This window comes from Topomyia yanbarensis, chromosome 2 (assembly GCF_030247195.1).
Source record: "Topomyia yanbarensis strain Yona2022 chromosome 2, ASM3024719v1, whole genome shotgun sequence".
Taxonomy (NCBI): domain Eukaryota; kingdom Metazoa; phylum Arthropoda; class Insecta; order Diptera; family Culicidae; genus Topomyia; species Topomyia yanbarensis.
This window is the reverse complement of record NC_080671.1, coordinates 305297671-305420444: the sequence shown is the minus strand read 5'-3', so window position 1 is coordinate 305420444 and position 122774 is coordinate 305297671. Positions and strand designations below refer to the sequence as shown.

The following is a 122774-nucleotide window of genomic DNA, read 5'->3' as shown; positions in this document are numbered from 1 at the left end:
AAACAAACTGCGTTTTCGCTATTACGACATTATGCAACAAAAATACTACAAGATTGAGGTGAAAATTAGTTAAAATGGTTTTTAGTTCGATGTATAATTAAAGAAAACAAAACGGCGAAACATGCATTTTCTTCGAGATTTCGACTTAGGCCCTTCTTCTCATATGGAATATAAAGGCCAAACTTACATTTTTAGACAGAAGCGGGCGTACGGTTATTATTCACAAATAAAAGAAAAAACGGCGGTTCTATTATATAAATGATAAGGAATATCTACTACGATCATGTCTACTCGATAGTTGTTGCACATAAACATTCGAATATTTCGATATTTTCATGAAATTTGAAGAAAAGATTCACGCGCCCTTTCATTTACATTGGGTTTCTATGCGCCCATTTGCTGAGCCCTATTAAAAAGTATACTGTCAAGCTCGCTTATTTACCCAGCCCTACCCAGCAAGACAGAGTCAGTTTAGCCCATTTACCGCGCCCTTCTGAAAATTATGTACACGATTTAGCCCTTCCGCAAATGGTGGTTGCTGAAGGGCGAAATCACGACTGGGATGCAAATTGGGCGTAAGCATTTTTTTAGTTTCTACCTACTAAGAGCACATAGGAATTAAATTCTTTCTTATATTGTCATAAGGTTTAACGAAAAATGCTTCCGGAAAAACACGGTCATAAAGTAATTTATACCTACAATAAAAACTACATTTAGAAAAGCTTCGCCGAATATTGAAACTGATTTTTCTCCATTTGAGTACATTGCGACTTAGGCCCTAATGAAAGATCTGTGTCGAAATACTGATTCACTTCCCAATAGGGGCCCTTACACGCGTATTAAAAGTGTCATTACTAAAGAGTGTCATTACTGGAATTATATGGGAAATCCATCATTACTCGCCTTACACGTTCATTAAAAGTGACATTACTGCTCAGTAATGACATTACTAACGCCTCGTGTACGGGGCCCTAATAAAGAGGGTAATAAAAACGAAATTAATTAAAACAATGTTTTGAATATAGAAACTAGTGCTTTCAGCCTCTCAAAGCGTTTGCAACCAAAAATATTTTTGGACACACATGCATAGGGGAGACTGAGGAGACTTGATCCCCTTTTTTATTTTTCAGTCCAACTCCGTGGAAGGATAAAAAACTATGTATTTTTTGTAGTTTTATATTGTTTCTAGGGATGACTAATAATCATAAAAAAATTACATGGAAATATTATACTGGACATGAGCTATGAGCATTTCTGGAAAACAACAAAAAAATGGAAAATTCTTAGATTAGATGAGACTCGATCCCTAATTTGGGGACACTTGATTCCTTTATGAAAACGTGTTTAAAAGAGCATGTAGGGTAATAAGCCTATTTTTGCCCTGTTTCTACTATCATCCTACCCATGTGAAGCCTTTGGTTAGAGCAGCGTCTGCCATCTTTGCTCAACACATTGACTCAAATGGTATTGCGATAATGGGGGTACTCGATTAGAGATTTTGCTGCGCTCAAACAGAAGATTTTCACCATTCTCAAGACAATTTTGTTATTATATTGGCTCTTAATAAGAGGCGAATGACCTTAACGTTAAAACCTCTATAATCGAAATAAAAAAATGGACCTTAATAACAAATCAAAGAAGCTGAAATAATAAAATTTTTGTAGTAATAATGTGGTACCCTTCTTAATAGGGCAAAAACGGGCACATTTCCCCATTCAATTTTATAAATGGATTGTAGTATTGATTAAATTGTTATGATTAGATATTGTTATTTTTGTTACTACATATTACGCATCTCTCACCTGATTTTTTTACGAATTCCCCAAATCTCCGTGCAATTATTTGAAAGCTGTCTTTATTATGGTTGAGGAACGTCAAATGCGGGATGAATGGTTGCTACGTATACTGTAGTAAACAATTACAGTTATGTTTCTTTACGATGAAGCATTCATTTTTGACATTTTTTATGACAACAATGACTTCAATTGTTCTGGTGTGAATTTGGTTATTTTCAGTGGTGTGTATGAAGTATGGCGAAGGGGATCAAATCTCCACGAATTTGAAGGGATCAAGTGAACCCATAGCATCTATTTCAGCAAACTTTAGTAAAAATATAGTGGAACAAAAGAATCAGCTCAATCATAATGTATTCATATAATTGACATTCTCCTGTAATTCTGTATCCGAAAGTAAAGTATGTAGTGGGTGATTTTATCAATTTTATAAAAGTTTGAAAATTTGAAAAATAAATCTTCAGTTCTTCTGAGACTTTTTTTTAAATCGGTAAAAATTCGGTTACACAAAAGTCCAATTTCTTTTTTCTGTGTTAATGAAATTTATGTTTAGATAAAACTACGCAACTTTATAGTATATTCGATTAATGTATTCTGATCCGGCTTTGAGTTACAATGATGGGATCAAGTCTCCCCGGGGATCAAGTCTCCTCAGTCTCCCCTACACCTTATGCAGATTATCTTGAATCTGTTTTGCGTTTCTCAAATCTGCCACTCTTCTTATTCTTATCCGGACACGCTCTTTTTCCCTTTGGGGCAGACCCTCGTGCGCATTCTGCTAACTACACCTCGGAGAAGCTGACCACGGATTTCGTTCCCCATGTATTTCAAACGAGAGGTAGATTTTCCATGCGTAAAAAAAGTTTACACAAAAAATTAAAGATTCCCGAAGTGCAAACCCAACCGCGGAAAACATCACAGATTTTAAAAAGAACCGCCACGCAAAGAATCCGGCCTGAACAATTCAACATAAATTTGTTTCTGACTCGACGGAAAAATTGACTTTATTATGATCACACATCTTTACTGTTCTGAAACAGCTGGTATTTTTAGACGCGTCAGTCGGAAGTTTTATTTTGACAGTTTAGAGAGATGACGTCGGAAAACTTTGTGATAAAAATCCGGTACACGGACGGAAAACGTTTACACAAAAAATCAAAATTTCCAAAGTGCAAATCCAATCGCGGAAACTAACTGATTTTAAAAATTCTTCATCATCATGTTTTACCGCCGACGCCAGCAAAACATGATGTTGAGTTATGTTCTATCGATGACCATGCGGTAGACTTGAGTGCAACGCCCAACTCCTACTTAGCAAAAGGCAAAGGATTCTTCACATTTCCTTTCGATCATGTCCATATGAGCCTGCCTACCCGAACAGAAATGCACAACAGAATTACAACTTTTTTTATTGTTACATTACAACGAAAAACAATCTTTATTAATTAGAAATGCTGAAGAAATGACAAAGAAAACATAATGATAAGTATTGTTTCAACATACTATTTCATTGTAAATATCGGAGGCTTTTTGTCCAACTACGATTCCTCAAAAGTTGCAATAATTCCTACTAGTTGCAAACATATGACGTAGGAATTTTGAACTTCGTTAACTTATGAGGACAATTTTTTGGAATAGGAAACAGGAATGCGTCTCAAGGTGCATCTTGTAGCAAGCTGCAAATAAGTAAAGTAAAATGTTAAAACATTCTTCCACTATCTTCAGCTGTCCCGGCGTAATTAAATCTCACCTTTCGCATATCATACAAACTGTATATGTTCCGCTGGCAATATCCAGCACGACTGAAATATTTTTTTGCATCGGTTTCGTTGAGCTAATTTATGCTGCATCTTGATTCCATTAACGAACCTCGCAATTCAGTATTAAAGACAACCCAAAGGTATAATCCTAACCTGTGCAACAGAAACCATGCACACATATCCTGATTCTGGGTGATCATTGGACAGGAAATCGTAACATCCGTTGCTCTTAATCGAATCCTGGTGATCAATCAATTACTTAAAATTAAAATTTTTGACTTACCTGAGTATTATAAACCCGAAAATATTTGCCAAACTGGACAAAAGAGTGACCACACTGAAAATACGCGAATAATATATGACAACAAATTCAATGTACGAAAAAATAAAGAATACTATTTTTGGATAAATTTATGACGCGCTAAATCATGTACATTGATATTACAGTAAAAGTAGAAAAACTCTAGTAAGAGAACTGCGGAGAGAAAAACAGCATTTTTGGCAACGAATGCCCCGGCATTGTATGGCAACACGTCCAATGTTATAAGGATAGGCAATGTTCGATTGGATTCGTTTTTTGACAGCTAAACGCGAATCCAATCGATCCAAAATGGAGTCTCCGCAGATCTCTTTCTAGAGTTTTTCTAAGTAAAAGTTGTTGTTTAACACGAAAATTGTTGTAAAATCGACGTTTCTACCATAATTTTTGATATTCATTTTCGACTGGGTAGTCCTAGTTTTCCGTTATAAATTTATAACTGATTTGCTCTATAATACCTATCCGTCTTTCAATCTCATTACTTTCGTTTTCTTAGTCTTAAATTTGCCAAAAATGCCAACAAAATCGATACAGTAGAACCAAATACATAATAACATATTTGTATTTGGTAGAACCTTGCGGCAATTAAAACATAGTAACAGTTACGTTTTTGGTCATAATGTACGTTCCGATGAACTAGAAAAATCATTTAAATGCACAAACCAAGTTCGTGAGCCAATTTGCAAGTGTACAAAGCAAGCGTTAGCCAGGATAAACCAATTGACATTGATTGAAAAGAAGAAACCCGCTACCGGAACCGATACGTAAACCATTTATCTGCATAAATCGACAGTTCTAATATTCTCAAAATTCGGTTTAAGGTTTGGTCAAAAGATCTGAAGCCGGTGCGTTGGAAGCTTTCCAATCGATTGCGTTCTATATACTTTAAATCACTTTAGCCTCGGATTTCTTTAGCGCAGTAAAGTATGACCAACTGTTTTGGCAAATGGTATGTAAATGCCTATATCACAGAAAATACACATCCACGATCAAACAAATCTATTAAAAAAATTGTGTAAACTTGAACGCTAAAACACAACGACAGAGAACAGACATCCATGATCAACTAAATATATTAATAAAATTTGTGTAAATATTTGAATTAATGTACGATAAAACACTATCGCCGCCACACTAATTTATCCTAACTATTCGTCAAACCTATTCCAAAACCGGTTCAAAATCCTGAAAGAATTCAGTATGGAATCTGGTTCAACCGATTTTGGCTGAATCGGTTGATATATTTGAACTGATGGAATTCATATATATATATATATATATATATATATATATATATATATATATATATATATATATATATATATATATATATATATATATATATATATATATATATATATATATATATATATATATATATATATATATATATATATATATATATATATATATATATATATATATATATATATATATATATATATATATATATATATATATATATATATATATATATATATATATAGAAGTCCGAACCGCTTTCGAAATGGTTTGACTGGGTTGAGGTATAACCAAAGACAAATACACCCAGTGAGCAAATTTTCTGGCAGAGACCGCTCTGCTAGATTTCTGTAAGTCATGGTTTGGCAGCCCTGTCAGATTTCTGCGCGCATCCTGTCGGGTTAGTTGAGCTAGGGCGAACTCGGTTTCGCTCGAGTTTTCTGGCAAATTTTTACAGGAACCGAGCAAAACCCTGACATAACTCGGACATAAACTGTGCAAAGATCCTGGCATTTCCTACCTGGTAGAATTTAGCACGAATCGAGCAAAACATCTGACAAAGATGTGGCAGGAAGCGTGCAGAGATCTTGGCCGTACATTTCTGACTGGATTCTGGATAAAAGTGAGCAGCATCGGTTGGTTTAGCCGCTTCTGTCAGAAACGGTTGATGCATTTGAGCGAATTCGTTGCCAGAATTTTCGCACAAATCGCGCAAAATGCTCGCAGAAACTCTGCCAGCATCAATTTCGCTTTGCTCAACTTTTGCTAACTTTCTGCTTGCCACGCTGACCGGGCAGTCGTGATTCGCTGGTGGGACACTTTTTAACTGGACCGCTTTTTAGTTGGACCTCCGCTAGTTGGACCACTGTCCAACTAAAAAGCCAAAAAGCATCAAAATCTCGTGTCAAATTTACTTTGACAATCAGTCTGACAATATTTAGAGATATGAACAGATGCATTTACACTGCCAACATCTCCTTTGGAGAGTTTTTGACATTTGTCAGTCGGTCCAACTAGCGAATCAAATTCGTTAGTTGGACAAGGCTGTGGTCCAACCAGCGAATCACGACTGTAATAATAACCGCTGTCAATTCAGTCGAATCAGCTACTAAAAAAATATGACGACAGTAGCGCACCTGGTGGAAATGTCCCAACTGCATTCGAACACGTTGGGGCTATTTACATAAGTTGAATGCTGAAGATGGACGTCTGTTCTCTGTGTATATTCATTCAAATGTTCACACGAGTTTTATTCATATATTTGTTCGATCGTGGATGTCTATTCTCTGTGACAAGGATTTTTACTGAAATTATCTGCCAGGTCTACGAGAAGTCCCAAAATTTGTTTCAAAATTGTCCAATGCGGGGCCGATGACGGACGTCTGTTGAACGGTATTTTGGACGTCGCTCAACCAAATACAAATGTATTTGGTTCAACGTTGGGCCAAGTAGGCCGACGTCCAAATAACATTTTGTTGGGCTTCTCAGTGGGCAGTATGGATTCCAACTCAAATGCAACAACCAATTCCGACTCAATCGGTTCTTGCACCCTCTAAGACCCAGTCACCGTGGCAAGCAGAAAGTTAGCAAAAGTTGAACAAAGCGAAATTGATTCTGGCAGAGTTTCTGCCAGTATTTTGCGCGATTTGTGCGAGAGTTCTGGCAAAGAATTCGGTCTAATGCAACAACCGTTTCTGACAGAAGCGGTTAAACTAACCGATGCGGCTCACTTTTAGCCAGAATCCAGCCAGGATTGTACGGTCAAGATTTCTGCATGCTTCCTGCCACATCTTTGTCAGATATTTTGCTCGATTCGTGCTAAATTCTACCAGATAGTAATTGGGTCATTAGCATATATAGTTTTCCCACAGAGAACAGACGTCCATCTTCAGCATTCAATTTGTGTAAAATCTCTAACGGTTTCGAAGGTAGTTGGGATATCCAAACCAGGTGTGCTACTGTTGTCATGTTTTTTGTTGCTGAGTTCGACAGAATTGACAGCGGTTATTCCTCTACCCAGTCAAACTAGTCCGGAACCGGTTCGGACTTCCAGCATGAATTCCAGCTCAAATGCATCAACCGATAGAGTCGGAATCGGTTGTTTTCTTTGAGCAGGATTCCATACTGAATCCATTCAGGATTTCGAACCGGTTCCGGAATGGATTTGACGGATAGTTGGGATAGGTTGGTGTGGCGGCAAGGGCGTGACACTCTTTTATAAAAATATTTCGCCTGGTTTTATATTTTTTATATCCCTCTATATTTATTTATAATTGTCTATAAAAGTTATACTGTATTCGAATTGTTATAAGTACGAAAATAAGATTCGAACAGCCGTTACCATAGTAGACGTAACTTAGTTACGCGTATATGAGTGAAAACAATGAAAAAATGGTGTTGAATAAACAAGAAATGGTAAGTACCCAAATATTTATACATAATTCGGGCTGGTTCTAGTTACTCCAGTGATTAGAGCTGGTTGTATCACTGGATCCGGGTACTAACTAGAGTCAGCCGGAATTTTAGCCCATTTTCCGGTAGGACTTACTAAGAGGCGGTGCCACAATTCCAACCTACGGAGGTTCTTCTGGTGTAGTAACGCACCTTCGTCAGATATCAGCCTTGATTCCTACCAGTTCCTTACATTAAAATGTGTCTATCTTAACACGGATAGTAATTCAACCATTTCAACAACAGCAAACAACCTCTTCCAGCGCTTATCACCAACATTTCTCAGCAGCAGCCGCAAATTGAGATTTTTCATCGTTCGACCACGACGATTCTGTATCTGGGTTCGACGCAAGCCAATCAGAACCAAACGCAGATGATCATAGGCTAACAACTATCATCACCCAGATTCCGTATCAGCAGATACAGCAACGGCTCCTTCAGGCACAACAGGAATAGTATACAATACAGTTCCAAGCACTGGGAGCACTACAAGTAGCAGCCGTAGCAAAGTGAGTCATTTTAGATTATTATTTTTTCATTTTTGAATGGATCGGTGCCGTGTAATTGTAATTTAGAATTCTATTATTTAAAAAAGGCACGTTCTAGAAAAAATCACATCACTTTCAGATTGAGTTGGCCACAAATCGCTCAACAGCACTAACAGGACACAGCCGATCAATCGCCAACAACAACTACAAGGTGCTCGGAAGGGACTTTTTTTCTTTCGGTAAGATTCACCTACAAATGACTTTTCCCCAATCGGTGTTGGAAGCGCACCATGTTATCAAGATATTTTGGATACATCTCTCATATGCGCATTTACACGTTCTGAACATCAAAACTTTCGATGCCGATGATGTTGTGCAGGAACTTCTTCAAAAGAAATTCGTACAACTAATATTGACGTTCTGTATCAGAAATGACGGATTGTGTCATAACGTACTTATAAAGGAACACTAAGCATGGATTCCTGGTGCATGGTTTCGTAAATTTGATCGGAACACTGCCTTCACGGTATGCCAGAAAAAGGTGATACTGACAGGGTAGTCTACGACCGAAAAGCAAAAATTGTTTGAAGAGCTTCTACGAACGAGAATTTCATGTTGATGGATGTTATTCGGACGGAAACAGACCATTCCATTCTCAAAGATGAAGAAAACTCGCAGCCCTAAAATATCTCATTTGGCTCCGACAGCTAAAGGAATGCAACGAATATTGAAAACATTAAAAGGTGGTAAACTAGTGTGCGATATGAAGAAGTTGAAATGAATTGAAAGAGAAGTCAGGTGAAAGATTAGTACATGGATTTGCTGGTACAGCTTTCTTTTCAAATGGCGTTTTTGCTTGAACCCGAAACTGAGTCAGGTTCTAACCCCAACCGCTGTCAGTTCATACATTTTGACAGCAGTTGGGGTTAGGAACTGACTCAGTTTCGCTTCAAGCAAAAACGACATAATCCTGCGGTGATCTGGAGTGTGAGTTTTTCTATGTTCTTTGAAACAACGGCCACTGAAGTGTACCTTTCTGGATAAGATACAATCTGAGGGCCCTTTTCGTGCTGAACGGGAACTTACAATTGTACGGATTATCTTCTACTCGTACTGTACGACTTTTACAGTACCGCGTGGCAGGTGTAAATATTAGAGATAAAATATACTGATATTTATTCATTCAATCTTTGGATAGTAGATCAGTACATAGGCGACTAGTCCAGTATGGATTCCATCAAGTCACATTACGTCGAGCTTCCACGTTTATCCCTGTTGACCAGAGTAACCAGTGCAGCGTACTTCGCCTGTCCAAAGATTTTGGCCACATGGAAACCGTGTATTCAACAGCAGCAGGAAATACTCCTCTAATATGAACCAGCATTGTCAGCAACTAATTAGCTTGATCTGAAACATCATCCCACGTGTCATAAATCATAAAGTCACATGATTATTAGTACCTAGGACATTAGTATTGGTAACAGTAACAGGTATAGCCAGTTTGACGAATTCTCTAATTTTCGTATCTTCACTCCTTTTTTCAGTACAATGCAGATCTCCAGTCGAAATGCTGGCACACAATATTGGAAGAGAACAAATCGTTTGTCAAGATAAAGAATCCATCATTGTTCAGCAGTGATGGTTAGTTAAGATTAGTGTCTCATCCAAGACTCGCGAAATTTTAAGAATGGTTAAGATCATTCCTCACGTGTTATTTGAAAAGGGCCAATAAGCAAGCTATCTGTTAAAAGTCACTACCTCCCAGTAAAGTTCAACCGGAAATGAGCCGGAATTCCGGCTGGTTCCAGTTCGTACACCGGCTCCAGTGACACAACCGATTCTAGTTAGAATCGGTTGTGTCACTGGAGCCGGAATACTAACTGGAACCAGCCGGAATTCCGGCTCATTTCCGGCTGAACTTTACTGGGCTAAGAGGTCACTACTACTCAGAAAAGTTCAGCCGGAAATGAACTGGAATCAAACTAGAATCGGTTGTGTCACTGGAGCCGGAATACGAACTGTAACCAGCCAGAACCAGGAAAATCGGTATTGCTCATTTCACTCCAAATTAGGCTATCATACAAGTGTGCATCTTCTTTCAGAGAATAATAAAAATGCACATTTTCGTCGGATCGCGTGGAAGTCTTCGATGCACTTATTCTTTTGTTTATAATATTCTAGTTTTTACAGGCGGATTGTAGCTTATGTTCATTGTAAAAATATTAAAAAGGACAAACTTTAGCTTTCAGTAAAATAGATAAAATAAATTAATCAGCACATGCGATTGGCAGTTTATTAAATATATTATACATTATGCTAGCTTAATTTTTAACCCTTATATACATACTGGTGCCATTTGGCAATATACCGAATTCTGTGATACACGCAGAATTTTATTTATGCATCGATAGCATACTTTTTTATCTGCCTCTCGTTTCTTCTACTGTAAATTTTAAGCATTGGACATATTAGGTCTATCCACTCATTGAATGCTTACTAGAAGTATATGCATGAAAAAGCATAAAAACCACAGCAGAAAAGAAGAGAAAAGAGACAGGAATAGAAAGTATGCTACCTATGCATATTTTTGTTTCTCAGTGTATAAAGCCTCAATATATATATCGTATCCATCTCGAAGAGTGAGTACCAAGGAAAAATGAATCATACATTTGATCAGTTCCGAAAACGACTCTTATAGCGTTTTCGTTTTTTCCTGGTGCTACACCGGTGTAGTGCAAAAAAAAGACAGACTGATTACACCCAAGTTTTAATGAGTGTAGCACCGACTACACTCTGTAGTGCACAGTCAAAAACGAAAACAAACGACTGTAAATGATGCATACGATACCCGTTTTAATATCGTTTGAGGTGTTTCGATATTCAAGGATTATAGACTCTTGAATATCTCCAATGAATCTTCAGTGTTCTCCATTACAACCAGGATACAGAAGTTTTTTAGCAGCATAGAATTTGGAAGATATATGTAGAAATATTTAAAGGTAATTTCTCAAATTATTGCGGACTAATATAAATATGATTAAGCACTATGGTAATGACGGCCGAATGCACAGGGAACTCGTAGTCCCAGCCAAGCAACCACTACTGCTCGATTAGTTGCTTCAGATTAAGTCTTTGGTCCTCATTAATTTCCCCGTTTAAACTGGAACTACCTTGTTCTAAAGCAGCGGATGTTGTCGCAATAATTTAATAGTTTTGAGATTGGTTGAATTGCCTGTATGATCGACATTGTCAACAATAAAAAATGACGACTCATAAATTCACCGCACACTGAGAACATGTGCGAAAGCAAGTTCGAAAATTCTTGATTGTATATGCTTATAAAGGATATAAAATTATAATGTTGCTCTATAATTCTACAAAAACATTATAATTTTATAACATTTTATAATTTATTGGAAGTGTCACGCCCCTTGTGTGGCGGTGCTAGTGTTTATCTATATTAATTCAAATGTTTACACACGTTTTTTAAATATTTTTGTTCGATCATGGATGTCTGTTCTCTGTGGTTTTCCGTTTCATTCGATAAATTTTAGATATAAGATCATTTAAAAAAAATGCGTTGTGATATGTAAAAACGATTTTTTTGTTTTTTTTTTTAAATAAATATTATGTAAACATAGACAACCATACTTAGGAAAACTGCGGTTGTTTACATCTGTCCTATCAAGACACCCAAAATGAAAAAAAACTATGTACATTGGATGGTGTTTCCCAGTGAGCAAATTTTCTGGCAGAGACCGCTCTGCTAGATTTCTGTATTGACAGGAACCGAGCTAAACACTGGCATAACTCGGATATAAACTGTGCAAAGATCCTGGCAATTCCTACCTGGATGTGTTTAGACTAGACCAGACTAGACAAAGATCCTGGCAATTCCTACCTAGTAGAATTTAGTACGAATCGAGCAAAACAACTGACAAAGATGTGGCAGGAAGCGTGCAGAGATCTAGGCCGTACATTTCTGACTGGGTTCTGGATAAAAGTGAGCAGCATCGGCTGGTTTAACCGCTTCTGTCAGAAACGGTTGCTGCATTTGAGCGAATTCGTTGCCAGAATTCTCGCACAAATCGCGCAAAATGCTCGCAGAAACTCTGCCAGCATCAATTTCGCTTTGCTCAACTTTTGCTAACTTTATGCTTGCCACGCTGATCGGGTTATGTCAATTAAAAATTACCCTGCGGGAGAACCGGGAAACATGTATTCATTTTTTCTGATAGGGCATCATTTGTCGTGAAATTCAATATGTTAACTGCTTCGAATCAAGACTCAATATATTTTAAATTTAACCGCTGACCGGGAGTCATTCAGAAATCCGGGACTCCTTTCAGAAATCCGAACCGGTTCCGGAATGAGTTGACCTGGGTGGTTGTGTCACTGGAGCCGGAATACGAATTGGAAGCAGCCAGAATTCCAATTCAGTTCCGGCTGAACTTTACTGGGAATACTCATTGCTCATCTGATGCCCAGTTTACATTAGTGCTGGTTGCCATCTGCTGGTGTCAGCATGCTGACAACCAGCATGCTACCAGCATAATGTCAACGCTTGTTAGCAGCTGGTACCCGGTCAGCGTGGCAAGTATAAAGTTAGCAAAAGTCCCAGTTAAGCTCAGCCGGAAATGAACCGGAATTCTGGCTGGTTCCAGTTCGTATTCCGGCTCCAGTGACACAACCGATTCTAGTTAGAATCGGTTGTTGCACTGGAGCCGGAATACGAACTGGAACCAGCCAGAATTCCAGTTCATTTCCGGCTGAACTTTACTGGGGTTGAGCAAAGCGAAATTGATGCTGGCAGAGTTTCTGCGAGCATTTTGCGCGATTTGTGCGGAAATTCTGGCAACGAATTCGCTCAAATGCAACAACCGTTTCTGACAGAAGCGGTTAAATCAACTGATGCTGCTGATTTTTATCCAGAATCCAGTCAGAAATGTACGGCCAAGATCTCTGCACGCTTCCTGCCACATCTTTGTCAGATGTTTTGCTCGATTCGTGCTAAATTCTACCAGGTAGGAATTGCCAGGATCTTTGCACAGTTTATGTCCGAGTTATGTCAGGGTTTTGCTCGGTTCCTGTCAAAATTTGCCAGAAAACGCAAGCGAAACCGAGTTCGCCCTAGCTCAACTAACCCGACAGGATACGCGCAAAAATTTGACAGGGCTGCCAAACCAAGACTTACAGAAATCTAGCAGAGCGGTCTCTGCCACAAAATTTGCTCACTGGGTACCAGCAGATGGCATAAGTTTACATTATGCTGCCCACCCTCTAAGAACGGTTGGTTTCAAAATCGTCCAATGAAGGACGTTCGTTGGACCAATTTGGACAACGTACAAATAACCGTTCAACGAACGTCCATCGTTGGACCCGTGTTGAACGATTTTGAAACAATTTTTTGGACGTCTCAGTGGGCAGTTAAACTCATTCCGGACCGGTTCGGATTTCTGAATGGAGTCATTATGCCACGCAGAAAAAAGATTTGTAGGTTCAATAAAATTAGGCATTAAATTCAATAAATTAAATTATTGGTCGGGAGACAATAAAATTATTTAGTGAATTCAATAAAATTTATTTATTGTTTCAATAAAACAAAATTATTGTTCCGTTTTTCAATAATTATTTTATTGAGATTAAAAGAAAATTATTGATACTAAAAATGTATTTATTGAAAGCAAAAAATTGTTGTTGTTCTAATAAAAAAATATTTTCAAACCAATAAGTTTGTTTGTTAAAGGTATAAACAATAAATGATTGGATTCAATAACACATATTTTTGTTTTAAAATTTGTTGTTGCATTTGATTTGGAATCCACACGCAGAAAAAAATAGCATATTTAATATGCTATTTTTTTCTGCGTGTGGATTCCAAATCAAATGCAACAACCGATTCCGACTCAGAATCGGTTGTTGCATTTGATTTGGAATCCATACTGACTCCATTCAGGATTCCGAATCAAATTCCGAATGGTTTGACCGGGTGGTATCGTACTGGTTGCCAATATGATGGTACCAGTAGATGGCAACCAGCACTAATGTTAACCCTACATGAGTAACGGAAATTGGTATGTATTGAGTTGCGAACGAGCGTGTAAAAACTATATAAATATGTCAGAAGAAAACAGCTCTGCAGTACAGAGTTTCGACGGATTTATTCAGGTATGTTCAAAGAAAAAAAATCGGAGAGGACAAAAAAATCTGCAAGCTCGTTCGGCAGATTTTAGTTCAGCATATGCAACTAGAGAATTATCTGCTGACTCAGGCTATGTGAACATAAAACCATTTCTCAGGTAAGGATTTTTGCATAAAATATATTGATCGATTTTAATATGCTTTTGCGGTTATATAAACATCATTCTAGACGATACGCAGAAACAGAGTGCGATTTGAGATTGTCGACGTTCTTCACTGACGCAACGGAAAAGATCTTCCCTTTTCTAGAACAAGCACAGATTGAAGCAATTGTTTGTCTCGGTCTTGGAAGACTATCAGAGTGTGCAATATCTCGTCATCAACTGGCGTTCATTCGTTGTCTACAGGAAAAGATCAACTTTAAAGGGGAGATCCAATTTTATGACCCGATTTTTAATCGTGATGAAGTGAAGATTCTGCAGGACTTGGAAGGAATTGTTTTGACTGAAAACCTCGAAGGAAAATATCTAGCGGATCGGAAAACCTTGTTCTATTTGCCACATTGTCCAAAACAAATTAGTAATAATCTACTTTGGAAAAATTGGCAATTAGATTTACTTAGCAACATTATTTTGATCAGCAACAGCTTTGAAAGTATTCTGACCAATAGTCCACGACGGTTTTTGGACGCAAACGCAAAGTTTATTTTAGAAATTGCCAAATACTGCGTAGAGATTAGATTTCCGGTCAACTACAAGTACACCGATATTTTTAACGATATTTCGTTGCATTGTTTCGACATTGCAGCATTAAAAGGCGTGCATTCAGATTTTTGGAAAAGCGTGGAACCTCACTATAACGTAGATACTCTTGAGCTGATCACGAGGGAGATACAACAAAATTTAAAGGTTACTAACGATGACATCCACAGCTAGAAATGCAGGCGTTACTTTGAAAAAGCTTCTCAATGAGCTAAGAAAAGTTAGCCCCGAAGCCAATTACAAGGAGTCATTGGCAGCTAAATACATTGTTTCGCAGTTCAGAAAGTTTGAGACAACCGAGCAGCAGCACTGCAGGGCGAGAGAGGAAATGCACTTCACTGCGAAAACGTACTTGTGCTATCTGCAAAGCATTCGGAAACTTAAGGAAATAAATGCGACTTATAGTGGTCGTGGGGAACGAAGCATTCGTGACACAGCAGACATGGTTGGATTCAAACTTCCGCACGATCCCAAATAGAAAGATTGTCATCTGAACAAAAATGTACATTTGATAGACCTTACGTTAAAAATCTATATCATAGACAATAGTTTGATTAAACTCATCCGAAAGGGGTACTACAATTTGATCCTTTAGCATGAGTGAGCACTCAAACATATCAATTTCATTACAATAATCCTGCAGCTCCGGTGGTGGAACGTTCAGTGGCTCAAAGAAGAAACTCTTTCTCTTTCGAAGCCGAATGGAACAATTCAGCATTGATTGGTCTGCTGAGGAGGTGGCCACATGGATGACATCTTGTTTTAAAAGCAGTCGCCGTTGAATGACATCTTTTTCATTATGGTCTGCCAGTTCATCCTCTGCGTGCTCGTCTATTTGAATACTCATCGATAACAGATCAGCAGTTCCGAGTGTTGCTTGTAGCGAAGATGCGACTCGTCCATAGTTGGGATCACAAACTCTATCTACGATTTCCGACAAATTCATAAAATCGGTTCCATTCGATGCTTCGAGTGCTATCGTGCTCAAGTCAACAGAATCAATAGACATATCGGCTACATTATGTTTGGTGCTATTCAGCGGATCTAGAATAAAAAAAAAACATTACAGCCTGTTCCATTTCTTAACCATTTTGTAAAAATACCTCTCTGTGCAACTTCAGAAGGACTCGTCGCAAGACATGCAACGTCATTTAACGGTTCTGAATTTTCTTTATCGAAGTCGTCTGTGTTATAGAGCTGTGCACCAATCGTGCCGTCGCTAATTGCAGACAAAAACTCTTCCAAACGTCTTTGTGTAGCATCTTTTGGTTTCTTCATTGTTCTCTTTTTACGTTGCTCACAATCCGGCACCTTTTTCGTTCTTTTTGGTTTTGTCTTAGGTGCTCTAAATGCTTGAACAAGTTCTGGATAGGCGGCTTCAACAGAATCTTGCGGTTCAATAGTACTCCAAAGAGATTCTAGCGTGTTTCCTGTCTCATCTAAGAATGCCTGAATTTGATCTTCCGGAATCAACCCCGCAAAGCAAGAGTCCTCATGTTTCCATACTATTTCAAAGCTCGCTACACCCTTAGGCGAACGTTTTTTCTTGATAAAGTCAGGTTTGAGGGCAATAGTTATTTTTTTCGTTGAATTTCCAGCAAGCGCCAATATTTGCCATCTAGTCAACAAAGGGAGCAGTTTTTGAAAACTGTAGATTTCGTTCCACTGCAGAAGGTCAGATATGCTACGCTACAAAAAATATACGTTGAGTAAAACTAACAGAAAGCAGCGATGAGTCAATGCTTACAATAAACTTTACAAGATTAGGTTGCCTCCATTCCAGGTCCAGTTTTGGAAGCTCACAAGACCGCACCATGAACTCGTCTATTATTGCTTCTGGTGGAAATTCTGGTTGCAGCAGAGCCTTTCGTTTAACATCCATTTCTGCCTTAATATTTGCCCTTTGTTGTTTCCATTTACTGTCATCACAGCCATTTTTTGTTTTACAATCCTGACAACCATAACGGCGGTGATTGAAGGTCTTTCCATTATGACCACAATCTGCGCAGATATTTTTGTCATCCACTTTGATTTCCAATTCTGTCAATGTATCAGCTGTTTTCCTCCATGATCGAATACGTGTCAATATATCTTTACTCGAATGACTTCCTAACAGTTTACTGACTGCTTCTCGGCCTACCCCGGGTACTCCGGCAGGACAGTAATCACATCCTGCCAAAATACCCATAACGACTATTTTTTCCTGACCCAAGTCTATAACTTGGCTAATCTTTTCTAAATCGTACACATCAACCGAGCCTCCGTTCTGGGAAGCACAAAAATTACGGAAAACTCTAATCGCTCCATAAGCGAAGCAATCCGAATCCTGACTTACAACGCCATATACAAGATTGTCATGATTGAGATAGGCACATAACGCTTCTGCCTCGCCCGGAGCCTGAACGCAAACCAAACCCAATGCACTGAGCAACTCTTCACACTGTTTCAACACATTGTGGAAACGATTACGTTTTTGTTCCTTCGGAACACATGGTTTTTTCTCTTCAGTTCGTTTGCGTACCTCTTTATCACAATTTGCGGCCTTTTTTGGACGAGCTCCGCGAAATTGCAACTGGTTTCTTTTGATGATTACTCCGTATTTAAGTGGTGGTGCAGTGCCCTCCAGAATAAAGACGGGAACGATTCCTGTTTGCAGTAGATAGCAAGTGCGGAAAAACAAATTTCTGAAATGTACAAAATTTTAACAATAGATTCTAGACACTACATATCAAAGGTAGGTAGTTACCTTAAATAAAACCGAGGGTGAACAAAATAGTCTACAACGTTAAGACTTTCACATACCCATCCTGAAAGGTCAATTGCAACCGCTTTATTATTCAACTCAAACAGAGGCTTCCTTTCGCAGTACGGTGTTAAGACGTTCCATAGATCCTTTATGCCCATAGTTTCAGCTATGATTGTTTATTGCATTGAAAATATTAAAATACATTATAGAAAAATTCTCGACAAACAAGCCAACTGTCAAAATTCTCTTCGAATGGAAATTCCGGATAAACTGTTATTGGTCGAATGCAGTTCATAGCAGTTAATGAAAGAGAAAGAAATTGAAAGATGCAAGAAAATTAGGCTGTGCACGACGACGAAGTCGACTGATATAGCGGCATAAAACAACTTTCGGCGAGATGGGCCAACCCTGGCCTTAGCCTGCATGCACGATTAAATAAAACAACCTGCAGAATAGTTCTTTTAACTTACTTTTGAGTTGTGCGTCGCTTTCGCACTTATTAGTGTTGTCAAAAACAAAAGGAGAGATTCGACTCAGTCGAGGTCTTCCGTGGAGGAAGGTACTTTTGAGTTGTTTGGGGTGAACTCAAAATTAGGTAAATTCAACTTAAATTTGAGTATAAAAAACCTATCAATGAGTTGTAATTTTTGCCGTGGTTAAATGGAAACTACCTTCAACACGGTTTACCTAATTTTAAGTTCCCCCACGATACCACGAGATTGAGTCAAAGGAACTCAATTTTAGGTAGTTTTTCGTTTCCGTGTGGAAATGACAATACAAATAAAACAATAATTCTTGAGCGTTTTTTCAAAACGTCATATCTGCAATTAGTTACTCTTTGTTTACTTTCTCTTCTGTTAATAATTCGGTCACTTTAACATTTATCCCTCAGCTCTTTGCATAATATGCTAGGTAAAACCACCGTCTTTCGATCTGTACTGTAAAATAAGTGAAAAGTGTTATAGTGACGCCGTAAAAATCGAAAGAGAAAGTAAACAAAGAGAGTAACTCATTGCAGATATGACATTTTGAAAAAACGCTCAAGAATTAGGCAATCCATGACGTTTCTGATCAGCTGATTACTTCTTGTTTACTCATTCTGACGTTACTCCGAGGGGTGCGACGTCCAACAATATCGTTGATTCGATTCAACCAGCCTCCTGGCAACCCTATACCATCATATGGAGTTTGACAGCGACCTACATATATGGGGCGTTATAGCTACAAAGCCCCAAACAAAGAATTATGTTCGGCACTATACACGATATTCAAACATTCCACACGACGTTTTGCATCTTGTGGGATGATTTAATACCATATTATTCAGAAAATCAACATTTAGTAACTAATTACAGCTTTTAATCATACGATTCAAAATTAATGTTTTGATTTTCATGGCAGTGATGCTGGCTGTACAGAGACGTCGTCCTTGGCAGGGGGCTGGATTCAACATCAAACGAATCGGACTAACGAAAGATGTTTGTCGAATGAGTTTTTCTGTTCGCAGGAGTGAACCTGAACCCACCGCTGAATTGTCAAATAAACGTCTAATGGATTGCCTAATTGCTATGAGCCGTGTTTATTCAATGCTGTATATATAGGTGTGGCAGAACACACGGTTTGCTAGTGTTGGCAACCAAAAATATGTAAACAATCCAGAAGCACAACGGGTAGACGTCATAAGCGGCCCTTACACGTTCAATATTTTTGTCAATACCAGTATTGACGATATTGTTACAATATTTCAGTCCCGTTTGAAATCCACATCGTCAATACAACTTTTTTCCTCCATTACACGTACAATACTTTTGTCAATACTCTCTAGTATTGACAAAAATATTCAACGTGTAAGGGCCGCTATAGCGTTCACACGATTCCATGGGAGCGGAACGACCGGTATGACGAAAGCAAGTCGATTAAATTTTGAGCGAATTCGTTGCCAGAATTCACACACAAATCGCGCAAAATGCTCGCAGCAACTCTGCTAGCATCAATTTCGTTTTGCTCAACTTTTGCTAACTTTCTGCTTGCCACGCTGACTGGGAAGTCTCTGCGATGACCAGGGATGCCAGGTGATATTTTGAAAAATCTGTGCGCGGCCCGCTTTAAAATCTGTGTCTATCTGTGTTACTGAAAACGTTCAAATTTGGCTGAAAACAAGATGTGGAGACCTTTTTTTGGTTTTCGCGCACAAAAATTAAGCGCAAGGTCAAAAACTGAAAAATCTATGCTTATCTGTGCATTGTAGAAGAAGGCTGTGAAAATCTGTGCATTAAAACAGAAAACTGTGGAAATCTGTGCAGTTTTTGCAATCTTAGCATATTGAAAATCTGTGAAACAGATAAAACCGTGCACCTGGCATCCCTGGCGATGATTGTATATTCTCATTTCGACATAGATCTTTCATTAGGGCTTAAATCGCAAATGTAAACAAACTACGTTTTCGCTATTATGACATTATGCGACAAAAATACTACAAGATTGAGGTGAAAATTAGTTAAAATGGTTTTTAGTTCGATTTATAATTAAAGAAAACAAAACGGCGAAACATGCATTTTCTTCGAGATTTCGACTTAGGCCCTTCTTCTCATATGGAATATAAAGGCTAAACTTACATTTTTTGACAGAACCGGGCGTACGGTTATTATTCACAAAATTATTCTTTAAACGGCGGTTCTATTATATAAATGATAAGCAATATCTACTAGGATCATGTCTACTCGATAGTTGTTGCACATAAACATTCGAATATTTCGATATTTTCATGAAATTCGAAGAAAAGATGCACGCGCCCTATCATTTACATTGGGTTTCTATGCGCCCATTTGCTGAGCCCTATTAAAAAGTATACTGTCAAGCTCGCCCATTTACCCAGCCCTACCCAGCAAGACAGAGTCAGTTTAGCCCTTTTACCGCGCCCTTCTGAAAATTATGTACACCGTTTAGCCCTTCCGCAAATGGTGGTTGCTGAAGGGCGAAATCACGACTGGGATGCAAATTGGGCGTAAGCATTTTTTTAGTTTCTACCCACTAAAAGCACATAGGAATTAAATTCTTTGTTATATTGTCATAAGGTTTAACCAAAGATGCTTCCGGAAAAACATGGTCATAAAGTAATTTATACCTACAATAAAAACTACATTTAGAAAAGCATCGCCGTATATTGAAACTGATTTTTCTCCATTTGAGTACATTGCGACTTTGGCCCTATTGAAAGATCTGTGTCGATTTCTTTAAGTTTAAACTAAAGAGATTATAACTACTAGAGGGAGCATAGCGCTAGTGTCTCCATGTATTCACGGACTGAAACATGGGGTTTCGCTCTAGCATATTGTATCCCATTACTTTGACATGTGTGTACCCGGGGAATATGTGTCAAACTAATGAGCCTAGTATATGTAAGATCGTGATGATAAATTATCAGTGTTAGCAGCGGCATGCAGGTAACTGGCATCCCTATCTCTACATACAGAGTTTGACAATAGGCAACATCTCTTTTCCACTGATCGATGGGGGTCAGTTTGACAACGTCAAAATCGCTTAAAATGTCATCAACAAACAATAGTAGCAGTAAACAAAAGAAAACAATGAACACTTTAACTGATTTGATGTAAACTAAAGTGCTCCTCGCTCGTATTTAAAATTAATTTCGTTCGTTTTGTTACAAGCAAAGTTCTTATGTTGGCTACGAAAATATGACGTCACGTCACCCTCTTGGCGGTATGCGACCTCTAGTAGTTATAATCTCTTTTGTTTAAACGGTGTCGTGGCAAGACGGATACAGGTGCACATTTTTTTTTCTGTGTGAGTACGGTTGTCATTTTTCTTTGATAAAGCCGAAAAACAAGCGGATATGAAGAAGAAAAGCACAAACAAATGACGTAGTGGGCCTTTCTGTTGCCATAAGTTTTCTTTCGGTTCGGTCATAGTTAGTTTAATCGGTTTTTTCGAAGTAAAAAGTGTCCGTAAGTGTTCTAATAGGTAGATCCGAGGTGAAGCTCGGCCTTTTCTCACTTTTCATCGTGCGCAAAAGAATCAGGTTGCTCGTTCGTTCACTTCAAGGGCCCCGGCCGCCATGCTTTATTTTGCAAGTATTAAACTAATACACTCAAAAGTGTCAAATGTTCCCACCTTTCTCCCATCTTGGTGTCGTGGTGTACTGACAGTGTTGGAAGAAATAATGACTTTCTGCATTTGGATTGAACCATAAGTTTTAAAATCGTTATAACTATTTTTTGAAAACTCGTAGCTAGTTATCGTCTTCGACAAAGTTGTTAACCAAGGTTTGAACTGTAGTTTTATAAAGCTGTTTTTTCATGGTGAATGAAATGGCGATCTTTATTAACGGAAATGCAAAATAATTGATTTCTCCATGTAAAATCCCATATAAACGCAATGCGCAAACCCGGGTAGCAACCGACCGCTCCCATACTTTGCACAGGCATTTGGGAGCACAAAAGGAACTCAAAAAGATCTGTGCTGAAAAATGTCATATTCGAGCCACTCTATTGTCCATCCCTAAATGTAACTGGTTTAAGGTTGCACAAAGAATGCGTAAAATTCGCAAACGAAAAAAGCAGTTTTTTTCCACACCGTATGTCAGATCTTCATAAAAATCAATCAGCGTATGTAGAATGTTGTTACTGTACTGCTGATTGATTTTTGTGAAGATCTGACATACGGTGTGGAAAAAAACTGCTTTTTTCGTTTGCGAATTTTACGCATTCTCTGTGCAACCTTAAGTAAACACCATCGGTGCAAAAGTGTCTCTTGATGTATACAACAAAATAAGCACAACCTGGCCAACCTCAGTTTATAATGAAATAGCAAATCTGGAAGAAATCTGCGTTAAGTGATTTAGAAACAGCAATGACTATAACATCTATTGTTCAATAAGTGTTTGTACAGTAAATACTATTATTAAATTTTATTCGGGATTGCTTAATAATGACACTATTTATTGTCATCAGTCGTGTAAGGGCACCTAATTATAGTTACTATATTCATAGTTAGGCGGAGACACTGAGCGGAGCCAATTGAACATGTCAAATAATCAATCGAGCATGACGTCACATAACATGTTCTCTTTGGATGTATATGGAAAAGGTATTGTGATTATGGTTATAACTATTTTACTCTTGTCTTGTGTTATCGAGTGTAGAGAAACGATCAGAACCAATTTTTTTCTGTAACAAGAAGAGATATTCGCACAAGTATGAAATCATATCATCAGATCTTCGAATTGGTTTCTCTATTCGTGCATGTAAAGTTCTTACTTACGACGACAATGAAATTATTAAGCAAGAGCTTGAACATTTACATGGGATGCCAGTGTTTTTTTTCCTGAAATAAGAGCTGGCAGTTTTCCGGCTTTTGTGTCCGCTTAACTCTTAATATAGTAACTCTACACCTAATGACCTAGCGTTTGCTTAAGTATCCATTCGCCGACCATAAAACCCATGGTATCTGCAGAACGTAAAACAAATGCATGCTCAAACTTTCTTGTACACAGCTCAGCATCGACTTCTGGAATTTTTTGCTTTAGTTCCTGGTAGTATTTTAATGGAGTCCAACCATCAGTGGCGCCGTAGTAAAATTTGAGGCGATGCTTGTTCAATCTTATCGTTTCTACATCCAACTCGCGAACCTGCTTCATTTCGTCCATGGCCATAAACCAAACCTTGTCAATAACAGCAGGATGGGTGTACTTTAACGCAGTCCCTAGGTAATACTTTGGAGTTCTAGTGAACAGGAAATAAACGTAGATTATCCAAATTTTTATAATGTTGGGAAGTAAAGCAAAACATCGATAGAACCATTCTATTATGAAATAGATTGGTTTAACGATTCTGGTTAAAATGAAACCGTTTCTAGCTTCAGCCATTCGTTCAATTGTTGGAAATAGAAAATAGCAGTACTGAATTCGTTTGCTTATGTCCGGAATTTTGATCAATTCTAGTGCTAGATAACATCCAATCGAGTGTCCAATAAGATGTATTTTTACATCTTGTGGCACATATTTACGAATGAATTCGATTTTGTGCTGCAGCTGGCCGTTGAGATTGTACAGGTTCTCATTGTTCCTAATAGATGGGACGGCTTTTTTGTATGGACTCTCAGCAGCCTCGTCATGACCGGCGTGACCTATGTAATAACATTTTACAATCACGATTGGAATGTTCTACTTATACTATAATGCATATAAAATTGAATGCTTACCAATAACCCATACGGGCATCTTCTTATCAAGACATTCGTACACCGTGGAAAGGAATTTTGTATAGAATCCGGGCAATCCTGGATTTCCAGTGATACATAGCACAATTTCTTTGTTTTTGCCAAGTGACTCTTCAATCCACTTGCCCCAAGTTAAGATGTGGGTTGGCACCTTCGCTATTATTGGGTAAGATTCTTGCATCATTTGTAGAACTGTATTGACTTTTAAAACGGTTTGCTGTAATTTTATTTGTATATTTATATGCAGAACAAAAACTTGTCACTCACAAATTATAATCAATGTATCGTTTTTAAATTTTACTGTATATGGCTCTCTAATTGAATTATTCAAAACATTTTAACCTCATAATGACAAAAAGCTAATCCACCAGGCTCTCGTCCGATTATAAAACTATAATAAAAAAGGAAGAGGGCAAAGTACTACATAACATTCGTTGATAAAGGTTTATGATATTGATAATCAATGAGATATATATAGATGTGGCAGAACACACGGTTTGCTAGTATTGGCAACCAAAAATATGTAAACAATCCAGAAGCACATAGCGTTCACACACGGTTAAATAAAACAACCTGCAGAATAAGTTCTTTTAACTTACTTTTGAGTTGTGCGTCGCTTTCGCACTTATTAGTGTTGTCAAAAACAAAAGGAGAGATTCGACTAAGTCGAGGTCTTCCGTGGAGGAAGGTACTTTTGAGTTGTTTGGGGTGAACTCAAAATTAGGTAAATTCAACTTAAATTTGAGTATAAAAAACCTATCAATGAGTTGTAATTTTTGCCGTGGTTAAGGTTGCACAGAGAAAGCGCAAAATTCGCAAACGAAAAAAGCAGTTTTTTTTCCACACCGTATGTCAGATCTTCATAAAAATCAATCAGCGTATGTAGAATGTTGTTACAGTACTGCTGATTGATTTTTATGAAGATCTGACATACGGTGTGGAAAAAAACTGCTTTTTTCGTTTGCGAATTTTGCGCTTTCTCTGTGCAACCTTAAATGGAAACTACCTTCAACACGGTTTACCTAATTTTAAGTTCCCCCGCGATACCACGAGATTGAGTCAAAGGAACTCAATTTTAGGTAGTTTTTCGTTTCCGTGCACGTTCAATGGAGCGGAACCAAGACGGATACAGGTGTGCACATTTTTTTTCTGTGAGTGCGGTTGTCATTTTTCTTTGATAAAGCCGAAAAAAACAAGAGGATTTGAAGAAGAAAAGCACAAACAAATGACGTAGTTGGCCTTTCTGTTGCCATAAGTTTTCTTTCGGTTCGGTCTTAGTTATTTTAATCGGTTTTTTCGAAGTAAAAAGTGTCCGTAAGTGTTCTGATAGGTAGATCCGAGGTGAAGCTCGGCCTTTTCTCACTTTTCATCGTGCGCAAAAGAATCAGGATGCTCGTTCGTTCACTTCAAGGGCCCCGGCCGCCATGCTTAATTTTGCAAGTATTAAACTAATACACTCAAAAGTGTCAAATGTTCCCACCTTTCTCCCATCTTGGAGCGGAACGAACGGTATGACGAAAGCAAGTCGATTTATTCACACCACTCATGTAAGATTCATCTTACGAATAGAGCCCTCTTCGCCATACCTGTATATACGACGTTGATTGATAATTAGGCATCACACCAATCGACATTACCCCACAAAATGAGCCGGATGAACTTCGTTTGACAATTCTCGGTGGTTTGTTTACATGGAAGTTACATGAGTTCGAATATAACAGATGAGCACCCGTTGCACTCGCACTCATGTAACTGACAAAGTAAACAAACCACCGAGAATTGTCAAACATGAACTTCATTCATCCTGAGTTCATTCGTGTCGTCATCTTGTAGAACTCAATAGCCTAACCCATGTACAGTTGTGTTCAGGGGTGCCAACCTTCCAGATTTATCTGGATTCTTCCAGATTTTTAAGCGTCGTCCAGACATACAGATTTATGTTTTTCTGATCCAGATTTCAGAAAATTTGTCCAGATTTATCCAGACGATTTGAAAAATAACAAAATGAGATACAAGAATGCATCGTTGATTTGTAAACCACCTTTTCGAGCTACGATTTTGAAAACAAAACTTTTTAGAATAGCTGGAAACACAAATGGCAAAGTTTTTGTTCGCTAAAAGCGAATAAATTTTGTTAAGTTTGCATCAGCTGGAAATTTCAACAATCCAAGATGCTGAAAGCTCACAGCCTCAAATTCAATCCTCAAGCTTTTTCAAAAAAATAGGCCATCCAGACAATTCCAGACTTTTTCGAAAATTATTACAGACTTCTTGGAAAAACACTTGGCATCCCTGGTTGTGATAGTGCGAGATTGAGGTTGAAAGCGGTTCTTAAGCGGACCCTACACGAGACATAAATATTGTCAATAAATATATTGACAAGACTGATTCAATCCATCAATCCCATTTAAATTCTACAGAATCAATATTTTCAAGCTTACACCATTAATATATTGATCAATATACACGGAAACAAAAAACTACCTAAAATTGAGTTCCTTTGACTCAATCTCGTGGTATCGTGGGGGAACTTAAAATTAGGTAAACCGTGTTGAAGGTAGTTTCCATTTAACCACGGCAAAAATTACAACTCATTGATAGGTTTTTTATACTCAAATTTAAGTTGAATTTACCTAATTTTGAGTTCACCCCAAACAACTCAAAAGTAACTTCCCCCACGGAAGATCTCGACTGAGTCGAACCTCTCGTTTTGTTTTTGACAACACTAATAAGTGCGAAAGCGACGCACAACTCAAAAGTAAGTTAAAAGAACTTTTCTGCAGGTTGTTTTATTTAACCGTGTATGATTTATTGGCCATATTTCTGCTCGTGTAGGGTCGCTTTACACGTTCAATGTCGTTTAAGGTTGCACAGAGAATGCGCAAAATTCGCAAACGAAAAAAGCAGTTTTTTCCACACTGTATGTCAGATCTTCATAAAAATCAATCAGCGTATGTAGAATGTTGTTACAGTACTGCTGATTGATTTTTATGAAGATCTAACATACGGTGTGGAAAAAAACTGCTTTTTTCGTTTGCGAATTTGGCGCATTCTCTGTGCAACCTTAACTACTAGAGAGTACCCACTGAGACGTCCAAAAAATTGTTTCAAAATCGTTCAACACGGGTCCAACGATGGACGTTCGTTGAACGGTTATTTGGACGTTGTCCAAATTGGTCCAACGAACGTCCTTCATTGGACGATTTTGAAACCAACCGTTCTTAGAGGGTATTTACGTTTATCCAGTAAAGTTCAGCCAGAAATGAGCCGGAATTCTGGCTGGTTTGAGTTACTATCCCGGCTCCATTGACACAACCGATTCTAGTTAGAATCCAGCAGCACGATTCTAGTTAGAATCCAGCCAGCACCTTTCCGGTCAAACCATTCGGAACTTGATTCGGGATCCTGAATGGAACCACTATGGATTCCAGCTCAAATGCAACAACGATTCTAAAACCGATTAAGGCTGTGAACCATTTGGCGATTTTTTTTAACCATTAGTTAAAATTTGACAGTTCGAAAGTTATTTTCTCTTGAATGGAAAAATTTAACCGAGAGAGCGAACCATTTCAAAAGTTGACATATGGATAGTTATTTAGAATTGACAGCTGCGATAACCACAAGATGGTAGAGGTGTGAACATTTGTCGATATTTTGAAAACGTGGTTTCAAAATCGTCCAATGAAGGACGTTTGTTGGACCAATTTGGGCAACGTCCAAATAACCGTTCAACGAACGTCCATCATAGGACCCGTGTTGAACGATTTTGAAACAATTTTTTGGACGTCTCAGTGGGAGGGAAGTTTTCGCCTTACGGTTATTAACGGTTTTTCTGCCGGATTTCTGCCAGGCACGCACCGGCAGGACCGGTTTAGTACCGCTTCAGGCTTTGCTTGTATTTTTTTTCTTAATTTTGTTAAATTTTATGTAAATTTATAATAAAAACATGTCTGGAGACATGAAATCCATATTACTTACCATGTTTGAAACCAAAATCTTTGTTTCTCCCTATTTTTGCATCTGCCAAAACTATCCTTCTTGGAAAAATGTAAATATGGCGAAAATGAAACAACGATAAACAAAACAGAACCGGCGAGGCGAATCTGCCTGCCATAACTGGAACCCGGTCAAACCATTCGGAATTTGATTCGGAATCCTGAATGGAGTCAGTATGCATTCCAAATCAAATGCAACAACCGATTCTGAGTCGGAATCGGTTGTTGCATTTGATTTGGAATCCATAATGACTCCATCACAGAGAACAGACATCCATGATCGAACAAAAATATTTAAAAAACGTGTGAAAACATTTGAATTAATATACGAAAAACACTAGCGCCGCCGCACCAACCTATCCCAACTATCCGTCAAATCGATTCCGGAACCGGTTCGAAGTCCTGGATGGATTCAGCATGGAATCTAGCTCAAAGAAAACAACCGATTCCGACTCTATCGGTTGACGCATTTGAGCTGGAATTCATGCTGGAAGTCCGAATCGGTTCCGGACTAGTTTGACTGGGTAGAGGAATAACCGCTGTCAGTTCTGTCGCACTCAGCCACAAAAAAACATGACGACAGTAGCGCACCTGGTTTAGATATCCAAACTACCTTCGAAACCGTTAGAGATTTTACACAAGTTGAATGCTGAAGATGAACGTCTGTTCTCTGTGACTCCATTAAGAAATCCGAACCGGTTCCGGAACGAGTTTAACTGGGAAGGAGTATAGCTGAATTCTGGCAGCGCCATTTTGATAATTTTGACAGCTGCCGGAATCCTGATGGATTTTTGCTGGCTGCCCGTTTTTCTTCCAAGCGGGTGGTATACGGAAACAAAAAACTACCTAAAATTGAGTTCCTTTGACTCAATCTCGTGGTATCGTGGGGGAACTTAAAATTAGGTAAACCGTGTTGAAGGTAGTTTCCATTTAACCACAGCAAAAACTACAACTCATTGATAGGTTTTTTATACTCAAATTTAAGTTGAATTTACCTAATTTGGAGTTCACCCCAAACAACTCAAAAGTAACTTCCCCCACGGAAGATCTCGACTGAGTCGAACCTCTCGTTTTGTTTTTGACAACACTAATAAGTGCGAAAGCGACGCACAACTCAAAAGTAAGTTAAAAGAACTTTTCTGCAGGTTGTTTTATTTAACCGTGTAGGTAATGGATTTTAAGTGTGTACACTGTAAAATATACAAATTCAGTTTTGGACGTTTATCAAAGATCTGTCATAAATAAACTGATCACTGATGCCTTGATGGTGCAGGTCCAAATATATACAGTTTGGCGGTGGCATTCTGCGATTTATTGGTTGATTATTCCATAAATTGGTCTATAAAGTGAATTGGTGGTATTACAGTTAAAAATGAATGATCACACGAAGCATTCAACAGAGGTAAAAACAGAAAAACATGAAGAGCGCGTTGGAACAGCTGGAGGAGGTGGCGGCTCCCAGGAAGCCACCCGTCAAGACAGTATCGAGCGTATTCTCCAGCGGAAACAAAGAGTTTATCAGTTGCCGCGCAATCAGAAGCTGACCAAATTGTCCATGTATTCGGCATGTCAGGGAACAGATTGTCGTTGCACTGGCTGGAAGACGCCGGAAGAGAATCGTCACAAAGACGTGGAAGTTGATTATTGTCCAAATTTTAAGGAAGAATGTCGAAACCCAAATTGTAAACATACCCTGGAGATGCACATTTCTCATTTGGGGGAAATTAGTGACGATCAGATAAATGAGCTGCTGGGAGCGATTGTGGATGTTGAAAACCTTTACATGAGTATGCTAAGAGAAACGGACACGGATACCAAGAAGGTTTACGCCTATTTATTTCGGGTGAGATAATAGCAATAACGAAACATTACATTCAAATTTAACTATCGCATTTGTTGTAGCTTTTAAGACAATGTATTCTTACTAGAGCACAGGCAGTGATTCGAGGTCCGTTGGGAGATCCCCCGTTTGAGCATCCCTCCATTTCAAAAGCTGTCACAAATTTTGTCGTACACAAATATAGCCACTTGAATCCCGGAGAATTAGAAACCATGACAGAAGTCGCAAAAACCTTTCTCCATTGTTTAAATCATTGGAACTTTGAGGCCCCGAGTGCACGGAAAGATTTGAGTCATGAGGATGCTTCGAACTACAAAATCAACTACACTCGTTGGTTGGTGTTTTGTCATGTACCAGCATTTTGCAGCTCACTACGTCACTTTGAGACATCAATTGTGTTTGGCCGTACACTGTTAAAAGCCGTTTATCAGTATGTTTATCAGCAGCTACTTACAAAGTGTAAAACTGAGAAGGACCGGATGCCACCAGAGAAACGTAACATGTTAGCGCAGTTGCCAAAATTTTTGGAAGCTCTCAAACATGAAGTGGTCAACGAGGATTCGCAGATCTGGGATCCCAATTTCAAACCAACTGCTTCTCTAATGTTGCAAAAAAGTAAACGTCAACATGAGATTGCGGCTTCAAGCAGTGGTAAGAAATCGACTGATCCTAAGCGATATAAAAAAGATTCCGACTGTGAAGATTTGCCAGATGATGTTGTTATTCGAGCATTAAAACGTATCAATGACACCAATTACACCAGTCGTGCTGAAGTGGTGTTTCCTCCGAATGCTCCCAGAGACGAAGCTGCTAAAGCGGAAGAAAACCGCCGAGAAATTGAATTTCATGTGGTCGGCAACTCCTTAACCAAACCAGTAACCAAAGAATCGATGTTGTGGCTATTGGGTTTACATAGCGTCTTTGCTCATCAGTTACCTGGAATGCCACGAGAATATATCAGCCAGCTTGTGTTCGACCCGTAAGAGCATCACCAAATTAACGATGTTTACCGATTCAACATTTTAATTGTCAACTGATTTTTCAGCAAACACAAAACTTTGGCATTGATCAAAGATGGTCGACCAATCGGGGGTATCTGCTTCCGGACATTTGCATCACAAGGATTCACTGAGATCGTATTCTGTGCTGTTACCAGTAGTGAGCAGGTAAAGGGCTATGGGACACATCTGATGAATCATCTCAAAGATTACAGTACTCAGCGTGGAATCAAGCACTTTCTAACGTACGCTGACGAGTTTGCCATAGGATATTTTAAGAAGCAGGGCTTCTCAAAAGATATCAAAGTCGCGCGATATGTTTATGCAGGTATGCGTTTTCAATGTGGTATTAAGTTTGATAGGTATACAACGAATATTCTCTTTAGGATACATCAAAGAATATGAAGGAGCTACGTTAATGCACTGTGAACTTCACCCAAGCTTGATATATACTCAATTTAGCTCAGTCATTCGAAAGCAGAAGGAAATTGTCAAAGAATTGATTTCCCAGCGTCAATGTGAAGTTCAGAAGATACATCCTGGGTTGACGTGTTTCAAAGAAGGGGTAAGAAACTTCATGTTTAATTGGAGGGATGTTTGGGGTTTGTTATATATATATATATATATATATATATATATATATATATATATATATATATATATATATATATATATATATATATATATATATATATATATATATATATATATATATATATATATATATATATATATATATATATATATATATATATATATATATATATATATATATATATATATATATATATATATATATATATATATATATATATATATATATATATATATATATATATATATATATATATATATATATATATATATATATATATATATATATATATATATATATATATATATATATATATATATATATATATATATATATATATATATATATATATATATATATATATATATATATATATATATATATATATATATATATATATATATATATATATATATATATATATATATATATATATATATATATATATATATATATATATATATATATATATATATATATATATTATTTTGCTCATATGTCAACTAAACATCGTCCAATTTTAGCTCCGAAGCATTCCTGTTGAATCGATTCCTGGATTGCGCGAGGTAGGTTGGAGGCCTCAATTCCGTGCTCAACGTACATCCCGGCCGCTCGAAGAATCAGCCGATCCAGACAAATTAGCCAATGCCTTGAACGGTGTGTTGCAGTGTGTTCGGCAGCACTCGGCAGCCTGGCCATTTCTGAAGCCAGTAAATCCGGTCGAGGTTCCTGACTATTACGATCACATTAAATATCCGATGGATCTGAAAACGATGGGTGAAAGACTGAAAAATAAGTAAGCGTAAATGTGGAAGAAACAAATTGAAATAGTCACATCTGCATTATGAAAGAAGCGGTAGTTTAATAGAAATGATCGTACTAATCGTACTTCTTTCAGATATTATGTAGCACGAAGACTTTTCATGGCAGACATGGCACGGATTTTCACCAACTGTCGATTGTATAACTCTCCTGAAACTGAATATTATCGGTATTTGCTGTGTTCATTTCGCATTGTAGTGTTACCGGCATTTTGTTGTTCTTTTCAGCTGCGCAAATACACTCGAGCGTTACTTTCAAACTAAGATGAAGGAGGTCGGGTTGTGGGATAAATGATGTTCGCCTATGCAATTGCAGCTGGAAAAGGATTCAGATGATGATGTCGACGGGGAGGATGATGATGATAATAATATGAGAGGATCAAGGGGAGCCGAATTCGCTTCCAAACCAGATTACGGCAAGAAGAGCATAAAAACCGTTCCTGCTGCACTAAGAGAAATAGTAACGTTGATGGAACAGAGATATGACCAAACAGTTGCGGATGGAGTAGCCGATTTGGAAACTACGTAAAATTGTTATATGTATTTTGAAATACAGGATCTCTATAAAATGTAATAGTTAAAGAATTGTAGAAAAAGCTGCATCACTTTATCTCTAATATATGGCATGTGTTAAGCCAAAGGAAACAAAGCGCCGCTTTGATATATCTGCGTAAAAATGCTGTCGCATACAATTTGGCGCTAGTAACACCCACATCAATGTATTTTTGAGTACTCAAATAGTAATCGTAAACGAATTAGTCTCTCTAAACTTTCCATGTTAGTGGTAACTTATCGTCACCATGAACCATATTCTCACAGTCACGTCACCATGGGCCCTATTCTCACAGTCACGTCACCTAGTGAAGAAAATTTTGTTCTAGTCGCTAGGTGACGTGACTGTGGGAATAGGGGTCATGAATTTTGGCATGAAAATACCTGAACAATTTTATGGCGCTCAGTTCGATTTTGGCTTAAAGTAGTCCATATATAAAATATTCATCATCAAAAAAGCATATAACTTAATTTAACGACACCAACAGAATCTGTGTTTTAAGTTGTAAAGAAAGACGGCTAGTTTTGAGGGGGAAGGGGAGGAGTTGCTTCTCTAATCTTCCGGTCATCACATCACATGCTTTGGAATTCTTAGTATGTATAACAAACATGAAGATGTGACACAAGGCGCCAAGAGCGCAATAAAATCCTGTCAACCCTATTTTTCATTGGATTGTCTGCTCTAAATATATACCATTCATAAATAATATCGGATATTGACAATAGGGGAAGAGCGTCACGTAACGAGATAAAAACTAAAAATTAATTTTAGACTATCAGCGGATCAGGGATAAAAAACAAACAACATTGTTTATGAATGGCCCCCAAACAAAGAATATTCCATAACGAATATCACGTAACATCGGAGCATTGGGATCAAGGCCAAGTTCCCCCTGGGTCGTGCAAAACTGAGAAGCGTCTGCTATCTGTGCCTAAATTGATTAGGCACAGATAGCAGACGTCCATTTATTTTCATTTTTTTGTTTTGTCTTTTCATTTGGCTCGGTGCAGGAGAGCGGGACGGCCAAGGAAACGGAAAGCCAGTGGCCCAAACAGATCAAGAACAGGAGGGAGGACTGCGAACAGGGAAACAGACAACAGATGAGAAATCGTTTACTTATTTATTATAACTACGATACTAATCACAATTGTTTTGCTTTTCTTGTTTCGTTTCAGCAAACCAAAATCTATACGGACATACGAACAGTTAGGCTTTGTAGGTTCTCATCTTGAGAAATGACAATGACAATGACACTACGAGATGGCGCTGGGCCTGTGGTTTTCGACTGGCATGGTCCATTCTCATTGATTCGGAAGTCTTCTTGGCTGGTTGGTAGATATGTGCTCCTACTTGCAAGTTGATCAATTCGCTTGGGTGGGGGACATGTGGATCCTACTAGTTGTCGACTCTTTTGATCGTGAGTATGAGGCTAGTGCAGGAAAGGAGTGCATGACTGGCACCTAAGAGATAGTTAATTATTCAGGACTTGTTCTTATGATTACTAAACACGACCAAGCACACCGGCTCTCAGAAATGATAAGCAACCCTCGGGTCGGTGTGGTCTATTCGAGTCGAACCAGGCGGACATTCCGTTCGAGCAAACTTTATGGTTAATAGTGGATAAATATTTCTTACGCCTTTATTGTCAGAGATTCTTTTTGCGAAATCCTAAAATACCTTCACTGATATAGCTACTCAGGATAATAATAATAGAAAAATTAAGGGTTTGCCTGGTCCATAATGTAATGAATATGTATATTGACTAGAACAGGGATAATCGAGTTATGTTATAAGATAGAGAAGAAACAGCACAGTTGAAGGAAAAGTATTCGCGACTAAGGACTAATACTGCTAGTATGTTTACCGTTTCAATAAATAGTCGATTGATATGCTTCGGACCTAGGAGACAAAAAGGAGATTAGGAAGAGACAGAAGCGGATTCAATACTAAATTTGCCAATATGACGTTGACCCCAAGGCGATGGTAGGATGATTTTCCATAGGATTACAGACTAGATGACACGACGTTACACGCTCTAAACTTGCGCCAAATAGTTTGTATGTATGTATGAAATTCGCGGACATCACGGTTGACTGCGATCTCTGATTTACTTAACAGTCGATTGATCCGCGTCTGACCTAGGGGATCCATGAGGAGATCAGGAAGAAAATAGAAGCGGAATCAATGCGAAGCTTTAATTGCATCACTGACGACTTAGCACGCGTTGTTAGGAGCAGGATACATTGGACCAGACAAAATAGAGAACTTCATGTTACACACTTCGAGACAAACAGGCGCAAAATTTAGTCCTCCTCCCGAGGACCGGTGTTTAATTGGCGGACAGTCGCTAACCCTTCCGATTTTGCAAATTTTGTCTCGCGGGACGGACCGAGATCCCTCAAGCTATAAGCTGCAGTCCTATCAGCCTGTTAAAAAAAAGAAAGACAGCTAGTTTTGAAAGCTGAGTCCATAGGATAAATGACAGTTTGGGTTTGATGCGATTAAATGCGATTTTAATAGAGATGAAGTGTATTTTTCAAGGTCTTTTGAATATTTTTCAAGGTCTTTTGCGTTCTCTTATAGTTGTATATGGTGTCCTTTCCATTCAGGCTGAACTGCTAGGATCGACTCCTTACAGAAAAAATCGTAAAGTATCCTCTCCGTTATCTCCTGTGACTGTGGCTTGCTGAACCTCCCGCCATAAATACTTGTAGTTGCACTTCGAGATTGACCGAATGAGTGAAAATGCACAATGAACCAAAAAATGATGCTTGGGAAGAGCAAATCGTTTACACAATGTTTCTCTGACTCAACATTCTCATAAAATGATCTACGCCGGCCACGACTAATACTGTGCTACCGGGGATAGGAAGAAATGTTAGTTCGCTGTTGGTAGAGACCGAGACTACCTCTGCATCTCCAAAAACATCACGGGAAAATGTGTTAATAGAAAAAGGAAAAGTTCAGGAGGTATGACTTGGTAGACAATATGATCATACCAAAACTACGATTCCATGGCTGGTTATGTTTAATATAATGGTGGAAATGTCTATTAGATATTCAGTGCGATTTACACATACGTTTGGACCCCGCAAAAAAAAATTTCAACTTGTAAAGAAATTTTAAATTAGTCTCAACTCAAAATCATTTCAAACCATTTTTTCACTGGTTTTTCAGACCCACTAGGAAAATTTATTCTAGAGGAATTAGAAAATTATTCGCGTAGAGGGGTACTTGATGAGGTAAGGGCGGTTTAGGTAAGGGTGGTGAGTGATGGGGGCGGGGGGTGGTGTCCCTCACCGTATCCCCTTAACTACGACCCTGTTAAAATACAGAAAACCTATGTAAGTTAAAAAAAATTAGGGATTAGGTTGACGATGTTCAGAGTGATTGCATAACCTTTCTATAGGAGAAAGGCAAAAATGTGAATTTGCTGTGTGTCCGCACTTTCAAACCCGTAACTCCGAAACCGGAACTCGGAATTTAATGAAATTCAATAGCAGCCTATGAAAACGTTGTGCCTTTCATTTGAAACTTGATGAAATCGGTTCAGCCATCTCCGAGTAATTGATGTGCATGTTTTTGGTCACATACATACATACACACACACACACACAGAGACATTTGCCGAATTCGACGAACTGAATCGAATGGTATATGACAGACCTCCCTCCGGACCGGGATTAGGCTGACGATGTTTAGAGTGATTGCCTAACCTTTCTATAGGAGAAAGGCAAAAATCTTCTATGTAACGAAACCATGTAATTTTTTCACGCCTTTCATCAGGTTCATGGCGTATGCTAGGAAGGGCCTTAAGGGCACAGAAATCTTAATCTACTATGATAAACTGTCCAGCATAACCAGTTGCAGCTGTTAGAGAACTATGCGACTAGACATGTAGCGACTGTCGGCTAAGGGAGTTGTCGAGGAATATACCCGAAAGCTATACGAACGAATTGAAGATCGGTCAACAACACAGCGTGGAAGCAGATCCATCAGACGGTAAGTACAATAGCCTTCGAAGTATTGGTATCACACTCGGAAACCAGCGGAATGACTGTTGCGGTGCTGAGTGCCAAAGAGCGACGGACTAGAAAAAACAAACCGAGAACCAAATGCTATCTATAAAATATCCTGAATCCTTTGTCGGCGAATATCAAAGAACGAGAACGATGATTAACGGCGGACCAGATGTTTATCCTGCGACGAATTCCACGAATGCAACTTTCGGGGTAACTATGTGCTTATAGATTCATAAGCAGCGTACGATTTAGTGACGCGAAATGAACTGGGGCAGATAATGCGTCAACATCGCTTTCCGACAAAAACGGTTAAGCTGGTACCCTAATAAATTCCCCATATTTGATGGAGTCACTAAGGTGCGAGTGAGTGCAAATGGGAACACATCCCCATTGCAAACACTCGTTCATATATGCAAAGTTTAAAATCGTACAACACTGTGTAGTGCGCACGATAAACTTTGCACACAGCAAGGAAAGGGTGCAAGTTGTACTGGCAGTGCCCTACTGTGCGATTTGAAACTGCATACACAATCGAGTATAGACATACGACAAGTTCGAATCGTGTACACATGACGATTTGCAATGTAAGTGGATAGGGTGGATTAAGTTCAAAACAGCAGTGGCGTTGGGATAAATAAATTTATTTTTCTGCTTGTATGTTCGTTGATATGGGTGGAATTCTCATGCTTAAATGTTTTCGGCCGTTTGTAAGCTAACAGTCTGTTGGCACACACGTTTCATATTTCGGATATATATGATGCGTTTTTTATCACTAAGGCATCTGACAACATGCTTCTGTGGGTATTTCTAAAGCACGGGCGGACTGAACTGGATTAGCGCCTATTGAAAAGCTGAGAGGGTTAGTTGGAGATTTTGGTGGGTGAGGAGATTGAGTTATGTTGGAGAAGTTTTGTTTTCAAAAAGTAATGACCAAGATAGTCCCAACAAACAATTTAGCTGGATAATGGCTTAACTAGCTCTTGTTCAGCTTATTCACTCGGATCAAAGTTTTCGTTGTTTGTTGGGAAGCACTGATTGATTTTTATTGCTATCATAGGTTTGCAAACGTTAGTATTTTATGTCGATCGAATTCCTTAGGGCTTATTCAGCAGCGTAGGAGCGTAATATAAGATAGGAATTGGAACGGAAACAATGACAACCCCAGCAGAGCGTTTTGATTCGGAGTTTGCATGTGGAATTGACTTCCCTCCAACCAAAATTAATTGGATTGAAAAAATAACGTGCTGACTAATTTAAATATTGCAAGTGTATTGTCCGATCGCTACATAGAGAATCTGTTGTTTTAAGCAATTTTGGAAAATTGTTGGAATTGCACATTTTATTTCAACTTTAAAAATAATTAAAAACACCCTTTACGTTGATTGTCTATGAAACACAGAATTGCTCATCGAACAAAGGCATGTATTTCAATATTCGCTGAATATGTATCTTTTTGTGAAAGCGTAGAGTTGAGATAAAACTTGATATGGTTAATAACGAGAATAATTTAGCATATACAATAACAATATATAACAAAACGAGTAGTCGAACAACATGCAAACGTAACAATACAATATTTCAAACTAAATGTTATTAATGAATGAGATATCGGAAAATAAAAAAATGCGTTTTTTGTTTATCTGTAGCAGGCAGGATCAGGATCAGATTTTATGAACATTTGATTTTTGTTGTATTAACAGTCATATAAAAAGTCTCTATGATTGAAAAAAAATGAAAATTTCAAAGTATTTTAAATTACCAGCCGGTATATATTTGAATGCCAAATGGAATGGTGTAATACCATTTCGTATACAAGGACTCGTTCTTTATTAGTGATGAAAAGAATAACAAATGCTCGAAATCTTTTTTATGGTCCAGAACACATTCATTCGAAATTGTCAATTGATGATTTAGTATTTTTGTAGGAATTTGTAATGCAAAACAGCACATCTTCTGATAATTGTGGTCATTCGTTTACGAGCGGTCTATCGAGAAGCAAGTGTTTTTTTTCCAGTCTGTCAGTGTTAGATAAAGAATCGTACTAATCCCCGTTCAAGGTTATCTTGCACATTCTCGAGGTTTTGGACTTTTTTCTTCTTTTGTGCGTGTGTTAACCGTTAAGCCTTCCTCAGCCTTTTGTTCGGGTAGTGAGGATTAAACAATAGCCAGCTATATAAGCTGGACTGGTGCGTCGTGGGAAACAAATTTACAGATAAGTAAAATCTACCTCTTTTGACACATTTAGAGTAAGGTGGGGCAAAAGTGCGCACCTAACAGTTTTCGTAAAATAACTATTGGTAGAAAAGCACTAGAAAATCGTCATGATTACAAATTATTACTCTCATCACACATCTTCAAAACGTAATACTAGATATCTCTTGGTTTTGCTTGTAATCCAAGAAATAGTTATTTTCTTATGAATACTCAAATGCGCACTTTTGCTCCATGGTCGGGGCAAGAGTGCGCATAGCACGGGGCAAAAGTGCGCACAGCTTAAATAGCCGATTTATTTCCGCCCATAAATTAAACTAATCAATTTTAGGATATCCATCCCCTCTTACTCTTCCTTCATAACTAAAAAGTACCCCTCCCTCTGCCTCGGTTGATGTTGTTCAGTTTTGCATTACAGTGACACAATCTCATTTTCGTACACCGCTGTGCGGAATGCTTATATGCATTTTACAAGTAAAAAATTAGTTCACGAGACATTTTATTTATGTAGAAATAGTTTACTAGACAGCATAAGGAACATACAATAATTATCTTTGTACTACAAATGCTCATTTTTCACAAAAAATCATAATTCTAAAGATAGTCAAATATACACGCAATCTCATATTCGTACAGTACACATATTTTTTTAAAAATCAATTGAAATTTCTATAAAAAATATTCTTCTAAATAGTAGTTTCTAAGATCATTCTCATTATAATCCGGATAGTTTTGCACTTTTTATCCAAATACTCCCATTTATTTTTCTAATCAGTTAATAAACGGGGTCTGCAGTGGAGAATCCATAACATTTAAACAATTATAAATTCCCTCTAAACGTTTTTTGCACGCCTTATGCTTTAGGTTCTTCTCCTGATCGAATTTCCAATGTCCACCATTTTTTAGTAAAAGTATCGTTTTATGTTTTACAGTTCAAGTTTTTCGCAATATCTGTTCTGCATTTCGCCACATCAAAGTTTTTAACAACATGTTAAATAGTTGGACGCAACCTTTGAACAATTTCAAAGATTTTATGAAGTGATTTAGCTTCATTTTGGTGAGCAATAATTTGTTTCCGTCCCATAATGGCAGTTAATTTCCTTTTTTAACCATTACGTTAATTTGAGGGAATTTTTTAAACTAGTGTTGAGGAAACTGTACCAATGAACACTTTTCTGTAGTCATAAAATATATGTTTCAAAGTAAAACAAAAAAAAAAATAAAGAAATAACAGGTCTTAAATTACAAATTAAATGACTTTTCAAAAGTGTACGAATATGAAATTGTGCCATTTTCACACCAAGTAATGGTTTTTTATGTGTAGTGTACGGAAACTTGCATACTTTAGATTACAAACGATAAGAAATTGACAGATTATGATTCTACTACCACATTTACAAAACAATACCTATATTAAATAGCGCAAACGTTTGTGAAACAATATTAAAAATATACACTAGAGGTGTACGAATATGAGATTGTGTCACTGTATGTTGAAAAAACTTGGATGTTTCATCTTTTAGACAATGTGGGGCCCTATTCTCACAGTCACGTCACCCAGTGACTAGAAGAAAATTTTCTTCTAGTCACCATGTGACGTGACTGTGAGAATATGGCCCGTGGTTCATGATCAAACTGTCACCCCTGATAACATCATTATTTGTCATAGTTGGGTAGATCACCACAAGAATTCTTGCGAATATGGATTATGTTGGAAATACATCTTTATATTGGAAATACATCTTTATTTACATATTCATAGTTTTTTGGTTCTTTTTTAATTACTCTGAGCTTTCGACACTCTATATTTTTCCTTGGAACCAGTTATGCTGATGCTTTTGTTCCTAAACCGCTCATATCAGTCGTAATTTGACCGGTGAGCTCGCAGTTATTGAAGATGGTCCCTTCTTTAAATCATGGAAGAATTAGTTCAATTTTTGTATAAAAAGCTTCACTCGCGTCTTTTGATTTGGGGCGGATATGCTATGCGCACTTTTACCCCACTGTCAGTTTTTTAACTTATTCAATTGTTACGAAAATTACTGAATCTTTTTCATCAAATCAAATATATCTCGCAACGAACCATATGTTGAAGATTTTTAGGGTACTGTAGCTTTATAGATCCTGATTTATTCAAACAGATAAATTTGCTTCTCAAAACTCAAAAAAAAAAATCAAACCAGCGAAAAATGGTCCTTCCCCCTTAATTTCAAACCACTATATTCAAACCTTTAATGCTTATATCTTGAGCGTTTTTTCAAAACGTCATATCTGCAATGAGTTACTCTCTTTGTTTACTTTCTCTTCTGTTAATAATTCGGTCACTTTAACATTTATCCCTCAGCTCTTTGCATAATATGCTAGTTAAAACCACCGTCTTTCGATCTGTACTGTAAAATAGGTGAAAAGTGTTATAGTGACGCCGTAAAAATCGAAAGAGAAAGTGTAAACAGAGAGTAACTCATTGCAGATATGACGTTTTGAAAAAACGCTCAAGATATGTGCCATTAGTTGACTTAATGATACACTTAATCCATACAGAGTTGCCAGGTTCTAGCGCTTGTGTGCTTCTAAAAGTCCCAAGCGCACTTTTGCCCCACGCGCACTTTTACCCCACCTTACTCTCTCTGTGTCTATGGCTCCCTCCCCGGACGGCCAAATGGAGGTCGAATCGACTCCCAAGGCTCCCCCGACCCAAACAATATCCAGAGCTCTCGACCAGTGCCTTTGTGGTCTTCTTTCGGCCCAAAACAAAATCGCTGAATCTATTACAGATTTCAAAAAACCTGACGGAGCGGTTCTCGGCTGTGACCGAAATAAGAAAGGTCCGCTCAGACAGGGTCAGGGTCGTGTTGGCTAATTCAAAGCTGGCAAACGATATTGCTTGCTGCGAGTACTTTACGAAGGACTACTATGGGTATTAGGGTGGGGCAAAATGACCGTTTTTTCAGCACAGCACTTTTTTGGTTCCATTTGGGGTCCCAAACAACTGTGCAAAATTTGGGCTCGATTGGATTTGACCTGGCGTAGCGTATTGCGTTTGAAATTTGTATGGAAATTAGTATGGGAAAACCTACTTTTTGCATTTTCAATTTTACAGACTACAATTCTTCCTGCAGTATACCAACAATTAGATAGAAGTGTAGTCCAGGATATGCTGAACAACTTTGCCGAAGGATGCATGGTGCTAGAATGTATCTACAACAAGTTACAGCTGTTCAAAGTTCGATTGATCGAATTAATCGCCAAAAATCTTTTTTTTTTTGCCAACACTGCGGGTGTACCAATGATATTTCATATAGCATACCAAAATAACATCATATACTTTAGATTTACCACATTGGTATGCTTGGATGAATTATTCAAATTTCATTAGCATGGGTAGTTTCGCAATAGGGTGTAGTGAGGGGAGAGGGAGGGGGGAGACTTTTAAATATGGAAATTTGAACTGAAATAACTGAAATCTTATCCAGTTGGAATGTTCAGATAAATTATTTTACAATATTTACACAATCCACAAGAGCCCTAGTTCAACAGCAATTTTTACTTCGGGTGATCGAACAACATCGAAAAGAGCATCCTATCAAATCATAGTGCGTATTAAACTAAAATATAATCAATGCATTCTGCTGACATATCAACTCCACATCAGTTGATTCAGTCTGCAACTTTACTTCCATTGATATAAAGTTAATGCAGAGGGATACATGTGTGTGATGACCCACAAGAGGGAACATCCACTAGGATGCCTAGAAGTTATAGGAAGAGGAGGAACATTTCCTCTCCTAAAGTTCCTTGTAAAGGCCAGAAGGTGTCCCTAGACGGGGCTCCGAAAGTGAAATCTCTTGGAAGTGTTGCAACCAAGCCGAAGCAAGTAGCTCCTGGTCTCGGAGGATTAAACTCAGAGAAGGAGTTCCCAGCACTTCCCGGAACATCAAAAATCCCAAGTGTTCCTCTGTTTCAGTTCGAGAATAATCGCGGCACTGGAATTATCAAACTCTCGGACATTGTGGACTGGATAATAAAAACTTTCAATATAACTGATTCTATTAAAAGTCTGGTGTTAGCTCTTCTACCTACAGTAAAAACATTTTTAAAGCAGTTGACTGCGAAATGGCCCCTTCTTTCAGCGATTGTATCCTTCGATGGCTAACTCATCGAACGAGGTCACGGATTTGATCACTATTCTACAGTGGAATTGCAGAAGTATCATCCCAAAAACAGATTCTTACAAATTTTTAATAAATAGCTTGAGATGCGATGCATTTGCTTTATGTGAAACTTGGTTAACTTCCGATATAAACCTTAACTTCCACGATTTTAATACTATTGGCTTGGATCGAGATACCCCCTACGGAGGAGTACTTTTGGGGATCAAATAGTGCTATACTTTCTACAGAATTAATACCATGCATTGAAATTGTCGCTTGTCATGTAACAATCAAAGGCAAAGATCTTTGCATAGCTTCTATATATATATATATATATATATATATATATATATATATATATATATATATATATATATATATATATATATATATATATATATATATATATATATATATATATATATATATATATATATATATATATATATATATATATATATATATATATATATATATATATATATATATATATATAGAGGGACAGGAGGGAAGGAGAACACCGCGATTGGCCACCGCCGGCTACATGACATCATAGAATCCCTGCCTGCACCGCGACTTGTTTTAGGACACTTTAACTCTCACGGTACGGAATGGGGTTGCCTTTATGATGATAACCGTTCTTATTTAATTCACAATATTTGCGACAACTTCAATATGACAATCAATATTTCGTATGACCTCACACGAAATATCGATTGGAAGAGCTATACGGCCGCGATATCGACCGCGAGGAAGAGTACAGCTTTTTGGCTGGCTTGATTCTCGACAGTGCGAATCAAGCTCAGGCTAAGCCAGTACCCGGCGCTAACATACAAAAACGTTCTCCCAATCCCTGGTGGGATAGAGAGTGCTCAGATGTGTACGCGGAGAAGGCCGCCGCATTCAAGACCTTCCGGAACGACGGGTTACCCGCTAGTTTTCGACAGTACGCGACGTTAGACAAGCGAATTAAGAGTTTGATGAAAGCCAAGAAACACGGTTATTGGCGCCGGTTCGTCGACGGATTAATGAGGGAAACATCGATGCGCACTCTTTGGGAAACAGTCCGACGTATGCGAAACCGAAACAGTACTAATGAGAGCGTGAAATATTCAAACCGTTGGATATTCGATTTCGCTAAGAAGGTTTGTCCGGATTCCGCCCCGGCACAGAAGATCTACCGCGCCGCGTCCCCTGACGATAACGCGAACGAAACACCTTTTTCGATGGTGGAGTTCTCACTTGCTCTCTTGTCGTGTAACAATAAAGCGCCAGGGCCAGACAGAATCAAATTCAACTTGTTGAAGAATCTGCCAAGCGACGCTTGTTGAACTTATTTAATAAGTTTCTTGAGGCTAACATTGTCCCACACGATTGGAGGCAAGTGAAGGTCATCGCCATCCAAAAACCAGGAAAACGAGCCTCCGACCACAATTCGTATCGACCGATCGCAATGCTATCCTGTATTCGGAAGTTGTTCGAGAAAATGATCCTATCCCGCCTCGACAATTGGGTCGAAGCAAATGGCTTACTGTCAGATACACAATTTGGCTTTCGCAAAGGCAAAGGGGCGAACGATTGTCTTGCGTTGCTCTCAACCGAAATTCAAATGGCCTATGGTAGCAAAGAGCAGATGGCATCAGTGTTCCTAGTTATTAAGGGGACTTTTGATTCAGTTTCGATCAATATTCTTTCAAAAAAGCTGCACCAGCATGGTCTTTCAGCGACTTTAAACAACTTTTTACTAAACCTGTTGTCGGAAAAGCACATGCATTTTTCGCATGGTGACTTATCGACATCACGATTTAGCTACATGGGCCTTCTTCAGGGCTTATGTCTAAGCCCCCTTTTATACAATTTCTATGTCAACGACATTGATGAAATTCTTGACAATTCTTGCACGTTAAGGCAACTGGCAGACGATGGCGTGGTGTCTGTTACGGGACCCAAAGCTGTCGATCTACAAGGACTATTGCAAGATACCTTGGACAATTTGTCTGCTTGGGCTGTTAAGCTGGGTATCGAATTCTCCACGGAGAAAACTGAGATAGTTGTATTTTCTAGGAAGCGTGAACCAGCACAACTACAGCTTCTATTAATGGGTCAAACTATAGCTCAGGTCTTCACAGTAAAATATCAAGGGGTCTGGTTCGACTCGAAAGGTACTTGGGGATGCCATATTCGGTATCTGAAACAGAAATGCCAGCAAAGGATCAACTTTCTTCGTACAATAACCGGAACATGGTGGGGTGCCCACCCAGGAGACCTAATTAGGTTGTATCAAACAACGATACTGTCGGTAATGGAATACGGATGCTTCTGCTTTCGCTCCGCCGCGAACATACATTTCATCAAACTCGAAAGAATTCAGTATCGTTGTTTGCGTATCGCCTTAGGGTGCATGCAGTCGACCCATACGATGAGTCTCGAAGTGCTGTCGATTTTGGCAACTCTCATATCGATTGCTCATTCGATGCGATATCTTGAACCCGGTGGTGATTGAAAATTTCGAAAGGCTTGTTGAGCTCAATTCTCAGACCCGTTTTATGTCCCTGTACTTTGACTACATGGCGCAAAATATTAATCCTTCTTCTTACAATCCCAACCGTGTGCATTTCATAAATACTTCTGAATCTACTTTTTTCTTCGACACATTCATGAAAGACGAGATTAGTGGAATTCCAGACCACATACGCCCACAAGTGGTTCCAAACATTTTTTTATAAAAATTCCGAGAAGTCGACTGTTCTAAGATGTTTTATACTGACGGATCACACCTCGAAGAGTCCACTGGCTTCGGTATTTTCAATCAAAAGTTCGCCGCCTTCTACAAACTCAGTGACCCGCTTCAGTTTACGCCGCAGAATTTGACATTTCGAGATAATCGAGTTTAAAATTTCAAGTTACCACTGCTCTTGAAAAACGAAGCGCGTTTGGAAGCGCTGTAACTTTTGATCTATTTATCGGATCTCTATAAAAATTTGGGAAAATATTCTCAGGGATTTGTACTTTCAGATAAAGTATTAATAAACTCTATTTTTTGAAAAATAAAAAAGGTACGCAGTGCTGGGAAAATCATAATAAAAAAATCTAACTGCAATCACGGCTGATAATTATCGCTTATGGTTTTTTCGAAAATTCTCACTGCCGGTAAAATCATGCCGTGATCACGCTCCTAACTATCAAAAGATCATCTCACAAAAATCACTACCGATTTTTTCTTGCTCTTGCTGCTCTGTGATCACGGTATGACTGCAGTGAGCAATTCGGAAAAAAATCAAAAGTGCGAATTATCAGCCATGATTGCGATTTGATTTAATTCTTGGATCAATGATCATTATCTATTTTCGAACATTATGGATATGTTAGGGGTGTCAACGAGCCAAACTGAATTTTTTTAAACATTTTGGGAACGTGTTTTATGTTGAAAAACAAGTTGAGGGCTGTTGAAAATCAATAGTTTTGGACATGCCGATGTGTCAAAATGGATTTTTTTTTCAACTTTTTGGGAAAGTGTTTTATTTTGATGGGCAAGTTGAGGGCTGTTGAAAATCAAGAGTTTTGGACATTTTCAATGCACAAGGCGGCCCGATTTTTCCTTCACTTTCCCGAAAAGTTGAAAACGTCAGCATTTCGATTATTTTGCATTCCTGCATGTGTGTTGGATCGCTCTCAGTCCCAAAAACATTTGGCTAAATCATCATCATAAGGAGTTTCTTACAATGCGCTTATTAACAATGCACAGTGGTTCAGATCGCTAATTTAGGAGGAATTTTAACTTTCTGACAAACCTGTATAATTTAGCCGTATCATGTCTTAGGAGGACTTTTTTCTTTCAAAAGTTATGGACACTTTTCGTCTAAAAAATAGCCTATTTCAGCTCATTATCGCTGATGCGAGTACCTAAAGTTGAATACTGTTGAAAGAAATACATGAAAGATCATACTTTTTTGTATATTCGAGCAAAAATTGGCCAATACGATATATTAGCGCTTCAGAGAAAATCACTAGTAATTATTTATTGTTATGATCATAGCACAGCGTAATCAGCAGTGATAATTATCACTGATGATGTTTGATTTTTTGGTGATTTTCCCAGCACTGAAGGTACGTAACACCTTAACCTCATTAGCTGAAATATGTGATCGACATCATTCAATGAGAAATTTTCTCACATTCCCTATGGTCGTAAATAATTTTAAATACAAAGTATGCTTTTTGAGTTAGAGGTATTTAAAGATAAACTAGTTATTTACAGAAAAAGTTCAATAACTCTGTAACGGTTGAGATTTGATAGTACGTGTAGAACGATTTTTCCTCCACGCATGATTTTCTATCACCCCTCGCGAGATTTTTAACCATGAACCAAACACCCTGTATATAGTAAATTGTGGAGTAAGTTATGTAAGTTAAGTCATAAAAATATTAACACAACGATGTGGTGTATATTATTTGGAGATCGTAGGCGCTATAGAGGCCAATTTTCTAGTGTGCAATGAGTAATGTTTGATATATTGTGCAAAATAAAGTATCCTCAGCTACGAACTGTTCATGCATTAATTGTTATAAGGAAAATCATCACACTGCTAGGTGAATTTAAAGTGTTGCTTTTGTTAAAATAACTGTCCTGGGTAGGGTAGCTATTGGTTCATCGACCCTACCCATGTGACAATACTAATTCAGCACTACTGATGAAAACAGTGAAGGGCAAAGCACAATTTTGAATGAAATTAGATTATTCCTGTTCCAACTATAACATGTACAACACACTTCTGTAAAGATTATCTAACGAACACTTAAACAATAATCCTAGACAGACACTGTGATTGAATTCATGCACTAAACACGGCCAAACAAGTAGTTTTCAAAAGCCATTCGATGCGTCTGCATCGCATTAGAGGATAGTGCCACACATAAGTGAAACAGTATTTCTGTTGATCTAAGATTGTAGTAATATAAAGAATCATAAGTCGATAGCACTGAACCTTCACCATCATCATCGTCATCATCAACCGTGCGTTCCCCCAGGCTATTCCATGTGCTGCAAACGTGCTTGGAAATCCATCGACGTCACGAGGTTGGACTTTGTACTCTAAACAGCTCTAAACAGAAGGTCGTGAGCGAAGCATGAAAGGGAAATGAAATAACCAACATATATTTATGCTGCAGCCTTTACACTACAACATAAATTTCGACTGCATCATGTATGGCTTGAGCTATTACAGTGTGCGTCTAATCTGGTGCAGTGTGTAGAAATCCATCCCAAAACAAAGTGCAAAACAACTGAATTCAATGGCGTTGTTGCTGGATTAATGCTCAGTGGTATAACAAAATAGCATTCATTAAGGATTAAGGTGATAGAATGGCATTGGAAATCGCAAATTTCGTGTGAACGGTGTTCGCTGGATGAACGCGGCATAAAGGGCAAATGTTATAACTTATAACACAATTTCTTAAACAAACTGATAATAAAAAGTGATACTCCGAGCTTAATCTTCTCGTGTCTTGTTTTTAAGAATACGTCAGTGAACCTCCTTATGTGGAATAGTACAATTATAGATTCAGTTTTATTTAAGTGCATCGCCAAACAGGTCGTACTAGTGTGTGACGGGATTCAGATAGGATCCAGTACGTACGGGCCGTGACAAAAAAAAACACAGAAGTATCGCTCAACGATGGAATAGACCAACATGTAATACGATTCTCCAGAAAGTAATTGCAGATTATCCAAAATCAAAATATCAACATACAATCGAAAATGTCACAGGTCAAACGTTACGAGGTGTTGGAAGCGATTCCTAAGAAACAGATTCTAAAGGTGTATCTTCGGTGTGTGGTTGCGAATTTGTTGCTGCTAATAAAATGGCTGTTCGAGTGCGTCAAGTGTCGAGTTAATAAAACGACCATCATGCGGAAGGCAATTGAGCAAGTCGAGTTCCCGAACAAACAGCCAAACTTTATGACTGAAACTAAGATGGGACGACACTCTTACGTGAAGCTCGAGGTAAATGTAATCAGTAGTTAATAGTGTGGTAGAAGAACACGAGGAAAGAAGCTCGAAACTGTGGCCTGATAACGGTGGTTAAGTTCGTTTTGCGCTTATGATGAAACATGTGAGAAACTGTCGCAGGCATGAGTCAACCCTGGTCTTTATAGTCATTAGCAATCAGTAGTATAGTTATACATTTTTTTCTGACCGAGATCACTGATGTTTACCTCTTTAATAAAGAAATGGTATGTTTCTGAATCTAGAAAGTTTTATTCAGGCTGGAAGAAGGTGTTATAAGTACTATACGGTTCATCTAGTCTGTTGGTGTACTTGTGTTAACATTTAAAGTTTATATTATAATTATGCTACGGAATTTTGCATATTTACAACTAACGTTAGTGCTTAATCGGTTATACAATCATATTGCAGGATTTTTACTTTTTGTATTATCCATACTTCAAAGCCGGTTCGAACAGATGATGAATGGATTTTGACTTATAATTTATTTAATTTTTGAATGTTGTTTGCTCGATATTGTTCAGACTCATCTTTTATGAATCCTATCGAAATGGTTATCCAATTTCTAGGAGTCCAAATTTGCTGTAATCTGAATGCAGTTTCATTTAATTAATGACACTATCTTCCATCTTGTTGCAGACGCAATGCAACTTCAACGATTCTGTTAGTTATTATCTGCACATTGACGAACAAGAGATACAAAAGAAACGAAACGATAAGAGCGATTGATAATTTAGAGCGTACCACAAATAAACATAGAACAGAAAACTAGACTGAACATGTTCTTATGTAGGCATAGGAAGAGTGAATAATCCTTTACCTTCTACTGCCAATCGTCGGACAGTTGATCCGGTTGTAACAATATGATTGGAAAGCAAGCGCAAATCATCATGACATTTTGCAGTGTTAGTACAACAAGCCCGACTAATAGCTTATTGGCTGGGAATTTTCCAGAGCCAGCCTAGTTCCAGTTAAAAACTACCCAGATAAACATTCAGGTAATTAGAAAAGTAGAAGAAATGTTGTATATTTGAAACAAGCTAGCAACATTTAGAACCAAAAAAACATTTTAGAAGTAAAGGTGTGAAAACTATACTGGGAAAAGGGTGTTTTAGATATTTTTATAAAAATTAAATAATTATTATTTTGCCAATTGATGCATAATTCAAAACATTGGGTGTTCTATCACAAGTGGTAGCTTTTCATGATTTGGCTATTTACTAAATTAGTCTATAACCCTGTCAAAACCGTTCGGAATTTCATTCAGAATCCTGAATGGAGCCAGTATGGAATCCAGCTCGAATGACGTTGGATTGAGCTGGAATCCATACTTAATCCATTTTGAATTAGAAACCAATTCCGGACTGGGTTTAACTGGGAATTTTCTTCGCAGTTAAGGTTTATTTGTTGCACTGAGTAAATAATAAATTCGTATATTTGCTACGGATGGATTTCGTTCAAACAACTTTTGTAAAATAACCGAATGTTTCGTACTTATAATTCGTGTTCTCGATGTGAAGTTTTTATTTTTGTTACGCACTTTCCATTAATACCACAAAACGACTGTCGTGAGCTTATTACGGATCGGTTCCATTGGTCAAACGGTTTTTTTCACCTAATAAAATATACGAAAGCGAAAGGATTTATAATATTTGCAAATACCTTTCGTAATATGAACGACTTTTTCCAAAGAATACCCAAAATATTTATGTTCATGGTTGGTTTTTTTTTAAAAGGAATATCTAATATATAATTTTTTCATTTTTAGTATGACATTTCTCTTTTTTGCTATTTAACGACATTCAATTAGCTAGAGATTACTAAGTAGGGAAATTTATGAAAATTTAGAGCTATAGTATGAAATATTCAGATCGGCAAATCAAAAAGGCAGAGTTAAAAGCGACTGAAAGCAGGAGCCCCTATGTCAAGATGTATCTCCGCGTCGAGGACTGAATGGCTGGCGGGGATAAAATATGCCAGTCGCGAACGAAGTACCATGGGCCTTGTCCTTACTGTCTTAAGCGAATCTCTGACACAGTGGACGTTTTGTTTCTTCACAAGTCGTAGTACTCAAATGAAGAGTTACAAAACTGAAGAAAATATCCAGGCGAATCTGCATCATGTGAAAGGAGCAACTGGAATCCTTTTCCGCAGTTTCACAAAAGAAAATGTAGACATGGCTTTAATCCACGAACCATGAGCTTTAAATAATATTCAATGAATCTTTACACAAATGGGAAAGATAATATTTGACAACTCGGTGAATAAGCCACGTACGGCTATTCTGGCAAATGTTAACTATACACCAATAATCGAATTTAGTGGCAATACAGTTGAATAAACCAACAACGAGAGGGAGGGTTGATATTATACTAGCTTCTGCTTACTTCCCAGGGGAATCAGATGAACCCCCTCCACAGGAAGTAACTGAGTTTGTTGGCTACCTTAGGAAAAGAAATAAGCAGTTTATTATTGGTTGCGATTGGTGCCCCTTTGGTGTTTACTTTGGCTCCTTTTCAATTCGAACAATAATTTTGTGTGTACATGGAAATGGTACATTTATTATTACTTATTTTTTAGTTTATTCTCACAAAGTTTATAAAACAGAACAAGATTTTAGTGATAACCAACTCAGCCAACTGTATGCTACGGGACTGCGCAGGTGAAAAAAATTGTTGATAGTTGCGGTATTTATTATAAGCAACATTGCGAATAAATGTTAAGTGACCGTTAAGTAATGTATAGGGGGACCCGGGGCTATTAAGACAGTGGAGGTAATTCGGACCCCCTCGATTTCTCAGAAAATAGCAAGACCTTCTGACTATCGATATTCGTGGAACCGCTATTTTGAAACATTAATTTTGAGAGCTGAATTTAATTCTTGGAATTTTTTAGAAAGAAGATACAACGTGTTTCGTTTTTTTGCCATTCTCAAAACAAAAATCATTATAATGGAAAAATCAATTATAATGGAAAGGTCAACATAATTCCATTGTAAAAAATTAAAGAAAAATGACGGTCTGAATTGCCCCGTAGGGAGGTCCGAATTACCCCTACATTGTAAAAGGATGGAAAACGTAGAAGTTTGCAAATCGTCGCCTAGCGTTGCCTTGAGTGGTGCAAATGAACCTTTTAGGGGCCATGCATAAATGACGAGGGGAAGGGTAGGGTCAGTAGTTGTGCGACGTAGCTTTAAAAAAACCCATTGATTAGAGAAAACAATTTAATGTTCCTCCGTTCCCAAGAGAAATAAATTTAAATTCACACAAGTAACTTTTCACGGTTTTTCATGTGGTGAATCTTACGATTCGCAGAATTGCATGTTCGCAAAAAACGGATTTAACTTCCTACATTATTTAGCTAATTGCTAACTAGTAGACTTAGTTTGATAGCTGAATCAAATTTTCTCTTCGTATTCAACCAAACAAAATTTAGTAATTTAGATGAACGTATGCTTCTTAGAATCTTTGGCAGCTGCAGGATTGTGAACTGAGAGAACTTCTCTTCATGCTCCATGACATAAAATTCAAAACAAAGCTATCAACACTATATCTGTTCTGAAATGGACTTATTTTGTTTGCACTTTGCTTAAGATTTTGTGACCAAATGCTACGAGGGGGAGGGAGGGGTCAAACATCGCCGAAAGAAGCTACGTCATTTGTGTACGGCCCCTTATGGCACCAACATGTAGCTGAGGTTTCAAACTAACAATTAGGACCTTTGACCGGTAATTTTTTTCACATCTATCCACCTAAAAGGACGATTTGCTTAAGTAGGTCCGAATAGCCCCGGCTCCCCTATTATTATGTTTCTGAAGATCAGACTACCTATATTTTTCAAAAATCAGTCTTTCTCAACACTACTTTTTCTACCCCTGAAGTATTTTTCAAGACTGACACGTTTTTCAAGAATAATTCAGCCTAAAGCAATAATTAATTCTTCCAATCTCCGCAAGGTTACCGCAAGGTCAAAGTTAGGACGGAAAATCCAACGAATTGAAAGATTTACTTGGTTTTTCTCCTTCACAAGTTATTCTTATAAAGGGAAGAACTAACGGCTTGAACACATCACAATGATATGGATTTATCCAAGAGATGTTAATAGTTTGAAAGTTTTAGAAAATAAAATGTTTTATGTTCCACGTATGAGTAAAGGGAACGTTATACACGGCATGGGTGCTGAATTCAAGATCTGACGCAGTATCGTAGATGCCAGGGCTTTGGGCACGGCACAAAAAAATGTCATTTGGATTCCAAACGTATGATCTGGGGTGATAATACGCTTGTCCGGTGAAAGAAACCACAGAAAGTTTCAAATACGCTAATTGTAGCGCAAACCATAATTCGAATATCTGGGCATGTCCTATTCGAGAAAAAAATTATAAATTCTCGTTCGTGTTAATCCGCCTCAAAATAGAAATACCTATCTGTACCTTTACAAGGATCGTTTATCTCCGTCACAACATCCTACAATCGTGTGTGGCAGGTAACACGGCCAAAAGATGGATGACTACCACGCCTCCAATTTCGTTTTCACACAACGCTCCCTTTGCTCCAACCGATCTAGATAGCATCACGGAAGAAAAATCATTTTTTTTGCAGTAATCAATGTTTCAATTGATGACAATAAGGCAAAATTATACCTCTATATTTGAAGCTTTTCAAACTGGGTGGGAATTTGCTAACAAAATTATAATAAACTTAAAGTTTAATAATGACTTTAAATAATCATTTAAATTGATTAAATTGGAATGCCCGTTCATTGAAAACGTGCGAAGACGAATTTTTCAACTTCCAGAGGGTACATAATGTACATACAGCCGCAACTGTTTTTTAAAACCAAATATTAAGTTTCAGAGTCACTCTAATTTTGTTATTCATCAATTTTATCAAATTGTTGGATTCTGCGGAGGAATCGCAATAGCGAATTACGTCCTCTACTCGTCAAACACATTCCGAATATACCCAACTCTCACTCGTAATAGTTGGCCAAGAAAATTTTAAATTGTGTCTAACCTCACACGGTACTCTTTGTACTAAAACTTTTTTACGAACTTGGTTCTTAAAAAAGTTCGTTATTTTTTATTTAGTTCGTAAAAAAGCTACGTAAATCGAATATTTCGTAAAAAACAGTTCGTAAATGGACGTTTCATTATATTACCTTTCTTTTGAGCACTAACAGTTACAAATATTAGCTCAAGAACTGAAGTTATTGCAATTGAAGGTGAGCTCAAGGGTCGGTTCATCGCGCGTAAAGTGTAAAAGTTTTCCGTAAATTGCTGTTATTGCGTGACGTTTTTTGCGCGTTTATTCGTTGGAAAAGTGACCCAAGGCATCGCCGGACAGTTGGACATTATCGAATACATCGAAGGAAATAGATTCCTGAAGTGGGATGACTCGAAAAAGCCTTTTTCGAAGGTTTTCTTCCCCGCAGAAGCATCGTCAGGAGAGAAGACAAGTGGGCGAACGAATACACTTCCTCGCCCGCCGCTCAGCACTTCCCTACGAACGCTGTTGCTTGGAACGAGAGTGTGAGAAGAACCAAGCTATTGCAAAAGTGAGACGGACGAACCCACTGAAAAGAGCGTATATTAATTTTAAGTTTATAAAACAGGGACATTCAGGGCCGGCGGAAAGCGTGGGTAGTATGGGTAGTACTACCCAATCGAAAATAACCGAGTGGGTAATTTCCCACTCGAAATTTTGTACCATTTCAAAAAATTTAGATGTGCAACGCATGTATCTCGCACTACACACATTTGAAAACATCGATGTACCACAATTCCATTTGCATAAACGAACGTGATTTAATGTGAATGTAACGTAAGCGTGTGCATTGCGAAAAGGGAAACAATCCTTACTAATGGACCCTTCACTCTATGTTTTCTACCCACTCGGGCGTAAAGTGTTTCGCCGCCTCTGGGGACATTGATAAAGTCGAGACATATAGTTTTTTTAATAAGCCGAAGCTCTTAAAATATTCTTCTTTGTTCCTTAGATATAGCCTTGCAACTTTTTCTGATCATTTACTTCAAGTTCCCCTTAAGGGGGTCTGACAGCGCAAAATTTAAAAAAAAAAAATATTTTTGCATTTTTCGGTTCTCTAAGTTAAGAAATATATGTCCAAGAAAGGATTTACTCGAATTCAACTTGGTTCGTCTGCTATAGTTCATCAAACTACCACTGGCTGTGGTCCACTAGGAGGTTGATAACTCTATTATCTTTCTCCGGACAAAACCAGCCTAGAGGCCGCGTGGCATCCGGCGGGTTGAAGTATGTCAGTTATGGAAATAACTGTCAAATTCATTCCCAAAGGTGGCCGCGTCACTTATGAGGAGGCAAAGAGCTTTAGACCGATCAGTCTGACCTCCTTCCTTCTCAAATCAGTGGAACGTTTAATCGACCACTACATTCGGGATGGTAGCTTGGGCGAGCACCCGCTGCATGCAATGCAACATGGATATCAGCGGCGGAAGTCTACTACCATCCTTTACAAATGTTGTCTACAACATTGAAAAAGCTTTTTCACAAAAGCAATCAAGTTTAGGAGTTTTTCTCGATATTGAAGGTGCTTTTGACAACGTGTCTTTCGAATCCATTTTGGAAGCAGCACGAGATCATGGAGTACCTTCATATATCACGAACTGGATACACGCAATGCTTAGCAACCGACATCTGTGCTCATCGTTAAGACAAGTAGAGATGAGGAAACTGAGTGTCTGCGGATGTCCTCAATGTGGTGTGCTGTCCCCACTTCTATGGAACCTTGTCGCCGATAGCTTCTTGAGAAAACTAAATGAGCTTGGGTTTCCGACGTATGGTTTCGCCGATGATTATCATATAATGATCACCGGTATTTGCATTAACACACTTTTTGATATGATGCAACAAGCATTATGTGTTGTTGAGCGGTGGTGTCTTCATGTTGGACTATCAGTTAATTCAAATAAAACCTCAATGGTGCTTTGCACGCAACGAAGGATTACAACCGGAGCTCGTCCATTGCAGTTTTTTGACTCTGAAATTATTGTCGAAGATCAAGTTAAGTACGTTGGGGTAATTCTCGACTCAAAACTTAATTGGACAGCTCACATCGATTTCAGGATCAAGAAAGCTTGCATGGCCTTTGGCCAATGTAGACGGGCTTTCGGTAAATCTTGGGGACTCAAACCCAAGTACATTCAGTGGATCTACACAACAATTGTTAGACCAATACTGCCATACGGGTGCCTTGTTTGGTGGCGGAAGGGAGAAGTCATGACAATCCAATCAAAGTTAAACTATCTTCAGAGGATGGTCTTGATGGCGATGACTGGTGCGTTCTCGACAACACCTACTGCTGCTCTCGAGGCACTCTTGAACATAAAACCACTACATGTGTTTCTAAAACAAGAAGTACTTTCTTGTGCATACCATCTTAAGGTTACTGGGCTCTGGAACAGTAACCAAATAGATCGTGTAACTAGCCACACAAGACTGTGGCCCCAAATGGTTACTTGGGATGAATATACACTTGCTCCCAGTGACCTTACACTCACATGTAGTTTTCCTTCTAAAACTTTCAATGTGAGAATTCCTCTTCGTGAGGAATGGCTGTCTAGCTGGATGGAGCGACAACTTGAAGAATACGTAGTTTGTTATACGGACGGTTCTTTGTTGGAGGGCCGAGCCGGTGCTGGTGTCTATTGTCATGAGATGAGATTAAACCACTCTCATTCGCTTTGTAGATACTGTACCGTATTCCAAGCAGAAATCTTTGCGATTCTGTGCGGCGTACAATCCGCACTTCAACAGGGAATTTGCGGTAAAAGAATCTATTTTTGCTCTGACAGTCAGGCTGCCCTGAAAGCACTTAGTTCGGCAGATTCGAGATCGAAATTAGTAATCGCATGTCGAACTCAAATCGAAGAACTTAGCATTTCAAATGCTATCTACCTTCTATGGGTACCCGGTCATTCCGCTATTACTGGAAATGAATGGGCGGACGAATTGTCTAGAGCTGGCGCTGCGACTGATTTCGTTGGTCCAGAACCAGTTCTACCACTGTCAATAAGTTGGATAAAGCACAAGATTCGCTCTTGGGCTGCATTCGAACATGCCAACCATTGGCGTAGCTTGCAAACTTGCATTCAAACAAAGGCTTTTCTGCCAGATGTGAGTACGAAAATGTCAAGAAATTTGTTGCATTTTTCCAAGCACAACTGCAGTATTCTGGCCAGGGCACTGACTGCACATTGCAAACTCAATTATCACATGGCTACTATTCAGCGCGCTGAGTATTATTCATGTGATCTTTGTGAATCCGATTACGGAACATCATATCATTTGATATGCAATTGCCCTGTATTAATGCAATTGCGCATCCGGATTTTTGGTTCTCCATACATAGATGAACCTATGTACAGAGAGCTGAAATTTAAGGATATGCTTTTGTTCCTAACCCAGTGTGGTAAAGAGCTATAGTTTTTTTAGCCGTATTTGAATGACAATATCTTTTCAGGGGTGTTGTCGTTCTGTTATCTCAATATCCCCTCGGGGGTGTTGATATATCCGCTCACTGTTTGAGTAGAGGTTCTAAATCCCTCCGGGGGTTGGAAGTTTTATTCCTGCTGTTGTAGCACCTGCAGATCGTTCAGCATCACTCCGGGGGTGCAGAATGCTCTGTTTTAATTGTTTTGTGTCGTTGTTTTCCTTACCCCTAACCTTACCACTTCCCCAATCCTCAGGAAATCAGGAAAATGATGAAAAGACGATTCTTGGCAAGGCACAAATCTCCGATCAATATGGGGAACGTGCCATTTGAGCCAGACGCTACTGATTCCTGATTCCTGATTAAGGGGGTCTGACAGCGCAAAATTTAAAAAAAAAATATTTTTGCATTTTTCGGTTCTCTAAGTTAAGAAATATATGTCCAAGAAAGGATTTACTCGAATTCAACTTGGTTCGTCTGCTATAGTTCATCAAACTACCAACTATCAATTTTCATTTGAAGCTGATAAAATCGGAGGTGGATGAAATCGGGGGCTGATAAAATCGGGTGCTGATAAAATCGGGTTTCCACTGTATATTTTTTTTTCTATAAACATTTTAATTTATATTTCAATTATATTATATTCAATTAATTACGTGTCGATTTCTTACCGCATGTAAGGAATCGAAAGTCTTATTGTAATGCTAAAATCCATTTGATACAAACATTACATCAAGGCGGGGCTGGTTGATGGAACGATTGCCTCGGAACACGGTTTGCCCTGTACACGAAATGGGTAATCGGAAAATCAATTGAGCTAGCACCTATTTAAATGCACCTATTAAATGCATGCAAACATATTTTTTCTGTAAACCGCTGCCATACAGTGGGAGATAGAATAGGTTTTACACACACACACACACACACACACACACACACACACACACACACACACACACACACACACACACACACACACACACACACACACACACACACACACACACACAAACACTCACACAAGGTGATCGAGAGTTTGGGTATCGACGTTGAAATCCAAACTCTCGATCACCTTGTGTGAGTGTGTGTGTGTAAAACCTATCCTATCTCCCACTGTATGGCAGCGGTTTACAGAAAAAAAGATGTTTGCATGCATTTAATAGGTGCATGTTGGTATCATTTTTATTTGCCTTTTCAATGCCCTGGCGAGCAAACTCATTCTTTGAAAGAAAACTTACAAGACATCGGTCGAAATTCTTTATAATCAGTCATTTTAACGCTAAACAACAATCGTGGAATAATGCTCAAAGCAATTGTTTCTCTCTTTCTTATATGTCTCACAATTTATGTCTCGTCCTTCGCATTCTGGAAGTTTTCATTTTGTCTAAAATGGATATCGAACAAGATCCGTCTTCGAATACTCTGACTTCCTATTGAAAATCATACCAATTGAATTTAGTTTGATCCTATCTGTTCTTCTTTCGAAGAACTTTCGTTAAGTATTCTAAAGATTTCGAAAGAACTGAAGACGGATATCTCGAAAGTTTGCCCAGATAAGCTCAGCATTGTAATATCATACACCACCAGTCAAAAGTTTAAGTTCACCCTACAATGTTAATGTAGGGGAAACTGGGCCGGTTCGGACATAGTAATATTTTTTCATCAGGCTTTTATCAATTGCGCACATTTTATTCTAAGGCGACTTTTTCCGATGTTTTACCGTATTGTGTATAAACGGTTCTGCGCAAAAGTACATGAAAAGTCCGAATCACCCCTACCCTGTTCCAATTCGGACCACCCATTTCTTTTCGATTTCTTACAATAGAAATGAATTCCTATTTTGGCCTAAGTAATAGTTGATAATCTCGCCCAAAAAAGGATATAAATAAAAGATATTATCCGACAGATCCGAAATCACGATAATGCACTTGATTAATTTTAATTGTTGTTTCCAACAAAAATCTTGTTTTTCGGCTTACACATTTTTTTTAAAAAAAGCGCTCTGAAGCAGCAGATAGAACAGAGCTACATGACAGCCATGAAAATGATATATACGCTTTTCATAATATTACCATAGCTGAGAAACAGCTGGGGGTCCGAGTTGGACAGTGGTCTGAATTGCCTCACTTCCCTCAAATATTCAAAAAGTTATGGTTTTCTTCATTTATTGTTATTAATTATTATTATTTATAATTATTTTTCGACCCATTTCTCTACCATAGACACATAAAATAGTAGTCACTTTTCAATAATGATATGATAATCTTCGAATTAGGTCAATTTGAATAAATATTTAAAATTAAATATAAAATTTTTTCTACTTACCTTTTAATAAAGAAAAATATAAGAAAACAATTTGGAACAAGCACTGAGATGTTACACGCATCGAAGGAATACAACCTGTCAAAACTAGTTTGTTTGTGATGTACGCGTCACCCCCAAAAACGTCAAACCCCTCCTACACTCTGACCAGTAGCGTGTAGCAACATGATATTGTTAAGACGAACGTGCTTGACAAAATCTACTGAGAAACCCACTCAATTATGTAAAAATAAAAAAGCGAACTTAAACTTTTGACTGGTAGTGTATCTAAAGGAAACAAATGACATAACCATCGACAAGTAGGGGAGACCAGGGCTAGTTGGCGGTGTTTTCAGTTTTCAATTTTTACTGCTTTGATGTAGGTAGATCTTGCAAAATAGAACACGCGGCATGAAAGAGCAGACTATTGGCAACATCTCTGATTTTTTTTTAAGTGTTTGATGTATTTTCTCCATTTTTAGAGACAAAAATATGTGGAAAACCCGGAAAACGGCCACAGGGTAAATTGGCGGTATGTGAGGATACGTCAAAAACTAAGCAATCAAATGGAGATTCAATTACTTCAAGAGTCCTTTTGGAACGTGCTGAATGTCTTTTCAAGAAAACTGTATATTAACCGACATTTGCTATTATATTTCAGTTTCAATACCGCGGCATTTTGACTTTGACGCGCACTCCCTATTCATAAGCAAATTTTCGATATTTTTCATGCAATTGGCCGGAATAAATGTCTCCCACATTGGCGAGGTACACAAGAAAACGAACTTCTTACTTTGGAGTGAATTCCAGAAATAAATTTTTTTGTGACTTTTTTGCATTGTAAATAGTACCGCCAACTTGCCCCGCATGCAGCGCCGCCAACTTACCCCAAACATATTTTATAAAAAACTATTTACAAAATATCTTTTGTTTGTAGATAGATGTAATATCTATACGGATACGGAAAGCCCTTTTCACGCGCTATCGAAAAATATAATCATTCTGGAAATAGATTGAAAATCACCATAAATAACACAAAGACACATTGGATAACGGGTTTCACATAAGTTGAGCTACATAAGAATAGTCAGCGCTATATGTCTAATAGAAACAGAGAAAAGGGATTCTGCCAACTTACCCCAACCGCCAACTAGACCCGGGCTCCCCTATTTTATAAAGGACTAACGCATATATATGCGCATCAACACAGTTGATATCGACGGAAAGGTCAACGATTCGAGTTTGTCAGGCGTAGATCTACTGAAGCACGAATTTGTCTGTTTCAAGGACCCCTTTATCCAGTGAGCGAAGATATCGAATGGCAAACGATTGGTGTGGCCAGCGCATAGAGAATCTTTAGGATGACTCATGCATTGGGAATGTTGAAAAACCTGCCTACTTTGGGGAGAGTTCACATAAATATACCCCATTCCTCACGATCAAACAGTGCCCGGAGAATCTGAAATGCTCCCTTAAAAGACGCTTTGAGTACTCTTTTGTAGATAAGCTGCAGAAAGCTATATAAAATATGTTGTCTTGGCTCAGGAAGAGTGCGACTCTGACATCCACTCGTGGGAACATCTGTTACTGCACCTATAATGAGATTATTTGATATAAAGCCTAAACAAACAGTCTCTGATTTTAGTAATTCAAAATCCAGCGAGGAGTTTCCAGCACATGCAGCAACACCAAAACAGCATTTCCTCAAAAGATTCAACTTAATGCAGGAATGGGTGTGCTTAGGTTGAGCACCAGGCACTTTGTGTTACTGCCGAGACTTAAATTTTCAAAATACGACATGCAGTTGTTTTCTCCATATTTTTTAATTCGATTGTAGAAATGTTAATATTAGGGTCATTCACCCCTTTTTCGGTTAGAAAAGTCTCTGTAGCAAAACCTCTAAATCCATGTGCGGGGATGGGAATCGAGCCCAAGTGAACTACGTACAAGGCAATGAATTTACCAACTACGCTATGATCGTCTTGTTTTACTGCCCTTGAATTTGTTCTGTCCTATTTATGTTTCTATGATTTTGAGAAAACGAGCGATAAATTTTGCAGTAATTTTCGCTATTTTTTCGATTTTAAATTTTCGTGTCGCGCAATTCAAATACGCTCGTTACTATTTTTTATCTACTTCCATTTGAGAACATCATTCAATATGAATAAATCTGAATCGGACTGACAGGGCCCTAAGGTGGTCGGTGGAGTCTCGGTTTTGCGCCCCTTTGGTGTTTACATTAGTTTGCTTTATCAGTTCGACTTTCGAACGGCAATTTAGTGTCTACTTGGAAGTGACACACTGATTTTGATTTTTTATGAATTATTCCTATTATTCCTATTATTCTACATAGTAGTTCAAGATTTCAGCGTCTCCCTAGGCCTGGCGTCCTTGGTGGTGGCCGACCCGGCCAACCGCACCCTACGGGTCTGATTGTAAGTACAAAGGTCACTCACTGATAGCGTTTTCGAGTGTACCCTCACAGACCACTCTAAGAGCGGTTCCAGTTTCAATTATCACCAGGTTTCAGAAGCCATTAATAGCGACATCCGCTCTCAGAGTGATCAAAGCGCAATTATATTAAAAATTGAAATATCGCGTGAAACTTCACCTGCAATTCCGCGTGAGATACCGTGAGAAATTTCACGTGAAATTCCGCGTTGGATTCCGCGTGAAATTCCGTGTGAGACTTGGCACCATGTATAAATTACCCAAAATTGACTCCCTCTCCACCCCATGTAACAAAATGTCACAAATTTCTCGACACCCTCCTATCCAATTACGTAATAAATTCTCCAAAAAAAATTGTTTCTTCAGTACAAACATGTTAGGTAACGTTCTAGCTTCCCCGTATGTCACAATTAGTCGTACTCATTCCTCCCCTAAAAGCGTTACGTAATTTATGATGGTCCCTTTCACGCTAAGTTTTGCAAAAAATTCTGCGTGAAATTCCGTCTGAAATTTAACGTAAAATTCCATGTAAAATTTCGCGTTAAATTCCGAGTGAAATTCGCCGTGAATTTCCATGTGAAATTTCACGGGGAATTGCGCCTGAAATTTCGCTTGAAATTCCGGGTGAAATTTCATATGAAATTTCACGTTAAATTTCGTTTCATCCGGTCCAGGGGCCTTCATCGCTTTCATGGCTTTCGCCACTTCGATTCTTCGTCGGGTACTCGGGTTTCATCATTACAATCATTTTCCTCACTGTACGGTGGAAGCGGCCGTTCGATTATAACCTTAATCTTCATCTATGGAAACTCTGTAGGCAGCTCCTCGAGGAATAGCGTTGGCTTTGTGACTAAGCTCCACAAGGCAGGATTGCTTGCTTGGCTATATTGGTTTGTTGAGAGCATTTCTTGTAGCTTTCGTTCCTCTCTTTCGGTGACATTGTGAGCACTCGGACTTCTTCCCCAGGCTCAGAGGAAGCTTACGTGTAGATCGGAAATCGTCGTGTTCTACCAATTTGCTGGGCGGCTACCGGTTTTCGGTTTTCGTTTCCTCGGCATGGTCGCATCGCACGCCCTTGCTTGTGCTGCCGTAAATTCGTTCGCACGTAGGTTTAAGAGGATGCCTTCCCGTATAAATAAATACCATTCCAGAAATCTTCGGAACCATTTCCAAACTATTTGTATAATGCTCACCATATTGGGAATACTATTGATATATTTCACCTTTATAATTGAACTGTTATACTACCATACCCATTTTACTTACCATTTGCAATACCTTCCGTGTATCCTATATTGGAGATTTGTATACTATATTGTCCTTTGGTGCCAGAGGTTATTATTACTCTGGTGGGCTTTGTTATTCGTATATCTGTTTATCCTGCTCCAAAAATCTGTAGTTTAAGATGGTCAAAAATCCTCGTCTTGCAATATTACGGAGAACGCTCAATTGGATAAAGTGTCAGTCCACTTAGTGTCAACGAATCATTCTTCAGAAGATGGCGAGAGCAAAATAATATTTCATCAATCGATAGAATTGAAATGTGAAGGGGAAGATATTTTTTTCTCCAGCTAATATTTTATCCACCGCTAGACCTAAAATATGCATGCCACCGTAATCTGTACGGTTCTTGAATGGTATGTTGTCAAAATGTATATGGAAAACAGCACATTTTGGTATGGTGACTGTTCTTAACAATCCGTTGTTTGTATGGTCGAGTATCGAAAAACGACACTGGTTATGTTCGATATTATACTAGGCAATGGTTAATCTATTGTTGAACGAACCATATTGAAAATGGTTTTGAGACGATTGATGCAATGGTTGGCATATGGTACACATTTATGCGGGTTCAAATCAAAGTGCTTCCTTGTCGAAGATCGACGTTTTGCACCACCACTCGTTTATCTGCTTCTCATGTGATTCCAACTGCGTCCTATTCCCGAAGCTGTAACAGATCGCTTGATGGTCGCAGTGGGTATGCTTCTAACACATTCTCCAGTTTATGTTTCCTGTCAACTTCAGGGCTGGCGGAAAGCGTGGGTAGTATGGGTAGTACTACCTACTCGAAAATAGCCGAGTGGGTAATTACCCACTCGAAATTTTGAACATGTATCTCGCACTACACACATTTGAAAACAACGATGTACCACAATTCCATTTGCATAAACGACCGTGATTTAATGTGAATGTAATGTAAGCGTGTGCATTGCCAAAAAGGGTAAAAATCCTTACTAATGGACCCCTCACCCTATGCTTTCTACCCACTCGCGCGTAGTGTTTCGCCGCTCCTGGTCAACTCCAGGGCTACAGAAAGTGATATTGATGATGGATTCCTGGACATTCATGCGGTATGTGCTAATAATACCTTCGTTAGCAAGATCTGCATTTAGCGTTGATCACTGATGGCCAATCAAAGTACCTTTCAATACCGCTGTCCACCTCGACAATTCAGTAAATCCCGTTTTCCGGCAATATTGCAGGATTAAAGTATAATCAGTTACTCGGAAAAAGTCTCACGCGGAATTTCACGCGGAATTTTACGCGGAGTTTAACACGAAATTCCATGCTGGGCTGTATATAAAATACGCAAGAGAAAAAATTGTTTCAGCAGAGATCAACAAATACATGGACGAAAACTTAACATTTGTGAAGCGCCTTTCGAATCATTTCAGAATGTTATCCAAAACATAAATGTAATAATCCTGTTGCTTTGCTTTATTATAAAGCAGGGTAATCTTTGACCGGTTTTTATACTTTACCATTATACCTAAAAAGTACACTTTATTAGTCCGAAGAAATTCCTTATAATCTTTTAAACTAGCTGGGACTTGAAATTTACTTAAACCGCTATTGGACATTTCACTGTTTGGAAAATACCTGGAACGAGAAGCTTAGGCAGCTCTTTTATATACTAGCTTTTTATTTATTTATCGCCCTGCTGAAACGTCCACGAGAATAATCGACGGAAAATGTAACAAGTCAAAGCAATTTTTTTCAAGAAACGAAATCAGAATAAAATTTTATTGCAGTAGTTTTAATAAAAAAGCGTATCCTACATCAAATTTCATCACGAAAAAACGCTGTAGAAAATTAGTAACCGATCCTTCTCAAACTTTCAAGCAATAAAATATAACCCATTAGTAGGCTTTTGGCATATTTATTTCAATCAACTTCAATACCATAATCGTATGTTCGCACCTTTAACTCCACTCATCAGGTTCTGTACAACATCTGTCTGCAGCTTCTTCTGTGCGGAAACTCATTTTCTCTTCATGTCCTCGTGTTGCTTCAACAGATGAAACAGACGCTTCTGTAGACACTCCTTGAGGTGAATCTCCCCGGTGTCTAAATCGCAGTAATCACGAACGGCGCACTCCGTTTGCCACGTGAGTAGATCGTTTGCCAAATCATGTATTTATTGGCAAACTTTGAGTGTTTCTAATTCCTTACGTCCTTCGGAACGCCAAACTTGTGCTGAGCGGAGAAGAACATTAGCCCCAGAAGCTGCCGGAAGTCCGCTTTGACGCAAGTCTTATCATCCACGATGAGACAATGAGGCTTCGCTTGCATCTGGGTGTACAATTTGCGGGCCCGTGACTTTTCCACCGTATTTTTCCATTTGTCATGATTTGGAGCTTTCTGTACTTTGTAGGTATGCAGTTCCTCTTGGTCCTTGGCTCTCTGAACGAAAGGCTTAGACAGACTAAACTTTTTGCCCACATCCCAGACCAAAGCATTGGGATTCCGCTTCAACGCTTGTGATCCTGATAACTAATAGAACATCCATTCTGGCCGCATTTCTCCTTCCGTTCGATGCTCATAGTTTGAAAGTAACGTTTATTCATACGACCCACCATTGCTTGCACGATTCAGAGTTGTTTTCCGATGTCTCGATGAGAGAGTTGAGTTGCTTTTCGGGTGACAAATTTGCTTCTCATTTTCGAAAAACTGACAGCGATAAAAATACAACACTCTAAAATGCAGCGATTTTTCCGTGATGCAATTTGATTTTTATCATAAAGTTCGGAACAAAATAATAATAGAAGGTTAAGGCACAAAAATATTTGATGCACTCTAATATCGTTTTTGCTTGAACTGGACCCTGAGCAGGTTCGAGCACCGTTTTCTCTCAAAAACGACATAACGTTCGCGGTCAATGCAAATTCGGGAAGTCTAATACCCCAGATAAACTGTTGTAATTTGTAACTTTACGTTCATTGTTATCAATAATTCGGTTTTGATTGCGCCTAAAATTGTATGTACTTACATATTTTTCTTTCTTTCATTATAGAATACAAAGTTACACTACGTGGAAGCGGGAAATCGCAGCAATTCGACGATTTTGCTTCTTCATGGATTCCCAGATTGTTGGATTGGCTGGCGGAATCAGGTTTGCATAACAAAAACAATCTAAACAATTTGCTCAATTCCAACATTTATATGCAGATTTCAGAACTATCACAGTACTTCCATGTAATTGCGCTGGATTTGAAAGGTTTCAATGATTCCGATAAACCATTATGGCGTTTCGATTACACTCCCAAAAAGATTTGCGAAGATTTACGCAAATTCCTGATCGCAATCAGCACCAAAAGTGTGTCAATTGTTGGTCACGATTTGGGCGCTATTATTGGTTGGATATTTGCTCATACCAACCCAGATATGGTAGACAAGTTCGTTAGCGTCTCAACGCCACATCCGAATCTCCTGTGGGACAATTTGCCATCAAACTCACCTTTCAACCGAAGATGGCTTGAATTTATCCAGGTAAGTTATATTTTTTCTGCGAATTATATAAGTTAATTTTTAACTTTAATTTCAGTTACCATACCTTCCAGAAATGGAGATGAAGCATAATGCTGAGCGCACGCTCAAGAAATGTTTTCCTCACATCCAGAAAGAGAAAGTGTTCATGACTGGTACCAACGGATCTGTGATAAACAATTTGACGGATGCTTACAAATATATCTTTAGCCAAATCGACGACTGGAGAGGTCCCCTCAACTACTATCGCAATTTTATGTTTTACCGCGTAAAGGATGGGGAAACACTGCAGTGTCCATGTTTGATCATAACGGGTAGCGACGATCGGTTCTACAAATTAGAATCTGTGGTGAAGAGTTCCGATTTTTGTGAAAACTTTATCATCAAAATTATTGAACAATCAGGAAGAGCACCGCATCAGGAAATGTCAGCGGAATTTAATAGTACTTTGCTTAAATTCTTGATAGGTAAGTTTATCACGTTTTGATATTATTTTCAATTAATATTCATTTTCACTTTAGGTAAGCGTTTGCTTGGACGACCTTCTGATAATACCACTCCTGCCCCAACACGTGGCCTGGTAGGTAGAGTTTTCGGAGGATTTGGCGCTGTTGCGAATAATACCGTAAAGCTGGGGAACAATCTGAAAGATGGCTACACATTCGCGAGTGCATTTAACAACGTACCCAATTTTATGGTTAAAAGCTAATACTTATGTACGCTGCTGAACTTTTTTTTGTAAATTTTATTTGTGAGTGCAAATTTACAGGATGTTTATACAATATTTATCGTCCATTTTATAGAGTGAGCGTGCTGAAGAAAGGATATAAGTGAGAACAATACTATTAAAAAAATCATTTTTATTCTGAAAATAAAGCTGGTATAATATTGAAATTGTTCTTCGACGAAATTTATTCCTTTTTTATTCAATTCGCTTATTTGATAAGGTTTGCGTTAGCTTAAAGGTGCCATTTTTTCTAGTTTTCTAGTTTTCTAGTTTTATTTATCGCACGCATCAACAGGCCGCACTCGGCCCCAATGATGGAAACTTAAATTAATTACATTTAAAAAACTGCAGGAATCGCTTTCTTAAAGTTATCCGAGACAAATGAAAGTCGAACAGGTGCGACACACGATTGAAGAGGCGTTGTAGTCCCGTGATAGCGGCATTAGCTGTTTGAATAGTTCGTCGAAACGGCACTCTCAGAAGAACGTTTCCGCGTAACGTTCTGGACCTTGCTTGGATGTTGACTCGCTCTAATAAATCTGGAGAATCGATGCGTCCTGACAGAAGATCAGAGATGAATAAGGCTCTTGCAGTTTCTCTACGGCGCTGAAGGGTATCGAGCTGGATGAGTTGACACCGACTCTCGTAGCTTGGTAGACGAAAAGGATCGCGCCAAGGCAGGCGTCGAAGAGCATACCGTATAAATTTTCGTTGAACGCCTTCAATTCGATCGCTGCTGTTCATGTAATTCGGGTTCCAGACTGACGAACAATACTCCAGCGTGGAGCGCACTAAAGAGCAGTAGAGGCTTTTGAGACAATAAATGTCTGTGAAGGATTTAGCCGTACGGAAGATGAAGCCCAGGCTTCGCGATGCTTTACCAACAACATACGAAATGTGATTCTTAAATGTAAGTTTCGAATCTAACAGCACTCCAAGATCCTTAACGCAGCTCACCCGGGAAACAAGAGCTCCAGACAAGTTATATTCAAACTCAATGGGATCCTTTTTTCTGGAGAACGATATCACAGAACATTTCGCCGGATTCAGATTCATTCGGTTGTTTTCACACCATCTGCTGAAAGTGTCAAATTGCTGCTGCAAATAAAGTGCGTCCGTTCGGCTCTTAATTCTGTTGAAAATTTTCAGGTCATCTGCATACGACAACCGTGGCCCTTTCAGCTGATAGTTTACATCGTTGAAATAGAGAGTGAATATCAAAGATCCGAGATGACTTCCTTGCGGAATTCCAGACGTTGCGGAGAATAGTTTGGAGTATGCATCACCTATGTTCACACTGAGTTGACGGCCAACGAGATAGGATTGGAACCATCGCAGGAGTGATCCACTGAAGCCAAGTTTTTCCAATTTAGCGATTGCGATATCGTGATTTGATTTTTTGATTGTTTTACATTTTGAATTTATTAAAACTAGGGGGTTACACATTTCAATATTATTTTGTTTTTATTCAATGAAACTACAAAAAAACTTTACAGCTAACTTACACATATACAAGAGGGAATAATATAATATTCGTAAGATTAGGGGGGCTGGTCATTTTGCATGTTATTTGTATAGTAATGAACTTTATGATTTTTAGAAGGGAGATTATTAGAGAAATTAATTATTAACTAACCGGAACATTTTACAAGCTTATTAACCAAAAATAACTAGAGGGAGTGGTTCAATTTTATTAAGATAAGGGGGGATTAATTAAGGGCAGGATAAGGGGGCAGATAAGTTTTGGGATGATATTCAAGGGGAAAAGGGGGGGGGGGGTGAAGTCCTACATCTTTGTATCAGGGACATGGGACAGAGGGTGGGCAAGGGGGGGGGGGGGTTGAGATATAAACTTTCAGTTTCCGGCATGTATTGGGACGCCGGGCGGTCTTCCTCGAGTCGGCAGGGGTTCGTCCAGACAATTTCGTAGTACGGCTTAGATACGGATCGGAAACACACCGCGTTGCGCGTTTGATGTTGTACTGTAGGTCTCGTGTTGTTGGGTCATTCGATAGATGTTTTGTGTCGGCTTGGAGTCGCATCAAACCATCGTTGGGGTACGGTAGGCGAAAGAGGGCGCTTCTGAGAATGATAAGAAAAACGCTTTTAATCCACCTAACAGTGTGATGGCACATTTCTTATAACTCTTATCGCTTTCTTCGGGTATTATATCGATTGAGAACATTTAGATTTTGATGCTTCGCGATGTTTTTGATAACACATACTACATGGGATAGTGGCAGGACTCAGAGAATCGCTCAAATTAGCATAGGACAATATCAGTGCAAGAAATCTCAAAGGTTAAACCAATTTAATGGAAAAGCGGAAAAATGTCCTATAAAATAGAAATAAAAAACGAATTATTGCTAATGCTCCGTTAATAACATATATAAATTCTTCAATCAATGCATTGTGTAGGGAAAACTGAATTTTCCTAAAAGGGTTATATATGTTGTGTCAAAAAATTCGAAAAACAAATTTTCGAATAGATTTGAAGTTCCTACTCAATAGCGTTTACTCAAATTCCCAACGCGGATGAGAACTAAGCACTGAAATTTCAGCTCTTGATATCTCGCTACTTCTGAAGTGCATGCGTGCATAGTTCAAACTTTTTTCGATATCGACTTTTTCTAAAAATGACTTCCCAGTAGTATCTTTGATCTGAATTATTATCCTTAATCCTAATGCCAAAGAACAAATAAAAGCTCTCGAAACTCGCTAGGGAAAATCATTATCATTACTGAAATTTTCTTTTTCACGAAATTTTTCGATAACCTTCCGTCACTTTTTTTCAAATACTTTATAATTTACATAATCTTGTTAGGAACAGTTGTTTAAGAAGCTTTTGTAATATTGTGTAGGAAAAGCTGAAAATTTGTGAATTTAATTTAATTTAATTTAATTTAGGATACCCTTTTAACATAACCTATCGCACGAATGGGAATAGGTTCGCCGAATTTTGGAAGAAGTCGATAAAATAACCCCTTGAAAACTACCTAAAAATTGGTGTAGTTCATTGCAATTGAAAAAAAATATCCTCAGAAAATGGGATGTACCTATTACTGTGAATAATAAATACAGTAAAGACCCGTTTTTATCATCTCCATGGTGTATTTTAGGCTGACAAAATAGGGACATTAACTAAATCGCGACATTTTTTTTTTCATAATAAACTGAAGCTGTTAAAATATTCTTCCCTTCCCTTGATGTAGTTTAATAACTATTTCTGATTATTTAAAATAGTCTGCTACCGCAAAAATTAAAAAAAAAAGATTATTTTATTTTTGCATATTTGCATCTTTAAGATAAGGAAAACATAGTCAAGAAAGGATTTACTCAAATTCAGCCCTGTTTGTCTGCTAGAGCCCATCAAACATATTTTCATATGAGGCTGATAAAATTGGAAGCTGATCAACTCGGGTCTTCAATGTATTATTTATTTTATTTATTTATTTCGGTTTTGTGGGGATTTGGTGAAAATCTAACTTACTGCCCAAAATGGCATAATCACGAAACCGTTCAACTTTAATTTTAATCTTCTAAGCATACAAGGTGATTTTACTACGCAAATGCGTAAAATATCCATTTCATTTTTATGTGTCGAAATCATTGATAATACGAAAATATTTTAAATTTTTTGGTATTCCATTTTTTCAATTAACTGAAGGATGGATTAAATTGATGCGAAAGAACGTGTTTGTATGTATAATGATAAAATATAGTTACATTTCCTAGGAGCTTAGGGCTATGCGAATATTTAGAGGAATGATAATATTTTACCTTGGTTCGAGAGTATTTGTCTTAAAATGTATGGCATTTTATTATTAAAAATTGCAAAAGTTGATTTTTTTATAAACGTTACATTATGAGGAGTCCGTCAAAGTTGAATTTCATTTCAATGTGATTACCATTTTGTTATATATGGTTATACAAAAAATATGAAATTTTTTTTAGCACAATTTATAAATATATCAATTTAACCATTTACCGCATTACCGCGTGGTGCGCTACGGTAAATGCAGTGTGGTTGCGGAAAGCGGTGCGGTTTTACTATGTTTTGCAGTTGCGGTGCGGAGAATCCATTTACAGCCCACATCCGCACCGCGACGAACACTAGTTGTAGATAGAAAAATGAAATACGAAATTCGTCTTATCGAAATAATATTTTGCTCATTTAAATGAATTATTATTACTATATTTAACAATAAATAGGAGACAAAGGGTAATCCATAAACAACAAGCCATAAATTTTAAAGTATTCGAAATATGTATTTGATGTCTTCAGTAAAGTTGTTCGCAAAAGTAAAATCTACAAATTTGCTGATGGCATTATTTCAATACTATTGACCTAAAATTATCCGTTTTGGCGCTAATAATACATTGAATGTTTTTGGTCTTATTTCTGGCTATTGGAAATGATAAAAATATTTCGTCCGCATTAAATGTTAAATATCTCTTTTGATAATAGTCCGTTTTCAACAGTCTATAGTTCGTTCAAAAGGTATAAGCTTCCTAAAAATGTATAAATTGTTTAGTTACGTCGTCAATTTCGGCAGCAAATTTCAAAAAACTGCAGAAACGCGATTTTTGCATCTTCAAACATTCATATCTTGGAAAATAAACATCAGAATCAAAAACCATTTAAAAGCGTTCTGTCTGGGTGATAGGCCTTTCATTTAAAATTGGTTTGGATAATATCGGTTCAGCCATTGCTGAGAAACACGAATGAGAGTTTGTCCGTTACATACACACACAGACACACACAGACATTGTCCTAACAGAGGAGCAGAAGAGGAAATCAGAACCCTCGGCTCGTCAGAAGGCGCCTAAGGGAGAAGCCGTGCTCGTCAAAGAAAATGACGAGACTACGTACGCAGCGCTGCTCAAAAAGGTCAGAGAGGACTTGGAGCTTAAAGATTTTGGGGAAAACGTGGTAAGAATCAGGCTCACCCAAAAAAATGAGATGTTCCTCGAGCTGAAGAAGAATACTACGACTAGTAGCTTGACCTTGCAGGAAACTATTACTAAATCAAAGGGTAGAAAGGCAGAAGCCTTAAGCCCGGAGATGATAATTGTGTGCAAGCACCTTGATGAAATCACGACGGAAGACGAGCTGGGAGGTGCAATGAAGCAGCAGTGAAACCTGGGCGAGGTGCACATGACGATCCGGTTAAGGAAGGGAAGCAGAGGAACGCAGAGAGCGATGATTCGTTTACCGGTAACCGCTGCAGACAAGGCACTGAAGATAGGTAAAGTTACAGGGAGATGCCTACTGAGAGCCGCCCCACGATTAAATAAACAAGCGGCGAAATGCTTCAAATGTTTAGGCTTTGGACATTTAGCATGGGCTTGCAAAGGCCCAAACAGATCCGGGATGTGCTGGAAATGCGGAGAGACGGGCCATCTTGCGAGAGACTGCACGCAGAGGCCGAAGTGCTTGCTTTGCACCCCAGCGGAAAAAAACGACCATCAGACGGGTGGCTTTAAATGCCCAGCCTACAAGAAGGCGACTGCAGGCCAACGGTGATGGAGATGACCCAGTTAAACCTGAATCACTGTGATACCGCACAGCAACTGTTGTGGCAGTCTACGACAGAAACTATGGGCGATGTCGCTTTGATCGCAGAGCCTTATCAAGTCCCCCCTAATAACGGTAACTGGGTGACGGATCGATCAGGAACCGCTGTGATACAAGTAATGGGCAGATTCCCCATCCAAGAAGTGGTGGAACGCTCATATGAGGGTTTCGTGATAACCAAAATCAACGGCATCTTCGTGTGTAGCTGCTACGCTCTTCCAAGGTGGACAGTAGAGCAGTTTAGCCTAATACTGGAACAGTTAACCGAGCAGTTGATCAGTCGGAAACCGGTAGTCATTGGTGGTGACTTCAACGCAGTAGAGTAACCAACACAAGAGGGTGTATCCTGCAGGAAGCTCTAGCGAAGTTAGACGTACGATTGTGCATTGACGGTTCTGTTAGCACATTTCGGAGAGGCGGGAGTGAGTCTATCATCGACGTCACATTCTGTAGTCCCTCATTGACGGCGACCATGGATTGGAGAGTATGCGAAACGTATACGCATAGTGACCACCAGGCGATTCGCTACCGTATCGGTCAACGGAACCCCGCGGCAGTACAGAAAAGGATGACCGGCAAACGAAAGTGGAAGACGAAAGCCTTCAACAAAGACCTCTTTGTTGAGGCACTTCGGCCGAACGGCGGGACCGAGAACGTGGATGCGGCTGACCTAACAAGAAGGATTGTGGCTTGTGACGCCACAATGCCGCGAAAACTGGAACCACGCCACAAACGGCGTCCAGCTTACTGGTGAAACGAGACGCTTAGTACGTTACGCGCTGCTTGTCTTAGGGCCAGAAGGCGGGCTCGAAGAGCAATGTCGGAACCAGATAGAGAATAGCGTAAGGCAACGTTTCGGGAAGCTAGGGCCGCTTAAAACCGGTAGATCAGACTCTGCAAGTCAGATTGCCACAAGGAGCAATGCCGAGAAGTAGACGCCAATCCCTGGGGTGACGCATACCGAGTCGTGGTGGCGAAAATGAAGGGCCCAACGACGCCAGCCGAAATGTGTCCGAGCAAGCTGAAGATAATCGTCGAGGGTCTTTTCCCTAAGCACGATCCAACTATATGGCCACCGACACCGTACGGCGAAGAAGAAGGAACAAACATAGGTCGGCAAGTGACTAACGACGAGCTAGCAGAAGCATCGAAGCGCCTAAAATCAAAGAAAGCCCCTGGTCCGGATGGAATACCAAACGTAGTACTGAAAGCTGCGATCCTGGCATATCCAGACATGTTCAGGATAGTGCTGCAGAAGTGCCTAAATGAAGGTAACTTCCCCGAAATGTGGAAGGTCCAGAAGCTGGTGTTGCTGCCAAAGCCAGGGAAGCCACCTGGCGATTCGGCCTCGTACAGGCCCATATGCCTGCTGAATACACTCGAAAAACTTCTGGAAAGGATCATTCTTAACAGGTTGACGAAATTCACGGAAAGTGAGCGCGGACTGTCCAAGAGTTCGGTTTCCGCAAAGGAGCATCGACAGTGGATGCAATTCGGACAGTGCTCGTTCAACAGTGCCAGTTGGGAAGCCAGCGCTGCATAGAATGAGGATTCCCGCCTATCTATGCCTGAAGAGTGCTGCTGTACGAGACGAGCGAAGGGCAGAAGTCAATGCGAGTCAGTCAGAATCATGCCAAACGTTGGCGGCCCGAGAAGCAGCAGTAGACGTCTGATATCTACTGTTTCGTCATCGATACTCCGATATGGGGCTCCTGCCTGGAGTGCTGCGCTGAAAACCAAGCGGAACCGTGAAAAGCTAAACAGGATATTCCGGTTGATGGCCGTTCGAGTCGCGAGTGCCTACACAACAATATCGTCGGAGGCAGTATGCGTTATCGCCGGGATGATGTCCATCTGCATCACCCTAGCGGAGGACGTGAAATGCTACCAGAGGAGAAATGCACGTAACGCTAGGAAACTGGTCCGAGCGAACTCGTTGGCTAAATGGCAACAGGAGTGGAACAACGCGGAGAAAGGAAGGTGGACCCACCGACTCATCCCAAATGTGTCGGCTTGGGTACATAGGAAGCATGGAGAGGTGAACTTCCATTTGACGCAGTTTTTGTCCGGGCACGGATGCTTCCGGCAGTACTTGCTTCGGTTTAAACATGCTTCGTCACCCCTTTATCCGGAGTGTGCGACTGTGCAGGAGACACCGGAACACGAGGTCTTCGAATACCCTAGGTTCGAAGAAGCTCGTAGGGGTATACCTGGTATGACAGTGGATAATATCGTCGAAGAGATGTGCCATGACGAACATACCTGGGACGCTGTCAACAGAGTGGTCACGAGCATACTCTCCAAGCTGCAGAGGAAGTGGCGAAGGGACCAACAAGAAGCCACAAATCGGGTTTCAAGAGTAATTCCGCCGCCGGGGAACTCTCCGACTGTGTAGACTACGTCCACCGCCGGAGATCAGTTGAGTAGTACGTGACGTAGCACTGAGTTTGGGTCGTCGGGGCGCCTGTGAACCGGACGTCAAGCTTCACCGGAATCGCCGAACCGATTTCGACACCCTACCGGGCAGCTCGTGAGTAGGCTAGATCCACCGCAGGGTATTAGACCGAGTAGACCGCTGTCGCACAGCTAGCAGTGGGTCGTTGGGGCGCTGGTGAACCGGAAGTTACGCTCCACCCGGAATCGCCGAATAGACCTCAGCTGGATGGCCCGTTGAGTAGGCTAGATCCACCGCCGGGGACTAGATCGAGTAGATAGGGACGACGCGGAGAGTTAAATGGCTCACAGAAACGAACATCGGTATCAGGAGAAATCTACCGCTCGATATCAGGAGAACAGGCTAGATCAATTGTAGGGGACTAGACCGAGCAGTTTGCGAAGAAGTGAGGGCGGGAGCTGAATGGCTCATCGGGAAAGTAGAGCGAAACGGAACGAGAGGGAGCCAAAGGAGTCAAGAAGTTGTGGTGCTAAAACCAAAGAAGCATCGGTATCGGGAGAACTTTCTTCGCCGGGGAACTCTTCGTCGGCGTAAGCTAGATTCACCGCCGGGGACTAGACTGAGTAGACCGTGAAGAAACACCACTAGTCGTTGGTCGTCGGGGCACCAGCGAATCGGACGCCCTGCTCCACCGGAATCGCCGAACTGACCTGGACACCTGGCTGGCTGTCTCGGCTTCGGGAGAACTTCTCTTGCCGGGGAACTCTTCGTCGGAATAGGCTAAGTCCACCGTTGGGGACTAGACCGAGTAACTCGCGAACAAGTCGGGAGCTCAACGAGTAAATGGCGCTGAATTGTACGAGAAGAGAATTGCGGTGCTAACTGGCACAAGGGAGTCGAGTCGTGGTGCTAAATGGCAAAAGGGAGTCCAAGGGCTCGGTGAACTAGACAATCTGAAGTTTGCCGCCCAAATTGTCTTCGTAGGGGAGGAGCACTAAGTCTCGACTCACAGCCAGCTTTCCGACTGCCATGCAGAAATTGCCAGTCTGTGTGGATGGTGGAGAATTGGATGGTGGAGTGGCGCTGTAACCCTGCGGAAGAAACGAAGTTGTAAGTAGTTGAATTAAAGTGTGTGCTATGCACAGAAAAACCCCTCCCCGAAGCAATGCCGTAAGGTAGTGCCGGGGAGGAATAAGGTTCTGGGCAAGAGCAGTGGTTTTTAAGCGGGTCGGGTGATGGCAGCCCAAACCCGTTCCCTGAGACATTAGGGTTTTTGTACATTTTCCCTGTCTCAGGGTTTTCTTGATTTTTTTACTGCTCTCAAAAAAAAAAAAAAAAAAGAAAGACATTGTCCCAAATCGTCGAGCTGAGTCGATAGGTATATAAGACTCGGCCTTCCGGGTCTAGGAAAAAATCTTGAAAGTTTGAGCGAATTCTATACTAACTCCCAACTACCGAACTTCGGTGCATACGTCAATCCACGAAAATGAACTGTCATACCGCGGCCATTTGCAAGTTTGAAAAGAATTTTGTAGATACCGGTTGTGTCTGCTATTCACAGTTAGTGATAGTGAAAAACAGACAACCAGGTTTAGTGTAGATACTAATAATGGAAGAACTGGAGAAGCTTGGTGAGCGCCTCATCAAAATTTTCCGTGAGTATTCCTTTAATAACCCTGTCCATTTTCTTCTTTTCTTGCAGATAGTGATAATGTTTTTACTGTCGGGAGCTTCGCTTCACATGCGTATCCAACTGTACGATTATTTTATTGCATTTAATTTTATGTACTGTGCGAGCGCTATATAAAAAATAAAAGCATGAATGTTATACATATCGTAATCCAAACATTAATCCGAATCTCCTTCTAATTTACATGTTTTTCATTCTAAATGTAAACTGAAAGTACCGAAAAAGCGGGCTTTTTCGGTACTTTCAGTTTACATTTAGAATTTATTGAAATTACTGCAAAAATCCTGTAATTTTTGTACTGAAATTACCGAAGCCTTCGGTAGTGTTTGACAGATCAGTGAAAAATTCCAGCCCTGAACATTCGGTAATTGATTTATTTACCGAACTGGCTACCAAACGTTCAGCAAAATTTTCTAAGTGTGATTTATTGTACAACACGTAATGAGCTTGAGCTTGAGCTTGTGCGACCACCCCTGGCTGCTATTCCGTTATCAATCGGGACTAGCTGAAGTTGCACAGGGAATCAGTAGATAATTATGCTTAGGGGTAGCGCAATGTGCAACTCCTGGTAATCCTAAAGTGTTTTCGATCAATACCGGCGCCGACCAGGCCCGAACGTAGATCGCGGAAGGAAAGGGAAGGAATGGTTAGTCCGATGCTTGCTTTTGCTAGAGGCCGTATATTCTACTGCGCACTCCACAAGTATCACGGGAGGAGGCTATTTTTGTTAGTAAGAGTATAGAAGTTGGATCTATTTCTTCTTTACCGATGTCATAGAGGTGATTCCACTACCTGGACTAGATATCGATCCACCAATTTCATGAACCGGGGACCAACGGCTTTACACACTTAATTTAAATTATTGGGTACAGTAAAATTTTACTGGGTTTTTGAACAGCAAACCGTTCGGTAATCAATTCAGTAAAACAATTCGGTTACCGAACTCTCCGCAATCCGTTCTATCCAAACGTCAAAAAATACTGGTCAGTCAGTAGTTTCCTCGATTTGACAGATGATTTGCTGTACCTGTTTTGTAAGCTTTTGACGAGGTTCGGTAATGTTGGTACAATTTTGCCGAACAATCAGTCAGTTTTTTACTGGATAATGTTTATATACAGAAAAAAACAAAAGTGCTGATAAATTCAGTGAAAAATATTGCGGGTTTGAGCAAATTATTCGAAAAATTACTGAAAATCGTTAAAAAATGAAAACTTTACCGCAATTTTTTAAATAATTTGCTGAAAGCTCCGTAAAAATATCACTTTACTGTGGTAGTCGTCAAAAGAAATTACCGAACAACTTTTGGCTGGCTTAGTGTGTACTTCCCTTCTCAAGAAAGACGTGACCACAGATTTTTTCACCTCAGTAAAATCTCAACGACCTCGGCTGGAATTGAACCCAGGCCAACTGGAATGAGTGGCGGTCACGCTCACCACTCAACCACCGGCGCCGTCTGTGATTCATTGTACAACACGTAATATATAATAACCTCATTTAACTAAAATCAGTTTTGGTGGTCGAATTTGATTTGGGACGAATTTGAGGTTAAAAACGAATTGAAATAGAAAATTTCAAAATTTCTCTACAAGTTAAAAACTTTTTGGAGGGGTCCGGACCCCCACGACCCTGGATCCGCCACTGCTTTGGCCTTAGCATTAGGGTCCATTCAAAAATGACCTAGTATTATATGGGGGAGGGAGAGTTTTGTATGTTGTGATGATGTGTGACGACAGGGGGTGGGGGTCATGTCATGCTTCGTAGCTTTTTTAAAGGAGAATAGGAGTTGACCTGATGTCATGACAATCTGACTCGTTTCATCTAACTAACATCGTTTTTGATTTAAATTAAATTAAATTTAAATTGTTTACGGCGACAAGGGGGGGGGCGAGGGTTACTGTTAAGCTACGTAATTACCAGGGGGTATTTAGAGGTTAGTGACGAAATGCTACGATGGGGGAGGGGGTGTTAAAAATCACTCAAAAAATGCTACGTCATTTATGGCTCAGCTTATCAATAATGGTTTAAATCAAAGATAATACTGAGAAGTCTCCGATCGATTGGCCCAACGATATTCGAAATGTGTTGCTCAATGTGGATCACTTTTCAAAAAAAGTCAAATGTAATAACTTCATTGCGATTTTTTTGGCTCAGCACAACATACAGCATGTAAAAAAAAATTAAAGACACTCCTTTAACGTTCCTGTATTTTTGTTCATAGGAAAGGTTTGCTGTATTGTACGATAAGCTTACTTTTTCAATTTTTGATTTACCGTTTGAAAGCCAACAAATAAAAACTAAATAAGTTTGTCGTCGTAATAAAGTGTGGCAATTGAGTAGTGGTACTGGAATTGAACAGAAAAAAACGAGGGTGTCTTTAATTATTTTACATACTGTATATAGACCCTTCAGGAAAATTCAGTTTTCTTCAGGGGACCGCGGGGCAAGTCCGACACCTTAAGCGCAATAATTTTTCTAAAATTCCACAAAGCTCCTAAAATTGTATATTCTGTGGATAATCCTTGTTTAGGTTGTTCTTAACAAAATATAATTTTTTTAGCGTTTCAAAAAATTGAATTCATTAAAAATTATTGGTTGCCAAAAAATGGAGAAAAATGACATTTTGAAAACGCTGCGGGTAAGACCGACACCCCAAAGGGGCAAGAGCGACCCCCTTTTAAACTTTCTTTTTGTCCAATTTTTTTCCATTAAAAATGTATTGTGTATGTGTGATAAAGTGCAATTATGTGTATAGGAGTATGTGTGATGCAAACGCATGCTTTCTGTAGTTTCATCGCGTAGCAAGAGGAAGAACATTCGAATGCGTGGTGTTATGAATAAATAATGTTTAACGCATGGTTTATATTAAGGTACGGCTTTTCTCAAGTAATTGTTTCGAGTTTGTATAGCCATCATAACGAAAAAGAGCTGTTCTGCAAGCAGATTATATACGCTGTTACTAGGACTCATTCACTTAAAAGTGACGCACGCTTCGTAATAAGCTATCCGGTTCGTGTTGGGATTTTTCGGAACACCGTTGATCAATAATCCGACGGTCATGATGAAAATTTTTCATCAATATCATTTCAAAATCTCATATTAGATTATACTTTTCATTTCTTTTTGTAATATAACTATGAATCGCGTTCAATTTAATTCTTAATTTTTTTTGGTCAGCTTGAGATAATACTGATAAATGAATGTAAAAAAATAGTTTCCGTGTATTTCAATTATTAACATGACGTAATTATAGTATAATTGAACACAACAATACCCAGTCGTTTGTATCGAATCAAAAACGAACCCAATCATCTAAACACCTTGTCGGTCTTACCCCACTCAAAACCTGTCGGTCTTACCCCAACAGCGCCCATTTTTGTTAAATGCTCAATTAACAGTATTGAAATACTCAAACTTATCTTCAATACACACAAATAACGATATGGAGATTAGAATAGAATGTGTGACACAAAAACTGGTTATTTTCAAAGCTTTTGTGTTACTAAAACCTTAAAATGTATTAACTAAAAATAACATCCAAAAGCGCATCAACTTTGCTTTCGCTTGTTTTGTTTATTTAGTTGACTTTTAATGAATCCATATGGCATCTATGTGTATCGAAATGCCTAAAATAATCGTACTAATAATATCCTTTCATTATTGTATGATTTAAAATTTGATATCAGGGAAAAGTTGTGGGGTGTCGGGCTTACCCAGGGTGTCGGGCTTACCCTCAGTTCCCCTACATAATGCATTGATTGCAGAACTTAGATATGTTATTAACAAAGCATTAGTAATAATTTGTTTGTCCGTCCATTTTAGAGCCCATTTTTCGCTTTGTCTTTGATTTGGTTTAGCCTTTGAGATTTCTCGCACTGATGTTGTCTGATGTCGATTAAAGAGGGGGGGGGTTTACTCATTTTAAATAAAACTTACTATTTTTCATGAAAAATTCCGCGTTTTTATGAGTAAGCACCCCCTTAAATGAAAAATTATCCCAAAAACTCAACGTAGGGGTTAGGTATTTTTGACATAGAATGTGTATGCAGTTTGAAAGAAATCGGTTAAGGGACGATCCATAAATGACGTAGCATTTTTTGAGTGATTTTTAACACCCCCCTCCCCCATCGTAGCATTTCGTCACAAACCTCTAAATACCCCCTGGTAATTACGTAGCTTGGCAGTAATTCTCCCCCCCCCCCTTGACAGCGTAAAATTTAAAAAAAATAAAAAACGATGTTGGCTATTCCCCTTTAAAAAAGCTACATAGCATGACATGACCGCCTACCCCCTATCGTCACACATCATCACAAAATACAATACTCCCCTATCCCCCGTCATTTATAGATGATCCCTAAGTAGTTTTTGAATGGCAGGTAACTCCGCAAATCATGTTTTTTCCAGAGACGATCTACAAAAAGCTTCGTCACCGAGTCGTTTGTCGATATTTTTGCATAGAAAAATTACAGCGTGTTTTTGAAATGATACTCTATAATGTACATAAGTTTGGATAAATGTGCTTCACGCAAAGTTCTAAAAAAATTCGCAAAAAAAGTGTTTTTTTTCACGATGAAACCCTTACCCCCCTTAAGCGTTTCTAAGTACTGCCACTGTCCTATCTAGTATGTGTTATCAAAAACATTGTGAAACATCACGTTCTAAATGTTCTCAATCGATATAATATTCAAAGAGAGTAGTAAGAGTTATAGAAATGTCTCATCACACTGTTATGTGAATTAAAATAGTTTTTACTGTATCATGTGAAATTTATGAATAACTGGCAATAGTGTAATATATTTACTCATTCTTCAGACCATTAATCCATATCGGAAAATAGGTGATAATGTAGAAATTTTCTTCATTCAAATTAAAATGATAGAAAGAAACACTTAAAATAAAGATACCTTTGGGTTTTTTATATTAATCAAATTGTTTATAACCAGAATTAACAATATATTATCATTGAAACACGGAGTTAAAAATGTTGGAATGACTTTTTATTTCCAATCCGTTCATAATTTTCTGGATTGTTTGTTTATTTTGATAATTAACCCTCTCATGCCCAACTTTTTTCTAGTGCATATAGGGTTTCAAAACTATTTTTCATTGAAAACGGTGGGATCAAGAAACACGAAAAGCCTTTTTTCATAAAGATAGATGCTTTCCTTGCAGTGCTAGAAGTTGCTCAATTTTTATCTTCCACTGCTCAATACAATTCTCCTAGAATATGTGCACTAGTCTAATTGCGTTGGAAACGTAGCCAAAGGCAGTTTAAATTGATAAGTTTTATCAGTTTTCAATAATATTGCACCGTAACGAAGATATATGAAAAATTAATTTTCCGTCGTCAACGTAAAGTGTCCCTGGCAGCACTGCTCCATCGGAAACCAATCGGACTAATTGCAATAACTTCAGTTCTAGAGCTGATCCTTGTAACTGTTATTGCTCAAGTGAAAGGCAATAGTTACATTTATTGGCCTTACTTGTTTTTGTGAGCAATTATTGCCTCAATCAAAAGTTATACTTGTTTAAAAACGTTGTCCACAAACAACATGGGCATGAATGGGTTAATGTCTATAGTTTGAAGTATAATTTATAGACTGTTTGGTAATCTATACTATTAAGTAAGCCTTAGCCAAAATCTTCAAATCTGTCTAAACCACTCTGTGAATAGTCTATTCAAACAGATTTCGCTACTTAAATTTTATAGCATGAAGCTTTGAAAAGGTTTGTGTAGCGGATTCTTTTATTTCGTTATAGCGCTGAAATGTATACAGCGGAATAAACGTAAACTACGTTTGTTGGGTTGTAGGTTTTTCTTCGTGCTTCTGAAACGCCATCCATACACACACGACCACTCACAAACTTCGTATATGAAAGGAAGATACAAGCTCCGCCCACAAAGTAGGGGTTGCGAAGGTATGCGAGTTATGGCGCCGGAGGGAATCCCAGTTGGCATGGATCGCGTTTTAGCAGAGGGGCGAGCCGAAAAGAGAGTTCAACCATTATGTACTCATGCGTATTGAAAGCAGTAGCATCTGCGGTGGTTCGATACATAACGTATCATTACGGACAGCGCACGGAAGGCATTACACGACTTTACAATGGCGTTGAAATCAAATCTGGGGGATTATTAATATTCATACATTTCATATTGACGCAGAAGTATTGTGGCTATGTTGAATAAGTAAAATGTGATACGATATAGAATTACGCCATATTGACGTTGCCTTTCCTGCTGTGTGAAATGATGAGGGTAGCGACATTTCCGTGCCTGCAGGACTTGCCGCCGTAATTACGACTAGCACAACTCTACCAATAATGATACTTAATCATAAGCAAACGAGTAGCTATGAAACGAATGCAAATGAATTCACTCTACGGTATAGCTTCACGAACCGATACGTATGTGGGAAACTAATCAGAGGATTTTAGATGCAATATATAATTTAATACTCACCTTTGGGCTGCTTGTGCACTTGCAATATAAGCTTTAACAGTAACGGTTTATAAAACTGCTATTGCACAAGCATTTTTTAGTTTTTTTTTATTTAAATTAAGCTGTGATGAATGCATCATACTCGGTATGGTTAGTTCTGCTGACACTGGTATTCAATACTTTGTTGGTTTGATACCAGTCCCAATTTGAGTTTTACACCGAAAATAAAAGTCGCAAGGATAGAACATGCTTCGCAAAACCCATTTCAAACATATTAGAATATAAAAATCGGAAATAAACTTCAAGCATAAAAATCGGACAGAAAGCCTTCAGCATAAGAATCGCTTAAAAAGTCCTCACCCGTAAAACTCGGCAAGGATGAATCTCCAGTATAAAAATCGTCTAAAAATAAATAAATCGCTCTTAGGAGCATCCGTATATCTTGATGTTCAAGATTAAAAGTCGGCTAACAAAAACTACTTTGTAAGAATCGGATGTATTTCTTTCCAATTTTTTTACTAAAGGATTTTTTACTCGACTCTTACAAAAGAATGTCCCAGTCCGATTTTTATGCTTGAAGTTTATATCCGGGGTTTATATTCTAATATATTTGAAACGGTTTTCACGAAGCATGTTCTATCCTTGCGACTTTTATTTTTGGTCGCTCCCCGACCAGGAGAAAATAACTGGCCAATAATCCGAGCATACTACTTTCTGGTATCATACCAAAACCTGGTATGAATTGATTATTAATACCTCATTGAGGTATTAAGCAGGTATTGAAGAAGCATTTTTCAATACCTACTTAATACCTCAATGAGGTATAATACTTTATTTTGGTATTATTGATGTATACCAGTGATTGTTACAAATACCAAATCAATACCTTAGTGAGTTCCTCCATACAGTGAATTTTGTTATTGGAAGATTGAAAAGGTCTTGTTATTAATCAGGTATTATAATAACTCGTTTCATTATCAACTAGTTATTCCTAGTCCATGTTTCAGTTATTATATCAGGTATTTTACCTCTTATGCAAGGCTCCTCAATACCTTATTGTGGTGTTCAAGTATTGGGTACAGTATACCCGAATTTAGTATTCTGAAGTTATTTTCTTCTGCTCGGGTCAATTCTAGATTTTGATATATAACTATTATATTTAATATTTCTTTTTAGGTTACATTTCAGTTTTTATTCAATATATTGTGAATTCAGCCACGCTTCAAAATCATTTTCAGAATTTTATTCTGAATCTTTTGAAGAGTTCTACTAGTTTTTTTTTATCTTACTTAGCGTTTTCCGTTCTGTCCAAAAAGTATGTTAATTCTAAATATTTATTGAATTTTTAAAGAAGTAAACATAATTCGATTCTAAAAGTGATTTCGGGAATGTTTTCAAGAAAAATGTTAAGCAATCTATTATTTTCTTTAAACCTTTTCATGATGGATTGGTATTACAGGTATACCTCGATAGTACGTACCCTCGTTAGAACGTACCTTCGATAGTACGTACATTTTGCCTCGATAGTACGTACACCTACAATAAAAAAACTACAAACTTCAAAGAAGTCCTACGAAATTCAAGAAAACCCTACAAAAATTCTTATTAATTTATGGAAATGCTCAACGAAATGCTACCATAATCAAAAGAACTATACTAGACCAAGGAAATGTTTCACATGCCATTTCCAATCACCCTGGTTGATGGAAACCATAACATTCTAAAATTAACGTTTAAATGCGTAATGCAAAAGAATATTGCGATAACCATCTCAAAATTATTGTAGTAACGTATCGAAGCTGTGAGTCAATTTTCAGGAAATTTGAAAAAAAATGGATTGCGCCTTTAAGCATTAAGTACCTAGTGATAGATAGTTCCTAGCTCGGAATTTCGTACGGAATTTCAAACGGAATTTCACACGAAATTTCGCATGGAATATTTCGCGGAATTTCGCACAGTATTACGCACGGAATTTCGCACGGGATTTCTCATGGGATTTCGCGCGGGATTTCTTGCGGAATTTGTTACGGAATTTCGCATGGAGTTTCGCACGGAATTTCACACCGAATTTCGCACGGGATTTCGTACGAAAAATCTCACGCGATTTGATACGGAATTTTGCGCGGAATTTCGCACGGAAATTTGCACGACATTTTCGCACGGAATTTCACGCAGAACTTCGGTTGGAATTTCGCACAGAATTTTACGCGGAATTTGGCACGGAGGTTCACACGGAATTTCGCAAGGAATTTCACGCGGTGGTTCACACAAAATTTCACACGGAATTTCGAACAAAATTTTCCGCGGAATTTCACGCCGAATTTCGCACGAAATTTCTCGTGGGCTTTCGCGCGGCATTTCACGTGGAATCTCGAATTGAATTTTACACGAAATTCCGTAAACAATTTTTCGAAACGACGGCTTACGAAACATGGGCGGCTGGTGGACCGGTGCAGACTGGGTGCGGTGGTTGACAGACACCTATTAAAAGACACGCTGTAGAAAATCGATCGGGCAGTTAAAGTCAAGGCTCTCAGCATTAGTAGCGAAGTCTTCCCAAGCTTTTAGGGTACCAGTGTCAAGTCGCAGGCAAAGGAGGTGCTCCAACATGGTGCTCTAAGCATCAATTGGTTTTCCAAGTTGACGAAGGGTTTTGGTATAACGTTCATATACGTCGAAGACTGCGGCAGAGGATACTTTATTATTTCGGGAGTAGTCTAATAGCGCCCGAAGGTGACGTTTTTTCGCAGATACGCATTGATATAGCGTGAAACGAGTGCTTGCCAAGCAATGGTGTAGTTGGCGGAACTAATCCCTATGGATTTGATAAGCTGTGCTGCTTCTCTCTTGACAGAAGTGCGGAGATACTGAACTTTATGAACGGCGTGAAGTTCTACGTTGTCGTGAAACAAGGCAACGAAAGCGTCATGGAACGCTAACCTCTGGTTGTAGTCTCCGTCGAATATCGGAAGCGAAATAGAAGGAATCCTTATAGTGAAGAATCCAGAGTACGCTTGAGGGGCCTTTATTTGGAAATAGGAGGTTTCATAATGGGAACGGAATTGGAGGTTTTGTGCCATACCTTCGGTGGTTTCCTCCATGCCCTCGAGTTACAATTGAGCTTCATCCAGTTCTATCCTCATGGTGTCCAGATTCGTGATGCGTATTGACGCCTGTTCCGCCAGGTAATTCTAGATGAACTGGTCCGCTCTCCCAATCCACGCAATGAGTGTTGTCCGGCGGTAAAGAAGCTGCTGCTTTGTACGTTTTTTCAGCCATCATGATAAATCCTAGTGTGCACTAGATGGAATACACACCCCAAGCAGCACCGCTTTTTGATTAGCAGTTTCTGCAAAAAAACTTGTTGAAAAGAATTGCACATAAACTATTATTCAACTGATTTAGCAACTGAAAAAGCGCACCAGCAAAAGTTTATGATTATGCAACAAATCACGGCCATTACATGTTGCAAGTGTTGCTTGGGACCCTTGGTAGATCCGGACAAAACAGGTTAGATAAGTTTGAATGGTACTAACTTTCTCAAGGCTAGGGCAAGACAAGGCGGTCAAAAAGAACAGGAACAAGCAGCAGCTGGGTCCTCTTCTTACTGGGAAGATAAAATCTGGTGGGCAGCTTTGCGGCTGAGAAATATCAAAATAGTTGGCGTTAACTCCTGTATACTTTAGAGGTATACGTACCGTGTGCCTATACAAATTGGGCCTTAAATTATTATTTTAATTGTACTGGAATGTAGATGACGATCTTCTGGATAGTGTTGATGCGGAAGCAATAGCGGCAAAATGAAATGATGGTGGATAGCGTCGTTTTTTCGATCTGTGATGGCGAATTTACTGGAAGGAGTTGAGTTTTGGTTTCCGGTGACTTCGTTTTAACGGGTCCTCACACAGACAACAGATGGAAGCCCCACGAAAGGAACCGGAATTTTAGCGGGAAATGGATGCCTTATCGTTGGGCAGCATACGCTTGTAACTCTACGGACAACTTTATTGTACTGAAAAAAATCAAATTCCGATCTTACCTACTTGACGGTTTAAATGGGAAAGATGAATATTATTTCTCTACTGTCGCGTAGGTTAAATACGCTATTTCAATTCAAAAATTTTTTTGCAGGCTAATTTATAGCAAGTCAACTTACTGCACTGACTGCATACGGTCTAACCTTCTTTACCGATAGTGTTGAGAACTGTTTCCCACATTTTCCATTTTTTACAGGGAACATAAAAAACATCTACATTTCCAAATCAACAATTCCAACTATTTCCACGTCGAGGAGCACCGTGGCGAACACGATAACTCTTGATAAAATTGTCTGACACATGAAATTCAATATGATTTGTAAAGCTTACACTTGTAATTACTCGAACCAAAAAAAAAGTTCGAGTTTCGGGAAAACCGAAAAATGTCATATTTTACTGTAAAATTCAATCACTTTTCTTCAAAATAATCGCAAGAAAAAAAATTATTCAGTTTCCTGTGGTTCATCGACAGGCTATTGTGTATTCTCGTAAAAAAATCAAGTCAATTCATTGATTGGTATTTGAGTTATCGTGTTCACCAAATTGAAAAACGCGGTTTCGAGAAAAACGCTACTCAAGGGTGACCCACATTAAATTGCATCACGGAAGAACGCCATTGGGTATTTTCTGTTGAAAATTTGTGTAGAAGTAGTTTAGAGTGTATTGTTTACACTGTATTTTTATCGCTGTCAGTTTTTCGAAAATTGTTGCCGATAGATTAAAATCTGCGAGTGTGTGCAAATACGCATGAGGAATACATGGCTGTTTAAAACAAAAGAAGTTCAGTTCGTGGCCACCGAGATTGCGGGAGACTATTCTAAAGGTTCAACACTAACAATTAAGCGGATAAAAAAGAAGTCGATTTTTTGTCCATTACACCAGACGCCCCTCTTAATAGTTTCATATTGTCTAGAAAAATAAAATCATTGCATGCAAGTTTCGATTTCATTCATTTTCATCAGCTTAATCAGAATTACTTTTCTTGCGGGACATCACGCAAAACACAAATAGTGTTTTCGTTTTTTTGGAGCTAGCGTCAATCCGGCGTTAGCTTAGTCCTATCACTAAGATTCGGATTTTGATGAGACGAAGTCGAAACGCAGTCTATAACTAATTTAGTTGGTTTTGTGCCCATTGCACACAACGATGATTTTAAACAATTTCTTCTTAGTTTCCACCAAAAAAAAATGCGCTAAGGATAAATATAGCATAGATTAGTAGGGGAGAGTGGGGACACTTGATCCTTGGGGATATTTGATTCTGTGGTCATATCTCATAATCTATACGCATAAAGTTATCACAATGAAAATGAAATATTTGGTCGTTTGTGATGTTTAAAAAAAACAATCTGAAGTATTACAGTTGGTTTGTAAAAGTTATAAAATATTTTAGAAAAAATGTGTTCAAATCCATCTCGAAGATCTTTTTACAAATTTTTTGAACGGTTGTATGTAATCGTCGAACTAATTATATACGAATATTTTTAAGTACGATTATTTTCTAATGGCTCTTGTCTAGAAAAACACGTTGTTCGCATAAAAAGTTTCACAATACATACGAAAAAAATTAAATTTTGTTCGCCTCATACAACAGGTATCTTTGATCCCTGTAATACTGGATATTCTTGATCCCTATCATTAGTTCTCTCAAACACTTTCGAAATGCATAGAAATAGAAAAACATCGTTTCCATAAAGTACCTGGCGCTATTAATTGATCTAAAATGTTTTGTTCCGTAAACAAATATGATATAAGTTAGTGAAGAACGGAAAAGCAAGATAAACAGCACGAATTTACCGCAAACAATTGTCTTGACTTTCTCCTATGGTTAAAGTGTGCCGCGCATCTAAAAAATTGTCTTATTAATTAATTTGTCAGAATAGGTGATTAGCTGAACTTTCGTGCCTATAATTTATAGTTTGCTTTGATTCTTTAGCCCTAGTAGGCGGGGGATCAAGTTACCACACGTTTTTACAAATGCCTAGTTTTGACATGAATTCCAGAACTGTTCATATTACTGACAGGGCATAGTATTCGGATTTAAACATTATTAATTGCTCTTACAATACGAATTGACTACAAGCTGGCGAACTTTGCAATTAAAATTTTTATTTTAATGAAAAGTTATGAGAAAAAAACAAAAGTGGGATCAAGGGTACCCACTCTCCCCTATTATTTCTTACCCACATTTTAAACGTTACTTGGATGTCAGTTTTCAGTGCTTTAACTATATATTTAAAAAAAAAGTCGTGAAAAGAATATTGGATTTTTTCGAGTGCAAAGGTACAAAATCCTTTAAATAATGACCTATCATGAATTTGAAAAAATCTATTAGTACACTTAAAGTTTGCCGAACATTTTAATCATGAATGAAAGCTATGAGACTAATACGACTGGATGATTCTCGTATAATTCCAATAACATTTCAACGAACGAGTTGAAAGTGGATTAACGTCCATTGCAAAGCATTGGTAACTACCCAGTCGATTCATAATGTCACGACACGATTCAGCAATCATCCGCCTTTTTCATTATAATCATGATTTGATGGTGGAAGTTGATGTGTAATAGCTACATTCTGCAATACATGATTCAGAAACTTTTTCGAGTTTACAAAGTGAGTGAGGAAAACTTTAGTGAAATGAGCAAAACATCAGTTAATCTACATAAAAAGAAAAATGAATTGTGTTCACTTCCTCTTAGGGTTTCCAGCTGTGCGGCCGGCGCCTTCAAAAGCACCCATTTTCCTTTCCAAGATGCCACTAGAGTGTACCTGCAGAAAAGAAACAAGTCGAAAACATATAATTTTACCGTTTCGCACGGACAGGAACCAATTTTTTATCAACTATAATTGACCTCGTTAAGAGCAATGATAATGCACTATTCATCTAAACTTATTCTGAAGCAAAGTCACCGAGGCCACCACTTGGTCAGCATGAATCGTAATATATAAAGAATATGACAGGATGAATGAAAATAAATTTCAGTCCCGTTGTGTTCTCATAATAAAATAACATGTTGAAGTATAATTCTGTAGAAAATTTTCTTCATTAGGGCGGTTTTCCCACTTTACTCGGGCAAAAGAGTAACAATATTTCAATAGAAGCTCTGTCTGTAATAGACATGATAAAGTTTTCATTCGCAATTTAGTAAGGCAAAATAAAAAATTCCTTGAAAAACGTTCTAGAGATTTCAACAAATGTCGCTCTAAATAACGTATTCGTTTTCAATTTTGCTGCATAGATGGCGCTTAAGCTTAACCTTTTTAACGATGAGTCCTAGTGACCTGCAGTCTTCGACAAAGTTGTTCATCTATAAAGATCAAATATTATTGCGGGCTACGTGAAAATTCCAAGTTCTAGTGATTCTATGATTCAGAGTTATTATGAAAAATGATCCAAAATAGAATCTAAAATGAGATGAATGGACACGTTCTACATGTTAGTCAAAGATTTGCCATGTCGTCTCACTATTGTCTTGATGAGAAGGGAAAAAGAGGAGATCACAAATGTGGGAAATGTAAAACGACAATACAAAACAGTAAAATAGCCTGGTATTTTCAATCCAGAAGAAATATTGAACCCTGCTGATGAGGCCTGTGGCTATGTACCACATTAAGTTGTAACCAATAACATTTCCTTCAATTTTAGCTTGTTGTGAATCTAAGAATTAAAGAAATTCAATTATTGAGAGGAATCCATGAATGACCAGAACTAGGGTTACCAATCGGCCTTATTTTGAAGGACATGTCCCTAATTTCAATGATTTTGGGAAGCGTCCTTAATTTCACTTTAATAGCGGTAAGCTTGAATCTAGTTGGTACCGCCACACCAGGGTTGTTAATCGATAATTAATCGTCATCGTCGATAACGTTAACCACCCGTCAACGTCATCGGAAACTCCGTTAACGATAATGTATCGTTGGATTCATCGTCATCGTCGATAATTTATCGGTGGTTATCGCGATACATTTTGCGTTACTTTCCCGTTTATTAGAGTTGAAGTTAATGCGGTTAACTTTCAATTGTTTAGAAATAAATAACTATTGAAGGACATGTTGTTGGCAGTTGAAAATCAATAGTTTTGGACTTTTTCTATGCACAGGGGGGGGGGGATTGATTTCGACGATGTGTCAAAATGGAATTTTTTGTCAACTTTTCGGGAGTGTTTTATATTGAAGGGAAAGTTATTAGCCAATCAATAGTTTTGGACATTTTCAATGCACAGGGGGTTCGACGATGCGTCAAAATGGATTTTTTTCAACTTTTAGGGAAAGTTTATTATATTGAAGAAGTTATTAATAAGTGAAAATCAATAGTTTTGGGCAGGTACCGTCGGTGCGTCAAAATAGAAATTTTTTCAACTTTTCGCGAACTTTTTTATATTGAAGGGCAAGTTGTTGGCAGTTGAAAATCGATAGTTTTGGACATTTTCACTTCACAGGAGAATCCACCAGTGCACAGTGTTTCCAAAATGGCAAAAAGGTGAAAGAAATTCTTTGACCCACGAAAAACATTTTTAAGCCATAGTGTCTTCTGCAAAGTTTATTTATATTTTTTTTGAATTTAAAAAGTATTAGTTGGGTGATTAATCCCTCTAAAGCTAAGAAGCAAGTTTTTGTTTGGTCATTTATGAAAAAATTTTTTTTTAGCAAAGTTGTTGAGAATATCTTAAGTATTAACTTCGCTGAAGATACTATGTGTCTATCTGTCGATTTAATTATACGTTTGTGAAGATTTCTTTGATATACTCCTCAAAATTACTTATTTGAAAATACTTTTCCTGGTAATTTTGTAGAATTTCAAAATGTTCCAAGATTTCGTGCAGCATAAGAAAATACAGAATTTTTGTAATGTAAGTTTATTTGTATCTCTTACAACTTAGAAGTTATCGAATGTTTTAGTGTCCAAAAAGCAATGTTTTGGTATGGAAGCCGCAAATTTCCGCAGGTATAGCTTCACCAAGACGAATCTGTAAAACAAACACTATCAAAACCGTTTAGTGGGCTCTAGCTTACGTTCAAGTCAAATTCGAGTAAATTCCTTCTTTAGCATATTTTTCTTATCTTAGAGATGCAAAATATACAAAAATAATAATACTGTACTGTAAGACCTCTTAAGGGAAATTTTTACTAAATAATCAGAACGGGTTATGAGCCTTTGTCGAGGGACTAAAGAAGAATATTTTAACCACTGCGGTTTATTAAAAAGAAAGGAAAAAATATATTAGTCCTGGTGTTTGCGTTTCGACTTCGTCTCTTCAGAACCAGAAAAAATATGTGCCGATTTTGTCATTGTCAATTCACCAAGGGGCTGATAAAAACGGGTCTTCACTGTATTCAAAAAAACGACTTAGACTCTATTATGAGGCCGTTAATAAATTACACTACATATTTGAGGGTAAAAGAAGGAAGCATGAAGCATCTTGTTACATAGTGGAGAGGAGAAACGGAGGAGGTGGCTAAAAGCTTCCCAACTAGAAAAAAATTATACATTGGAAATATGTATATTCTCCTTTTTAAAATTCAAAATCTTCTAGTTTAAATTAAAATTATAATAAAATCTGTTAATCACCACACCACTTAAATGTGTAGTGTAATTTCTAAATGGCCTAATAATAGTGGTTTAGTAATTTTTTCAATATATGTGTTTGCGTGATAAAAATTACTAATTACACAATAGCTCAAAATTTGTTTTCTTCATGGTCAAAAAAATTTTGATCACCTTTTTGCCGCTTGAAAACACTGTGCACCTGTGACTCTTCTGTGCACCAACTTACTCGAAAAGTTGAAAAAATTCCATTTTGACACATCATCGGACCCTTCTGCGTATTAAAAATGTCCAAAATTATTGATTTTCAACTGCCAACAACTTTCCCTTCAATATAATACACTTTCCCGAAAATTCATTTTGACGCATCCTCGGACCCCGCCGTGCATAGAAAATGTCCAAAACTATTGATTTTCAACTGCCAACAACATGTCCTTCAATAGGTATTTGTTTCTAAACAACTGAAAGTTAACCGCATCAACTTCAACTCCAATAAACGGGAAAGTAACGCAAAATGTATCGCGATAACCGATGAACCGACGATGACGCTGAATACGACGATACAATTATCGACGATGACGATAAAGGCGACGATACATTATCGTTAACGGAGTTTCCGATGACGATACATTATCGTTAACGAGTAACGCCGATAAATTATCGCGAAAAATGTATCGTATTAACAACCCTGCGCCACACGGTACTATCTTTGATTTTAGGCCTGAGTTTAGTCCGGCCTAAGACGTTAGTACCTGTCATTGCAGAAATGGCTGCATCCTGAAGCCAAATGAAAACAGTGTAAAAGGCCGCCATGTTCCTCTTGCATACATCTCAATAATTTGAATCAACTTTTCGAACTTTATGTGCAATATTATGGCCCATGTTGCACACAAACCATGTGAGGGCAAGTAAGCAAGTTTTATCCCGTACGAAAAACAGGTGTAATCGAATTTTAAATGCATTTTTTTAAATATTCTTTATCGTCCTATATCTAGAAGGTGCTACACGCTCATTTCAAAACGCCACATCGAAGAGTTATATTGCAGGTTAGTAGAAGTCGAATCCAGCCCCGTGAAAACTGTTTGTTGTCTGAAGCTGCCACCAAATGCCAGTAGCGCTAGCTACGTTTTAAATGGTTAAGGTCTGTTCACTTGAACTATATAACACTGTTTAAAAGTTGGATTCAAAACAAGTAATTAATAACAATATATGAGAAATCATGCTTTCTCTTGCATCGCTTCTTCTCCACAAAATCCGAACGCTTGTATCACCTGAGTACCAGTTAAGCACATCGAAATGTAGTTTGTTTGCATTCGATAAGTTTCAGGTCGAGTTAACAACATTGGCTCGTAGCGATATGAACGTTGCTTAAAGCGCGTTCGCTGTCATTTTTGACAACTAACCGAGCCAGAAAGCCAGCTTATGTTGGCTTCACTCATTTTTCAAAGAAACGTCAAAACATTCACCCTCTTGGTCGAATCATATTGAAACAAACTGTCGAACGAAATTTTATAATTGGATTCAGAGATGAAAATTGTTTTCGTTCGTTAGTTTACCTATGGCTATCAAAATGAGTGAAGTTTAATTTGCTCACAATTTTTTAGTTATTTTTACATGAGGAAAAGAATATATAATCACAATTTGTTCCCTTTTCTAGTTGTATCTTCTCACAAAGAACACCATAAGCAAGTGGGAGTTTATTTATATTTTTACTGCTTTTGAAAGCGTTCAAAACTAAGATTGAATAAAAAATTGTAAATGAAGCCATGCCATATAGCCTAAGTAACACTTTTAAATATGACGGCAAACAAACTGTTACAAATATTCTCATTTTGATCGTTATTTAAATGTTATCGGAGCTTGCTTGTATTTTTTCGTAATTTATAATTTTCTAGCATATCTTGAACGATTTGCATTTCCGCTGTAGCACAAATTTTCGGTTAATTCTTTATGATAGAACAGATATGCACAGGGTATGAGAGAGCTGTGAAAGCTGAGACTAGACAGATGACTTGGTAAAATGACGCAAAAAGTTGAATACGGTAAAATCGCTTAAATCGTGTCGGAACTTAAGGGGTGTTGTGTAAGGTGTTATCGGCAAAAAATTGGATGCTTTAATTTTTTTTCGACGTAAAGGTTCTTTAACTTTTCAGTCAGGCGCCACATCGAAATCTTGTTTTGCGGTATACACCATAACTCAAAATCTACTGGACAAACGTTGAGACATTTGCACAGTTGTTTTTCACAACATTTCACAAGTAATTAAGGGAGCTTTTATTTTTTGGTCGATTTTCGATTTTTTCGTAATACTTTAAAACCAAAGTCCGATTATTGCTAAAACAACGATTAACATGTTATTGTAAAATAATAATATTTAGCAGTTTGCAAAAAGCTCTTGTAGTTGCCTGGGCAATGATGCGAAGAAGAAGAATTGTGCAAAATTCAAAACGATTGGTCCAAGAAATTTTGTCTGCATCCAGTATCAGGTTCAATTTGTAAATTTATAATTGTCAATTTATTATCAGACAGATTAATAATTAAAATTACTGGACTTTTGGTATTTCAGCCATGATTTGAATTACTTCATTTTCAGCAAAGTAGATCTGCCAAATTCTATATGCATGGTTAGTAGACTGGTTGGGTAGGAAGCCCCACCAGGCTAAAATTTCAGATTTCCATTGCATGGATGACATAATTATCTGAAGCAAATAAATAATTTATATGACATTTTTCATGTGTTGCAGAACAGCAACTGATACAAACTTTTCAAAAGATGTAAGCTTCCACTCTTTTTCTATAATCATTTGATTTAATTTGGAACAGTCAGATTTGGCTGAACTGACAAACTACTAAGTGTAATGTTAGAGAAGCTCTTCAAGCCCTTGGAGTGGCTAGCGCCTAACAATACAACTCTATAACGTTCTCGATAGTATGCACCATTATTAGCAAACTAACGTTTTAGTCAATTATGGATCTTAAATAATAAATTGTTTAAGCGGTTACTCCACTGTAGAATTTTAAAAAAATTGATTTTTTATTTATTAGTCTAAAATGTGCTTTAGGAAGTAAAAAATGATATCCCAAAACATGGAGAACGAAAACAATTCAAAAATATTATTTTCAATTTTGTGCGCTTCTTATGTATAACCCATGTGTACTGCAATCTTTAACCGCGTTTTTCTCGAAACCACTGGCCGGAAATGTAACTCGAGCAAATGATTTTTGGTCGCTTTGAAATTTTCCCAGTACACTCAGGTTTTTTTTACGCGGGGGATACAGGCCGTGTAAATGAAAACCGCGTAAATTTCAAAATCCGCGTAAATGAAAACCGCGTAAATTTCAAAATCCGCGTAAAAAAAAACCGCGTAAACAAATACCGCGTAAAAAAAACTTGAGTGTATATTCAAAATTGATTTTTCTAGTCACGTACGCAGGATTAAATTTTTTATTGCTTACCTTTTTATTGAATAACGATTTTGTGTAGATTTTTATGACATTCTCTACGTTTTTTCACTCAAAACTGCGCCATTTCGCTTAAAATCAAAATATCGAAAAAATCCTACGTACATTCCTATTGACATAAGGAATCAGAAAAACTTTAGTTTTTGGCGCTAGGTCAAAAATCACGGGAGATAGATTTCCGAACGTGGATCCCTTCCAAAGAAACGCGCATGAGGTGAAAATGCTGCAGAGCCGCCATCTTGTGATGAAATTGCTCGAAAAAATTATTTTATTTGATACAATACTTATGTTATAAATCCCATTCAACAAGATGTCGATTCACCATTTTATTGAGCAATAAAAAAATTATCGAAATAATCAGACTATTAAATGGCATAAACAGTGAATTTTAAATTAACTTTATTGTACAGTTTTTTAACATAGCCGTGTATTGCTGATCAGAACGCAGCAATGCAAATGGCAGCATCATGTTACCGGAAGAAGACAAAAATATGCAAAAATTTGTCATGCTTCTCTTGCATACATTTCGTTAATTTCAATCCTCTTTTCGGCTTCCTTCTGGATAAATATTGTTCTCTTTACTCGCAATAAAGATGGCAATAAATAAGCCAGTTTATCAGCTAGGAAAGACAAGCACTGTCGAACTACACTAATAAAATAAAATACCAATTAATGCGTAGAAAACTACGCATTTTCAATAAAAGTGGAATAACCCATTAAGTGGGTAAAGAGTTCGTATCCATAAATGAATACAGCTCTTGTACGTCAACCTGGATATGTTTTACCCTTTATTTTTCGCAGAGCTGTTACAACAAAACGCGTGAAAAAATATAGCTATTTTTCACGCGTTTTGTTGTAACAGTTCTGCGAAAAATAAAGGGTAAAACATACCCAGGTTGACGTAAAAGAGCTGTATTCATTTATGGATACGAAGTCTTTACCCACTGGGTTATTCCACTTTTATTGAAAATGCGTAGTTTTCTATATTCATGAAAATCGCGCCAGAATGAAAAATACTGTCAATAGAATTATTTCTGAATTTAAAAAAAACATAAAATAACATTCATTTCACATTATTGTCTCCTTAACTACTTAACAAAATAAAACCGCCAACCAGTGTTGCCACAATTAAATCTGTACCGGGAGTTGAAAAATCTTTCCTATCTGTACTCTGCTATAGAAAAATCTGTACCGGATTCTGTACCGAAACAATAACAAGGTTGTTTAGAAAAAATCATTTTTCTTATGCATATTTTTCATTTGGGGAAATCAAAAGAAATTTTGACTCTTTTCTTTCACAATAAACCTCTTCACTCCTATGTGTTTTGCTCCCATGTGTGCATTCTACTCCATGGCCGCACACCTCAAAGAGTAGAAATAAAGAGACTCTTTAGTGTGCATCATGGTCCCATGCGCACGGAAGCAGAGAAGACAACCAAAAAACATTTTAAAAACTTCTTCTTCCGATCAATCTTTATCTGAATCTGAATAGTTTGATTCCCCTTCCTCCCTGTTTGCCAGTGAGGGGAGGCACAAAAAAGTGGCTCTTCAAGGTGACTCAATGTGCGAAATTTTGCATCTCTTGGTGCACAGCTCTTTCTCTTTTTCGTTTTCAAGTTTCTCTTTGGGCGGGTGATCTCCAGATCGCAGTGTTCTTGTGCCGCTCTTTTTTTTGTGTTTCGCTCTTTGTGCACATTATGGGATGCATCGCAAGGTTAAATTATTTTACTCATCTGTCATCTAAAAAAATCTGTACCAATCTGTACTTTTTTACAAAAATCTGTAATCTGTACCGTACAGAATCTGTACCAAAAACGCTTCAAAAATCTGTACCTTTCTAGATAAATCTGTACTTGTGGCATCACTGCCGCCAACTGGATATATTTTTAATGGCTGGATCTTTTGGCTGCTCTAAAAATGCCAAACGCATATTTGCAACATTCTTAGTAGTTTAAACAGCCGTTTTTTATGAGCATTGCCGAAATGTTCCGGTTCCGCCACGTACTCAGATGCAGGCCGGTAATTTGCAGCTTCCGCTACGAACCTTAGTTTGCAGGTTAACTCGCTTAAAATAATTCTTAATGATTTTTCGCTCATTATTAACATCAGTATATGCATTGACATTATTTCATCGAGTAGTTGTGAAATGAATAAAAAGCACCAATTGTTATAAGCAATAAAATACCCATTTTGACAGCTCGAATAACTTCCGAAAATGGGCAATTTGAATACATAAAATGGGTAAAGTTTTTTTGCCGTGTTTATCCACCCGCATTTTTTTTATTTCCTCGTTTTTTCCTTCTCTCTACACGCTTGATTCCAATTGCACATCAAAGGGTTACAGTAGAGCACGTTTGGATAAATTTAGATCTATTCAATCAATTCAGATCAAAGTTGTTTTTGTGAATTAGAAACAGAACTACAATAAGAACATGATTCTTTTCTTTTTGCTTATCGGTAAGAGAATAAGCGGGACCATTTAATTCGTTAATATAAATCGATAACATATTTTCACGAATGATTGCCCATATATCTATTGTATCACACATCAAAGAAAGTAAATAACGGAAGAAAATTATTGTTTTTAGGGGATAGATCCAAACAAATGACAATTGGATATAGATCGTAAAATGCAATATTTTATGAATTTACACTGAATCAGAATGTTAACAGCTTAGAAATTAGCTCCACAAATACCCTAAGCTAAGAGTAAATAATGGATTTCAAATATGTGCAATGTTCCAATAAGAATAAAATCACATAAAACTTCTGAATACAAAATGTTTTGAAATTTATTGTGAACACAACGGTGATCAATATATTTATTTCGATTTTTGGCAAAAATCGTTCCAATTTGCATTGATGCATTATAGAAATATATTTATATTCTGTCTGCCAAAGTGCAAAAAAAAATAAATATAACGCTCGTGAATATAAATGATCATTCTGTCAAAGTTTAATTTTTTGTTTCATCTTTGTTTACTATTTATTCAAACCTCGCTGAAAAACGTGTATAATTTTAATTCGCAGGCCTTCATTGATAATTGATCTTTATTTCAAACTTGTGAAAATTCACTTGAAACGAAAATAAAAGTTCTCCCCCACGTCGATAGGTATCATGTTCAATTAGAATGACACTCACAGTTCATTTTAAATTCAAATTGAAATATTTTAACCAATTTTTTAATCAAAGTTTGAAATCTCGACAAACATATAATTCCGGCTTAAAAGCCAACTGTCAAAATTCTCTTTGAAAGGAAATTCCGGACAAACCGTTACTCGCCAATCACAGATGTTGGCAGTAAACAAAAGAGAAAAATGTTCTCTTCCATTAACTGCTATGAACTGTGTTTATCCAGCGACGGTTTGTCCGGAATTTCCTTTCAAAGAGAATTTTGACAGTTGGGTTTTAACCAGTAATCATATTTTTGTCGAGAAATAACTATCATGGCACCAATTACAACCGATGGTTCAGCCACCTCTAACTCGACGAGCGCCTATTCAAACTGAATAAAAACATGCATATGTATATCAATTTATTTTCTTTTGTGCATATTATGTCACTACAAAGCACTGCACATCATCGGCCAACTTTCAACTATCCAACACGTTAAAGTTCTATGTTCAGAAACATATCGGCAACAAGTGGACAAAACCCTATGGAACGAGATATTTGACGAAGAAAAGCTATTTTACTGCAAGAAAATATCGGAATGAATTTACTCATTTTCTTTAACTTGAATTTGTTGTTTTTTAACATTGACGTGTAAAGCAGATCAGAACGCAGCCATATAAATGACAGCATCGTTTGATTAATGCTTACCAAATATTTTAGGCCGGTTTAAAAGTTAGTCCGGTTTAAAAACAGTTAGTACGGCTTTGTGCTTACGGCTATAAATGTCCTTAATTTTAGTCTCAATCTATGGTACATTTGAAATCTATCTGATCAAGTTCATTCAAGCGAATGAAGCATTTCGTTTGCCATTTCAGTTGGAGATTTCCTTTAAGATCTTTACTATGTTCAGATTAATGATTTACATGCTTCGATTAATTTTAGTGGTTCAAGTACCAACAAACAATTGCACTTCAATGTATTTTTACTCGAATATTGCTATAAAATGCGTGACATGTAATATTACACGAATGAAAGTGTAAAATTGTATGCTTTTTGAGGCTCCACTTGAGTCCATTGATTTTACCGTAATTTTCAATCAAATGTTTGATTTAACCTTTGTATGTTTACATTCGTATTGATTTACATGTCGTTTAAATTTCATTAATTTTTGGTGTGCATCTTGTTGAGTGTTGGCAGAAAAACACGATTTGGTCATCTAATTCGTCTAATTCGAAACTCCGAATTTTGAACAGGTATCACTTTCTAGCACAATATTTTCTTCTGCAAATTTTTTAGTCACTTCATGGACTATACTTCAAGCAATAAGTTCTATACTTCAGGAAAAACTTTGGTTTTTGGAAATGGAAATGCAAAAGGGAAGTTTTTTTTAGTGCTAATATCTGTACAAATTTCAAATGCAATGCGGGATGCCACGCTGTAACCAAACGACCTTATATTTTGCACAGTAGAGACCTCAGAAGAGTAAAAAAGCACAGTTTTGTCAAAAAAATATATAGCGAATCTTTTCTAGAAACCACTCAACCAACCACATTTTACTCAAAGATGAGTGTAATTTGTTAGTCTCGGTGGAGATTCAAGATGTCCTTAATTTTCTCTCAGCCCATTTGGTTACTCTACCAGAACCCACATCAGGTAAATAGCATTTGAAATGCAGAGTTTCTTGAACTGATCTCGAATACGTAAATTAGTAAATTTGAGCCGTGCAAGTTGAGGGTTTTACCCTCTAGGAGTTCGCATAACCCAAAGCAGACGAACCTCCTCGTATGTTATGACAATGAGCGAGTTTACAGAATCTTCAACCAAATCCAAAATGTTGGAAAATATCCTTAGAACCCAATCACCAAACCCTGTTCGTAGAGTTCGTCCGAGTTCGTTGATAATCAGATAATGGCAATCTACAGTGTTCCGAATCCATAATTTAGGAAGACTACATTGTTTGTACCTAAACCTTACATTTTAGAGCTACGATGTCTTCAGGACAATTAATCAGAGTCAAATAAGCTCTCAACAGTTGTGGGTGGATGGTTTTCATTATTAGGGTGATTCGAAAATTATTTTGCGAATGTGATGAGATAGAAGACTGCAGTCTTCTTAAAAATTGTAAAGTAATTTATACCAAGCAACTTTGTCGAAGACCATAGTTGTATCTCCGAAGGGTTTTTATGTTACAGTTATTCTATGTAAGCAACCTTGGGCGTTGCTACTAAAAACTGTATTTTTCCCTAACTTTTTTATTTCTCGTAAACGGTGTCTTTGGACAACTTTAGCTTTGAGCAATATTAGCTAAACAACTGATATTTTGAGCAATATTAACTAAAAAATCGGGCCATTTTGAAGGATTAACATCCAAAATTGAGGCATACTTGTAAGCATGTCCAGAACAAAAAAAAAGCGAAGGGGATATTTCTAAAACATTTAAATCGAATTTGAAAATTGTGATTTTACTGCGTAAAAATATACCACAGATTGAATCGAAAGTTATTTTCATTGCATTAAGGACATTTAATCAGCTTGAACATTACTTTTAAAATAATGAAGGTAGTATGGGGAAAGCCATCAAAACATATGGAGAAAATACATGGTTACAGATTTAATCGTGGCATTATACATGCAAGATGATCTGAGTTGATCTGAAAATTTATTGGCAAGTGACTCTGTCATGCGCAGGATTCAAAAAAATAACAAAATTACAGACTCCCTAAGGTGATTAAAATGATAAAGGAGCATAACCTTGACATTGATATCGCGTTTGAAGAGTACAATGCAAGAACAGAACGCAATATAAAAACTTGCCCAAAAAACTTCCTTAATTACGTATAAACAAAAATAAAATCGGATTATTTCCCAACAGAAATGCATCTTCATGGAAAGGTAGGCGATAACTCAGAGGAAATCTGCAATCTTTTTGCAACATTCTTCCAAGAAGTTTACACTACATTTTCAGAGAAGGATCGAGAGCGTGAATACTTTTCATTCCTCCCAGAACTTTCAAGAGATATTAACATTAAACAGATAAAAGTACATACAATCATGGATGCCTTAAAAAACTTGGATAGCTCTAGAAGCCCTGGACCTGATGGCGTTCCACCGGTGTTTTTAAAAACTTTGGCAATGGAACTAACCGCTCCTTTATTTTGGCTTTTTAACATGTCTCTAGAAGCAGGTTGTTTTCCTAAAACATGGAAAAGCTCTTTCCTAGTTCCAATTTTTAAAAATGGTAAGAAATCCGATATGCGTAACTATCGTGGAATAGCTATCATCTCGTACATTCCTAAGATTTTGGAGGCGATTTTTAATGCAAATTTATTCCACCAAATCAAGAACAGAATTATCCATGTGCAACATGGTTTTTTCAAAGGGCGTTCTACAAGTACAAATCTACTCGAGTTCATTAACTACACATTAACAGCAATGGATAACGGATACCACGTTGAAGCTCTTTATACAGATTTTAGCAAAGCATTTGATCGCATCGACATACCCATGCTACTTTTTAAATTAGAAAAAATGGGGTTTGAGCCAGGACTTCTTACATGGGTACAATCATATCTTACAAAACGTGAACAAGCTGTTAGATTTAAAGGGATAAAATCAATCCCAATTCAAGTTACATCAGGAGTCCCTCAAGGGTCTCATTTGGGCCCACTATTCTTTATTTTATTTGTTAACGACATTTCCTTCATTCTAAAAAATGTAAAAGTTCTTATATATACTGATGATATGAAACTATTTCTAGAAATAAGAAATGGTGAAGACTTTCAGACATTTCAAAACGAAGTAAATATATTTTATACATGGTGTAATAAAAGCCTTCTGAAACTGAATGTAAAAAAATGTAACTCCATAACATTGAGTAGAAAGAATAATATACAGAACAATATAATCTTATTGGGAAATCAACAAGTAGAAAGGTGTGACAGAATAAGAGATCTAGGAGTTATTATAGATTCCAAAATAACATTCATAGATAATTATAACACAATAATTAACAAAGCAAACAGCACACTAGTTTTTATTAAACTCTTTAGCTATAATTTCCAAGATCCCTACACAATAAAAACATTATATGTAGCCTATGTGCGTTTAACATTAGAATATTGTCGTATAGTTTGGTCGCCTTTTTCAGCAACGCATGCAAACCGGATAGAATCAGTACAAAAGCAGTTTTTGATGTTCGCTCTTCGTAAACTAGGTTGGACTGGACTACATTTGCCATTTTATGAAGCACGCTGCATGCTAATTGACAGGTTTGACCTTGAAAGATCGTCGTGAATTTTCTATGGTATCATTTGTAAACGACATTGTATCACATCGTATTGATTCAATCGAACTATTATCGAAACTAAATTTTTATGCTCCTTCTCGACAACTACGTAACCGCAGCATCTTTTGTACAATTTGCCATCGCACTAATTATGCCAAGTTTGGCCCTTTAAACCAAATGATGAATATTTACAACAAGCATTGCGAAAGCATTAACTTCACTATGTCGAAAACAAAACTTAAGCAGCAGTTTAAAGTAAATCAAAATTTGAACTAGTGTTAAGTTAGTTTAATAATTATTGTAAGAAACCGGTCTACATCTGATTGTCGACTGGAAATAAATAAATAAATATCACAGGGAAGATTCGTTTTTCAATCTGAGATGATGATGATGATAGGAACCCACCATCAGTGCATGAAATAAAATTACAGCCAACGTTCACATTATCGCTGTACGAAGATCAATAATGGGGCGGTTCCATAAACGGCGTCGTTCATGCACAATTCGAAGGGGCAGAAAATCTCCTTCCAACGACAAGATCCAGCCACATGAATAATGCAATTTCCAATACTTGTTAAGGCACTGTCTGATGGTTTGTGTAAGAAAGGCGCGTCAATCTTATTACGGTTTGTCAGATAAGAACGTTAACAGCAACAGCATGATCCCGAAGAATTATGCGATTCCTATTTGTGACTAGAAGCTGGTAATCCACGACATCTGGTCTAATTTGCAACTTGAATAATACCCTGATGCTCCCTCCCAACCCAATGTTACTTAATTTGTATAAAATGAAATTCTGAATACAATGAATGATGCATGTATGAGTGAATCTAGTTAGCTACCATCCTAGTTTGCTCCGATTGCGGCTTCATGCGTTCATTTTCAATAATGAATATGGTAATAAAATTAAATATAATATAATATAATATAATATAATATAATATAATATAATATAATATAATATAATATAATATAATATAATATAATATAATATAATATAATATAATATAATATAATATAATATAATATAATATAATATAATATAATATAATATAATATAATATAATATAATATAATATAATATAATATAATATATTATAATATAATATAAAATAATGTAAAAATTAGTTTTTCAATCTCTCAGATTCCCAAAAACATATTTTAATGGCAGTTGGAAAGAAAACATTTGAAGGCTAGAAATAAAAGACATTGCGTGGCGTTTCTGTTAATAACCGTTGGGTAATGTAACAGTAACTTAACAGAATTAACATGTGATAATCTCAACATAGATGCATGACGTTGTTTTAAGGATTAAGAATACTAGGCCAAGGAGAAATGCTGAAGTATGGCGGATTTATCACCACAATTTGAACGTTGTCTTGACCAGAAAACAATGTCCAATCTACAAGAAATGATTTGTTTCTTTTCAAGACGCCCACCACTTCTATGCGAAATGAGGGTACGGTGCTATTCGGACCGCCATTTCCATCAACCACCGCTTAGCGGCTTGCATTCACGTTCACGATTGCCATGCCACAGCAAAGAATCTACAGCTATGACTACCCAGATTATATTTTTAACGCAATTTTTTTTTTGTTTCTTAAGGTGTTTCAACAGTAAGATTTCATAGGAAAACATAGCTCCATTGTAAGGAGAATAAAAAATGACGGTCTGAATTGCCCAGTAGGGAGGTCCGATTTAACCCCTACATTGTAAAAAGATGGAAAAACGCAGTTTTGCCAATCGTCGCCTACCGCTGCCATGGAGTGGTGCAAATGAATTTTTATGGCTCCAAAATGTAGCTGAGGTTTCAAACTAGCAATTAGACCTTCGACCGATAAATTATTTCATATCTATCCTTCTAAAATTTGGTTTAGGTTGGTCCGAATAGCCACGGGCTCTCCTATGTTCAGGAAAGTTACTCGAAATCAACTATTTAACTCTAGAACGTTGCACTGGGTACAAAGGTACCCCACGTTTTCTTTGGAGCCGTGTGCAGACCAGATTTCGGCATTTACTGACCTGGGACCCTAACCATAATTCAATTTAGAGTTCCTAGTAAGAGTAGGAAAAGCTGGTATAGCCAGTTTGCTTATAGCCTTCGTGGAAGTAGGTGTCAAAGTTGGAGTTTCGTCAGGTTTCGTGCTGTCAGTGGAAATGTGACTCTTGACAATACCAGTTTAAATATTGGTTGTTTTACTACGTAAGCAACAATTTGTATTATATAATCGTTTTTTATCATTCATTCAACTAATTTAATTTAATTTTGATGTACAAAAAAAATCGTTCTCATTTATGCTGATTTTTATTGTTTTATTGTTTATTTCTTATAGTTTTTCAAAACAATAGCTCGCGACAAATTTTCGCACAGTATCTGCTGTAACAGTAACGTTACGTGTTACCATCGTACTACTGGTCAGAAATATTTATTTCATTTTAATTTTCACCCCATTTCGTGATACTTTCCAAAACCGAATTTTTAAATGTTCACTCTTCCAAATAATTGCACTTTTTCAAAAATATCGAAATTTCTTTTTATACCGTTTCTAGACCACTCTTTCAACTTTTAGAATCATTTGTTTTTTTCGATTGAAAATTTATAAAGTTATAGATATTTTTGTGAAAAAAGTCAAAACCGCGATTCACTTTATTTTTGTTTAAACAAATTATTTTCACTTTATTTTTGTTTAAACAAATTTATGTATCATTGATTCAATAAATTCTTTAACTTGCACAGCTGTTTTCGCAATTAAAAAGCGAAGAAAATTATGTATTCTACATTTCCTTTGTTTGCATTTTTACCTGCGAAAATTGCGATCAAACACGTGGGGTACGTTTGCACCCCAGTGCAACGTACTAGGGTGGAAAACGAAAGTGCAACGTTCTGGGTTAATAAGGCCACAGAAGACTAAAAAATTATACTAAATATGGGATTATCCATTAAGAAATGTTATTGTACTCCAACAACAAAAAAAGAAGCTCTTAAGCATGAAAATGTCACTGAATGCTTGCAAATATTTTTTACGATCTTTTTGGGGTTTGGTTATGCTGGACAAAATCTTAGAACATTTTGAAATTTTAAAAAATCACCCAGAAATCATAGAAAACTCCACAAATGTCTATTAAAACCAAAAGATAGATACATAGTCTCTTCAGCAAAGTTGTTTCTTATTATATTCTTATTAACTTTGCTGACTACAGTTTTTTATTATTTTCATAAATGACCAAACAAAAATTTGCTTCTCAGCTTTTGGGGGAATAATCACCAAACTAATACTTTAATAAGATGGGGAATAATTTATAGGCAAACTTTTCTGAAGACACTGTAGCTCGTTTTTTCGTGGTCAAAACAATTTCGATCACGTTTTTCCCTATTTGGAAAAACTGTGCGACGCCGCTAATTTTTTGAAAAAAAATTTCCGCCGTTTCGCCTCCGTGGGTCAACCACCCACCAACTCCACCGATCTCGATATTTTTATCGGCGCACACCTCTACTTTGAATTTAAATTACACTTTCGGTGTGCTATAAGTCTTCGAATTGGGTGCTGTAGAATACCCCTACCAAAACATTTGTTGATGATAACCTATTTCTTAAATAATACATGAACATTGAATCGATGCTTACTGTCGCCTGTCGTTGCAATTTTGCATTCATTGAATATTGTGCCAAATTTTGAGAGACACCGTTACATATTTCTCAAAATTGCCAAATGCAGAAACAAGCTGTTCCTTTTCACGAATTTCTTTGGATTTTCATTAATTTGAATTGTAGTTATATGCTGGCTTACGTTTCCCAATCACGCATGTTCTAGATTTTATCTCTTGAATTTTATTGTTCTAGGGGAACTGGGGGTAAGACGGACATGTTAAGGTTATACTCAAATAAAACATAGTAAAAGCATGTTTTTGTCAACATGAAATACTCTATGTTGTAGCTGCATATGCTGGCTTTCGAGTGCCCAGAGGGATTATGTTACAAAAATCAACAAGTATCTTTTTTGAAGGAAATAGAAAACAAAGAAATATCTGCACTTTTTCCAGACTGCGGGTGAAACGGACATATGGTGGGGGTAAGACGGACATGTCGCCGAAAGGATGATCACAATACAAAAAATTAAAATTTACTGTTTATAACGGATGTTTTGGATAGTTTGTGGTTCTTCTTAATATATATGTTCAATTCGAGGTGAAAAATAACGTTTTGGGGTTCAATTTAAAGTTGAAGCAAATGATGTATTTTCTAATATCGTTTTTTCCGTTGTCATAAAGAGAGCTATACAATCAGTTCCAATGATCAGTCAAATCATTTATACAAAACTGGAAAGATACATATTAAACACGCAATTGGTAGCATCAGTTCCTCGATTACACATAGCCAGAATATGCGACCTGCACAAAGTCTTCTACCTTTTCCAGGTCCTAGGAATTCCGTATTCAGCCTCGGTCACATTAACGTGCATCTTGCGGTCTACTACATGTGAGACTTCAGCTAACTGGATAGTTCTCCACGTTTGACTGCTAGAATTTCGTTTCTACACGCGAGACATTCATATAAGGATGAATCAATAGAATTAATCAAGACTGGCCGTCTTGCCCCACCAGTACACATATTTTTTAAACGCTTGCACTTATTTACTCGTATAAGAACTTACCTGTTATTTTCCACGAAGATGTCATTTAAGAGTTACATTTTCGAAATAAAAGAAAAAAATCGCGAAGAAAATGATTTTTTCCTCGATAAACCTTAAAATCAGAGACGTAAAAATTATATCCGCTCGTAGATGCACTACTAATTATCAATGTTTACTTACATTTTTCGCTTTCAACAATATTAAAGGCCTACTGAGTGCTTCATAATTCAAGGATATCCATAAAGAGAGGGTACTCATATAATGCAATTGAACTTTATATGCTATATGCCTAAAATAACCATGTGTCCGTCTTACCCAACTTGTCCGTCTTACCCACAGTTCCCCTACTTGTTTTTGGAGCTAAATGACTACATAATCTTCAATGACGACCAGTTCAACGCAGTTATCCATGAAATTTAAGAGCAAATGCCGAGAGAGTCCGTGCAAAGCATGTGAGGCCAGTAAAGAATATGAAAGGAAACCCAAAATATATGCTGAAATTATTCTCTATATAAATATAAAAATACAATTTATAGAGAATAGTTTCAGCAAATATTAATTATTCTCAAAAATTGAATAGATAACTGAAAGTTTATCCGAACCTATTTAACGCGGTGCAGTCGGTGTGACAGCACGGGACATCACATGGTATCAACGCAAGGCTAAAATAACAACGGTGATGCCCAGGTGTAGTTTATTTATTTATAACTATAAATTATCCGTTGGCATCTGTCCGCACTGATTGCCTATCACCGACGCCAAGATATCGGTCCATGAACACGCTGACCGTGACCAACTGCCAACTTTCCTTCTATTCCGGAACACATGATCACAGATTTTTCACTTCAGAAAATCTCAACGAACTCGGTTGGGATTGAACCCACATCCACTGGGGTAAAAAGGGGTCATGCTTACCATTCAATCACCGGCGCCGATCGCTGAAGTCTAGTTGAAGTATACTTTTAAAATTGCCTATGCTAAGTTTGAAGTAGAATCTTGATTTTCAGACAGAAATTCCACCAAAAGTTATAAAAGAAACTCAACATCTAGATTAATTGAAATAATTTCGATATGTTCGAGTCCCAAGCAGCTGACAACCCGTTGGCATTGGTACATTGCCAAACTAGTATACTGCCCTTCTTTACATATTTGTCTCATGTACTATAAGATTCTTTAATATGAGGCAATCATGCGCAGAACGACAGTACACAACTGGAAAATGGGAATGAGCTCGAAACAAGTCAAACTTTTTAAAAACGTCAAGTCACTGCCTTCGGTCGAATCGCGAGACACGGCTGGTAATGGTAATATGAACAGAAAACAATTCCTGATGGCGCCAATCTTTGCAATTATGCACTTTTGTATTTGAATGGAACGCCACATAATTGCTCCGCTCAATTTAGATAACTACGATGATGTTACACGCTTGTTATTCTAACCTCTGGCACGAAACAAACGTTCAAGCTTAATTTTCTTTCCTTTCGAACATGTCGAAATCCATGATATCAACTCTCGCAATCCAAGCTGTTGAGGCAAGTCATTGTCAGTACCGAGAACCGTTTTTCCCTGGAAGCACCCAGAAGTACTTTGACGCATCCCACAAACCGATTCCGAGGGCTACCACTACTTACCTTTGTTTGCATTAGAAAATGAGCTGTTTCCAGATAATCATGTAATTTGAAGTAGCACAGAGCAGAAAAGAGGCTTCTCCCATTTCCACACTATGCCCATCAGGCGTATACAAACGGCACCCAGACGCGACTGGTTCGTCTGGTAGACGAAGTCAGTACGAAAAACTGAAAAGGGCGCATCTGGCGTTACACACTCGTATACATGAGGAAAATGTGCTCAGAAAATTTCTCAGTTACACCATTTCAAACATCACGGCTAGAAATGAGTCAAAATGATTCTAGCTCTAGATAATCATCAGATACCCTTCACAACATGGAATTGATTTTAGGCAATTTAAAATTTGTAATTTTATAATAACATCTTTTAGCAAGATGGTCAGTTGATCATTTTGTCTGCTCTTTTGTTTCTTCTTTGGTCTGCTCAACCGAACATTTATTGAGTGGTTTGTTTTGAGTACACACTTCCATATGATTGGGGTGGATGGGTTTGTTGCTTCGAATGACGCGTACCTACTCCAAATACCCAGCCAATTATAGGTGGATTTACCGTAACACTAATAATCACTTACTTTTAAATTCTAACGTGATGTCGTTTATTTTAACAATGATTTGCAACTATTCTCTTCTAATCATCCTCCTTCTATACTTTTATAGCTTTCTGATATAATTCCAGAGTGCCACTGTTATACAAAATAAATATAGCACTCATCACAGCATGATTCAGCATCAACTATTCCATTGATGGCTGAATGCATTATGGCGAAATAGGTCTTGAAGTAGCACACAGTTGTCGCCAGTTTACAGGGAGAGAAGGAAACACAAAAGAAACTGGAAGGTATGTAAGTCGAAATGGAGCATCAAATTACTCTGGCCTTTGTCACCTGAAAATAAATCCCATTACAACAATAATCAGTACGTCACCAAAAAAGCCAGCCTAGGACCCAGTACGACCGGAAGTTGAGATGAAACTTGAATCTCTGCTAAACCGCAATGATACAATGAAAATGTTACCAGAAATATAGGATGGTTGCTTCGTAGGTCACACAGTGTTACAACATTCATTCATTTAAGCGAACAGTTCAATTTTGAATGCTATAGACAGCTATAATCTGTACGGCGTAAACTATTATAATAAGTAAATAGCATTAAAACATAAATTTGAATTTTGTTCCAATTATTCATGACACATAAAATAATTTAATTGTAATCTTTTGTACATCTATCTATCTATCTATCTATCTATCTATCTATCCAGTGAGAACTGACATACAAGTAAAACTTTCAACATGTGTAAGAAATAAACCTGTCGCTTTGAAATGACAACAGCAAGTAGCAACTTGCCACTTGGCCGGCGCTTCGATCGTCCAGCAATCGCTATACGGGACTTGTGTGTAAACTTGGATACAATGGTGACTCACGCATGCAAACCCGTATGCGATGGTGATTTCCAACGCTATTAATTTGTTTTTGATTCGCTATCAATTTGTTTAGCTTCCAAGATATGAATAAATGTGTACGTAAAAAGGTACTTTATGCAGTTTTGTAGATTATCTATCAAAATTGAATACATAGACAAATATTTTGCATATCACCAGAAAGCTCACAGCAAAAAAAAGTCGTGTAACTTTACGTCTTGCCAGATGAACATAACAGGAGCGTCCCAATTCACATAAATTTACATGTAATTATATGTAAAAATGTGAGTTGTTCGGCTTTTCCTAGGTCATTCAGCCTAAGTTTAACATCGAAAGAGTCACAATATTTAATTTTACATATCATAGCATGTAATATCCCAATGTCGGATGGAAAAATACGTCGTTTCGATGTTTACGTCAAATGTAGTTTTCATTATTACTAAGAGTGCTTAATTGAATACCAACGAGTTATAGATTGTTATGATTGGACTATTATCAAAAGAAGTAACATTGAATTCGAACGAAAGATTTTTATCATTTTTTCATAGCTATAGACCAAAAACATGAAATCTATTATCAACACCAAAAAAACTAATTTTAGACCAATAAAATCTTCGAAGATGTTAATAGATGTAATATGCCCTTTCTTTTTACATTGTTTTTACGGATTAATCTTCCTTCAAATGAGATATTTTCATAAATTTTCGTTTGAGTGATTGTATTGAGATGACACCTTCAACAAAATTTTAGCTCTTACTTTTGCGAACAACTTTTCCGAAGACACTAATTTCTATCTTGAATACTTTAAAAGTTATAGCATGTTGTTCGTGGATAGCCCTTTGCCACCTATATATTGTTCAATATAGTAATGAACCGTTGATATAAGCTCCTCCCCTTTAACAAAAATACACCTGATTGAAAAAAAATATTGATGATGACTGATTTAATTTAATACTACGATAATAATTGTCAGATCAGTACAAAAAGAACCTATTGTTTTGGGGCCATGAGGGCAATTTGATAATTGTGGGAATGGGATCCTGATCTGTAACTGATCTATTAGTCGGAATCCTATAGTTGTCAAATCACAGGAATATCAAATACATGTATGAAAACACTCCAATAGAAACTCATCCCGAAGTTCTGAAACCAATCATAATCCACAGATGTCCAATCATATTGAGCTGACTTTTGGCGGGATGTACCGAAATATGGATTAGGAAGTTGAAATAGTTTGAATGCCTGCACACCGAAAATTTGCATAATTTTCAACATTTGCTGTACATGTTTCAGTTTTGGGAATGTATGGAGTTGAGACAAATACTTAATATGATTAAAAACGTGAATAACACTTTCCGAAAGTAGAATGACATTTTTTTTTGAAAAATGGCATTTTCCGTTTGACTTTAGCAGATTTAGATCGATTTTCATGACCATTTGATTTTCGTTGCATTATCCATTATAGGAGCTGGTAAAATAAATGTTCGAAAACAGTAAGTTAATTTAATATATTATACATATCTTCGGCTGACTGCCGTTCAGACGTTAAAAAATAAAACCTTAGTGCTATACATTGATTATACCTAACTTAAAACTCTTTTTAGACACATTAAAATCAAAAATACCCATTGTTTCGTTAAACTTCACACAACACATATCGATTGGGTTACTCTGTCCATATGCAGTTCTATGCCGGGGGATCCAAAAAAGAGGCGGGCTCCGGAATCGGCACTGCGGAGCATAAAAGTTTACTTTCTGGAGTAGATCAGGGCAATCGATGTTTCCAGTGATAACGTCAACTACTAAAAGCCTCTGTAGCAAAACCCGTCGCTGTAGTTTAAGATCACATCACGCTTAAGTTCAAGATCACATTATTTCGAAATCGCCGAATTAGAGTTTTAGTTTCTCAGAAGAATTTTATGACGTGATCTACATCATCTGATAAATTAATTTTGGCGTTAAATCCATCTGGAAGTAATTATGTACACTCCTAGGACAAATTTAGTTCAAGACTTAATGTCTTCAGCAAAGTTTTCGCGAGTGCAATTAGAAACGACTTTGTTGAAATCATGAATGCTTTATGTATTCAGGGTTGTTCTGTGTCAGGAGAGAATTAATTGTGAAATTGAATGTAATATCAGTAATTTATACTTGGCCGCCATGCAATTGGCGTGTATTAATTTTCATGAAACTGACTCAGATATACAGGATTCATTTTGCGTATTTTTGTGCCCAAGATGTTATATTTATTGAAAATACCCTTATGGAGACGCTTTTTACAAATTAGTTATCTGATCAATTTCATATTGTTGAAAAATTTGTTATTATTACTAGTTTTGGAAACGATTTCTGCTATCTGATTTGACTGGAATTCAGTGATATATAATTAGTAAAAATCAAATTTCTCGACAAACATATGATTACGGCTTAAAGGCCAACTGTCAAAATTATCTTTGAAAGGAAATTCCGGACAAACCGTCACTGACAAAACACAGTTTACAGATGTTAATGAAAGAGAAAATGTTTCTATTTTATTTAGTACCAACATCTGTGATTGGTGTGTAATGGTTTGTCCAGAGAATTTTGACAGTTGGCTTATAAGCCGTAATCATATGTTTGTCGAGATTTGTAATTTTGTAACAACTTTGTAACGAGGGGTGGCATTGTGTGACGCTTTAAAGGTATTACTCGAATAAATTATCTGTACAAAATTCAAATTTCCAAAAAAATAATGCATTTAATAAGACCTTTCTCTAAATAAAAATTACGCTGAAATTGCGTAATTTTTATATTGAAAAATTGATTGAAAAAAATATATTTGAAATTCTTAGAACACTATTGGAATTATAAATTTAGATTATCATACCGGCTTGAACTTTCTCAAGGCTACCAATATTTTCGCTCGATCAGTCTTTTTCAAGACTAAAACATTTTTCAAGACCAATTCACCCTAAGGAAATATTTAATTCTTTCAACATGCCTGGGTCCTCCCAGAAAGGCCGCTAAAGCTAAACGGAAAAGGGTTTCTTCTCTACCCGAAAATTCAATTGACTGCAGCAACTCATTCGATGTTTTATCCGAATGTGAAGCTGATGAAATTTCTAAATTTCCTCGCATTGCGCATAATGCCAATGAGAAGAAACCGCTATCACCTCCGCCTATAACAGTGATGATTTCCGACTTCAAAGCCTTTCGAACTGAGCTTTCGACGTTCCTTCCGGACGTGAGTATTTTTCAGATTGGCCGAAGAGGAGAATGTCGAGTTACAGCGGAAGAATTGATTGGCCACAAACGACTACTCCAGTATCTTACGGAGAAGTTATATCAATTTTATTCATATGATTTCAAGACAGCTAGACCATTAAAGGCTGTCTTGAAAGGGCTACCACAAGGTCAAAGTTTGGATGAAATATCCAACGAATTGAAAAATTTACTTGGCTTTTCTCCTTCACAAGTTATTCTTATGAAGAGAAAGGCTAGCGGCGATAACACGTCAGTATACTCTGGAATTATCCAGGAGCTTTATTTAATTCATTTTAACTGCAATGAGGTTAACAATTTGAAAGTATTAGAAAAAACACGTTTTATGTTCCACGTGCGAGTAAAGTGGGAACATTATAGACGACATGGGGGCAGAATTCAAAATCTGACCCAGTGTCGTAGATGCCAAGGCTTTGGGCACGGCACAAAAAATTGTCATTTGGATTCCAAATGTATGATCTGTGGTGATAAATCGCACACGAAAGATATTTGTCCGGTGAAAAAACCACAAAAAGTTTCAAATACGCTAATTGTAGTGAAAATCACAAATAGAATTTCTGGGGTTGTCCTGTTCGAGAAAAAAATTATAAATTCTCGTTCTAGACAACAAAAACAACAAATAAAAATGTACCTACATCTTCAGGTACAACTCAAAACACGTCCAAACGTTTTAATCCGATTCAAAATAGATTAACAACTTCTTCTACCTCCGTCGCACCATCCTAAAATGGTGTGTCATCTTATGCTTCAGTGGCAGGTAACAAGGCCAAAATAACGGCTACCGTTACCACTCCTACAAACTCGTTTGCACCCAACGCTTCCTTTAGTCCAATGGATCTAGGTAGCATAACGAAAGAAAAATTAAAATACTTGCAGAACTCTATGTTACATATGGTGATTGCTATGTTAAATTCTACCTTCATGTTTGAAGCTTTTCAAGCGGGGTGGGAATTTGCTAACAAAATTGTAATGAAATTAAAGTTTAACAATGGCTTTAAATAATCATTTAAATTTATTAAATTGGAATGCTCGTTCATTAAAAACGACGAATTTTTCAACTTCTTCAGGATATATAATGTGCATATAGTCGTTGTGACCGAAACTTTTTTAAAACCAAATATCAAATTGAAGATTAACTCTAATTTTGTTATTCATCGATTTTATCGAATTGTAGGATTCGGCGGAGGAATCGCAATAGCGGTTAATCGCAGGATCAAACATTCCGTTACGCCGTCTCTTGACACCAAGGTGATCGAGAGTTTGGGTATCAAAGTTGAAACTGATCTTGGTATCATTTTTATTGCTGCAGCCTATTTGCCTTTTCAGTGCACTGGCGAGCAAATTAATTTCTTGAAAGGGGAGTTACGAAATCGGTCGAAATTCTTCATAATCGGTGATTTTAACGCCAAACATCAAGCCTGGAATAATGTTCAAAGCAATTCCAACGGTAAACTACTTTTTAATGATTGCTCTGCTGGTTATTATTCAATTTTATTCCCGAATGGTCCTACGTGCTATTCGTCTGTAAGGAATCCACCAACAATTGATTTGGTTTTGACAGATCAAAGTCACCTTTGTAGCGAATTGATTACACATGCTGACTTTGATTCTGATCATCTTCCAGTAACTTTTTCACTTTCTCAAGAAGCTGTTTCCAATCCCATTAGTTCAGTGTTCAATTATCACAAAGCGAATTGGGAAAGTTACAAAACTTATATTGAGAATAATTTTAATCATGACCTTGATTTACAAAATAAAGCTAACATTGATGCGGCATTACAAAATTTAAGTAATTCTATAGTTGCTATGCTAGAAATTTATCAGTACCAACAACACAGAAAAAATTCAATACTCCTATTATTGACGACGATCTTCAACTTCTGATTCGCTTGAAGAATGTTCGAAGACGTCAATATCGACGTTCTCGTTATCCTGCTATGAAATGTATCTATCAGGATCTACAAAAAGAAATTAAGCGTAGATTCACACTCTTAAGAAAAGAAAATTTCGCGAAAGAGGTTAAACAAATCAAGCTAAATTCTAATCCTTTCTGGAAACTTTCTAAGGTTCTTAAGAAACCTCAGAAACCAATCCCAGCTTTGAAGGAAGGTGACCACATACTTCTTACAAACGAAGAAAAAGCTCGAAAACTTGCTCAGCAGCTTGAGAGCGTCCATAATTTTAGTCTCAACGTTGTGAGTCCTATTGAAAAATATGAAAACGTATCAAATCAAGTATTGTCTCTAGACGATATTGTTGAAACAAACTATGTTGAGATCAAATCCATTGAAAAAGTTGAAAAATATGAAAGCTCCAGGTTATGATGGAATTTTCAACATTCTTCCTAAAAACCTTCCCGTAATCACGATGAGATACTTGGTCAAAATATTCAACAAATGTTTTGAATTAGCATACTTCCCTGAAAGATGGAAAAATGCCAAGGTTATTCCTATTTTGAAGCCAGATAAAAACCCAGCAGAAGCATGTAGCTATCGACCAATTAGTTTACTCTCTTCTATTAGTAAATTATTTGAAAAAAAACATCCTAACTAGAATGATGTTACATATCAATGAGAATTCTATCTTTCTTCCTGAGCAGTGTGGATTTCGTGTTGGACATTCAACTACTCATCAACTTGTGAGAGTGACTAACATGATAAAGGTAAATATCTCAGAGGGATATTCCACTGGAGTTGCTCTTCTAGACATCGAAAAAAGCTTTCGACAGTGTTTGGCACAAAGGATTAATTGCCAAACTTGGGATTTCAATTGACATAATAAGGTTTCTTATCAGCGTCCCTCATGGATCAAGCGTCGCACCAATCCTCTTCAATATTTTTACCTCTGATCTTTCAAATCTACCTACAGGCTGTAAAAAGTCGCTTTTCTGTGATGATACTAGCATCTCAGCCACTGGGAGGAGTCCTCGTATTATCTGCAGTCGACTGCAACGAAGCTTGAATATTTTCAATGATTACCGGAAAAAATGGAAAATTTCCATTAGTGCAGCAAAAACACAATTGATTGTGTTTCCGCATAAGCCAAGAGCTTCTTCTCTCAAACCATATTATTAAATTTAATGGTTTGAATTTAACGTGGTCAGATCAAGTTAAATACTTGGGTTTGATTTACGATAAAAAAACTAACTTTTAAGGATCACATTGAAGGAATCCAAACAAAATGCAACAAATATAAAATGTTTACACCCTCTTATAAATAGGAATTCTAGATTCTGCCTAACGAACAAACTATTAATTTATAAACAAATATTTAGACCGGCAATGCTATATGCAGTGCCAATCTGGGCAAGTTGTTGTGCTACTAGGAAGAAAATGCTTCAAAGGATTCAGAATAAAATTCTGAAAATGATTTTGAAGCGTCCTCCCTGGTTTAGCACAAACATCAATCCTTTCTGGAAACTTTCTAAGGTTCTTAAGAAACCTCAGAAACCAATCCCAGCTTTGAAGGAAGGTGACCACATACTTCTTACAAACGAAGAAAAAGCTCGAAAACTTGCTCAGCAGCTTGAGAGCGTCCATAATTTTAGTCTCAACGTTGTGAGTCCTATTGAAAAATATGAAAACGTATCAAATCAAGTATTGTCTCTAGACGATATTGTTGAAACAAACTATGTTGAGATCAAATCCATTGAAAAAGTTGAAAAATATGAAAGCTCCAGGTTATGATGGAATTTTCAACATTCTTCCTAAAAACCTTCCCGTAATCACGATGAGATACTTGGTCAAAATATTCAACAAATGTTTTGAATTAGCATACTTCCCTGAAAGATGGAAAAATGCCAAGGTTATTCCTATTTTGAAGCCAGATAAAAACCCAGCAGAAGCATCTAGCTATCGACCAATTAGTTTACTCTCTTCTATTAGTAAATTATTTGAAAAAAACATCCTAACTAGAATGATGTTACATATCAATGAGAATTCTATCTTTCTTCCTGAGCAGTGTGGATTTCGTGTTGGACATTCAACTACTCATCAACTTGTGAGAGTGACTAACATGATAAAGGTAAATATCTCAGAGGGATATTCCACTGGAGTTGCTCTTCTAGACATCGAAAAAAGCTTTCGACAGTGTTTGGCACAAAGGATTAATTGCCAAACTTGGGATTTCAATTGACATAATAAGGTTTCTTATCAGCGTCCCTCATGGATCAAGCGTCGCACCAATCCTCTTCAATATTTTTACCTCTGATCTTTCAAATCTACCTACAGGCTGTAAAAAGTCGCTTTTCTGTGATGATACTAGCATCTCAGCCACTGGGAGGAGTCCTCGTATTATCTGCAGTCGACTGCAACGAAGCTTGAATATTTTCAATGATTACCGGAAAAAATGGAAAATTTCCATTAATGCAGCAAAAACACAATTGATTGTGTTTCCGCATAAGCCAAGAGCTTCTTCTCTCAAACCATATTATTAAATTTAATGGTTTGAATTTAACGTGGTCAGATCAAGTTAAATACTTGGGTTTGATTTACGATAAAAAACTAACTTTTAAGGATCACATTGAAGGAATCCAAACAAAATGCAACAAATATATAAAATGTTTACACCCTCTTATAAATAGGAATTCTAGATTCTGCCTAACGAACAAACTATTAATTTATAAACAAATATTTAGACCGGCAATGCTATATGCGGTGCCAATCTGGGCAAGTTGTTGTGCTACTAGGAAGAAAATGCTTCAAAGGAATCAGAATAAAATTCTGAAAATGATTTTGAAGCGTCCTCCCTGGTTTAGCACAAATGAGTGGGACAGACTCGCAAACATAGAAACATTAGAAATTATGACTAACAGTATTATAAGAAACTTCCGACAAAAATCGTTGCAATCTTCAATTGCAACGATTAGCTCTCTTTATAGTTTATAAGTTAGTTTATAAGATTTGTTTATTCACAAAACAAGTAGGTTTAAAACATCCTACTGAAAAAAATAATACTTAACTGCGAAAGCATATTATATCTTAATAATAATTAACCGAATCATGTAAACAATTTCGTCTTTTTATTTCCTGGAGGAGACTGGTTACATTTTTTACATTAATGTAAGTAAATCTCACTGAGTTGATTTTGGTTGCGTTGAAGCCCGTGGTGTAGTCAGCAATTTGGTTTGCGGATGGGAAATTTGGGTTCGTAGTATTTCACCAAAAAAATGCTCGAACAATCTACAAACCAGTAGATTAAATCCAGAACTCTCTTGATATTGCAGTATTTCGCCAGTAAATAATATTTTATAGTCAGCTGTATGTTCATACTGCAAGCAATATACATTTTATGGGAAACCCTATGCGGGTTTAACCAAAACAAAAATATCTACCACAATGAAAACAAATAAGACACTCCAAACAAAGTGGGTGGGAGGAGAGGGGGGTGTAAGCGTTTTTCAGCGTGAAAAAAAATCAATTTTCGTGATTTTTTTTCGAAATTTGGGTGAAGCGTTTTGATCAAAACTTTCGTACATTATAATATTTCATTTCAATAACATTCCGTAATTTTTCCATGCAAAATTGACATGAAGCTTTTTGAAGAACGTCTCTGGAAAAACACGATTTGCGGCGTTAACTGCCATTTAAAAACTACTTAACCGATTTATTTCAAACTTTGCATTCATCATTCTATGTAAAAAAATTCTAACTTCTACGTTGAGTTTTCGAGATAATTTCCATACGCTGTTTCTGAGTGAAACATCCTGTGTTCAATACACGGCGGTATAACAAAAAATCAAGAATGGAACAGATGCCGAACCACAAGCTGTGAAGATATCGAAAGAAGGATAAAGCACGATAGACTAAAGGGTGGTACAATAAACATTTAACACATTTATTTGAATCGTGCTTTTATAAACCCTGAACATCCTTCATATTGTAGATGTATGCGTGCAGAATGACGACATTGATTTTAACTTTCAAAAATACGCCCATAGAAGTAACGCATCCAAATTTTACCCGCGCATCATGAAAGTACGGGCTACTCCCCACACCCAGTTATCGAAATCGTTAAACGTGAACAATTCTACGTAATAAAAGTGTTTGGGGCACGTTTGTCGACAGCCAGGAATCATGGATCGAAACAAAATCAACTCCTCGGCTGAGATATCGCTAACGAACTGCAGGTGTCGCCTACAACCGTGCATCGATCTAAAAATCGACCTGGATCTTCGACTAACAACAAGGTAGTTCTGGTAATCCAGATGAGGTCATTGGGTTTTCATGAAATAGTCATATTTACTATAAATAATTCTTAAGCTACCAGAAAACGCTGGAAGCCGCAATTTGTTTCGAATAAACGGTCATGGTGATTTCCATGGTTGAAAATACTAATAAAATTTTAAATTTTACTAGGTATGCTTTTGTGCTCGATTGGCTGTAGCGAGTCTGTAGCTCATTTAACTTCTATCACTTATCATAGACATGGTAATAATGATTAACTGAACGCTACTACTATTTTCACACCCGAAAATACTCAAAAATGGTTCTTTTCCGAGGGTCGATAGTGTATGTGTACAATAACTGCACGACTAAAATCTTGCTCCGCGTGTATGGAAAACATTGTTTTTTTTCTTTCTCATTTTGTTTTCCAAGTTATAGCGAAGTTAAGGCGATTTAGGTGGAATTTACTACTTTGTTTTGACCCACATTTTACCATCGGTAAGTAAATCAACAATCAAAGATGACAATAATTTTTTTTTCTAAATTGATATTATTGCATTTTCTATCATCTACCCGAGCAGACGAAAATAACTGCGCAGTACTAAATTTAGGTATTCCATACCAACGACTGAATACCACATTATTATGTTAATAATCTCTATATAAGACAGTGGTTTTCGACCGGGGGGGGGGGGGGGGGAGTTAGACTAATGTAGGGGGTGAATTATGCGGGGTAAATTTTAACTTGTTATTTTAACATTCCTGTAGGAAACCTTTACATGTTGGTTCAGTGAGTCAAGAATAAAAATGCTGCCTGAAAGAGTTCAGGAACAGAGTTAAAATTCAAGTACTATGGCTTTCATTCAATTGGAAATCCTTTTTCCTTTTCTGGCAGGGTGGCTAGCAATTTTCACCAAAGGGGTACATGATAAGGATCAATATTCGGAAAGGGGTAAATTGAACGAACAAGGTTGAAAACCACTGATATAAGAGGTAAAATGTCAAAAATAATAAAACAGGCATGTTCTACGTATAAATAGTTGATAATGAAATGAACCTGAATAATAAGGGGCCATTCATAAATTACGTAACACTTTTAGGGGGAGGGCTTACGACAAAGTGTGACATGTTGTGGTATATGGGGAAAGGGGAGTAAACTTGAACGTTACGTAATTTTTCCGCGACGTAATTTTAGAATAATTTTTCACTGTTTGGAAGTATTCAATTAGGTATTGATTTGGTGTATGTAAAAATCACTAGAACACATAAATAATACTAAA

General features: G+C 37.6%; 6 protein-coding genes and 2 long non-coding RNA genes across 11 annotated transcripts; 5 read left to right on the top strand and 3 right to left on the bottom strand.

Annotated features, from left to right (window-relative positions):
* Positions 1–3254: 3254 nt before the first annotated feature.
* Positions 3255–4375, bottom strand: LOC131679761 (uncharacterized). Its single transcript, XR_009303849.1, has 3 exons — positions 3837–4375; positions 3544–3781; positions 3255–3469 (listed from the first exon to the last, which is right to left on the bottom strand). It is a non-coding gene; the product is annotated as an uncharacterized LOC131679761 (long non-coding RNA).
* Positions 4376–7394: 3019 nt separating this feature from the next.
* LOC131679759 (uncharacterized) lies at positions 7395–8893 on the top strand. The gene is made up of 3 exons (XR_009303848.1): positions 7395–7529; positions 7812–8074; positions 8193–8893. It is a non-coding gene; the product is annotated as an uncharacterized LOC131679759 (long non-coding RNA).
* Positions 8894–14138: 5245 nt separating this feature from the next.
* Positions 14139–15129, top strand: LOC131683471 (SRR1-like protein). Its single transcript, XM_058965483.1, has 2 exons — positions 14139–14352; positions 14424–15129. Exons 1-2 carry the CDS (start codon positions 14171–14173, stop codon positions 15127–15129), a joined length of 888 nt encoding a protein of 295 aa, XP_058821466.1. The 5' UTR covers positions 14139–14170.
* LOC131683472 (protein FMC1 homolog) lies at positions 15113–15501 on the top strand. Its single transcript, XM_058965484.1, has one exon. The coding sequence runs from the start codon at positions 15113–15115 to the stop codon at positions 15431–15433; it is 321 nt and encodes a 106-aa protein (XP_058821467.1). The 3' UTR covers positions 15434–15501.
* LOC131683470 (flap endonuclease GEN) lies at positions 15474–18081 on the bottom strand. The gene is made up of 4 exons (XM_058965482.1): positions 17702–18081; positions 16703–17639; positions 16059–16644; positions 15474–15999 (listed from the first exon to the last, which is right to left on the bottom strand). Exons 1-4 carry the CDS (start codon positions 17857–17859, stop codon positions 15479–15481), a joined length of 2202 nt encoding a protein of 733 aa, XP_058821465.1. The 5' UTR covers positions 17860–18081; the 3' UTR covers positions 15474–15478.
* Positions 18082–22613: 4532 nt separating this feature from the next.
* LOC131683468 (lipid droplet-associated hydrolase) lies at positions 22614–24421 on the bottom strand. Of its 4 annotated transcripts, none has more exons than XM_058965479.1 (3): positions 24206–24421; positions 23921–24155; positions 22614–23845 (listed from the first exon to the last, which is right to left on the bottom strand). In XM_058965479.1, the coding sequence occupies exons 2-3, from the start codon at positions 24120–24122 to the stop codon at positions 23112–23114; spliced, it is 936 nt and encodes a 311-aa protein (XP_058821462.1). In that variant the 5' UTR covers positions 24123–24155; positions 24206–24421; the 3' UTR covers positions 22614–23111. The 4 variants fall into 4 exon arrangements, with proteins under 4 accessions (XP_058821462.1, XP_058821461.1, XP_058821464.1 ...); XM_058965478.1 differs by having other exon boundaries at positions 23921–24139; XM_058965481.1 differs by having other exon boundaries at positions 23921–24094.
* Positions 24422–29149: 4728 nt separating this feature from the next.
* LOC131683467 (histone acetyltransferase KAT2A) lies at positions 29150–33173 on the top strand. Its single transcript, XM_058965477.1, has 7 exons — positions 29150–29776; positions 29836–30752; positions 30819–31099; positions 31158–31336; positions 31891–32162; positions 32265–32357; positions 32416–33173. Exons 1-7 carry the CDS (start codon positions 29306–29308, stop codon positions 32480–32482), a joined length of 2280 nt encoding a protein of 759 aa, XP_058821460.1. The 5' UTR covers positions 29150–29305; the 3' UTR covers positions 32483–33173.
* A 14832-nt stretch (positions 33174–48005) lies between these two features.
* Positions 48006–68013, top strand: LOC131683464 (epoxide hydrolase 4-like). The gene is made up of 5 exons (XM_058965474.1): positions 48006–49128; positions 66647–66745; positions 66802–67122; positions 67178–67586; positions 67641–68013. The coding sequence occupies exons 1-5, from the start codon at positions 48883–48885 to the stop codon at positions 67826–67828; spliced, it is 1263 nt and encodes a 420-aa protein (XP_058821457.1). The 5' UTR covers positions 48006–48882; the 3' UTR covers positions 67829–68013.
* Positions 68014–122774: the final 54761 nt, after the last annotated feature.

What these genes read in the sequence shown, in the direction of transcription:
- LOC131683471 (XM_058965483.1), top strand. Translation starts at nt 14,171, where the DNA reads ATGTCAGAAGAAAACAGCTCTGCAGTACAGAGTTTCGACGGATTTATT. An exon ending in AACATAAAACCATTTCTCAG is followed by an intron (nt 14,353 to 14,423) that starts GTAAGGATTTTT and finishes ACATCATTCTAG; the next exon opens with ACGATACGCAGAAACAGAGT.
- LOC131683472 (XM_058965484.1), top strand. Translation starts at nt 15,113, where the DNA reads ATGACATCCACAGCTAGAAATGCAGGCGTTACTTTGAAAAAGCTTCTC.
- LOC131683470 (XM_058965482.1), bottom strand. Translation starts at nt 17,859, where the DNA reads ATGGGCATAAAGGATCTATGGAACGTCTTAACACCGTACTGCGAAAGG. An exon ending in CACCCTCGGTTTTATTTAAG is followed by an intron (nt 17,640 to 17,701) that starts GTAACTACCTAC and finishes TGTACATTTCAG; the next exon opens with AAATTTGTTTTTCCGCACTT. An exon ending in TTCTGAAGTTGCACAGAGAG is followed by an intron (nt 16,000 to 16,058) that starts GTATTTTTACAA and finishes TTTTTATTCTAG; the next exon opens with ATCCGCTGAATAGCACCAAA.
- LOC131683468 (XM_058965479.1), bottom strand. Translation starts at nt 24,122, where the DNA reads ATGATGCAAGAATCTTACCCAATAATAGCGAAGGTGCCAACCCACATC. An exon ending in GATGCCCGTATGGGTTATTG is followed by an intron (nt 23,846 to 23,920) that starts GTAAGCATTCAA and finishes GTTATTACATAG; the next exon opens with GTCACGCCGGTCATGACGAG.
- LOC131683467 (XM_058965477.1), top strand. Translation starts at nt 29,306, where the DNA reads ATGAATGATCACACGAAGCATTCAACAGAGGTAAAAACAGAAAAACAT. An exon ending in TGACGTGTTTCAAAGAAGGG is followed by an intron (nt 31,337 to 31,890) that starts GTAAGAAACTTC and finishes GTCCAATTTTAG; the next exon opens with CTCCGAAGCATTCCTGTTGA. An exon ending in GGTGAAAGACTGAAAAATAA is followed by an intron (nt 32,163 to 32,264) that starts GTAAGCGTAAAT and finishes TACTTCTTTCAG; the next exon opens with ATATTATGTAGCACGAAGAC.
- LOC131683464 (XM_058965474.1), top strand. Translation starts at nt 48,883, where the DNA reads ATGTCACAGGTCAAACGTTACGAGGTGTTGGAAGCGATTCCTAAGAAA. An exon ending in GGATTGGCTGGCGGAATCAG is followed by an intron (nt 66,746 to 66,801) that starts GTTTGCATAACA and finishes ATTTATATGCAG; the next exon opens with ATTTCAGAACTATCACAGTA. An exon ending in TTTGCTTAAATTCTTGATAG is followed by an intron (nt 67,587 to 67,640) that starts GTAAGTTTATCA and finishes TTTTCACTTTAG; the next exon opens with GTAAGCGTTTGCTTGGACGA.